The sequence below is a fragment of the Juglans microcarpa x Juglans regia genome, chromosome 7S (genome assembly GCF_004785595.1).
Source record: "Juglans microcarpa x Juglans regia isolate MS1-56 chromosome 7S, Jm3101_v1.0, whole genome shotgun sequence".
Taxonomy (NCBI): domain Eukaryota; kingdom Viridiplantae; phylum Streptophyta; class Magnoliopsida; order Fagales; family Juglandaceae; genus Juglans; species Juglans microcarpa x Juglans regia.
The window spans coordinates 15,719,195-15,862,384 of record NC_054607.1 but is presented as its reverse complement, the minus strand read 5'-3'; the positions used below and the strand labels follow the sequence as shown (position 1 = coordinate 15,862,384).

The 143,190-nt window shown below is 37.3% G+C and overlaps 11 protein-coding genes and 2 long non-coding RNA genes across 18 annotated transcripts; 6 read left to right on the top strand and 7 right to left on the bottom strand.

Moving 5' to 3' along the window:
* Positions 1–6,324: 6,324 nt before the first annotated feature.
* LOC121240859 lies at positions 6,325–7,290 on the top strand. Its single transcript, XM_041138387.1, has 2 exons — positions 6,325–6,633; positions 6,724–7,290. Exons 1-2 carry the CDS (start codon positions 6,325–6,327, stop codon positions 7,288–7,290), a joined length of 876 nt encoding a protein of 291 aa, XP_040994321.1.
* A 9,075-nt stretch (positions 7,291–16,365) lies between these two features.
* Positions 16,366–29,843, top strand: LOC121241128 (nuclear speckle splicing regulatory protein 1-like). 4 transcript variants are annotated; one of them, XM_041138748.1, is made up of 6 exons: positions 16,390–16,455; positions 16,791–16,867; positions 18,080–18,272; positions 18,376–18,498; positions 19,504–19,722; positions 29,175–29,843. In XM_041138748.1, exons 3-6 carry the CDS (start codon positions 18,105–18,107, stop codon positions 29,622–29,624), a joined length of 960 nt encoding a protein of 319 aa, XP_040994682.1. In that variant the 5' UTR covers positions 16,390–16,455; positions 16,791–16,867; positions 18,080–18,104; the 3' UTR covers positions 29,625–29,843. The 4 variants fall into 4 exon arrangements, with proteins under 4 accessions (XP_040994681.1, XP_040994682.1, XP_040994683.1 ...); XM_041138749.1 differs by having other exon boundaries at positions 16,396–16,455; positions 16,562–16,867; XM_041138750.1 differs by lacking the exon at positions 16,791–16,867 and adding an exon at positions 17,340–17,494 and having other exon boundaries at positions 16,397–16,455.
* A 4,080-nt stretch (positions 29,844–33,923) lies between these two features.
* On the top strand, positions 33,924–35,651 carry LOC121241242 (RNA-binding protein pno1-like). Its single transcript, XM_041138930.1, has 2 exons — positions 33,924–34,189; positions 34,806–35,651. The coding sequence occupies exon 2, from the start codon at positions 34,857–34,859 to the stop codon at positions 35,502–35,504; it is 648 nt and encodes a 215-aa protein (XP_040994864.1). The 5' UTR covers positions 33,924–34,189; positions 34,806–34,856; the 3' UTR covers positions 35,505–35,651.
* Positions 35,652–38,746: 3,095 nt separating this feature from the next.
* LOC121241241 (probable CCR4-associated factor 1 homolog 11) lies at positions 38,747–40,003 on the bottom strand. The gene has a single exon (XM_041138929.1). It carries the CDS (start codon positions 39,654–39,656, stop codon positions 38,814–38,816), a length of 843 nt encoding a protein of 280 aa, XP_040994863.1. The 5' UTR covers positions 39,657–40,003; the 3' UTR covers positions 38,747–38,813.
* Positions 40,004–53,564: 13,561 nt separating this feature from the next.
* Positions 53,565–54,517, bottom strand: LOC121240274. The gene is made up of 2 exons (XR_005935503.1): positions 54,009–54,517; positions 53,565–53,934 (listed from the first exon to the last, which is right to left on the bottom strand). It is a non-coding gene; the product is annotated as an uncharacterized LOC121240274 (long non-coding RNA).
* A 42-nt stretch (positions 54,518–54,559) lies between these two features.
* LOC121241585 (uncharacterized protein At1g08160-like) lies at positions 54,560–55,505 on the bottom strand. The gene has a single exon (XM_041139414.1). It carries the CDS (start codon positions 55,418–55,420, stop codon positions 54,677–54,679), a length of 744 nt encoding a protein of 247 aa, XP_040995348.1. The 5' UTR covers positions 55,421–55,505; the 3' UTR covers positions 54,560–54,676.
* A 15,958-nt stretch (positions 55,506–71,463) lies between these two features.
* Positions 71,464–80,639, bottom strand: LOC121241294 (serine/threonine-protein kinase Nek5-like). 2 transcript variants are annotated; one of them, XM_041139002.1, is made up of 15 exons: positions 80,205–80,639; positions 79,997–80,063; positions 79,799–79,864; positions 79,648–79,694; positions 79,489–79,534; positions 79,283–79,363; positions 79,160–79,202; positions 79,011–79,060; positions 78,138–78,219; positions 78,009–78,058; positions 76,932–77,005; positions 76,226–76,277; positions 75,499–76,140; positions 73,884–75,414; positions 71,464–72,599 (listed from the first exon to the last, which is right to left on the bottom strand). In XM_041139002.1, the coding sequence occupies exons 1-14, from the start codon at positions 80,288–80,290 to the stop codon at positions 73,900–73,902; spliced, it is 2,901 nt and encodes a 966-aa protein (XP_040994936.1). In that variant the 5' UTR covers positions 80,291–80,639; the 3' UTR covers positions 71,464–72,599; positions 73,884–73,899. The 2 variants fall into 2 exon arrangements, with proteins under 2 accessions (XP_040994936.1, XP_040994935.1); XM_041139001.1 differs by lacking the exon at positions 71,464–72,599 and having other exon boundaries at positions 73,516–75,414.
* Positions 80,640–81,005: 366 nt separating this feature from the next.
* LOC121241068 (probable RNA 3'-terminal phosphate cyclase-like protein) lies at positions 81,006–89,465 on the top strand. Of its 2 annotated transcripts, XM_041138668.1 has the most exons (8): positions 81,006–81,180; positions 81,549–81,589; positions 85,212–85,467; positions 85,566–85,715; positions 85,924–86,102; positions 86,169–86,344; positions 86,475–86,688; positions 88,945–89,465. In XM_041138668.1, the coding sequence occupies exons 3-8, from the start codon at positions 85,263–85,265 to the stop codon at positions 89,152–89,154; spliced, it is 1,134 nt and encodes a 377-aa protein (XP_040994602.1). In that variant the 5' UTR covers positions 81,006–81,180; positions 81,549–81,589; positions 85,212–85,262; the 3' UTR covers positions 89,155–89,465. The 2 variants fall into 2 exon arrangements, with proteins under 2 accessions (XP_040994602.1, XP_040994601.1); XM_041138667.1 differs by lacking the exon at positions 81,549–81,589 and having other exon boundaries at positions 85,214–85,467.
* Positions 88,522–119,933, bottom strand: LOC121241071. The gene is made up of 3 exons (XR_005935652.1): positions 119,902–119,933; positions 118,515–118,521; positions 88,522–88,631 (listed from the first exon to the last, which is right to left on the bottom strand). It is a non-coding gene; the product is annotated as an uncharacterized LOC121241071 (long non-coding RNA).
* Positions 94,765–97,333, top strand: LOC121241069 (apoptosis-inducing factor homolog B-like). Its single transcript, XM_041138669.1, has 4 exons — positions 94,765–95,006; positions 95,104–95,360; positions 95,825–96,276; positions 96,913–97,333. Exons 1-4 carry the CDS (start codon positions 94,888–94,890, stop codon positions 97,186–97,188), a joined length of 1,104 nt encoding a protein of 367 aa, XP_040994603.1. The 5' UTR covers positions 94,765–94,887; the 3' UTR covers positions 97,189–97,333.
* On the top strand, positions 118,059–119,376 carry LOC121241070. Its single transcript, XM_041138670.1, has 3 exons — positions 118,059–118,319; positions 118,792–118,862; positions 118,959–119,376. Exons 1-3 carry the CDS (start codon positions 118,193–118,195, stop codon positions 119,133–119,135), a joined length of 375 nt encoding a protein of 124 aa, XP_040994604.1. The 5' UTR covers positions 118,059–118,192; the 3' UTR covers positions 119,136–119,376.
* Positions 119,934–129,772: 9,839 nt separating the features above from the next.
* Positions 129,773–131,776, bottom strand: LOC121241067 (pentatricopeptide repeat-containing protein At1g05750, chloroplastic). Its single transcript, XM_041138666.1, has one exon. It carries the CDS (start codon positions 131,704–131,706, stop codon positions 130,075–130,077), a length of 1,632 nt encoding a protein of 543 aa, XP_040994600.1. The 5' UTR covers positions 131,707–131,776; the 3' UTR covers positions 129,773–130,074.
* A 344-nt stretch (positions 131,777–132,120) lies between these two features.
* On the bottom strand, positions 132,121–132,723 carry LOC121240858 (aldehyde oxidase GLOX-like). The gene has a single exon (XM_041138385.1). It carries the CDS (start codon positions 132,721–132,723, stop codon positions 132,121–132,123), a length of 603 nt encoding a protein of 200 aa, XP_040994319.1.
* Positions 132,724–143,190: the final 10,467 nt, after the last annotated feature.

Genomic DNA, 143,190 nt, shown 5'->3' with positions numbered 1-143,190 from the left:
CCCCCACCTGAACCCATGACCATTCCATCAACCTCATATCCAACACAAAACCCATTTCTGTGTGACCTTACTGTTAGCCATATTTTTAAAATAAAAATGATTTATACACAACATTTTTCACAACACATTTCACAATAATATGTTAAATGAGGGGTAATTTTGTAAAACTCTTTATAAAAGTAACATTACTTTACAAAAATACCCTCATCTTAGAAGGAGATATCCTACCTAGGGCACTTAATTTCTGCCCACTGTTCGGGCAGACCTAGAGAAATTACAAGCCATGAAGGACTGGCCCCTTCGTGGGTCTATCAAAGCCTTGTGAGGATTTTGTAGGTTGACTGGGATACTATAGAAAGTTCGTTAAGGGCTATGGGAGAATTGCAGGTCCGCTAACCAGAATATTAAAGAAAGACTACTTCCAATGGAGTGATGAAGCAAAAGTGGCTTTTCACAAATTGAAGGAAGTTGTCTCTTGCCCCTGGTACTACTAGTATTACTAGATTTTGCATCATCATTTACCATTAAGTGTGATGCTTCAACTATGGCCATCGGGGCTATTTTAATGTAACAAGGGAAGCCTATTGCATATTTCAGCCAAGCACTCAAGGGAAGGACTCTACACCTATCCACCTACGAGAATGAACTTTTTGCATTGGTGACTACTGTAGTGAAATGGAGACCCTATTTATTAGGTGAAACTTTAAGATTAATACCGACCAACAAAGCCTAAAAAACCTCCTAGACTAAAGAGTGGGAACCCCGATGCAGCATAAATGGGTTTCTAAATTGCTGGGTTACGACTTTGTGGTGGAATACAAGAAGGGGACAAAGAACCGAGCTGCTGATGCCTTGTCTAGGAAGGACTAGATTGAGGAAGAAACCTTAATGTTAATCTCATTTCCAACGATAGACTGGCTGGAGGACCTTAAGGCTGCCTGTACTACTGACACTAAGGTACAAGCCCTAATTTCCCTTTTCAAAGAAAATAAGTTGGGTCTTAAGTACACAATGAGGGCAGATCTACTTCTATACAAACAGAGGTTGTACATTCCTCATAATTCAGAGTTTAAGACTCAGCTACTTTAGTTGGGCCACAGTAGCCTGTGGGGTGGTCACTCAGGTTTCGATAAGACCATACAAAGAGTGAGGATGGATTTTTACTGGCCAAGTCTCAAAAGTGATGTTAAGCAATTTATCAGAGGTTGTGACCTCTGTCAAAGGGTTAAGTCCTCCAACACCCTCCCAAGTGGGTTACTACAGCCCCTCCCAATACCCACACAACCCTGGACACATATAACCATGGACTTCATGGAAGGCCTTCCTAACTCTAGGGGGTTTAACAACTTGTGGGTGGTAGTTGATAGGCTTACGAAGTACAGTCACATAACTCCCCTCAAACACCCATAAACTGCCAAGGCAATAGCCAATTTGTTCCTCAATCATATATTTAAGTTACATGGTCTCCCTCTCTCAATAGTCTCGGATAAAGACAAGACATTCGTAAGCAATTTTTGGCAAGAGTTGTTTAGTTTACAAGGGGTCCAAATGGCATTGAGTACAACCTATCACCCTCAAACTGATGGGCAAACAGAGGTTGTAAACAAGACACTCAAAAACTTGTTGAGTTGCTTTTCAGGAGACAGACCAAGGGACTAGGTATCTTGGATACCACTTGCAGAGTGGTGGTATAATTCCACTCCTTACGTATCAACCAAATTGTCACCCTTCAAAGCATTATATGGTTACCCCCTCCCCGATGGTTAGAATATATACCTGGCACTACTAGGGTAGCCACTGTAGAAGAACACCTCCAAAATTGTGACAAGATCTCCCATCTGCTCCAGCACAACCTGTAAAAAGCCCAAGACCGAATAAAAAGGTACGCTGACTTAAGAAGGAAGGAAAAGGAATTTTCGAGGGTGAGTGGGTATACTTTAGGCTCAACCATACAAACAAGCCATGATGGCTCTTCGTTGCAGCAACAAACTAGCCCCAAAATTCTTTGAGCCATTTCAGATATTACAAAGGTAGGGAAGGTTGCATACCGCTTGGATCTACCATCTTCCACTCAGATTCACCCCACTTTTCATGTTTCATTGCTTAAAAAGAAACTGGGGTCTTCTACAACCGCCATTCCAGATGATGATGGAGTCCTTCAACCAAAGCCAAAAGAGATCCGAGCTCGCCGTATGGTGACATCTAGAAACAGAGTCAAAGCCAATCTCTTGGTGCATTGGCAGGGACAAGAAGCAAATGAAGCCACTTGGGAGATGTATTCGAAGCTTAGAGAAGACTTCCCTTACCTTGTGGGCAAGGTGTTTTGTAGGGGGAGAAGTTGTAACGAGGCTCACCTGACCTAGGATTTTCTCAAGCTCAGTTATGAGATGAAGGAGAAGTATCGAGGAAGGTGGGTTCTGTTAGTGTACTTCAAAGAGTTAGGGCTCGTTTGGTTCCTTGACTGCATTCAGCTCAGCTGTGCTTGGTTAAGATTTAGACCTCTTTTAATATCCAAACACCCAACTTTCAAATCACTAAACTCATCTCAACTCAAAACCTCTTTATACTTGAGACCCACAACTTTTTTCATCTCAATACCTCTTTACATGTGGGACCCACAACCTTTTTCAAATTCTCATAAATACATCTAAATTCATCTTAAAATTCAAACACATTTAAACTCATCTTAGGTGAGCCCCACAGAACTCACTCTACCATCTCAACTCACTACTATTCATAGAGAACTTAACTCAGCTTAGGGCTGAGCAAAAATCCAAAAATCCAATTCCGACTCCCCTCAGAGTCAAAGCAGGAGGTTTTTTTCCCTGAGAAGTCAGAGTTGGAGGTGGAGTTGAACCGACTCCGACTCTGCTCCGATCCGACTCCGACTTTGCCCTCCGACTCCGACACTGATATTATATTTATTATAAATATATATGTATTTTTTTATATATTAATCATAAGATTTTTATATAACTATATTTTATATAGTTAGTTAAACTCCATACTATACTAGCATGAGCTCATTATTATTAAATAATATATTTATACTATAATATATATAGACTAAAATTGACTAATAATAGTTTAATATATGTAAACATCATACTATTACAATATTACTAGCATGTAACAATAAATTACTAATATATAAATATAATAACATGTAATACTAATCGACTAAGTTACTAATGTATAATAACTAAAGTATATAGTGCCTTCCTTTCCCTAGAGGAAGTGTGAGGTTCCAGTGCCTTTGTGCTCAAAGGTTTACGTCTCACACCCTGTGAGCTTAGTTTTGTTATCATTTTGGAGCTAGGATCTAATGGAGGCAGAGGACTTGGCAAAACGCTAGGAGAGACTACACTTATCACAGGAAGAAAGTTCGTTCTTCCATGTCAAACAGGAGTCATCAAAGGAGAAAGATAGAAGGGGAGAACACTGCATTGTTAGGAGGTCGTTGTCCGAGAAGGGCATTAACAATGAAGCTTTCAGGACCACAATGTCACAAGTTTGGAGGTTGGAAGGGTGGGTTAGGTTTAAGGAACTGGGAGAACAATGTTTTTTGATCGAGTTTTAGAACCTGGTAAGTAAAGAGAAGGTTCTAAGTGGTTGTCCTTGGTTTTTCGATAGACACCTTTTCACGTTGCTAGAAGTTGACGAAACAGTTTCCATTAACACAATAAAGTTTGATTTTGAACCATTCTGGGTTCAGCTCCACAATCTTCCCCTAGCCACCATGACAGAAGATTTCGGGGAATAGTTTGCAGCTTCCATCGGACATGTTATTAGGGTAGATATTGAAGCAGATGGACGTGCATGGGGAAGATGCATGCGAGTGAGGATTGCTGTGAATCTGCATAAACCTTTGCTGAGAGGTAAGTAGTTGATGTTAGGGGAGAAACAACACTGGATTTCTTTCAAATATGAAAGACTGCAAAATTTCTGTTTCCAATGTGGAGTGCTCTCCCACAAGGGTAAGAACTGCGCTCGTTCAAGACCTGATCAACAAGCTGATGAGGAACAACCACAACAGTTTGGCCCTTGGTTACGAGGGCAGCCGAGAAACACCAACATTTTTTATAGCCGCAGATACGGTGGCTCCACCAACGGCAACCACCAACATGGGGAACAACAAGGTGGCAAGGCCAGAGGTGACCGGGATGAGGCAGGGGAAAAATCTCAGGCTGTCAATCAGCAGGTGGCAACAATAAGGCAGGAAAGGCCCCAGCGGAAAAAAAGGAAAAGGAACTTAGAAGGGTTAAAGTACAACCATCAACATTAGGAAACTTGGGAAAAGGTGATTACTCTGGATCTTACCTAGGGTCCCCCTCAAAGATCAGATCGAAAGGAAATCCCCAATCAACTTGGAAACAAGGCACGTGCATGAGTTTTCTACTTCCGAAGGCAAAACTGGTTCCCAAGACGTACAGAGGGCTATGATGGGAATGGAAATAGAGCCTAACACAACAACTTTTATAGTAAGTGAGTTGAAACATACTAGTATGGGATCCATGTTTGGAGGGAAAGTCAGTGAAGGACTAGATAATAGTGATGTTGCACCAGCTGTGGGGTAGAGTGTCTCTACGGAAAATGGTAGTAGAAATGGGGTGGAGACTGATAACCTGTCTGTCAAAGATGTTCTCAAGGCACCTGCTACGCTGACTTTAAAGAATAATACAAGAAAATGGAAGAGACTGCACGAGGAAGAGTTTCTCATACAGAAGGTAGTGAAGGAAAGCTTCTGGCAGACATCTCCAACCAGTTCCTGAGAACAAGTTACAAGCGAGGCTGTAAAAGGAGGGTACATGAAAAGGGCAATGGTGTTAAGAGAAACAAGAGGTATGTTGAGAATAACGAGAATTACTATGAAGAGGCAGAGACTAGAGCCCAGCCCTGCCCTCGCCAATGAGCACCTTAGTATGAAACTGCCGAGGGCTTGGGAACCCTCGGACAGTTAGGATCCTTAGGAATTTAACTAAGGAAAAGTGGCCCAACCTAGTTTTCCTTGTGGAGACTAAGAGCATAAACAAGAGAATGGAGGAGGTGAGGTGGAGTTTGAAGATGGATGGGTGTTTTGCAGTGGATTGTGTGGGTTTGAGTGGGGGTATTGCCCTACTATGGAAGGAAGTGTGGCAAGTCAAAATAATAAACTACACTAGATGGCATATCAGTGCTCTGATTCAGAAAGGGGGCAGTGGACCTACATGGCAGTTTACCGGGTTTTATGGCCACCCTGACACTGCTAAAAGGAGTAGCAGCTGGCAATTATTGAAGATGCTGAAACCACCTAGTCCCATGGCCTGGCTATGTGCAGGTGATTTCAACAAGATCCTTCATCAAAAAGAAAAAGTGGGTGGAGCAAGTAGACCGTATAAGCAAATAGAGGCATTCAGGCTGGCAGTTGAATCCTGTTGACATAATGACATCCATTCTAAGGGACAACGGTTCACATGGTCCAATAATAGGAGTGGAAGGGTGTTCACAAAAGAAATGATAGATAGAGCTTTTGCAAACAAGGAAAGAAATGAGGTTTTTAAGAATGGATCGTGCACTACCCTTGCTGCAATAAAATTCGATCATTCTCCTCTTATCATTGAAAACTATAATAGAGGGCATATGAGGACAAAAGGAGGGAGGTGTTTTAGGTACGAGGTGGCCTGGGATTTGAGAGGTGATTGCATGGAGACAATAGCTAAGGCATGGAGGACAGAATGTGGGAGAGGTTGTGATGCTAGAATATTAAGACAGAAACTTGGTGCTTGTCAAAAGGATCTGATGATTTGGAAACAAAAAAGCCAAAAGGAAAGTCAAATGGCAATTTCAAAAGGGATGGCAAAGATTGGTCACCTTCAAAGCACTGGCACAGGTGATCATCTCATTCACATGAAGCTTATTCAGAAGAAAGTGGAGTTATCTTTGGCAGAAAGGGATTTAAAGTGGCGACAAAGAGTAAAGCAGTATTGGTTCAAACATGGTGACAAGATCACCCAATATTTCCACATGCAGGCTAGTCAAAGAAGGAAAACCAATGCAATCCAATCTGTCGAGGATACACGGGGGAGAGTTGTCACTAAACAAACAGAAATCGGTGACGTGTTCACATGTTATTTCTCATCTTTATTTACTACTTCTCACCCATCTAATTTTGAGGATTGTCTAGAGACTATCAAAGCTGTTCCAATTAGCCTAGGAGGGAGAGAAGATATGTTGATATGGCAATTCACAACTAATGGTATCTACACTGTAAAGAGTGGATACCACCTCAGCAAAGAGTTGGAAAGGGAATTATAAGGGGAAACATCAGTTAGGAGCAGGGACAAGATGGTGTGGAAGTCAATATGGAAATTGGATGTAACCCCCGTGACTAAGATGTTTCTATGGCGTGCATGTAACGAGGCGCTTTCCACCATGGCTAATCTGAAAAGGAGGAAGTTAGTGGAAGATAATTCATGTCTGATTTGTACACAGGAAGCTGAAACTACTGGCCATGTGCTATGGGGTTGCAATGCGGCTAAAGATGTGTGGAATCAAGGTGCTAGAAAGGTGCAAAAAATGTCCCACCACAATGACATTTTCTTTGATATATGGTCAGTAATGGTAGACACACTTGATCCACCTGATCTTAATGAGGTGGCAGTCATTGTGAAAGGAATCTGAGCTAGGAGGAATGAGGCCATTCATGGAAATGGTTTCAAGCATCCCACGGTGGTTTTTCAATAGACTAAAGTAGAACTTCTAGCCTACAATGAGGTCTTACAAGAATCACAAGAAGCAAGTGTCAAGGTTCAAGCAGAGGTCCACAATTGGAAAAAACCTGAGGAAGAGTGGCTCAAGGTCAACTGGGATGCGGCTGTAAACTCGGGGGAGGGGAGAATAGGAATTGGAGTTCTTATCAAGGACCATAATGGCCTAGTCATTAGAGCCCTTCATGTTAATAGGTCTCTGAAAGGAAATCCGTTTGATGCTGAAGCGTATGGCTTACTCATAGCAGTTGTCTTCTGTAGAGAGCTTGGTCTGCAGCAGCTATGCGTTGAAGGGGACTCAAAACAAGTAGTGGACTTAATGAAAAATCACACTACGAACTGGAGCATGGGTGGATGCCTTATAGGCGACGCAAGACAAGTGCTAGACTCCTTTACTCACTGGACAGTTTCACATGTATTTCAAGAGGCAAATTCGGCAGCACACTGCCTAGCAAATGATGCTCTTGGACGCTTAGAAGATCTTTATGACATTGAAATATGCCCACCTTGTATTTTCTCTATTGTTGCCAAGGAAATGTTGTAATTATCTAACTTGATTCTTTCAAGTTCTGGATGTATTTGGTAATCATGTTTAATGAGATCAGTTTCTCTTTCAAAAAAAAAATAACTAAAGTATAGAAACATATAATAGTAATGTATAATAACCAATGTTCCAATATATAATATATAATCACTAGTGACTAGTGACTAGTATAATAAATTAAATATAGAATACTAAGTCTAGTATATAATTAAGTTAGAAGAGTAATGTTACATACAGTCGTGAAGTGCGTAAGCGACGTGCAGTCGCTTTAAAAAAGATTGGGGTCTAGTATTAAATAATTAATTTTTTTCATGTGGGTCTCATATGTAGTTACTTTTTTCAAAGTGATTGCGTGACGCTTGCACACTCACGACTGCAACTATCATTTCTCATACTATTATACTGATATATAATACTAATTATAATTTGGCTATTAATAGGAATAAGTTAGACACTAGTTATAGTAAAAGTATAATGAGTTAATAACATGTAATTAAACACTATTTATAAAAACCATAGTACAAGTCTATAGACTATAACATGCAATTGTTAATAACATGTAATACTATAGTATAATAATATGTAATTGTCAATAATCAATCCTATAGTATAAGTAGAAATACTAACAATAATAACATTATATACTTATAGTCTACATTTAATACCAATGTATAATAATACTAGTATAATAATTATATTTAAATTTTAGTCAATATAGTACAAGTCAATTTAAATAATAATTTTCATTAATTAATACTAACAATTAAATTGAGTGATGGAAAAAATTATAAAACCATAAATAGAATGATAAGTCAATAACATATAATTAGACATTATAATATGATAAGATGTTAAAAGTATTATATGAATCTATGATAAGTGATAACATATAATTATTAATAATAATAATTAATACTAACAATTATAAAAATTAGAAATAAAAAAAATTAGGGTTAAAAGCCTAAACAAAGATTAGTCTCACTGGTTGTGAGGGTGTGGGGGTTTCTGTGAAAATGATGAAGGAAGATTTGACAAAACTCTGGGAGCGTCTCCATTGTCAAAGGAAGAAAACTCTGTAATGCAAATAAAATCCGAGAGGGATAAGGTAGGGAGTATACAGGGGAAGCTTTGTATCATTTTTAAGGTCCTATCTGAGAAATGAGTCAACAATGAAGCTTTTAAAGCTACAATGTCTCAGGTTTGGAGGCTTCAGGGATGGGTGCGATTCAAGGACCTAAATGACCAATGTTTCCTGATAGACTTTCAGCAAGCACAAGATAAAGAAAAAGTTCTGAGTGGTAGGCTATGGTTTTTTTACAGGAACTTACTAACTTTACAAGAGGTAGATGAGACTGTTTCAGTTAATGCTTACAATTTCATTATGAACCATTGCCACAATCTACCTTTGGCAGCGATGACTGAAGAAATAGGGAAGTAGTTTGGATCCTCTCTTGGACATGTAATAAGGGTGGATGCAGAGTCTGATAGATCTACGTGGGGGAGGTGCCTACGTGTGAGGGTGGTAGTAGATCTTCATAAACCTCTGTTGAGGGGGCAGTGGCTGGAGTTTGAGGAGCAGTAGTACTAGATCTCATTTAAGTATGAGCGCCTCCAAAACTTTTGCTTCCACTATGGAGTTTTATTCCATAAAGGGAGGACATGCTCGAGGCCAAGGTTTGACCAGCATCATGATGAACAGAAGTTCATGCAGTTTGGACCCTGGCTAAGAGCACAGCCAATGAACACTAATTTATTTGATAGCCGTAAGTATGGTGGCTCCCTTGGATACAACAATACGAAGGAGTAGCAGGCTAAGGAGGAGAGGGTCAGTAGGGGTGTAGTTGATGTTGGTAAGAAAGGAATAAAGGGGGAAAAACAACTGAAATAGAGGAGGTGCCTTTGAGGGGGGATCGTTACTACTGATACTAAAAATAATGCAGATTTAATCCCTAAAACTAACAAACCAAATAGTTGGAATCCAACTATGACAGGGCCCTCCAACCCTGGCATATTCCATGATGGAAAGTTGGGGAGTCATATGTTGGGAATAGAGAGGCGGGTAGCCATTAATGAGGCAAACCATACTCTATATAAGTCTGTTAAGAATGGTATTAAAGACCCCTAATGACTAGATGGTTTTAGACTCAGATCTGTCTAAATTGGAAAGTCCCATGCACCAAACAGTTACTTCATTACCTAGTGGGTATTGAACAAATGGTGAGAATGTAGAGGTGTCCATGAGTGAGGATGGCCCAGACACTACTAAGGGGAGTACGCCCAATATGGTGGCTCCAGTGGTCTGTTCTCTTGTCACTGATATGAATGATGGGGATCCCAAAACTGGTAAATGGAAAAGGAAGGCTAGAGGCTGGGTTATTTCGGGTGGGAACCTACTTGACATCACAACTCTCATCAAAGTGTAGGGAGTAAAAGGAGAGGCTTGAGAAATGATAGGGGGTGATTCTAACCCCAAGAAGCACAAGAGTTGTGAAGAAGGGATCAAGAACCAAAATCCTAAGGCAGTGGCTAGACTCCAGACCTGCTAAAACCAATGAGTCTTCTAATATGGAATTGCCGAGGGCTTGGGAACCCTCAGACAATTTGAATCCTTAGGAAATTGACTAAGGAGAAATGCCCCCACTTAATTTTCCTTGTGGAAACTAAGTGCAACAATACCCAAATAGAGGAGGTGAGAAGGTCTTTAAGTTTTGATAGTTATTTTGTTGTGGATAATGTGGGTTCAAGTTGTGGCATTGCACTACTTTGGAAAGAAGGTTGGCAGGTTAGAATCACTAGCTATACTAGATGGCACATCAATGCTCTAATCGAGGAAGGAGGAGGTAGACCCCATTGGCAATTTACTGGTTTCTATGGTCACCCAGACACAATGAAAAGGAGCAACAGTTGGAAGCTTCTCAAAATCCTTAAACCCAACTTCCTATAGTTTGGTTGTGTGCAGGTGATTTCCAGAAAAATACTGCACCAAAAGGAAAAGATGGGGGGAGCCAATAGACCCTACAAACAGATTGAGAATTTTAGACAAGCTCTTGAACATTGTGGCTTCTGTGGCATTCACTCTCAAGGGCAGAAATTCACCTAGTCGAACAACAAGAGTGGTAAGAAATTCACCAAGGAGAAAAATTGATAGAGCAATGGCTAATAAAGCATGGAATGACATGTTTAATTATGCCTACTGCAATGTAATGGCTGCTGTCAAATCTGACAATTCCCCTCTACATGTTTGCATGCAACACCTTGAGTATGGAAGAGGGAGGGGAAATAGGGTTTTTAGATATGAAGCTGCATGGGAACTAAAGGAGGAATGTGGTGGTATTGTGAAGGAAGCATGGAGCAAGGTGGCAAGGGGAGATACCAAGGCAGGCTTGTTAAGATCAAAACTTGAACATTGTAAAGAGGGCCTGATAACATGGAAACAGAAGACAACACAACAAGATCAAATGGACACCTCTCAAGCCTTGGCTAGCATTAGCCACATGCAAGATACTGGTGATGGATCCCACATGGCTCATATGCAAAAACTTCAAAGGATAGTTGAAGTGTCACTGGCTGAAACTGACATGAAATGGAGACAGTGTGCTAAACAACATTGGCTTAGGGATGGAGACAAAAATGCACAATACTTCCATATGCAGGCAAGCCAAAGGAGAAAAGCTAACTCCATTAAGTGTATTACAAACACTGATGGGAGAGTAGCTCATGAGCTAAGCAACATTGGAGCTGTGTTGACATGTTTTTTTTTTTTTCACTTTTCACTACATCTTTGCCCACTAATATTGAGGTTTGCATACAGGCTTTATGCCCAAAAATTACTACTGAGATGTTCACAAGCCTTATGAACCAGTTTACAGCTGAGGAGGTTAAAGTAGCTATTTTTCAGATAAATCCTCTGGGTTCACCTGGACCCGATGGTTTCCCTGCTCAGTTTTATCAGAAACATTGGGAGGTAGTGGGTGGTGAGGTTTGTAGTTTTGTACTTCAATTCCTAAACCATGGTGGCTCACTTAAAGAGGTGAATGATACTTTGATTTCCCTTATACCCAAGGTTAAGAACCCTAAAAAGGTGGTTGAGTTTAGGCCCATAAGTCTATGTAATGTATTGTACAAGATAGTGTCTAAAATCGTGGCAAATAGACTGAAATGTGTCTTCCCTGACCTCATCTCAGTGAACCCAAGTGCTTTTGTACCTAGGGGACTTATTTCAGACAATACGTTAGTTGCTTATGAGGTCATACACTCTATGACTTCAATGATGAAGGGGAGTAAAAGCTTCATGGCACTTATTAGATATGAGTAAAGCCTATGATAAGGTTGAATGGTTGTTTGTGGAGGCCATGATGAAGAAGATTGGCTTCCCCCAACATTGGGTCACCCTGGTCCAAAACTATTTAAATTCAATATCCTACTCAATTTTAGTTGATGGTAAGCCTCAACAGAAATTCCTTCCAACTAGGGGTATTCGACAGGATCCCTTCTCTCCCTACATCTTTATATTGTGTGCTGAAACTCTATCTGCTCTACTGAGCAAAGCTGAGGAGAATGGTGACTTAACAAGTGTTCCTATTGGGAGAGGCTCCACAAAGGTGAGTCATATGTTCTTTGTAGATGACAGCCTCCGCTTCTGCCAAGTCACATCAGAGGAACTAACTAAAGTGCTTAAGATACTAGATCTATATGAACAGGCATCAGGACAAGTTCTTAATAAGGACAAGTCTTCAGTGTTCTTCAGCAAGAACACACAGCAAGGGGTGCAAAGACAGATTCTACAGCTAGCTGGGATTAAGTCTACTGGGACTTTTGAAAAATACCTAAGGCTACCTGCAGTGGTTGGAAGAGCAAAGATTGCAGCATTTCACTCTCTCATAGATAGAACATGGGCTCGAGTTGTCAATTGGAAGACTAAGCATCTTTCAGCAGCAACCAAAGAGATACTCCTTAATGTAGTGCTCCAAGCCATACCAACTTATTCTATGGGGATTTTCCTACTGCCTACGTCCATTACTAGAAAACTTAACCAGCTTCTCAAGAAATTTTGGTGGGGGTGTAATGAAGACACTTCAAAAATCCAATGGGTTCCATGGGAACAGCTCAGCTCTGCTAAGGAGCTAGGGGGCCTTGGCTTCAAGGATTTTTGAAATTTTAACTTAGCTATGCTTTCCAAGTAAAGCTGGAGGATGCTACAGAACCCCACCTCTCTAGTCACAAGAGTCTTCAAATAGAAATATTTCTCTCAAGTGGGTCTGTTGGAGGCAAAGTTGGGCTCTGGACCATCATATGCATGGAGGAGCATTCATGCAAGGATGTCAATGCTTAAAACAAGTTTAATGTGGAAGGTGGGGAATGGGAACAACATTAATATATGGATAGATGGATCCCAACCCTTCCAGCTTATCAGATTTCCTCCTCTAGAGACACTGACGTATGGTGTGAATCAGTGAGTGACATAATTGATCCAAGTTTGAAACTTTGGAAAGAGGACCTCATGCAGGAAATGTTCTCAGCTCAGGAGATCGAGGCCATTAAATCCATCCTTATTAGCTTAGAAGGAAGGGAAGATAGGTTGGTGTGGCAGTTCTCTACCAATGGTCAGTATACTGTTAAGAGTGGATACCATAATCAGAGAAAACTGGAGTCTAAAATGGAGGGAGAAGCTTTAAGAAGACCTAGGGACAAAGCTGTATGGAAGCGATTATGGAAGATGAGGGTGGCTCCTACTGTTAAACTGTTTATTTGGAGAGCATGCAGTGAAGCCCTCCCCACTTTTGCAAACCTGAAAAAGAGGAAAGTGGTGGAAGATTCACTATGCCTAATCTGTAGAATAGAACCTGAGATATCAGGCCATGCTCTATGGGGATGTCTAGCAGCCAGTGATGTGTGGAGTCAAGGTTATATCACGGTCCAGAAAATGTCATACCATAGTGACTTGTTTTTTAATGTGTGGTCTGTCCTAGTAAAACAACTTGATGATAGTGAGATTGAGGAGGTGGCAGTAACCATGAAGGGGGATCTGGGCCAAGAGAAATAAGGTTTTACATGGCAAAGAGTTTAAACACCCTACTGTCCTATCCCAAAAAGCCAAAGCTGAGGTGGCCTCCTTCCGTGAAGCTAACAAACTCTCTCAGATTAATCAAGTGCTAGCAGCTCAGAGGGTTTTCAAGTGGTCAAAACCAGCTGAAGGATATTTTAAGGCTAACTAGGATGATGCTTTGAGGGTGGAAACAGGTAGAATGGTGGTGGGTGTTATAATTCAAGATCATCAAGGCCAAGTTATAGGAGCTCTCAGGGCATCTAGAGGTATCACAAATAACCCCTTTGATGCTGAAGCTCATGGCCTCTTGCTGGTATCGGTTTTCTGTAAGGAGCGCCTAAAACAGGTTGTTTTGGAAGGTGATTCAGAGCAAGTAATAGATCTACTACAAAGGCAGGGTTCAAATTGGAGCATGGGGGGAATGCTAATTGAAGATGCTTGGCATCTAATGGATGCTTGCAGCCAGTGGAGAGCTTCTCATGCTTTTTGAGAATCCAATATGGCTGCTCATCACCTAGCAAAATCTGCACTTAATATCTCTGTGAACTTATATGATGTTGAAGAATGCCCTGTGTGCATTAAGTTAATTGTAAATCTTGAGATGTTATAAGCTTTGTTTTAATGAGATCAGTTTCTTTTAAAAAAAATAAAAATCAAAGAAAACGATGTCGTTTTTCACCCCCCCCCCCCCCCCGCCCCGGGGGGCGACCTCTCACCCACTCACTCTCTTCTCTCTCCCCCTCCCTCGTAATTTCCTTTCCTTCGGCTTAAGGCTTTAAAAAACCCTAGCCTCCATAGGACCACTCTCGTCGACATGATAAGCCTCACTCTTTTCTCCAGTAACCACCCCCGCAGGCAGCAGTCGACATGATAAGCCTCACTCTTTTCTCCCTTCATCTTCTCTCTCTTTATGTAAAATGTGAATCTATGTAATTTTGCGATGATATGGTTGTGTAAAATCTGTGTAATTTTGTGATGATATGGTTGTGTAAAATCTGTGTAATGTTGGGATGCTATAGTTGTGTAAAATCTATGTAATTTTGTGTTGATGAGTTTGTGTAAAATCTCTGTAATTTTGTAATGATGAGTTTGTATAAAATATGTGTAACTAAAATAGGATGGATGTTGCCAAAGGCCTATGGCCTGGTTGACATAACCCATAGCCTTCAAAATGGAGGTATGGAGTTTGAAACCCCCTCAAAAAAAAAAAAAAGGATGGATGTTGCAGACTTGTAGTTGATGAGTTTGAGTTAATATTGGGGTTGCTTTTGTTGGGATGTTTTGAAGGAATAAACTGTGATTATACTTGTTTGGATGGATGTTGCAATTGATGAGTTTGTGTAAAATCTGTGTAACTAAAATAGAATTAGTTTGGGGCTTTTTTTGTTGTTGCAAGGAATGATTGGATAAAACTGTGATTATACTGGACTGTTTTAGTTTGAGTTAATATTGGGGCTGTTTTTGTTGGGATGTTTTGAATGAATAAACTGTGGTTATATTTGTTTTTTGGAGCTGTTTTTATTTGTGTGTTGTGGTTTGGGGCTGTTTATATATTAATATGATGCTAAAATTGAGACTGTTTTAATGAACATGTGGGTTGTTTTATTTTCTTTCTGTAATTGATGGTGTGGTTGGGTAGTTAATCTGTGTTCCACAAAGTTGAACATTTTCATAAGTACAAAGTTGAAGTTTTATCACCTTTAGGAATTTAGACTTGACCAAATCACCTCTTTTTGATAAACTAATTTTAGTGCATATACGACATAAGTTGTCATGTTATTCCCTGAAAGTCTTGCTGATGTCTGTTTTGTGGCTAACAATCTTGAAAATCATGAAAAGAAAGATTGGATAACTTATATCACGTTCCTGGTTTGAATTGAGAGGACCATCAACAATGCGTGAATTGGATTTTTGGAATTTGTAAGATCATTGAACTGTTAGTAGTACGAGTTTGTTAGTCTCTTTGAACTGTTATATAGTTGTTAGAGTTCAGGAACTCCTAAATGTTATGGTATTAATGTTATTCTCTGTGAAACTAGGATAATGGATATTTACTGCATAGCAAAATTTATAGTTAGCTCTGTTGTCATTATCATTTTCTGGTTGGCATAGCAAAATATTTTCTAACTAAAATCTTTTCATATTATTTTTTAGCACAACTTAGAAATTGGAATGGCAGTGTGGCACTTGGAACATTTAATTTGTTGTAATATGTTTATTGTTGGGAACATTTAATTTGGTTGGCATTTAAAAATTTGGGTTGCTTTTTTTTTTTTTTTTTCAAAATTAGAACTTAAAAAATGTTTGTTGTAATCGTTGTAAGAACATATTATTATGATTGATGTGGATAATGGGTGTGGATGTTTATTGTAGACTTGAAGTGATTAGTTGGATGTGGATGATGCATTGATGCATTGGATGTTTATTGAAGTGATTAGTCATTTTTAATTTTTTTTTTAATTTTTTGAAGCATGTTAGTAACTTAGTATGTTACTTGTTTTTATTTAGTTTTATTTTGTGTTATGTTTTTAGTAAAAAGTAAATTATTTACTTTATATTGTGATTTTTGAAAAAAATTAAATTTAAAAGCTCACACAAAAATTTCTTTTTTAAAAAGTATACCAAATATGAAGTTGAAAATAGTACTTATAAAATAAAATGAAGTTGAAAACAGTAAAAAAAAGGGGCTCAAATCCAACTCCACTTCGACAAATTGGAATTGGAGTCGATACGGAGGATGAATATATCGAAATCGAAATCGGAGTTAGAGTCAGAGCTCGAATTCGATCTCTTACAAAGTCGAAGTCGGCACCGCCTGGCAAAATTTATCTTTTTAATTTTTAATTTTTTCTTTTTTTCAACTTCTTTAAATATTTTTAAAATCTAAAACGAATAATACATGAAAGTCGGAATACTAATATTATTACTTAAAATTTCCTTGTTTTTTCCTAATTTCTCTCTCTTCCGATACGTACTCTCATTTCTGGAGGAGCTCCGAAAAGAGCAAAACCCTAATCTGCTAAGATTTCTCTGGTGTGTTACAATCGATTGCTCTGTCTGTTTGGTTACCGGGAAAGGGTAAAGAGAAACGAAACAAGACTCTTTGATTTGCCGGGAAGGTTAGTGCTCCTTCATCTTCCCATCCTTCATCTTCCCATGAAACTGTTCCTATTAGCCCTTTTTGAGTTGAAATGTTTAATTTTCTTTCTTTCTTTTGATTTTCAGTTTTTTCTCCTTGGTTTTCTCCGCAAGGAAGCCTTTTTGTATTTTGGGACTCATGATTAAGCTTGGCATCTAGGACTGAAATAATAAGTTTATTACTGATTATTGTAGTTTAACCGTTAACGTAGTCTGATTTATTAAAAGCTAATTTTGATCGCTGTCTACGGTTCTTTTTATGGTAATCGCGGTTCTGTTAATCCCACTCTTCTATTTGCTTACTGAAAAATGGTAGGAAACAAAACCATTACAAAAAAGGGACACCTTTCGTATAAAATGGTTCCCTTGGATTTGGGTTAATGATAAACTGAGGTTGGTTGAAAATTAAGTTTTTGCCGACATTTATTGCTCGAATTTGCATACCCGCTCTGTTCTTTGATATCTCAAACTAGGACTAATATATAGGATTTCTACATGGAATGTGTCTTGTATTCTCATGTGTTTTTTTTCTTTTCTATTTGGATGGAAAAGGATTTATTGATCATGTTAGGGCAGTTAATGGGCGTGTATCATTTCTCTTGCAATTTTAAATAAATACTGGTATGCAGGGCTCAATTTTAATTAGTTTAGTTTCTGTGGCATTCTGGCTAGTTCAATTCTGCCCCGATAGAGATGTGAAAACTTGCTTGAAAAATGGGTATATCAATATAACCATCGTATTTGCCTCAATTCCCCAACGGATTGCCATTATTGTGGAAGCTGTTCGTAATTCCATCATTCCTAATCTCATACTTTCTTTCTTCACATGCATCAAACCATCAACTTAAATCTCCTGGAAGTGAAGGTTTGATGCAACCTTCTGCAACTCCTATTTGTAGCCCTTGTTAATTTGTTTTTCCAGGGGGGGGTGGGGGGGTTCTTAGATTCTTGATTCCTAGAATTTGGTGCCAGTAGCCGAGATGGTCAGTCTCATTCTACCAGTTCTTCATTACAATGAAGGTTAGCCAATAGCATCTGTGAATGTCAATGTATTGTGCTCTGAGCATTTATTTTCTGTTGCCTTTTAGCTTTGTCAAAGATACTTCTCTTTGAAAGTGCATCATCTTTCTCTGGTACCTTCAAATGTATAAACCAAAAATTTTCACTTTTACCTGGTTATATGCTCGAGTTTTCTAAGATTTGTGAAATTTTATCAGGCTTTTTTTTTTTTCTTTTTTTTTTTTTCCGATGAATTTATTGTACAGATTTTGAGATTTATCGATCCTGAGATGATTTTTTTTTCCTTCCTTTTGGGTTTCATAGCTTCTAATTGGGATTTCACTATCATTTGAAGGATTCACTTGGCGATATAGGAGAAATACTACTCCATAGTCATCAATAGTTGGATCTATTGCCCGGTTTAGCTCTCTCTCGCCCTCTCTCTCACATATGACAACAAACACTTTGAGGCCCTAAGTGTTTATTGTTGAAGCATTTTAGAGAATAAAGCTGTTTAATGTGATTTAACTTGAGTTATTAGATTGATAAAAATAAGAAAATTGGTTTGTGAAAATGATCTTGCTGCTTTTTGGCTCCTTATTTTAGAGAAAGAGTAAGAAGAGAAAGTAAAATGAACAAGCTAGGATATGGGTTGAACCTGAGGCTGTCGGCGCAACAGAAGAAGCAACAATCGTCAAAACCACCCCATCCACCCCCATTTGGCTTTAATGATGAGGATGAAGACAATGTCGAAAGAGAGATTTCTCGGCAGGCTAGCAAGAACAAGTCCCTGAAGGATGTGAGTAAAGGCCGTTGCAGGGAAATATGCTCTTTTGGGTTTAATTTCTTCTTCATATCATTTCTTATGGGTCTGACTTGTTTATAAAATTATGTTTGTTAAGATTGAGGAACAGCAGAAGAAAGCCCTGGAAGAGGATCCCACTGTATTTGATTATGATGGAGTTTATGATGAAATGAAACAGAAGGCTGTTCTACCTCGAGTGCAAGATCGGGAAGAGAGAAAAGTAAATCTTGTTCATTTCTCCCTTTTTCCAAGTGCTTTAATGGAGCATAATTGAATAATTTACAACAAAAATAAAAGGTTTGATTATCAATCAAGTGGTTAAATTACCGTAACTTCTTAAATATCAAAGAACAAAATGATGAGTTTTTTCAAAAAATGGAAGTTTTAATACATCACAATATCATTGGCCTATATTTATTCCTAATTTTGGTATGGGAGTGGGGGTGACTCCATGGATGTGATTTGTCATATGAATCTGCCAACCAAACTGTATTTCCTCTCTAGGGATGTTGCTGGTGGTTATCTATTGATATAACAATTTGAGTGAGTTATTCAGCTCTTTTAATGCTCTCTCACAATGTTCATATTTTGCGGGCATTTTTCTTCCAACCGTATGCTTCACATTAAGCATGAAAGAGCCATCTGTCATACCACTACATTCAATTTACTTCCCCAGGGTGCATAGTATTGCAAGTGTGGCTTTAGTGGCTGAATTATTGGAATTTTCAAGTGGCTTCCCTTAGTGGAATGTTAGATTTTTAGAGTGGCTCACAATTGAGAAGTTGAAGCCTTGACAGGATTTTTTAATCTCTTGTACTCTACCAGATTTTGTCTTGGAGTTGTGGATAAGACCCTCAGGACCCCTTTTAAGAAAGGGAGATTTAATGTTCGTTCATTCTATCAGTTCCTATTATTTTGTTTTCACCTCAGTTTGAAGCTTTAAGCATTAGTTTTTTAAGATTTTTGTGGTTGCAATAAAGGAGTAGGGTTTCAATTGATCTTAGTTACAGTTCCTCCCAAACCTTTGGAATAAAAAATAGAGAGCCTAAGGCAGGCTTTATTCTATAAGAAACTGGATTATTTATTTTTAACTAAATAAAGAACAGAAATGGGACCATTTTTTTGGTTTTGCATTCTTCATGGATGTGGTTAGATAGTGGTTATACTTGCCAAAAAAAGTAGTTAAATAGTGATTTGTAACCGATTAATTGTGTTTCTATTTCAGTCAAGATATATTCAGCTATTGAAAGAAAAAACAAAAGAACGTGAGCAATACCGCGAGGTTGTGTTTGAGAGAAAAATCGCTAAAGAGAGAAGCAAAGATGACCACCTCTATGCAGACAAGGACAAATTTGTCACAGGTGCTTACAAAAGGAAACTTGCAGAGCAGGCAAAATGGATGGAGGAAGAACGTAAGCGTGAATTGCGAGAGGCAAAGGAGGATGTATGTCTAACTTTTGCCTCGTCTTCTTGTAATCTAGCTTCAGTAAAATTTACTGACTACTATCATTTTGCTTGTTTTATATTGCTTTTTTGGCAAAGAAATTAAAAAAAGCTATATATGGCTAAATTATGCCTAATTGAAGATTCCTAGTTTACATTCTCTTTTTTATTAAGTAAAATAAAATTTTATTGAAACATGTAAACCCAGTTTACATTCTTGCATGCTCATGTTTTCGATGTTAATTCTTTGCTATCCTATGTTCTGCATGAGACAATTTTATTATGCCTTTTCTGTTTGTATTTGGCATGTCATTGAGGCTGACAGCATATGGGCATTTTAATAATTGGATTTAAATGTGATAACTTGAAAGTGGATAGTTTCCATTTGGTGTAGAACATGGAGTATTTAGGTCATTTCACATTATGTTAATCAGTGAAATGATCAAAATATTCAATTTTTTACACTGAATAGATACTTTACGACATTTACGTTTCATTTGGAATGGAGAGGATCATTATCCTATGATGAGTGGGGAGACTGACGATATTTAATGCTACATAACATCACCGTTTGCTTTTATCTGTTCCCTGGTAGATATACACTAAGGTCTTGATTGCAATTGGAAGAACATCTGTAATGTACTTTTCCTGCAGCTATCCCACTGCATGTAATGCTTTCATATGTTATCTTCTGTTGCAATTTGTATGAAGGCTTCAAAATTCCCAAATTAGAACTTCAAGCAAAATGTCACTTCAAATGATACTGTAAATGAAGCAACACAACGGAGTTTTAAGAGCACATGTGGGATGCTAGGGTGGTTAGTTGCTCTCACTTAAGAAGAAAGAATGGATGTTTAAATCTTATTGGAACATTTTATTGCTATTTTTTTTGTAAGTAATATTTCATTGCTAAGTAGGTTGTACAGCAATGGGTCTCCTTGATTTCTATGTGATGTAGATGGATGCATTCAATTGGTTTTAGTGTGTGATACAACTGTCCTGCAAGGGGTATCAATGCAATTTCAAATAATGTGTGGGCATTTGCAAAGATTGTTTAGAAGGGATTTCACCTATAGACATGAGCTTATTTTTTTTCTAAATCAGGAAACACTTGATGATTTTTAGGACTGATTAGTTGATCTAGGTTGATGCACCCAACTTCTTGTTTGTGCGACGTGGTGTGTTGGTGGATATTCCAGATTTTGAGGGAAAGGCTGATCCTGTGGTGTTTATCAGTTGGCTTGCTTCATTAGAGAAGTTATTTTGAGATGAGTGATGATCGAAGAGTGAGCTTTGCATAGATGAAACCTGATAATCTAGGCCTGGGATTGTTGGTGTCATGTTGAAATAGATGTAAGAAGGTGGTAACCACCACCACTAAGCACATGACAAGATATGAAGACTTAGCTTCTTGAGAGGTATATGTATCTGAAGTGCCATGATAAGTTTGATTGAGTTTTTCTTTTTAAATCAAAAGCAAGGCAGCGGGCCAATTGTCGAGTATAAACAAAATTTTGGTGACTAGATGTGAAGTATTGATGGACACCTAGCATGAACTTCCTCTATTTGTGGTTGGTTTTAGGGCTGGTATAAGGTGTGAATTTTGTAGGAAGCTATTGGCTTATCTTGCACCAATAATTCAGCGTCTGAGGCAAGAAGAACTTCAAGAACTAAGCAAAACCTCGTCACAAAGTCCTCAAGTTGTTATCATCGTACCAACTGCCGAGTTGGCTTCCCAGGTCAGGTGCTATAGGATCTTCCTGTTTTGTTGTCCCAGATTTTGCTCTCACAATTATCAAAAAAAAAAGATTTTGCTCTCACTCCCGTGTATCAAACCACATGATTTGGTTGCTTTTGAAGAAGCTTTGACGAAGACATCAAGTCCTAAGGAACAGAAGTAGCATATGAGGAGCTTGCTTTTGTTAGCTTCTGGAAACAAGTTAAAAGCCCTTATGGTTCTGTTGATTTACACATGATATGCATTTCTTTCTCTCCGTACACATGCGAAATATTCACACAGTTAGTGTTTCTCTCCATTAGCTTTCTGTTAATGGCGTAGGTGTTGGTTAGTGTTCTGTTTACACTGGATAGTGCTAGTCATGAAACGTGTTGTGATTGAGGCTAAGCTTTTTGAGGTGAGCAGGGATGGGCGTTACGTATTTTTGAGTGAGAAAGGACCGAAAGGGGTGAAAAATATGAGAGTAGGGGTGGGGATTGCTAGGTGGTTTTGTAGAGCTCTGGAGGGTGGTCTGAAGCTACAGATAGGGGTTTCTACTCTGCTCACAGGGATGGGGACAGAGGCTATATTGCTCAAAGTTGTTCCAATGCTAGAGGGACTTATATGGTTCTGGCAGAGTATGAAGGTGGTGGGAGAAGGAGTTTCATCTTTATCCCTGAAGGCAGAGGTGGGGTGGGCTGGAGGAACCTAATGGTGGTGTTGCAGGATGCTGTTAAAGATGGTGTTGCACCTGCGAAACCTTTGCATGGAGTTCTTCCGTCCTCATTCAGGGAGGCGTTACTTGGTCGACAAGAGGGGCCTTGGGTTGCGAAGGGGTCAGAGACGTCAGGATTGCTCAAGCTTGGTGGTGTCCCAGCTTTGGAGAGGGGTCAGTGCAGCGACGTTAATGGCAGGGAGGATGTTGGTCCGAATAAGGAAACATGGGTAGAGGCGTTAGCTGTCATCAAAACACGCTTGGGAGAACTAAATGATATAGTTGGTTGGCTGAAACGCAACATTTTGGGGCAGGAGATGGAACCTCACGGGGGCTTAGGAAAGGGACAGGCTTTGGGAGCAGTAGATGGGCCTCAACCCAAGGCTATTCTCGACCCAGCAGAGTCTGTCGGGACTCCAAAGGCCGTTGTTGACCCATTGGTCCATGGGCCCATATCAACATCGACGATGAGGCTTCAGGTGGGCTCGCCGTAGGTGACCGCGCCGATGGTCTCGCCGCAGGCCGTCGCTCCATCGGCGAAGGCATCTACGTCGACGGAGGGTCCTTTTCCAGAGTGTGAGGGTTTGGATCGAAACCAAATCGAGGGATCTCTTCCTCCTTTGGCTGCGGGACCTTCACAGACTTGTTCGACGGTGGTCGACTACTCGGCCTCGACTCAGGTTACGCTGGTGATGGTGGTAGATCAAATTCTACCGTCGCGCAAGGAGGAGAAATCGCAGATTCCGTCTCCGTTCAGTAGTTTTCAAGAAGTTGACTCCCAGAAAATGCCGATCCATACCGTAGAACCGTCATCTCTTCAGTTGGGTCTTTGTTCTACCCACGACGAACATCTGGAGGTACTATCGGAAGGAGAAATAAGGAGGGGGGTTTTCATGGAAGATAAAGCTGGGGGGTTATCGCAGGGACGCTTGGAGGTTAATATGGACTTCTCGAATTCTCTTGCAGTGGACAAAGTGGGCACTGTAGTAGAATGGAAAGGAAATAATCTGTTCGGGGGGGAAGGAGATGCAGTAGAAAGGGAGCCTTTTCCATTATATTGTTCGTTACTGTATGACTTTGAATTCTCTGAGTGGTTATTCCAAACGGTAAAGGACATCCAACAGGTTGTGGGTATGAAATGTGTGGGATATGAAGAACAGTTTATGGCCCTCCTCACGTCCATTGAGGCGAGTCATATTCAGTCCACGAAAGCTGATTCTAAGAAGAAACGGGAGCTTAATAGGCTTAATTGGTCGTTGAATGAGGGTAGCTCAAGCCGCGTTAGGTCCAAAGGGAAGGGGTTGACTGTGTCTTTATGAAACCAAAAATTGTGTCTTGGAACGTTCGCGGGTTGAACGAGGCTAATAAACGGCTACGCATAAGAAATCTACTTCGGGATTGGAAGGCGGACATCGTATGTTTACAAGAAACCAAACTGAAATTGGTAAACAGAAAGCTCGTGAGAAATGTGTGGGGTTGCCCGTATGCAGATTGGGCCTATCTAGCTTCTGAGGGGCATCGGGCAGTATTTTGGTGATGTGGGATAAAAGGGTTGTGGAGAAGATGGAGGAGTTTGTAGGGGAATTTACAGTGGCTTGCTCTTTTAAGATGGTAAATGATAATTTCTTGTGAGCTTTTGCAGATGTTTATGGACCGAACATTGACAATATTAGAAGCTGTTTGTGGGACGAAATGGCTGCTATCTATAGTGGGTGGGGACTTCCTTGTTGCATTGGAGGAGATTTTAATGTAGTAAGGTTCCCTAGCGAAAGATCTGGAAGCACCCGATTACATCCAGCCATGGCTGAATTTTCAGAGTGCATTTTTTACCTGAATTTGGTTGAATTCCCTCTAGTTGGCAGTCTCTTCGCATGGTCTAACAGTCAAACTTGGTCCCAGCTAGATAGATTTTTAAAATTGCCGGACTGGGAAAGCCATTATCCAGAGGTATGTCAGAAGCGACTGCCGCGTCTATACTCGGATCATTTTCCAATATTATTAGATGGAGGTGGTATTCAAGGAGGTCGTCGTTATTTCAAGTTCGAAAACATGTGGCTTAAATTCGATGGCTTCATGGAGATGGTAAGGCTTTGGTGGTCTTCTTATCAGTTTTATGGTACCCCCTCTTATATTCTTGCAGGCAAACTGAAAGCGTTAAAGAAAGATTTAAAGCTTTGGAATTTCTAATCGTTTGGAAATATAGGGGAGCAAAAGAAAATTTTAATGGAGGAGTTACAGAATCTTGAAAGGATTATTGAGGATAGGGCTCTTACCCCAGAGGAAGCTTCAAGCAAGATAGCGCTGGCATCAGAGTTGGAAAGGGTTTTAACTTTAGAAGAGATCTCTTGGCGTCAGAAGTCAAGAGCTCTTTGGTTAAAGGAAGGGGATCGAAGCACAAAATTTTTCCATTAAGTGGCTAACTCTCATCGGAGAACTAACTCTATTGAGATGCTGAAAATCAACGGTAGTGATTGCACAAAGGCCCCTGTGATCCGAGAACATGTGGTGAATTTCTATGATCTTCTATTTACAGAAAATGAGGGTTGGAGGCCCAAACTAGATGGACTTGGTTTTGAGTCCATAGAACCACAGACAGCATCCTGGTTGGAACGATCTTTTGAGGAGGTGGAGGTTTTGGATGTGGTTCGTAAGATGGTAAAGGATAAAGCACCAGATCCCAATGGTTTTACAATGGGGTTTTTTCAAACATGTTGGGAGGTCGTGAAAGATGACATTATGAGTGTGTTTCAGGAGCTTTTCTCAGCAGGGAAATTCAAGAAAAGTCTGAATGCTACTTTTATTGCTTTGATTATGAAGAAACCTGAAGCTGTGGAGTTGAAGGATTTTAGGCCCATTAGCCTCATTAATGGGATATACAAAATCATTGCAAAGGTGCTTGCTAACAGGTTAGGGGTGGCAATTGATGAAGTAATCTCAAAGCCACAAAATGCTTTTGTAAGGGGTCATCAGATTCTGGACTCGGTCTTAATTGCAAATGAATGTCTGGATAGTAGATTAAAGTCTGGCACTCCAGGTATTATTTGTAAACTAGATATGGAAAAAGCATATGATCATGTTAACTGGGAATTCCTCTTGTACTTCTTGAAGAGATGTGGCTTTGGGGAGAGGTGGTGTATGTGGATCAGATTGTGCATTTCAACGGCAAGATTTTCAGTCTTGATCAATAGTAACCCAGAGGGTTTTTTCAATAGCTCTCAAGGCTTAAGACAGGGTGATCCCTTGTCCCCTCTACTTTTCGTTATTGTCATGGAGGCTTTGAGTAGGATGTTATCGGCTGTGGTTAGTCATGGTTTTATGGCTGGATTTTCTGTGGGTGATCCACAAAGGGGTCTTATCTCAGTCTCCCATTTATTATTCGCAGATGACACTTTAATTTTCTGTGATGGAGAGCAAGATCAACTTAGGCACTGAAGGCGCTTCTTTTTTGTTTTGAAGCAGCGTCAGGTTTAAGAGTTAACTTCCATAAATCAGAATTAGTGCCTGTTGAAAACGTCAACATTTCTCAACAGTTGGCTAACACTCTTGGGTGCAAGGTCGCTTCTCTTCCTATGACTTATTTGGGGTTACCATTGGGGGCTGCTTCACGGGCTTTGTCTATTTGGAACACAGTTATTGAGAAAATAGAACGAAGATTGGCTGGGTGGAAGAGACTGTATTTGTCGAAAGGAGGTCGGGTGACTCTTATCAAGAGTACTCTCTCTAACCTACCAATTTACTTTCTATCTTTATTTCCAATTCCAGCTAGTGTGGCGGCGCGAATCCAAAAACTTTATCAAGATTTCTTATGGAATGGGATGGGAGATGAATTCAAGTTTCATCTAGTCAGTTGGGATAAGGTATGCAGACCAATTCCTTCAGGTGGTTTGGGGATAAAGAATTTGAGAACTTTTAATCAGGCATTGCTTGGGAAATGGCTTTGGAGATACAATGTGGAACCAGAAGCTCTATGGAAATTAATGGTTGATTGCAAACATGGTAAGATGGGAGGGGAGTGGTGTACTAGAGAGGGGAATGGGTCTTATGGGGTGGGGGTTTGGAAGCACATATGACGTGGTTGGGGGGTGTTTTCTCGTCATACTAAATTTTTGGTGGGGGAGGGCACTCGTATAAAATTTTGGAGAGACATTTGGTGTGGGGAGGAGGCTCTAGCAGATGCATTCCCTTCCGTTTTTTGTGTGGCATGTGATCAAGAGGCTTTTGTGGCGGATCTCATGGTTCGTTCAGGGGATCAACTCCATTGGAATGTCATCTTTAGTAGAGCAATACATGACTGGGAACTTAACAGTGTTGAGGCCTTTTTCAGTCGAGTGTACTCTACGAGGATGTTTGGTTTGAGAGAAGATAAGCTGTGGTGGAATTCGGCAGGTAAGGGTGTTTTCGGTTCGCTCCTTCTATAAGTCCCTTACTAAGCTTCCAAACACGCATTTTCCTTGGAAAGGTTTGTGAAGGAATAAGGCACCTCCAAAAGCACTATTTTTCACTTGGACAGCGGCTCTAGATAAGATTTTGACCACTGACAATCTACGGAAGCGCCGGGTTATCATTCTAGATTGGTGTTGTATGTGCAAGAAAGCTAGCGAGACAGTGGATCATCTTATGCTACACTGTGAGACAGCTAGAGCACTGTGGAGTGATGTGTTCATTCGAATAGGGTTGACTTGGGCCATGCCTGCTACAGTGGTAGAGTTATTGGCTTGTTGGGTAATGCCGGGTGGTGCTCCACAAATCAAAGCTGTGTGGAAAATGGTTCCTATTTGTATTATGTGGTGCATATGGCGGGAGCGTAATGGGCGGACATTTGATGATAAGGAGCGGACAATAGAGGATCTTAGAATTTTTTTTTACCGCACCTTACTTCTGTGGGCTAGTGCTGTAGATTTTAATGGCCTAACTGTACATGATTTTCTTCTTTCTTTTTTAGCAACTAGATAGGTCCTTTCTCTTGTATTCCACCTTGTATACCTGGGCTTGGCCTATTCTTATTTATATTAACGTTTACTTATCAAAAAAAATTTTGTAGGAAGCTACTATTTTTTGTGGAGCACTTAGAATATCTGATTAGTAGTATTATTGGGTCTCAAACCACATGGATGACAGTTCGAAGGGCCCAAGCAAGACCAGCAGGCAGAAAAGCGTAAAACATGCACCAAGCAGCCACAATAGAACACTGGCTAGGTAGAACAGTATGTCAGTGACTCAGAAAAGAATGCAGGAAATCCAAAAGCAAGGGCAGGCTGGTAGTAGAGCTGAAACTGCTAGCTGAATTGTGCAAAGCACATACAGAAAAGTCAATACTGCTTGCTGAAAAGATAAGATCAGAAGCTTTAAACAAAAGATACTAAAGCTACCATGCCCTTGTAGAGTTCGATAATTTTTCTATAAGAAGTAACAGGTGTATAAAGGCAGAAACTTTTGAGTGAAAACTTAAAAGATACGGAATCCTTTACACTTGTTAACAAAGATTTCTCATAAATAATTAAGAGACTGCAGCATGGAAACAATGAAAATAAGAAAGACGGAGAATCTTATTCCAACAATTCTACCTTTGTATCCAAATAAGAAAGTACTAGTCAAAAAAAGTATCCAACTAAGAAAGTGTCTAATGCAATCATGGTCTAGATTTTCGATCTTGCAATCCCAGCTCATGGTTCCCACCAACAAAGAAAAGGAAGAAAACTCAAGTTCAAGAAGTTCAAGCTTTTTATCCCATGTCAGGGATACTCCTTAGGAAGCCAGGCATTTTAGTACATAATAGCATCAAAACTCGAGGTCAGAGTTTTCTTCAGCCAGGGGAGATTGACTGATGCTATGGAAAACAGCTCTCTCAAAATTGAGGTCAAAGTTATTTGGAAAATATGGTGTAATTCAATCACTTAATTGGTCTACTCTTAAGACTACTTAACTTACAACTCTGCCCTATGTTTTTTTCTTTTAGGTTATAAAATTGCTGGTTCAGTGCGAATTAAGTCATAGTCAAGTAGGGGGAAGTCTGCTAGTTTTAAATTTTCTTGAATGGAGTGTACCATAGGCTCTGACTCTTATTTTAAATATGGACCTTTTTGTTATGTTATGTTCCAGTAGTTTCCCATGGTGTGATTGTTTTCCTTTCTTGGGTGTGATTTGTTAGACTGATTGTTTTCTTTCTATCCTGCAATTCACTGTGTTAACACCAAACAACCAGTAAACTCCTCAAAGATTCTGCTTTTTATTTCTTAGAACTGTTTTCTCAAGTTTTATATCTTGGGGGCTTAATTTCTGTTTTATATAATTTTTTGTTATTTATTTTAGTGAAAACTGGACATGGTTCTTTGATTTGAACAAGATCAAAATCTGGTTCTTGATCTCAGAAAATTCAAAGCTATGATCTTAGAATCCCACTGACCCAAGTGGCACGGGTTATTAAACTTAATTTCCCATTATTCATTTGAAGAAAAGCATCTTAGAGTTTTTCTGTGCATGTTTTCAAAAACATACGGGAAAAAGCTAAAAAAAAAATAAGCCAGATTATGGGTGGTTTTATGCTATATTTTAAACAACTTCCATTCTACTGGCTCGATTTCACATTTATATTTTTTAGTGTAATTTCTGCTGGGAGATCTTAATCCTAGGCGTTAAAGTTATCCACAGGTATATGTATTTCAGGATTCTTTTTTGATTGAGTTTAGGGTGGCCATGGTTTAGAGAGCCTAGACTGAGTTTAGAATCAGTGGAGGAGGTGACTGACAGGAAGCATGAGCAGTAAGGGTGGTGCGGTGCCTGTTGGTAATTTGACTAATGTGACAGACTGGATGTTTAGTGGATCGAGACCTATTGGCATGTCAACCTTAAATTGGATCAGTTTATGAGGGCTTTGGTTGGTTTCTGTTTATATACATAAATGTATTTTCCTGCAGACCATACTGAATTAAATGTTTGTCTTTTTTTCTAGGAGTAATTTCTTGCCCTTTTTCTTGTCTCTTTGAACCCATACTGATATTATGTATTGCACGGTTTTTTTAAGGTTACAAAGAAGAGTGACTTGAGCGATTTTTACTTCAACCTTGGAAAAAATGTTGCTTTTGGTGCAAATGATGCTGAGTTGAGGAAACCAGAGAAACAGGCTGACTCAAGGAAGGCAGAAAGACAGCCCGAGTTACGAGAGCTAGAGAAGCTTGGAGAAAAAAGCTCTGCAAGTGTATCAGATAAAGTTGGGCCATCAGATAACTTAAATTCACCTTTGGAGGTTTCAGGCATGGAGGAAAAGCATCAAGGTTCAGCTTCCACTCTGCCTGAGAGACAGTTCTTGTCCCCAGATGTAATGCCAGCCACCGACGCTTCAGCTCAAGAAGAAACTGTAGGTGAACAACCATCAGCAGAACAGCCAAAGCGGGACCATCATAAGAGGAATGAAGATGCCGTAGCTGCAGCTAAAGAACGGTTTTTGGCACGGAAAAAGGCTAAAGAGCAGTAAAATCTCTCTCAGAGCACGTCATTTGAATTTGGAAATTTAAAGCGAACCCTCTTTTCTTTTGAATCTGAAAAGAACTGGTTAAGCATTGTCACAGGAGCTGATGTTACCATGTCTGTTCTGCGCACGAGCTTTTGCCTGTGTGTTTAGATCTCGCCCCATTTTATCTTAAATTGTGGCTCAGCAATGTATGTAAGTAGTGCAGAGAAACCCTGAAGCCAATGACCTGAGATTTATCACACATGGGTAGAGTAAGTTTATTCGAGTACGTGTGAATCTTTGAATTTCAGGCTACCAAACATTTGGAATGTTGTTTGCTGTATTATTATGAGAAATGATCTTTGCAGTCGTTGAGTGTATAAGGATCCTCAATTTAAAAAAAAAAAAAAAAAAAAAAAGTAAATATGAGATTTATCTTATAAAAAAAAATAACAAATTTTTTTTTTTTTCAAAATTATTGTGTGCGCGTTTACCTTCTACAATTCATTATTAAACCGCTGTTGGTGAAGTGATTGATTCATGCTGCCATTAGACACAGATAGCCATAGGCTGGAAAAGTGATAGACATCGTTGCGTCTCACTCTTTCCGACTCGTGATCCAGCACTCCACTCATATTATCAGATTTTAATCATTACAATTTCTATTCATTAAAAAAGTAGAGAAAGAAACAAAAGGGTCTTGGGATCAAAAGATTTTGATCCTACTCCTCCACTTTTTGGGAAAAGCTAAAGGTAGTAGAAAAACCCTTAATGCCTCGATTGGTTGTTAATGCCTCGTTTTCTTGTTGATGTTGACGTGGCGGTCAATGGCCACGTCACTAATAATCTTGACGAATAAACTAATTTAAAAACTAATAATAATTATAAGTGTTTCTTTTAAACCTTTTAAATAACATTTACTAATTTTAAAAAACTATAAACCACATATACTTGAACAATAATTTTTTTAAATAAAAACATTGAACGACTAAAACTAATGTTTTGAAAATATCGAGAAAGGTAATTGCTCATCCACCATGGCAACCAATATTGAATTTGTAGATGGAGAGTTTGATGAAGTGTCTGACAGCTCAAATTGGCCAGATCATGTGGGAACTCGGATCCCAAGCATGTGATCCCACTCTTGATTAAATTGATCTCATTACATAGGAGTTCGAAGCTTGAGCATGTGATCAGATCACGTGGGAGTTTGACTCTGAACATGCCATCCGACCCCCGATCAAATAGGTCAGGTCATGTGGGAACTCGATTCCCGAGTATGAGATCTGGCTATCGATCAAATTGATTGTGATTCATGGGAGCTCGACTCCCGAGCATATAGAGTGTACCCGATCTCCATAAGTATCCAACCTCCAATCAAAGTGGTCGGATCACATGGGAGCTTAGCTCCCAAGCACGATATCCGACCTATGATGAAATAGATCGGATCACGTGGGAGATCCTATATCCAACCTCCGATCAAGTTGCTTGGGTCACTTGGGAGCTCTTTTCCCGTTGGGCGAGCAAAGAGATCTCGAACCCAGGTGAGCAACAAAGCTTGAAAGTGTTTGCACCCTCTAGCAAAGTGCTCATACGAAGGTCAAGCAAACAAGCATTTTGCTCGGATGTGAGCTAAAGTCCTTGCACGCAAGAGGGTGAGTGACAGGACTGAAGGAATCTCGTTCCATTTTCAAAACACCCACGGGAGGCAAGCGCTTGGACCCAGGGGCGAGCAAGCAATGCTCGCACCCCGGGCCAGTAAAGAGTACTCGGACCCAAGGGCAAGCACCCCCGGGAGAGCAAGGAGTACTCGTACCCCGTGCGAGCAAAGAATATTCTCACCCAAGAGAGCAAAGAGTGCTCAGACCCTATGCGAGGAAAGAGTTTTCAAACCTCAGGGCGAGCATAGAGAGTTCAAACCTCGAGGCAAACAACAATAGCTCCTAGAAAAGGCAATCAAAAGTGCTCACCCTCGAGGCAAACACCGTAAAAGAGCATGAAGATTTGACTAGTGGCCTAGAGTGCTTGCTCAGTGGAGTGGCGAGAAAAAGTGTTTGGAAAATGAAGTTTGGTTGGAGAAAATAAGGTAGGATGAAAAAAGAAGATAGATCAAAAAATGAAGTTTGGTTTAAAACATGAAGGTAGGATGAAAAATGAAAATAACCCAAAAAATGAAGTTCAGTCAGAAAATGAATGTAGGACGTGAAAATTCGGTAGGACAAAAACAATGAACCTAGGCAACCAAAAGAGCTCGCCTTGGAATTTGCTCCTCTCAGGAGTGAGCATTCAAACAAATAACTAACGTGACCTTGCACTTGGGGGCAAGCAAAAGTCCAAAGTCCTCGTATCCAAGGAAGGCCAGTGAAGCGCCTGCAGGTGCAAGCAAAAATACTTGTCAGCTCTATTCTTGGGCACAAGCATTAAAAAAAAAATAGTGATCTTTGCCAAGTATTCATCTCGAGGCACACAAAAGTAAAAGTTGCTCACTGCCCAAGGCGAGCAACAATATTTTACACCCCTGGGGCGAGCACTTTGGTGGCATTACATGCTCTATAATCATGCCAATGACCGAAGGAGCTCACGCAAATCATACCAACTCCGAGGATCTAATGCTTACATGGAAGCTCAAATTGCATGGGAGCTCAACTCTCGAGCATGTAAAGCGAACTCGATCTCCATAAATATATGGCCCCCAATCAAATTGATCGGATTACACGAGAGTTTGGCTCCTATGCATGTAAAGCATAGCAAATCACCAATAGTATTCAATCAAGTCTACTGAAAAAATTTCCACCAAAAATCTCCATCTCATAACTATCAAGCTGGCAAGTTGGCCGCACAAATACCTACCAAAAACCTCAATCTCAGAGCCATTAGGCCAACGACAAAATTATCTACCACAAATATCTAAGACCCATGACAATCGTCCTGGTCTTTGTTGCGAAAGTGAAGATATTTCTAGTTGTTTCTCTATATTTCCATCTCTGTTGTGGCCGCAGGTTGTGCCATGGTCAGATTCGGTAACATCGACGTCCATTTCTGTCTTGGCTCATGCCATGGTTGACGAACAAACATGGCTCTGCAATTTATCCAAAGAAGAAAAAGTCTGAAGCAAAAGGAGAAGATAAAGAACATAAAATTGAATAACAAGAAGATTGTAGATGGGGAGTGGGGAGTACAAGAGAAGATTAAGATGAAGATGAAGTTGGTTCTGGAGAATTCTGGTTCTCATTGGCTAGTTTGATTTGAATCAAGATTGTTTGTGTTTAATTTGATTTGTTGTAGTGGTATTTTTTTCAATTCGGATATGTGGCATGGGCGTTTTAGCCTAACCCAAATATCTTGCAGGGGCACTTTGGTCTAATCAACAAAAGTAACAAGGGCATTTCGATCTAACATGAGATCTGCATAAAGACATTTTGGTCCAACTCATCACATGAATTCCTATATCTTAGGGTCTAAACTCACTCTTTTATTTTAGAATAGATTAAAATAAAAAAAATAATATTATTTGGTGATTTGAAACTTATCGCTTAGATGACACTCTTCATTTGGCACCACCATATGTTGCCACGTGGTTTATTAAAAAAATTAAAAAAACAAACACAAAAGGGTAGAGGGAACATAGAGTTTCAGTCTTTCTATTTTTATATTTTAAGATGCCATTTTGGTTTGAATATAATTTTTTTATATTTTTTTTAATAAATCACGTGGCACTACACAATAATGCCATGTCAAGGGGTTTATGTAAACAGTGGCCCAATAGCTGTACTCAAAAAACAATGGCAGAAATGTGAAATAATATTCCTTGCGATGGAATCACCATGGGATTACCGCTTTAGTATCGCCGATAGCTGATATAGATTTGAAAAAAATCTATTCATTATCCATTTTCTTAGCATTCTCTCATCATCCTATAATATGATATTAGATTATAGGTTCACAAGTGAAATGTAAGAATAATGCTACTATGCCACTCCAATTGTTTTCCTCATTTTGACCGCTTATGCATTTAATTTTTTTTTTTTTACTTACTGATTAAGGAAATGGCTATTAGTGTATTAATATTTTTTATATTTTTAAAAATATTAAAAAAATGAATAAGAAAAATTAAAAAAAAAAATTTTACCTAAGAGGCTAAGAGCATTTTCAGCGACCACTACTTTGCGACACCTTGGAAGCACTCGAAATATAATAAAATGTAAAAATATAACACCAACCTATAGCTGCTGCTGCGGTTAAAAACAAAAAAATATATCACGTGAGTGTACTGCGGCTGTAGCCTGATATATAAAATGCCTCATAATAAATAGTAAAAAACATATATAGATTTAAATATAAAACGGTGCCGTTCTTTTCTAAACCCTAAAGAAAGTCCTGAACCCTCCTTCCTCCCTCAGTGCCCTATTGTCCAGAAAACCTTTTCTTTCTTTCTCATCCGCCGCTGACACGGTCCCGAACCCTTGTCTGCCTCTCTCCCATCTCCGCCTCCCACTGCGTTCTGTGGCCCGGATTTTGCTTCAAGGGCCCAAGGTGGGTCTTCCGTTACTTTTGGCTAGGGAGGATTGGATATTTCTGCTTTCTCATAGGTAAATGGGTCTCGGGCATCTGGTTTTGATTTCTAGGGTCGTGCTACATACCTTTTCAACCTTTTCTAGTTGCATGTTTGATTTTGTTAATTTTTGGCTTTCTTTAATTTTGTTTTGCTGCTTGAGTGCTTATTTTGAGTTCTGGGTTTTTGTCTGTACTCATCTTTGTTGCATGCTTTGATCTGGCGCTGCCTTGATTTCTAGGTTCGTGCTAAATATCTTTGCTTGTTTTGTTTTTTTCTGTCCTTTGCAGGGTTTTCTTATTTCCATATGTTTACCGAGTGTAGCTTCCTTTTCGATATCTGCGATGGGTTTTATTTGGTTAGGCCGTAATAATCACAAATGTTAGTTGTGTTTTCGGCAATGGATTCTTTGAAATTTTAGCGTTGTGATACATCAACAGATTTGCTGGGATTTCCTCGACTGTTTTGGATTTGGTGGTTGGACTTTTAGAAACATGCTTTCTACTTTACAAAAGGATTCTTTGTTTTTGTTCATTTTATTCTGAATTCTTGTTTCGTCCATTCTTTACCTATGAACAGTAGATGACTCATGGATTTTATAATTCCAAGTCATGTTTCACTTATGACTAAAGATGTTTGTGAATTTTTCTTAGGTTTGAAACTTAGCACAATCACAAAATGAATTCCATCGAAGCCCCCCCTCCATGGATGTTGAAGTAGTTCCTTTTGAACCAAAACCTGAATCTGGATCTTTGCCGGCAAAGCCACCGTTTGAACCTTTGAAGGCTCATGAAATGTCCGATGGTCAAGTTCAGTTTCGAAAGGTCAATGTTCCACCACATCGGTATTCACCTCTCAAGAAAGCATGGATGGAAATATACACTCCAATATATGAGCAGATGAAGATCGACATCCGAATGAATCTCAAGGTTCGTAGGGTTGAATTAAAAACCAGACCCAACACACCTGACGTTAGTAACCTACAGAAGTGTGCAGATTTTGTTCATGCATTCATGCTAGGTTTCGATGTAATAGATGCCATTGCACTTTTGCGTTTGGATGAGCTCTATGTGGAATCATTTGAGATCAAGGATGTTAAAACACTTAGAGGAGAGCACTTGTCTCGTGCCATAGGAAGACTGTCTGGTAAAGGTGGTAAAACAAAATTTGCAATTGAAAATGCAACAAAGACAAGGATTGTGATTGCCGACACCAAGATTCACATATTAGGGTCATATAGGAACATTAGAGTTGCAAGAGATTCTCTCTGCAGCCTTATTTTGGGATCCCCTGCCGGAAAAGTATATTCAAAACTAAGAACAGTATCTGCTAGATTGGCAGAAGGTTTTTGAGGGAGTTTTGTTTTTTGTAGTTTTGATACTATGGAAATCTGTCCCCGGATGAGATATGGATTTTTGATAGTTCATTGTAAGTGCTGAGTATGATTTACAATCAGGTATGCTTTGCAATTCCGGCAACCATTATAGGTTTTACATTCATTAATTGATGTGTTCCTTTTTCCTTTGGTTTTGTGCCATCGCTAGTATTTTGGTATAATTTGTGCTGGGGGATACTTCTATGCAACAGTGTCAACCTTGAGATATGCAAGGAGCCTTTTCAATTAATGGAGGGAGGTAGATTTTGTTTAGTTAACCCTGAGGGGTAGCTCAGCTGGTCCGGCCTTGGGTTTGCTCCTTAATGGTCACCAGTTCGAGTCCCCTTAGAGCCACTGGAGGTTTACTTGGTCATTAACTTTAGGGCCCCATATGATTAGTTGAGGTGCACGCAAGCTGGCCCGGACATCCATGGTTTAAAAAAAAAAAAAAGAAAGTGATGCCTTTTTTTCTCCTGAAATATTCCAAATCCTTCTATTATTTGGAAGTTAAGATTGCACATTTTTGGCTTTGGTTTTCATGTTCGTATTCAATGAGTGACGCTAATCTAGTTTATTGGGCGACGCGAGTCTACTCTATTTTCCCAAGCGGACTCCAACTCGCTCGATGTAGAAGTTCTCTACTCTGCTCCTAAAACTCCACAACCCCAATGCCAATGGCGAAGATGAGATAAAGTGGTTGCCTAGTAAGAACCAAGATTTCTCGATCAGATCAGCATACTAACTGGACCAAGAAACCGGTGTCAACATTATTGCCCACTCGAATCTTCCAGTTCTCTCTCTATCTATTGTACTTGTCAGAGATTCAAATGAGTTGAAAGTGCTTTTGATGAGAGGCTGGAACTGCTCATTTGGAAAGTTGTATGGAAAATACTCTTCAAATTAGAACATCACTTGCTAGATTCATACAATCACTGGAAGAATACTATCCCCCTTACACAACAACTGCTAATTTAGAGACACTGAACACTTAAACATCCAAGTGTTTGCTGCAAATTCTATTGTGGGTAAAGATAATTACATTCCAATGAATCTAACAACTTCCTTTTATTTGAGGAATAAAATGATCCACAACCAAGAAAGGACTAGATGGTGTGGGTTAACACACTGAAAAAAGAAAAATGATATTTGGAGTCTTAGAATGTACAAGTTTTACCCACTCATTTTGAAAAAAGTTAGAAAATTTGGAACTCACGTGAAAAAATTAATTTTTAATTATAAATCTCATTTTGTTGTCAAATGAAATGCACGGGATTTGCCTATCCTAAGATTGTATTTAGTATTATTTTTAAAAAAACTGTCAAGATCATCGTGAAGCATTGACACCACAAGACCACTTGAAGATAAATTTTGATGTTGCAGCAAGGCCAATATATAATATGCTAGACAACACAAAAATCCGAGGCAAAAGCCAGCTATGAATGAAGTTAGGAGGATGCTTGGAATGGGCTGTCTAATCCTGGCAGGCAACTCAGTAGATGCCATCCAGAATGATCAAAGAAATAATAGACTTGGAAAAGTTCAAAAGATCTATAGGAATTCTAATTGGTAGTTTTCACATTCACTCCATTCTCACTACTCATCTTTGTGTTCAAACCCAGCTTTGCATTCTAGTCCCTATGATGCTTTCCAACAACCTATCCGTTTGTAGTTTTTAAAATTTTTTAGAAAAATTAAAGCTTTAAAATTTTCCTGATATGGATTTTAATTTCTACGCCCGTATTCATTTTGCTTTGCATTCTATGATTTTTTTTTTTTTTTTTTTTTGCATCGTTTTTTTCAGTATTTTTAGATTTTTTTTTAATAAGTTCTTTTTTTTCTCCAAGAACAAAAGTAATTTTAATGATTTAATTTAACTTATTGTTTCAAATTAATATGAAAAATAAATATTATTATTATTATTATTATTATTATCATACATCAATAGGTTCAAACTACTATAAATTTAATTATTATATTTAAAAACTGAAAAAATATTATTTTTATTACCAAGAAAAAATGATATACATATAAAAAATAATATAGTATGAAAACTATTATTTCTTAATAATAATGTATAGAATTAACATTAAGGGTTTAAGAGTTTTCTAATATATTCTTTTTCTCTTTTCATGATATGGAACTAATATTTTTATATTTTTAGTGATTTAACTTAATTTATTTCTCAAATAAATATGAAAATAATTATTATTTTTTTAAAAAAATTTTGAAAATTAGTAAGAGCATCAAAATCTGGGCTATATGGATAAGCCCATCAGATTGGCCCACTATATCACTCCAGTCCAACATTACTTTGGATTAGGTGTACCCGAAACCCGCAAACCCTAACCGCCGGGTCGAGTATATATGTATTCTTTTCAAACCTTACCCACACAACCATACCTCTCTCTTTCTCTTCGATCAACTACCAGGAAAAACTTGATCATGGAGCTAGTTGAAGGGCATGATTATGGTACCCAGCTTTAGAGCCTCCTCCTAGACCCTCTGAAGATCATGCATCTCTATCGCTTGTCTCGAAAGTTTTATGATCTTGCACTGAAACTTTTTCTTTCAGTATTATGCCTTATCGATCCACGACAACAGACCCGTGACGCTTTCGATGTGGATCAATGCCCACAATGTTATTGTCGGTATGTGTGCATTTTTAATAACAATGCATAAAAGTTTTCAATAACATTGTATCATGTGATTCGTTGGTTATAATATTACTCTAGTCCTTAATCATATCACTCATAATCACATATGCTGATGGGTCATATTTTAAATGGATTCTTCTAATAATTATTTAAATGACATCTATTTGAAACGTGTCACGTCGTCTAATATAATCCGAACTGCCAATGATTAAAATGTAGAAGAGAAATATGTTATTGTATACTTTTGAGTATCTACTATTTGTTTTAAGGTTGTGTTTAGATGTTGAGTTAAATTGAATTGAATTGAGTTCTGTATAAATAGTAATAAGTTGAAATGGTAGAATAAGTTTTATGAGGTCTACCTAAGATGAGTTTAAATGTGTTTAAATGTTAAAATGAGTTTAGATTTATTTAATGAAAATTGAAAAAGATTATAGGTTCATATGTTAGAGATTTTGAATTGAGATGAGTTTAGACTTAACTTAAAATTAGACTGAACTTAGTTAAACTTAGATGAATTTAAAAACTAAACGAAATCTAAACGTAATTATTCTAAAAAAGTTGCCAAAATTAATATTCCCAAGCAATTTTTTTTTTAATAGAATAAAGAATGAATATATAATTTTCAATTTTTAAAACACTTCCAAGCCATACAAGACACCGGCATGTTTTTCCGGCCCATCAGTTACAAAATACACATCCCTCATCTTTTGAAACGCATGCCACGTCAGCAAACTATCTGAACCGGCCTGGTGGCATTTCCCAACCGCCCGGTCCACGTCAAGCGTCCTGGCGACCCGGTCCAGGCCGCCATATAAGCTCGTACAGAACCTCATCATGTACTTGACATCGTAAACCTTGTTTCCGAAAAACACCCTCATAATTTTCAGGAATTCTTCCAACCCACTCGGCAGCTTCCGGCGCGTGAGCATCTTTACCAGGTATCCAAAGTCGTATGCGCTGTGGAACGTCACCCAACTCACCGAATCGTTGCAAACGAGTCCAGATGACATCATCAACTCGGCAAACCGGGCCGAGTCAACACCCTCCTCCCTATTTCGATCGAAGTCAATCCCTTGCCGTCTCAGCAACTCGATCGAGTCTGGGGCGTGGGCATCACACGCCACGTCGAAGTCGCTGAAGTTGAATTCCCAAATGAACCGGTTCTCAGTACCGAGGTGCGGAAGGTTCCCGTCGGCATCGGAGAGAGTGAGGCCCACCTGGATAAGGTTCAAAACGTCGACGTTGCTTTTCAAAACCCGGTAATGATCGGACGACCGAAGCTGGCCGAAGTACGGCTTGGCAGGATCCAAAGCAGGCCGGAAAACAAGACCAGGGAACTCGGTGTCCATGGAAATATAGGGGTAGCTGTCGATAACATCCCTTATCAGCTCAAATTCAGAGTCCAAGTTAGCCGCCCAGACCTCCCGGATCACAATCGGTCTCAGATGTGGACTGGGATCGTCAGCAACCATGGTCGAAGTGAGTCTACCGAAAAACCGAAAACTATGGCTGCTTTAGAGATTGATCTGAGTGAGAAGAACAACCAGGTCTTCTTTCTTTCCTTCGTCTTTAGTGAGTGGGAGGGGAGAGTGCCGTAGTGGGGATATATACAAGCCTGCGAGCCTGCGAGGAGATGTTGCTTGGAAAGAGATGGGAGAGAGAGTAGAAGGAAGACCGAGAGAGAGAGAGAGAGAGAGAGTTTTGACTGAGGGAAGTTGGAATTGGTCCATGTTGGCAGGCTGACCACCTTTGCTCTATTATTTATTTATCACAGTGTGCACGTTTTGTAACGTCATTTATCATTCACTTTGCTTTGTTGCGTGTGATCTCTGATTTTTGTATGTTTTTTCCCCTTTCTTTATGGGTTCTGCAGTTTCTCAGTGTGCCGTGACCCTTAGGTAGTTTTGACATATTCCACAGCTCAGTTTCTCAGTGTGCACATTTTTTTTTTTTTTTTTTGTTTTTTGGCTCATAATTTGTAGAAGGACACGAACGGAAACGAACAATTTGGGGCCTGATTGTGTATTGTTGAAACTAGGGTATAACCGGTTTGATTTTGGACATATTTTCAAATCGAATTGATATGAACCGATTCATCATCAAAATTAAAACTTTCAACTTTCGATTTCCGTCAGGTTCGATTTAACTGGAGTTTTCTGGTTTGAATAATGGGAATGCTTATGTGATGGTTGCAATTCTTGCCAAACCTTAAATTAAAAGAAAAATAAAAGAGCTCAAGGCAGGTTTTTATGTCTCAAAAGATTAGAGTACCCTCGATGGATTAATCAAAGGTATAGGAAACTTTTGAAAATAATATAAGATGAATTTGACTTTAATTATTCACATCAAATCCCCTCATTAGATTATTTATTTATTTATTATATAGTAATGAGTAATTAATAATTAAAAAAATATTTAATTTTTTTAATTATTAATTTATTTTATTTTATCATATTTTACCATTCTACCTATTATATATTAATTAGTAATCATATTGTAATTAAATTATATTAATTAGTAATCATATTCTAAACAAAAAAGAAAATGTCTGGTACCATGCAAGGCACTCCAACACGAGTCATGCATTAATGGTTTTTTTTTTTTTTTATGAGTAAACTGAAGTTGTGTATTAATAGTTACTTAGAAAATATAAATATTTACTTGAAAGTAGTTAATTTACTTGAAGTCATGCCCCCCCAAATATCACTTGGTAATATTACTTTCGTTCAACTTGAGACTAGAAATGAAAGGAGAGAGAGAAGTAAATGATAAAATGTACATTTGGCGTATCTACAGTAACTAGCAAATTTGGAAATGATTTTGATGTTTAGTATAGCTAAAATCCAATCCATTGTGATGATATTTTGGGATTTAATAGCTAAATATGTGATGCTTGCTTCTATTAAAGAAAAAACAAAAGAATGTGAACAATACCGTGAGACTGTTTTTGAGAGATTTAAAGGCTAAAGAGAGAAGCAAAGATGACTGACTACCTCTATGAAGACATGAACAAAGTTGTCACGGGTGCTTACAGAAAGAAACTTGAAGAGCCAAAATGGATGGAGGAAGAGCATAAGCCTCAACTGCGAGAGGCAAAGGATGATGTATGTCTTAACTTTGACCTGGTCTGTCTTTTTTATCTATCTTCACTAATTATTCACTCATTCTTATCATTTTGCTTGTTTTATATTGCTAACCAAAGCTTGATTGAAGATTCCCAGTTCATGCTCTTGTTTTATGTTACTTGTTGTTCTATGTTGATTTATCGTTATTTTATTTGCTTCATGTGGCATTCATTCTTTCTCAGGCCTCTCTATTTCTCCTTGACATGTCATTCAGGCTGATAGCATTTGGTCATTTTAATAGTTGGATTCCAATGTGAAAGATAGTGGGGATATCTAACACAACATAACATCATTTTTTGCTTTAATCCGTTCTCTGTAATTGGTTGATACTCACTAAGGTCTTGATTGCAATTGGGAAGAAACATCAGTAATGTATGTACTTTCCTTGCGGTTGTCCCGCTGTATGCATTGCTTTCACATGTTATCTGCAGTTGCAATTTGGATGAAGGTCTGAAATTCCTAGATTCGTTTGAATAGTAAAAGTGTTTGAGAATGTTTGTGAATAATAATGAAAAAGTAATAATAAAATATTAAATAGTAGTAAAAAGTAGGTGAAAAGTAGGTTTGGCAGCCATGGCAGACACTTTTCCCAAGTGTGAAATTTAAGAATAGAGAATCCTTTATGGTAGTAGAAACATAAGATTTCTCAAGAAGAATTGAAAGAGTGCACAGCTTGAAACAACAAAAATAAGAAAGATGTAGAAGCCATGTCCAACACTTCAATCAAATATCCATCTAAGAAAATCTCTATTGCATGATGGTTCCCATTATTGATTTTATAATTCCAGTGCATGGTTTCCACTAACAAGAACAAGATTAGAAATTAGAAAACTCTAGCCCAAGCATTTTATCCCATGTCAGGGATGTTCATCAGGAATCCAGGGATTTTAGTATTTCAAAGGATCAAAACTTGAGGCCAGAGTTTTCTTCAACTAAAGGGAAATGAGCTGGACCATTGACTCTGACTCTTCTTTTAAGTTTTGATACCTTTTTCTGTTTTCCTTTGGAAATTTCCTATGGTTTAGCAATTCACTTTCTTCAAGCTTTGAGGGTGAGATTGTCTTCTTATCTATGGTGTGAATTGCTTAGACTCATTCTTTTCTCTCTCCTTCAATTCACTGACTTGATAACAAGCAGCCAGCAAATTTTAAAGACTTTTAGTTCTTGTTGTTAATTGTAATAATAGTAATAATCTAACCATCCCTAAGCCATTGATCATCAAAACCATCCAAGAAGCCTTCTACCGCTTAGTTTCTTAAAATACTGTTGGATGGTCTTGCTCAGGTATTATCAAAACCATCCAACACTTGGTATTTAGAGACCTCTACAGTTTTTGACCCCCATCAAAGTTTCTAGAGGTTGTACAAGTCATAGTTGTTAAATCCAGATAGGAGATCCATCCATTCGATTTGTGGAAGTCCTTGTCATAAAGTTTTCCATTGTAAGCTGGATGGAAAACTGTAAGACTGAAGGCCGAGGGGTGGGGGTGGAAGAATAGCCACTATTATTTTCAGGAGTAACTTGCTAACTCTTGGACTATAGTTTCAGGTAAATGTTGGCAATCGATTATGCCCTCAAGATTGAAAACATCACATTTTATTTTTTCTCTTCCTTCTATGGCTTTTCTTTTCTGAATTTTATATCCTTGAAACATCTTTAGTGATTTATGTTCTATATTTGATGGAAAAGTGGATATAGTTCTTTGATTTGAAGGAGACCAAAATTTCGGTTGTGATCTCAAAAAAATTTGAATCCATGATCTTAAAACTCCAACAGACCCAAAGCAGAGGAGGGAGGTGTCAGTCAGGAAGCATGAAAGGTATGGGAAGTGCCTGTTGGTAGTCTAGGCCTGTGCAGAAAATGTAATGGGCCTGACCCGCTCGATAGACCCGATACGACTCACCCAATAAAGTCGGGTTGAAATTAGTTGCGGGGTGGACATCATCATCCAACCCATTGTTTATCGGGAAAAACTGTAGACCAACATTCTAACTTCTTACTCCAAAAAAACAAAAAAAAAGAAAAGAAAAAACCCTAGCCCATCGGTCTCTCCATCTCTCTCTCTCTCTCTCTCCTCGACTGCTGCTCCAAGATTACATTCCTTTTCCTCAGCCGTACTAACTTGTAACACACTCCCGAGAGTTGAATGAACAATCTCACTTCGAGGATGAGAACTTATTCGTTTCTGGGCAAAGCAAAGAGTACTCTCCCCACATCTATATGTAGGAATCCCCTAATGGAAGGCTTCGCATCTATTGGGCCTCGTGGGCCAATGTTTAAATAACTAACATAAGCATAATAAGGAAATTAAAATAAGTCCAGTACATCATTAATCTATTTGGGCCTAAGCCCATGACACTAACTAAAATAAACTTCATTCCTACTGATCCAATCCAGCAGTCCACGCAAGATGGCCGCTGCCGTTCGTGACAGTATAAAGCTCACGAGCCCGAGGCCACTTGGACTGTTACATAACCCCCTCTCTACTTTTTGGTACGAGGCCATTATTTTTCTTTCCGTGTTGTTCTGCGTCAGTTTTGGGTATCAGAGCATTAAGATATCTTGGGATTTCTTCCCGTTTTGTTATGCACCAATTTGGGGTTCAACTCTTTGTTTGAACTTTTGAGCTTATCGCATTGCAGCACATTAAAGCTTTCTGCCCATAAGCAAATATGTATGCATTGTAGCCATGCTGTGCTGATTTAATGACTGGTTTAACTTCTGAAAATACTTCATCTGAAATTTTCAATCTAATTATTGGTCATTAAACAGAGTATATTATATTTGTTAATGAATTGATGATGTACTTGTGTACATGCTTAGAAGAAGAAATTAAATGACACAATTTCACATATACTTCAAGAACCTTGTGATGAACCTCGTAGGAAAACCTTGTCAAAACTGTAACATCTACTCTTATTATGTGAAAGCCTTAGAAGAACATAACTTGAATCCATAGCTACAATAGGTTTGAAATTTCCAAAATTCTCCCCCAATGCGATGGGTCTTATATGACAAAATACGCCAATGTCCCCTGCAGTGTAAGTATGATTAGGGGTGTAATCGATCCGGTTCAATCTGATTTTGTACATTTTTTAGAATCGATACTGGAGCTATTAACCACTGAAACTGAAACTTCCAGTTTCGGTCCCATCCGATTTTTTCGGTTTTACAGATTACCTATGTTAGTAATAATATGATATTTACATATACTAAACTATTAGTCTATTTATATTATAGTATAAGTACATTATTTTATAATAATTAACACAAACTAGTATATTATTGAATTTAACTATAGTCTATATAAGTTTTTGACCTTTTATATGAGTATGTGTTACCACAAAAAGAATATATGTATATATATATTATAATTTATTATTCCAAAAATGTATTTATCCTTGATATAAATATATATCAAAATTAAGTTTATATTAATAACTTAATATTAATGTTTATGTTTAAGATTAAAATTTCATGTTATATAAAAAAATTATAAAATTAATTTTATGTTATATAGCACATCTTATATTAATGTTATGTTATAAGATTAACAGATTTGAATAATAAGATTATAATTTTATGTTATATTAATAAGTAATTTAACATATAATATATATAATACAATATAAAATAAACCGATTTTCAAAAAATGAAAATTGATTCGATGCCGGTTTAGGAACGGTTTCGATTTTTAATACAATTTATGCCTTTACCAGTTTTTTTTACACTATTCACGAGCGTTTTACATAAAGACTTCATATTGGACCCAAAAAGGCATTGGAGCAAAAGCATCGAGGTGAAACTTCAACTTTGCCTGACAGACGGTTCTTGTCCTCAGATCCGATTAGGGGTGTAACCGATCCGGTTTTGGATAAAATTTAAGACTGAATCGGTATGTACCGGTTTTTCATTTTTCAAAACCGTTTACGCTCCGGTTACCCTCCTAAACTGGTACATCCGGTTTTACCCGTTTCCGGTCCGATTCGGTTCGATTTTCTAGTTTTTTTAAAATGTAAAAACCATATAATAAAGTGTTACTTCTTATGATAAAATGTTATTAATAATTTAATATATATATTATGTTTAAAGCATATGATCAATTAAATTTTCATCTTTAAGATTAAACTTTTATTTTATAAATTATAATAACATTATCTTATATATAATTATATTAATAACATATGATCAAACAAATTACAAATGTTCATATTTAATATTAACATTTAATATTATAATTTATAAATTATAATATGAAATTATTTCATATATGATATATAATTATATATTATATATAAAAATTTAATATATAATTATATATTATATATAAATATTTTGTATAATATATAAAATTAATTTATATATATATATTTTTTTTCCAATTGGTCCGGTTCGGTCTGGTTCGGTTCCGAAAACTACAAAATCGAAACCGGACCGGTTCTTGCCGGTTTTCATAATATAAGAACCGGTTCCGAGCCGGACCGGTTCAAAACCGAACCAACCAGTCCGGTCCGGTCTAGTTTTCCGGTTTCCTGGTTTAAATTTACACCCCTAGATCCAATGCCAGTTACGAACGTCTCAGCCTACCAAGATCATCCTCGACAACGACGAAGAGGAAATAGGATCATGAAACACTAGAGATCTTGGTATGTGATGTTAATGCCAAAACCTATTGAGTTTTAATAGTGCATAGAACACACCTTGGTACCAAAAGACCTGAGACCAATTATGCTCAAGAGTAGAATGTTATTAATATGTATATTCCAGCTTAATTCTTGTTATTCTGAGTTTTTTCAGCTGTGAAGGCTCATTTGGATGGATTCAAAAACCATCTCACCTCTGTTACGGGCTCTATGGGTGTTACGGGTTCTATGGGATGGCCAAGAGGAGCACTAGAGAATCACCGTAATTGGAGGGGACAAGAGTGAAGTAGCTGAAGTGAACATGAACTGTCAAAGAGAAGGGAACTAGGGTTATGGCATGGAACTCAAAACGCACCGTATGAAGGAAGATCGAAGTGCACTGTTTAATAAAGCAAGGAACGCAGTGTTGGGAGGCTCAGAAGATGGACGACTACATGCCGTTTTTTACTTGTTATGCTTTCATTTATTATTAAGTCCTTGTCGTTTACATACTTGAATTTAGTCACTTTCTGTTTTACATTCTGTTACGTAGTTACACGTGTATCACTGCCATTTGAGCAGTTGGTTAGTAATGTTGCAATATGTACGCCAGAAATGGCAGAGAAGAATCATCTGGAAACTTGAAGAATTGGCTATTGAATTTGGAGGTTAAGGGGCCCTCGAAGAACCCTGTGGCAACTTGAATTTCTCAGTTGCTCTTATCAAATTCTTGTATGTTTGTTCTTTTATCACAATTTTCTGTTGATTTTGTCCTTTTTCATTCCATAGAATTCCAACTCAACCCAGAAATACCTTCCATTAAACCAGAAATTCATACACAAACCCAGAGAACCCTTACAATTGGTATCTAGAGCCTACGGTCCTCATGGCAGAGAACACAAGATCCAGCAAACAGCAACAAGAAATGTTAGCTAATCACGACCAAAGCATACTGGAATTAAGAGAGCAGATGCAGCAAATGAACGACATGATGAGGACTATTCTTGTTACCCAGAACTAGATCCAAGCTCAGCTGGCACACCGTGAACCTCATGTTGACGCTGAACAAGAACACCAGGAAAATCGAAGACCTTTGCCCAGGGGTATTAAATTGGAGTTCCACACTTTGATGGACAAGATCCAGCAGGTTGGATTTTCAAAGCTTCCCATTATTTTGAATTTCACCAAACACTCCCTGCCCATAGACTTCTCATGGCTTCCTACCACATGAATGAGAAGGCTCTCATCTGGTACCAGGATGCAGCTAATACAGGGCAATTTAATTGCTGGCAAACATTCACACAAGCTTTGCAACTCCGGTTTGGACCTACAACCTATGATAACCCCATGGAGGTCATCACACGACTCAAGCAAACAACCACAGTTGCTACCTACAAAGGATAGTTTGAAGCACTCTCAAACCGACTAAAGGGACTGCCAGATTCTCACAAGTTGAGTTGTTTTCTCAGTGGTCTAAAGGATGAGATTAGGCTTCCTCTTCAATGTTGAATCCCATCAACTTAAATGCAGCGTTTGGCCTTGCAAGAATCTAGGAAGAATACCTGCTTAGTTCCAGGAGAGCAGTGAAACCATGGGGAGATAAAAGCAGTTCATTACAAATTACGGGGAGCCAAAATCAGTATCCAAGGGACATTCGGACCAACAAACTAGTAAACTCACCAAAGAAAGTGTATCCAATGCAGATGGATGAAAAAATAAAGAAGGGGTTGTGTTTCCACTGTGAAGAAAAGTGGAACCCCTCACATGTTTGTAAGTCCCCTAAAATCTATTTTATGCATGCTACAGATGACCATCAAGATGATAAGGGGGAGGATGTGTTTTATGATTCAAATGACTTAACTGATAATGCTCCTGCTTAGGTTATTGAGATTAACCCAGAAATTTCATTAAATGCTTTAACTGGAACCCCATGCCCTAGTACAATGAGATTGATGGGGAAATTGGTACCTCCATAGTGGCCATTTGGTTGATTCAGGAAGTACTCACAACCTCTTGGATCCCTCCTTGGTGAAAAAGAATAAACTGCCGATAGATGGATTTGGTCAACTCAGAGTTAAGGTGGCAAATGGTGAAGAACTGCAAAGTGAAGGTTGTTGTCCTCATGTGCTCACGATGATACAAGGTATTAAATTCTGCCCCTATTTTTATGTCTTACCATTGGCTGGTTGTGATGCTTTGTTGGGGATACACTGGCTCAGAAGTTTGGGACCCATAACCTGGAATTTCTCAAGTTTAAGCATGCCGTTTCAGTGGGTAGACTTACTGAACAACGTGAGTCCACTTTTACTAATGAGCCTAACAAGTCTCTAGTGACTGCAATTCACAAGGGTAGAGGGCTTTTGTTGCAATTAATGGCCACTGAAATAGAGGAACCTCAGGGAATATGCAATCCACATATTGACCAACTGTTAACACAGTTTGATCAGGTTTTCCGTGAACCAATGGGGCTTCCTCCTAGGAGGTCTCATGACCATAGAATAGTGTTGAAGGAAGGCACTAATCCAATTTCTATTCGCCCTTATAGATACACTCACTACTATAAAACTGAAATTGAGAAAATTGTTATGGAGTTGCTCTGTTCTGGAGTAATTAGACCTAGCTCCAGCCCCTTCTCATCACCCGTATTGTTAGTGAGAAAACAAGATGGCAGCTGGCGCATGTGTGTTGATTACAGGGGTCTCAATAAGGAAACTATGAAGGACAGATTTTCCATTCCAGTAATCGATGAATTACTGGATGAACTACATGGTTCTCGGATTTTTTCTAAGTTAGACCTACGGTCTGGCTATCATTAGATACGGGTGGTCCCTGAATATGTTCCTAAGACGACCTTTCGTACTCACGAAGGCCATTATGAATTCTTGGTAATGCCCTTTGAGCTTACCAATGCACCCTCCACATTCCAAGGGCTGATGAACACGGTTTTTAGACCATTTTTTAGGAAATTTGTCCTAGGTTTTTTTGACGATATCCTAGTATACAGCAGCTGCATAGAAGACCATCTCAAGCATTTACAACAGGTGTTAAGCACCCTTGTTTCCCACTGCTTATATGCAAAAAGGTCAAAATGCTTCTTTGGGGTATCTGAGGTTGAATATTTGGGCATATTGTGACTGATAGGGGAATTAAGACTGACCCTAAGAAAGTGGCAGCTATGTTAAGCTAGCCTGTGCCTAAAAACGCCAAGTCCTTGAGGGGATTTTTAGGTTTGATTGGTTGTTATCGTAAATTTATTAAAGGGTATGGTCTTATTGCTGCATCACTTACTGCACTACTTAAGAAAAATTCTTTTACATGGAATGACAAGGCTGCAAAGACCTTTGAAGAATTGAAAATGGCAATGACCTCACCACCTGTACTAAGGCTACCTGATTTTTCCCAAACCTTCATTGTGGAGTGTGATGCCAAGGAAGGGCTCTAACTCTATCAACTTATGAGAATAAGTTCTTAGCCTTAGTCACTACAGTTCAGAAATGGAGACCTTATTTGCTGGGTCAAGCTTTCAAGGTTAAAACTGACCAGTAAGCTTTAAAGTTTCTGTTAGAACAAAAGGTGGGTACTATGACCCAACATAAGTGGATCACAAAATTATTGGGCTATGATTTCAGTATCAAAAAGAAAACAAAGTGGTGGATGCATGAAGCTGACAACTGTATTGAGGGTTTATTGGCAGTTATTACCTTTCCCACTCCCATTTGGATTGATGAGCTAAAAGGTAGCTATTCAGGTTCTGTGGAAATGCAAGACTTGTTGGCTAAGTTCCAAGCCAACCAAGCTGTACCTAAAGGCTATACCCTTTAACAAGGGTTGCTGCTAAAAAAGGACAGATTTGTTATTGATGCATACTCAGCCTTTAAAAACAAGGTTCTCAGATTTATTCATGAGTATCCACAGGCTGGTCACTCAGGGTTTCTTAAAACCTATCAACGGGCTAAGAGGGATTTTTATTGGAAGGGGATGAAGCAAGATATCGAAAAAACAGTTCGAGAATGTGATATTTACCAAGTTAATAAGACAGAAAATGTTCTCTACCTAGGACTCCTCCAACCACTTCCTATACTGAGTCAAGCTTGAGAAGCCATTTCCCTTGACTTTGTGGAGGGTTTACCTAATTCCCAAGGAGCCACAGTCATATTGGTTGTTGTCGACAGGATGATCAAATATGACCATTTTATAACATTGTCCCACCCTTATACAGCAGCTGGAGTGGCTCAAAATTTTTTTCAAGAGGTGTTCAAACTCCACGCCCTTCCTAAGACTATAGTTTCTGGTCGCGATCCCATCTTCCTTAGTTCCTTTTGGAAGTCCTTATTTGAGCTCCAAGGCTCCACTTTACATTACAGCTCCGCTTACCATCCAGAAACGGATGGTCAAACAGAGGCTCTTAACAAGACGTTGGAAGGTTACCTATGGTGCTATGCAGGGACTAAGCCCACGAGTTGGGCTCAGTGGTTGTCTATGGCAGAATTTTGGTACAATACCTCTTACCACACGGCTACAAAAATTTCACCATTCAAGGCCCTCTATGGTTACAGCCCTCCTAAACTACTCACATACATACCAGGAACAGCATCCCACGACTCAGTTAACACTCTACTGCAAACCAGAGAACAACTCAAAGCAGTACTTAAACAAAACCTAGAAGCTTCTCAAGCAAGGATGAAGTTTTATGCGGATAAAAGAAGAACAGAGCGGGAATATAATGAGGGGGACTGGGTCTACCTCAGGCTTCAACCATACTGCCAGAAATCCGTGGTTACTCGTCAGAACCTCAAACTCTCGCCGTGGTTTTATGGGCCCTTTCGCATCCTCCAAAGCCTGGGGAAGGTAGCGTACAACCTGGATCTACCGGCTTCATTAAAGATCTACCCAGTTTTCCACGTTTCATGCCTGAAACGGAAACTCAGGGATCAAATCAGCCCCTTGCCACAACTTCCCCCAGTGAACTCGAAAGGGGAAGTACTACCTGAACCCGAGGCGATTGTGGATAGAAGACTCAAACAACATGGTTATAAGGCCATCACAGAGGTTTTGGTGAAATGGGTTGGGGTTACTGATGAGAAAAATACTTGGAAGACTCTCTGGAAATTGTGAAACCTATACCCACACCTTGTGAGAAAGGTGCTTTAAGAGAGGGAGATTGTTACAGGTTTTATGGGTGTCACGGGTTCTATAGGATGAGGAGCACTAGAGAGTCGTCGTAGTTGGAGGGGACAAGAGTGAAGTAGCTGAAGTGAACATGAACTGTCGAAGAGAAGGGAACTAGGGTTATGGCATGGAACTCGAAATGCACCGTATGAAGGAAGAACGAAGAGCACCATTTAATAAAGCAAGGAACGCAGCGTTGGGAGGCTCAGAAGATGAACGACTACATGCCGTTTTTTACTTGTTATGCTTTCGTTTATTATTAAGTCCTTGTCGTTTACATACTTGAATTTAGTCACTTTCTGTTTTACATTTTGTTGCATAGTTACACGTGTATCACTGCCATTTGAGCAGTTGGTTAGTAGTGCTGCAATATGTACGCTAGAAATGGCAGAGAAGAATCATTTAGAAATTTGAAGAATTGGCTATTGAATTTGGAGGTTAAGGGGCCCTCGAAGAACCTTGTGGCAACTTGAATTTCTCAGTTGCTCTTATCAAATTCCTGTATTTTCGTTCCTTTATCACAATTTTCTGTTGAATTTGTCCTTTTTCATTCCATAGAATTCCAACTCAACCCAGAAATACCTTCCATTAAACCAAAAATTCATACACAAACCCAGAGAACCCTTACAATGTCACTTCATCATTACAATTTTTTTAAATTTTCACACAAAATATAATAAACAATTCAACATTTTCAAATTCTAAAATAATAATAATATTAACAAATAATATTCTAATAATATTTTATTCAACTCGTCTAAAATCATCTCATCTCATCTTACTATACAAATGAGCTTTGATCCATGCACACCCACAATTGTAAAACACACAAAAAAAGGGAAAATTGAATGATAAGTAGAAGTTTTTTCTTCCCATCAATAATCTTCATTTATATATTTGATGAGCAATTCATTTGTATGTTCAATACATTAAGATTGACTTCTACAGATTCTGAGTTTTATTTTTTATTTTCAGATTTTTCTTGATCTCTTTTTTTAAAACAACAATAAACTTTTTTCAGAGCTTCAGAGCACAATCCTTTTTTTTTTTTTTTTTTTTGATAAATTTTTTCAGAGCACAATCCTAATAAATGCAATATTCATTTACTTAGTTAGCAGATTTAATTAAGTTTAATCATTCTGTTAAAGCATTTTAGGATGTTCAAATTAACTATGTTGAGGTAGAAATTAATTATTTTTACGTGGTAATTAAAAAAATCCATTTAATAACTATTAGTGTGGCAATTGTGCTAAATAAAAGCACCGCTGCTCCAATGCAAGATGCAAATTTATGGCGCAGACCAAACTAATCCAGTTTTTGTATCTCAAAACCAGAAACCCAATGATCGATGACTACTGCATCTTTATTTACATGACATTCCACTTGTTTATTAGTCCATGTGATCTACATCATCAGCTTAAACAGAATATAAAACTAATCCTGTAGGGCTGGACTATAACTTCAATGTAGTCAGATTCAAAGCATTCAATTCTGAATCCGATTAGAATCAAACAAGTTGAGTAGTATGATCATGCCGTTCCCTTGATGTTAAAAAAAAAATGTATCCAATTAGAGTCAAACAAGTGAGTAGTATGATCATGTCATGCACTTGATGTTTCTTTTATTGGCACTGGTGTCCAAGAACAAAGTCCCGACTAATTTCGTGAGTGCAAAAACTCTTGGCAATGAGTTTTCTGCAAGTGCACCTCGGGTAATTCAAGGGAAAGTTCTCCTAGTCTGATGGCCCCTAGAAATTGTTTGCACCCAAGAGGATTCAAACATTAGACCTGGAGGGGAGCATACCACTAAGACCTTGGCCTTTACCACTTGAAAATGTTCTTGTTATAAAAAAAGTTTAGAGAAAGAGAATAATAAGGAGAAAAGAGTTCATTATTTATATTGTTTTCTATGCCATTGGCTATAAGATGATGCCAAGATGGTTAAGTGGAAGTGCAAGCCACAAGGATGTTGAGAAGGTATGGTCCACTAGGATGTTATGAGCGACTCCCCTTGTGGAAACAAGCAGCAGGACTGGTGCACAACCTAGGCAGACAAGGGTTGATGTTTGTAGGCAATTGAGAGTTTACCTTGGTGCTTGGAATGTAATGTAGTGACATTCATAACCTCTCAGGAAGGGGGTTCTAGAGTATCCCCCATGTCTCCCCTTAAACAGTTAAGGCCAGGGAAACAAATTCCATTACTTCAAACAATATCATTCACATGCCATCAGTTTTTCCTCACCATCTATTGTCCTAAAAAAACCTTCATAAACCAAGGGAAATGGTCAGGACACGTTGAGCAACATATTTTGGCTAAGTTTTTGTACTTTTGAGTCTTTAGGAAGGATTCTGGGAATTATATCCTCTACCTTGTCAGTGCTGGGAAAACGAACAATTGTGCTTATAACATAAGATTATATACCTAACATAAAATAATACAGATACATACACCAAGCCAATGTTAATGAGCAAATGAACTTTGGTACTTTAGTACACAGTCCACCAATTCAATCACTGAATGATTACTCATGTTTTCTTACATAGATCAGCAAAATGATCTATTATAGACTATAGTGTAACACCCAATGGGGTATCGCATATAGTTAGATCGGACACTCAACTCTATCTAATGTTACATCAAAATATTAACAAAGGCATAATAACCAAGTCCTTCGGGTTTTCAAAGTGAGAGCACAGAAATACAGATAACACTTCAAAAAGCATGGCAGGGATAAAGACCAAGCTACCGCAGAGTTGATATTCCCCTTCCTAGAAAATTGCGGAACCAAAACTGCTTTGGGTATCAAATCATCAACCACCATCGTCCATCCTAAGCTAGTGAATGAGAGTGTCAGTTTACAAATTACTTATGGAGTATAAAAAGACAAGCTGCTAAGAAAACTGCTTACCCAATGATGAAAAGCCACAAGTATGTGTTGCCCTGATGGGCCAAACAAGCAAAGAACAGCCTTAAAATAATCCAGAGTTAACATGTCGTGAGCAAGCCTAGTTTGATCCAAACACATCAACATTGTGCCTAAGTGTCATAATTTGTGATCAAAACAAGACACATAAAAAGATTGAGTATATGATTGAAACACAGATTATCATAGAGGAGAAAGATATCATTGTAGCTATCTATCAGAAGGCCAATGTCGCAGCAACAATTCGCTTTTATTCATTCCATGATACCTCGATTTCTCTTCATTTTGCACTTCTCACCATTTAAAGTTTAAACTAAATTAATTCCCAAGTTCCAAATTAAGGCATACAAAAACCACATTTTTTAAAAATAAAATAAAAATAAGTTCAAAGATAACAAACGTTAAAACCTATATATTTGACTCCGCAATGCGATATTAGCATTAACCGACACAGAACACAATTGAAGAAACTGTATAACTAATCATACTAATTCAAATGTAAAAGAAGAAACTGTATAACTAATCATACTAATTCAAATGTAAAAGAGAACTACGATTATTTCCTCATATTTAAACAAATCTCCAATTTAAATAAGGAGATACTGAGAATCTTATCAAACAAAATTAGCAGTGAGAAAGCCCTATTTGTTTACTCACAGACCAACCCTGCAGCCCTTGGCTCCACCGACGAGCGTCCCAGACCCGCTACTATTGGAGGAGATACCGACCGGCAAATCTTCACATAACACCCTAAGCATCCGATTCCTCGCCCTCCACCCGCCAGGCCGGAACTGAACCCTAGCACCAACAATCACACTGAAGCTCACAGAACCACGTGCCCTGTCACCGCTGATATCATTCACGACCCATCTGTCAACGTAGGTGGCGGTGGAGGAGAAGGCCGTGTCAAGAACCGTCTGATTCCGCTTCCCCTGCTTGAACGGCGCGATACGCGTCTGGGATATGGGCTCCGATTTATAGAGGAGGGAGGAGTGAACTTCCTCGTAGGAGATGGACATCTTCTTGTTGGGGTTGTAGACGGAGAACCTGACGTTCCATAAGCCGGTGATGGAGGAGGAGTAATTGGAGCCGGAGGAGAAATTGGAAACGGAAAGAGAGTCGACTCGGAAGTCGGGGATGCGGGGGCGGAGGACGAGCCAGAGGATGAGGATGGAGACGCCAATGAGGAAGAAGACAACGATCATGGAAGTGAGGAAGCGGCGGACGAAGGTGGTTGAGGAGGAGGAAGGGTAGGGATAGGGCTGGGGATTGTAGTAAGGGTGAGATTGTGGCGGTGGTGGGGGCGCATGGTAAGGGTAGGCAACGCCGGGTTGGGGAGGCGGGAAACCGTTCGGGGCTGGGTAACCGGTTATGGGTCTCGAAGGATCTCCTTGCATGGCGCCCGGAAGAATGGAGTGGGAGTGAGAGACTGACTTCGGTCAAATTTTGGTAAGAAGGAAGCCTTTTTTGTGTTTTTTTCCTTCCTTTCTCCCTCCTCCCCCTTCGAAAATGGTAAGAAGTAATTTTAAAAGAGAAATCATTTCGCTATACACTAGTCTTTCTAAGTTTATTATGTACATTTAATTTGATAGGTTGGATTATAAAATTATTTTTATTATAAAATAAATTTAATTATTAGGACATGGTGTAAATGACGTTCTTTATTCCTTTCCAATGTTTCATGGAAAGTTAACCAATTAGCTCTACTAAATTAATGGTTTTAAAATTTAAAATATATAAAAATGGTGGATGGGGTACCGTACCGTTGAATGGGGTACCACATGAGAGGTTTCAGATAGCAAGAGGAATTAGACAAAGAGACCCCTCTCTCTTCTTACCTATTCATTATGTGTGTGCCTGAAGTTCACTAATTGGCAATGTTGAGGAGCCTCGGCTCATAATAGCTTTACCTATTTCAAGAGATGTCCTTCACATTAACCATCTCTTCTTTGTAAACGACAATCTTCTCTTTTGTTGAACTAACTCTTTGGAGTGTAGCAAAGAATGCTAAAACTACTTGAGTTTATATGAGCATGCCTCAAGTCAAAGGTTGAGTAAAGTGAAAACTTCAATTTTTTTCGGCAGAAACAATGAAAAGGAGGTGAGGGACAATATTGTTGATATTACAAGCATCAGATTTTTCAGGACTTAATTTATTATGAGAAGTACTTGGGACTTCCAACTTTGATAGGAAAGTCCATTTCAAAGTTGTCCTGGACATTTGGGGGAGAGCTTTTAATTGGAAGATGAATTTCTGTGCCAACTGCCAAGTAGGGAGAGAGAGATCTGTATGAAATCAATAGTTCAAACTCTTTATAACCTTGTCGAAAAAGATTGATATATTGATGTGGAGCTTTTTAGGGGGGCAAAAAGAGAAAGGGTCAAGAACCAGATGGATAAACTGGAGTCAGATCAGAAAATCTAAGAAAGCAGGTGGCTTAGAATTTCAAAATCAAATCTTTACAAGAAGAAGATTATAGACTGTCCTATCTCACTACTATTGATAAACTATCTTACTATTATTCATAAAATTCTCATCCCATTTCATTCCCCAAACTTGTCTAAGCGTCCCATATGCATAATCCAACCAGAAACTATAATGCATGCCTTATGGGAATGCCCAACTGCTAAGGATGTATGGACTCTGTTCAAAAAAGTTGCAATAGTTTTATGTTGAAGGAACCCCTTTCACAGTTTCACTAGTGCTACAGAAGATTTCACAAAGAAGATGGATGAAGAGGATGATGAAAGTAATGAGAGTTGTTAGGAAGAAGAGCTCAAAAGCTATAATTGTGGAGATACAGGCAATACTCTTAGCCATGAGCTTATGTCATGATCAAGGCTTTTTCAACATCATATTGGAAGGAGATTCCTAGCAACTGGTAGAGGCTAATGCTATTAATAGGGAAGAAAAAACAATTGAGCAAGTCAGGTCAATTGGTAGGAGCTATTAAGAGCATTCTGATTGGTTTTAACTCATGTTAAGTTAAAGCATGATAGAAGGGAGGATAATTTTGTAGCTCATGCACCAGCCAAAATATAATTTGAGTATATATGAGGATATCACATGGGGAATAATAAACAAAAGACGGAGCACTATTAAGATATAATATAAATAATTAAATTTATATTTTTTCACCTACTTCAATTTTAGAATAAATAGTGATTTGATATGGTATCATAATAGAGATCCTAGTCTTGAATCTTGCCAATGACAACTTCCATTTTCCATCTTTATTTTCTAAATCGAGTTTTGATACTCATAATTCCACACACCACAATCACGCTTGTTTTAATTTTTATTTTGTTTTATTCCTGCTAAACTAATTGAGTTCTTCTACTCATTATCCTTACACCACATTCTTGTTAAGGGAAAAAAAATAAAAAGATGAGAAAATCATGTGTGGTGTGTGGTGTGTGGTGTGTGGATATAGGTAGAATTTTTCTTCCAAATCTGATGCATGATCACCTTATTAGGTTTTATGGAAATCAATTTTAAAGAATTGTATCATAACCTTGCATACCACATGGTGAATTTCATGTATTACATGGTTTTGATTGGTTGGTTAATTTTCCTTTGATATCTTAATTATAAAATTAATCCTTGATGATATGATGGCAATTCCACTTCATATATAAGCATGGTATAACAAGTATTATTATGTTAACCATTGGGTAGGCAAAGGTTTTCAGAGTGAGAAACTTAATGGAAGAAATGTAAATTCATGTATAGTTGATTACTTAAAATGCTATTTATAATTACAAAGTTGCTGCATTTTAAATAATTTTGATATCCTCTTCTTGGCTCCGTTTGGATATAGAAATGGTTTTATCTCATTTTATCTTACAAATTTTTTAAATTTTTATACAAAATATAATAAACATTTCAACATTTTCAATTTCTAAAATAATAATAATATTTGAAAAATAATATTGTAATAATATTTTATTCAACTTTTAACTTTCATCTAAAACTATATCATTTCATCTCATCATAGAAATGGGACAATGTTTGTGCACTGTGTAACTTCATATATGCAAGGATCATTGTAAGTCAGAATCTTTATAGTCAGTCTCAGCTTGAACTGAACGTACGTGTAATAAATCTTTCTTTATACTATCAATTATGTTAGAGCAATGCTTATCTTCATCTTAAAATCTATCATTCCCAATCATATATGATCATGTCATGTTTCAAGTGATTTCTTCTATCAATTACTTAAACGGCACCCAATAATTAAAATCTGTCACATCACCAAACGTAGTAGGAGATGAAACCAACTTGATGAAGAAAAGTATACCCATTAGTTTAATAGTTTATTCATTTCTTTTTTATTTTTTCATTCTTAGGAAGAGGTTTTTTCATTCTATAATAATTAAGCATAAATACAAGAGATCTTTGGAGTTAGGGGTAGGCTCAATCCGTAAAGGTCTTGAGCTTAGGGGTATGCTCTTCTTAGATTTAAGGTTTAAATTTTTTTGGGTACAAATACTCTCTAAAAACCATCGGATTGAATGATTTTTTCTTAAATTATCCAAAACGCACTTAAGAAAAGTTCATTACAAAATGCCAATGCACCCTCGAGATAGGTGAGATGCTCTTCTGAACTCCCGGTGTCAATTAAAAAAGGCACCGCAATATCCATATATTTGTGTCTGTACTTTATACTATAATTAAGATTGCTGCTTAGCCGTCAAAGAACAATAGAATTAATGCAAAAGATTACTTACACGCCATGAGCTTGAAAGTATTACTTTTTGAATATTTCCCAAAGACCTCTTTCTCTTGTGAGCTTCTTGCTATGCTGATCTTTACTTACATGTTTATTCTTTTTTCATGGGTTTGTTTCTTCTTCCCAACCCTTGTATAGGTGATATGGTGTTAAATTTGTCCTAATCACTTCATCAAAGTGTTTATAAACTGATTAATGTAGATTGGAATTGTAAAAATTGACTTGGTAGCTCTAACTATTGCTTTAGAAAACATGAGAGCATGATTTAGGTCTCGTACATAAATGAAATGAGATGAAAAATCTATAAATAATAATAAGATAGTTTATAAGTAATAGTGAAATAATTTGTAAATAGTAATCAAATGATTCTATAGGGTTTTGAGAAAGGATAGGGAGAAAGTTAAATAAAAATATTATAAAATTAAAATATAGTTATAATATTATTTTTATTTTGGGATTTAAAAAAATTGAATTTTTTTGTGTTTTGTTTGAAAGTAAGTTGTAATGATTAAGTAATGATTAAATGAAAAAGTTGAAGAATAATGTTACTATATCTCCTCAATTTGTCCACTCATTTTGACTAATCATGCATTTAATTTTTTTTTAAATTTTTTTCTTAATGGTTAAGGAAGTGACTATTAGTGTATTTGTATTTTTTATGTTTTAAAAATATTTAAAAATGTTTAAAAAATATTTGAAATAGAAAGCCGAAAAACAAAGTGTATTTTGCACTAGGTGGCACAATGACCAGTCACCTGTAGGCGGCAGAGTAGCACTGCTCAAAGTTGAAAATTTGAAAATTTGAAATTGAAAAATGTTTATATTTGAATAGTATTTAGATCTTGGGATGAGATAAAAGAGGAGCGATTGGTTGAGACCATCTGTGAAACCAAATGGAGCCTAAGTAGGTTCATTTTTTTTTTTTTAATTTATCATTATTTAAAAAAGATTATCTTGTTTCTAGACGTAAAACAAGGTTTCTACCTAATCATGCATATGATTTTTTCAGTAATTTTTTTTTAAAAATTCTCTTCAATCTCTTTAAAGAATAATTCTATTTGAATGCTTTTATACTCCACGCGATATAATTTGATGTGAAAAAAAAAGTTAAAATCTAAATATTACAAATCAAATTATATCATGTAGATAGTGTATGATATAAACACGTTCAAACGGTATTACTCTTTCTCTAAAATATCAAAGTCACTCCCTTGTCCAATTTCTCTTGGGTAGTGCTAGACCCATTGTGCGTGGGTCCCAACACTGCCCACTGATAAGGCTATTTCACTTTTTTTTTTCATGTATTTTTTTAATCTCTTTAAACATTTTTTTAAAATAAAATTCACAAGATCATTTAAAAATATTTACTTAATCATTAAGTTAAAAAAATAAAACTAGAATCGAGATCTACTGTCGGTAGCAATCATTGGGGCACATAGCATTTTTCTTTTCTCCGCAAGATAGGAGGGACTCACTCCTCTCCCTCCTCCTTCTTCTCTACGTTAATGTTTATATATCATTTTTTCCCCATTTCTTCTCGATGATTTGAATTTGCTTGATCTACATGCAGCTGTTCTAAATTAAATGGTCACGTGTATTTCACCTCCCATTAATATTCAAAACCTACTAGAAGGGTTACCAATTCATACTTTTGTTCTGAAAGAAGAGGTGAAATAAGGGGATATCAGTGACAATAGAGGGTACGAGGGTGAGTCATCTTCTTTTTGCTGATGATTCTGTTATAGTTGGTAGGGCAAAAATGTCAAAATGGGTAAAAATTCAAGGGCTGCTTGGTACTTATGAGGAGGCCTTGGGACAACTTAGAATAAACAGAAGACAACCATTTTCTTTATCTACAATATCCCTATGGCAATAAGATCACATATATAGCAGGCAGTAGGAGTGACAACTTGCGGCAGCTGTGAGAAATATCTTGGTCTACCACCTATGGTGGGGAGATCAAGGTATAATACTTTCAAAAGTCTGAAGGAAAGAATATGGATGAAAGTATACAGCTGGAAGAACAACTTCCTTTCACAAGCTAGGAAGGAAATCCTATTGAAGGCAGTCATCCAGACGATCCCCACATACTCCAAGAGTGTTTTCAGACTATCTAGAAGGTTGTGTAAGGAGATATCAACTATTATGACAAGGTTTTGGTGGGGTCATATGCAAAACAATAGAAGAATTCAGTGGAGAAATTGGTTTAAGATGGGAGATTCAAATAAGAGAGGAGGATTGAGTTTTAGAGACCTTGAGAATTTCAACAAAACCATGATGGCTAAGCAATGTTGAAGGATTCTTAATAATCCATCATCTTTAGTTGCCAGAGTGATGAAAGAGAAATACTTCAAAGGGGGAAGGTTTTTGGAAGAAAAACTGGGGTATAATCCTTCCTTAATATGGAGGAGTTTATGGTCTCTATTGGCTTGGTTAAGGAATGTCTTTTTTGAAGGGTGGGAGATGGGACTCAGATCAAATCTGGAAATATAGATGGGTGCCATTGTCCTCAACTCACATGGTACAATCCCTTGTGAATTTTCTTTTTGAGGATTCATGTGTGCAACAACTAATTGATGAAAGCTCTAGTTCTTGGAAGAAAAGACTAGTTGAAGATATCTTTCTTAAGGATGAGGCCGCACCCGTATGTAGCATTCCTATTAGCAGATTTGGGGCAAAAAACAGAGTGGTGTGGGGTTTTACTAACAAAGGGGCTTTCTCTGTCAAGAGTGCCTATATTTTGTAGCACTCAAGAATAAGGGAGGGAAAATGTGAGCATTCAAATGTGGCAAATGCCGAATCAGGTTGAAACTTTATCTGGAAGCTGTATGTATAGGGGGTAGTAAAACAGTTCATTTGGAAGGCTTGTCATGACTTAATTCCTACAAGGCTGAATCTGTTCAAGAAAAATATTTGTGATACCAACCTTTGTCCAATTTGTGAGAGAAAAGTGAAAACTATTACTCATATTCTTTGGTGCTGTCCAGCAGTCTCGAATGTATGGGCAGAAAATGGAAGTCCTTTCCACAGATGGGCTAATACAGAGGTGTAGTTCATAGAGATGTGGAAGAAGTTGAATATGTATTTGGAAAAGGAGGAAGTAAGGCTGGTAGCCTGTACTATGAGAAGAATCTGGTTGAGAATGAATTCTTTGATTTTTGAAAAGAAATTTGAGAACCCAAGGAGGTGTTATGTGCTGCTAAGGAGAGTAGAGATGATTTTATTCCAACAAATACCTTGATACAGACTAGTCATGTAGATTGGGAAGTGACAAAGTGGAAAAGACCCCCTGATATGGTCTGTAAAGTTAATTGGAATGTAGCCATGATGTGAAAAATAAAAGGGTGGGTATTGGTGTCATATGTAGAAATGTAGAAGGGGATATTTTAGCTTGTCTTTGTTTAAAAATAGATGTTGTCATGAAACCAGTTATGGCTAAGGCATATGCATTGAGAAGAGCTATGGTTTTTTGTTTGGAGTTGGGGTTGTCTAGTGTTATTTTGGAGGGGGATTCACAGATGATAGTCAATGATACGAACAGTAAGGAGGAGGTATGGGCAGATTATGGCATTTTAATTGAAGAAACTAGAAGATTTCTTGCAACTAATTCAAATTGGTTGCTGTCTTTTACTTATAGAGAGGCAAATAACAGCTCATTTACTTGTAAAAATGGCACTTAATTGTAATGAAGAACTAGTGTGGATGGAAGAGGGTCTTTTGCAGATCATGAATTCTGTGTTGAGGGAGAAATACTGTAATGGTTAACATTGTTGATAGTGAATGAATGAAAGATAACATTTTATACTTCAAAAAAAAAAAAAAAAAATCATACATTTGTTTCACACACCGTTGTGAATTTCAGCCTCTATTGACTATACGAGTGGCAAAACATATCAGTTCCTTATATCCAAACCTTCCATATATATTTGATATTACATTCTTCTCGGCACATGAGGCTCACGTGTCGTTATCACCGTAAGTGCATTGTTGTTGATTTGAGTTGTCTAATTCTAGTTGTTTGACTATGTTATTGCTTTATAATTAAGAGGATGTGAATATCCTCGTCAACGACAGTAGAAAAGTATATTGTAGTGCTCCTTCTTGGCTACCTCTTGTTTCTGAGTAGTGAGAAATGCTTTTGTTTGCCTCCTCTGAGAGGAACCCGTCTCTTGTCTCTCTCTAACCCGTCTCTCTCTAAACTCTCGTTACAAATCTGACTCGAGGGGGGTGGGAGCTTCAGCTCCTTTCCCCCTCCCTCCCTCTCTCTCCCCACCCTTGTCCCCTCTGTGTAGTGCTCCTTTTTGTATTTGTTATTTTTTTGCAGGCTAAATAAGGGAGAGTCACAGATTTGAAACTTCCGTCGACCAGAGACCAGCACGCGCCCTTCCATGGCGTTGCCCAGCCGCCGATCTTGAAAACCACCGAAGGCGGCGCCAAATGGAGTGGGGAGTAGCTCGCACGCGCGGCCAAAAGTTATCGGAGACGTTCGGCAAGTGGCTATCTCGCGCCATCGGGAGGCCCTCTGTTGTCGCCACCCGCGGCGCCATTGGGGTCTGTGAGTCTGGAACCTCCAAGATCAGTCAACGGCTTTCCTCCCAGAGTGGCGAGTGTACTGCACGCGCCACTGCAGCCTCTTGGAGCATTGTCCTTTTCCGTTTTCACATTAGTTTTCCCATTGTATTTTATTTCGTGTACTGTCTTTCCTTTTAAAAAAAATAAAAATCTAAAAATTTTGTCCCTTCGGACCTTGGTCTGAACGGTGTATTCCCCCCTCTCCACTTAGGCGGTGTATGGGGTTGGTGTACCCTACTCCGCGTAGTCGGGGTATGGGTTTTATCACTTGGTCACTGTTACTCTGTTGGGGACAGAGATGTGCATGACGGATCTCTTAGACTTAGGTCTTTAGAGATCTGTTGTCTCGACTAGACCATGTCAACCACGAAAGTGTGTTGGGAAGCTATTAATGTATATAACTGACTTATTTTAGGTCAAATTTGTATGTCCTATTATGAATGAAATGTGATCCTTTATTATAAAAATAAAAAAAAAAAAAAAAAAAAAAACTATATGAGTAGACTATCAATTTGGAGTATGGTATTAAATTCTATACACTTTATTCTCATCTCACTTTCATTTTATTGTGATGAGGTGATATTACGTATCCATCAATCTTTATATTTATTCTTTAAAAATATAAATGATTATCTAAAGATGATAAATATATTACATCTTATATAATAAAATGAAAATATAAAGACAGTATTGTGTATATATAGTAGGGTTTAACTTTTTTTGGATCTCTTGCTTTTTTAAATGTTTTAAGTCTGTACTGCATCTATTATATATACTAGGGGTTAATAAGTACTTCCGTTAACTCTTTTAATTTTAAATTTTAATGAAAATGGTCTATTTTAAATTATATAACCTTTAATACCTGTACTTTAAAAGTGGTCTATCTTTCTGAAAAGTGTATATTCTCCCATAGGAATAAGGTGTTGCAATGGTTTATCTTTCGATTTATTTTAATATTTTTTATACCTCTTTAAATATTTTCTTTTTAAAAATTATAAATTCATTAAAAAAAATACTTCTTTAATCATTAAATAAAAAAAAAACAAAAAAAATCATTTGGTTGCTTTTTTTTAAGCATTTCCCTTTACAAAGATATAGGTTGCGTTTAGATAGTGAGGTGATCTCAGATATTAATATATGAATAATAGTAAAAAAATAATAATAAAATTTTGAATAGTAATAAAAAGTAAATAAAAAATAATAATAAAATAAATAATAATAATACTCCACTATGCAAATTAGCCCATACTCTTATATTATTTTTATTATAGGCTAGATAGGTTATAACCCAGTTAAGATTTTTGGCAAATATTCCTCCAAAATTGAGTCAGGATTCCAAACTTTATGTATAAGATTATCATTAACCATACTATCTTAATCCTTAGAACATCATGACACATTGACATCCTCTTCAAAATTGGGTTTTTGGTCACCTCAACAACAATAAAATTTTACTACTATAAATATAAAGAAATATCCGTTTTAAATTTCATTATACTTATAATAGAAATTAGTCATTTTTTCAAAAATCCATCTCGCAATGAATTTTTAAGTATCCACAAGCATATCTCAATCCAATATTTACAAAGGAACTTGAATAATAAATTAATTTGAAACATCTAGGTTTAGATAGTTAGATGAGATGAAATGAGATGAGAAATTTGTGAATAGTAATGAGATGTTTGCGAATAATAGTGAAATATTTTGAGTTAAGATTTTTATTAGATTTTGAGAAATATGAGAGAAAAAATTTGAATAAAAATATTATAAAATTAAAATATTGTTAGAATATAATTTTGTTTTGAAATTTGAAAAAATTAAATTATTTTTGTGATTTATACAAAAGTTTGAGTAATTTGTAATGATTATTAATGATTAAATGAAAAAGTATGAAAAAGAAATTAAAAATTATTTCTATTTAAATAGTATTTAGATGTTAAAATAAGATGAGACTAACTGCGTATTCAAACGAGCGCTTAGCTCGATTCAGTCAATTTAAAGTGATAAACAATAAAAATATAAAAATGAATAATTCCAATAATTTTTAATGGGTTTCGTTAGGGACTCATAAGCTCTTTTCAATGACACAACATTACCCTTAAATTTAAGATTTGATGTAAAAAAAAGCATAAAACTAGTGAATGTACAGAGGGTGCTGTTTACTGTTTACCCTCCATTTGAATGAAGTCTTGTAAGTATCACATCTTCTCACAAATTCAGACCTTTTTGCTGGTCTCTTAAAAAAACATTTCAATTGGTCAAGAATTCATTAAGATATTTTTGTAAGCAAAATTATATATTCATAATTACTATACGCACCATCCACCTAACGTGATTTTATTTATAAGATTTAAATTTTAAAATTTATCTTTTAAATTAAATTATAAACAAAAATAATATGTGACGTAAAGGCTTTTAAATAGAATTATTTATTTTTATTTAAATATTCAAAATCTTATAATTACCCTCGAAATTATAAGCTAATTGTAAAAAGTTGTAGATTCTTCGTAGTTATTTTGGAAGATTTTCCAGCTAATAGCCATTATGTCATGATAAATATCAAACTGATCACATTATGGACTATCAAGTTTCCACATTAGTTACTGGGCTCAATTAGTGATTTATGAAGAGTAATGTTAACTATAAGTCCCAAATGCACAAATTTTGTGCAAATCTTTTGTAAAAAAGAAGAATTTACAAAAAAAGTGAGTTTTTCACATTTTTTTATAGTGTAATCCATTTTTTATTTTATAAAAAACTTATACGAGACTTGTACATTTAGAGTTTGTATATATCATTATTCATTTATAAATTATCCCAATGGGTTATTCATCATGTCTTGAACAAGAAAAAAAAACTATTTTTGGCATATGTTGAGCAATTTAAAATAAAAGATTAATTTCTCTTCTTTCACTTTTGATCGGTTTAAGGGTTTAATGATCATATCTCTTATATTATAAAAGTGGCTATCCTTAAGTGAATAGGAATGAATAGTGATTTAAAATAAACTATTTTCTATTTTTGCCTTTATATAGCTTATTATTATTATTATAGTTTTGTCATCACTCTTGTATTTTACTTTCTACTTGTGCCCTTTTGTAAGTGATCTTTATTACGATTTTACTCCTGATTCCTGTGTTATTTGATTTTTTTTTTCCGCTGATGCCCCTGTTTGATTGAGTATTATTATTTTTTTGCCCCTGATTGATGAATAGTATTTTTTAGGCCACCATTTTTTTTTTCAATTTTGCCGTGTTTTCTCTAGTAATTCCCTTCCCTTTTGTGTTTTTCTTCATTTCATCGACTTATCTCTTTGCTTTTCAATTTTGTCCCTCATGCGGTGTCACCACTTTCATGGATTAGTCTGAAAGTTCTGTCTCTCTCTCTTGTCTAAAAAGTTTTTTTCTTAATTTTTGGCTCTAGTTTGTTTTACTTCAACCCCCATTTTTTTTTTTATAAAAACTTTCTTAGTATAAATCTAAGCAATGCCACTGTATACAAGTCGTATACAAAAGAATCAACTCTCAAACTAATAAAACGACACTTAAATCTGATAGCTAATTAATCCAAAAAACTCAAAATTCTATCTCACTAAAAAGTCGTAGAATAAAAAGGTGTGGAGATATGAGAGATCAACAACAGAAACTATGTCGGTGGGCTATAATTGTAGGCATTTTGCATCATTTCTATTGAGAGTACACACTATTTTGTGATTCTCAAATGGGACAGAAGAAGATGTCATTCGTTTGATTTTCAGATGGACTAGAAAACCATTAAAGACTAAAAGACTAATAGAAAAACGTAAACCTTTTCAGAAATGGTAGAAAAATGCAAACCTTCCAAACTTCTCTTTTTTGGGGTTCGATCTGAAATGCCTCCTCCCAAACATCCAACCCAAGATGCACAATTTTCTCTAAGATGTCCTCACATAACTTAGATCCAAAAACATAGAAAGAAAGAGAGAAAGAGAAGAAAATGGATGAAATTTGTAGAGAAAAAAATGGGAGAGCAAATTTAGTTGTTGTGAAGTCATTGGTGACGGTGGAGGATACGATCAGCTTTTGTGGTGTGGAAGAAGGGGAAGGAGAGAGAGAGAGACAGAGAGAGAGAGAGAGTAGAAAAGAAGAAAAAAAATTAATTTGCAACTGTCCAAATGTCCTCACTTCGAGTTATGAAGTAAGAGAAATGTTTGGGATACCCATTTTGGATCCGAGCAATTCTACCAATTAACTTTTTTGTTTATATTTTTTAATAATGATTAAAAAATGTTTAAGAGTATAAAATAAATTTATAAAAAAAATTATGAAAAATAAAAGTTCATTTGGCCTTATCAATCATATGTCTCGTGCTACACGACTCATGAATTAATGATCAAAGTTTCGATGGATACAAAATCAAAAGTTAATAGTTTTATAATATTAATCTTAATAAAAATTTTATTTATCACTACACCACACACCACATCTCTTTTAATTTTATTTCCTTTTTATCATAACAAATATATATGATATATAGATGATGAATAAAACAACTCAATAAGTTTAACAAGAATAAAATAAAATAAAAATAAAATAAAATAAAATCATTTAAACAAAATAAATTTTAAAACTATATTATTTTCACGTTCTAAAATTTAAAAAGTCCTATTTGAAAAATCTGCTTGGTTCATTAACACTACAAATATCCCATTTAGTTTGGATTTTTAAAATATTTGGAAGATTTCAAACACTTGGCTTAATGTAAAAGTCATCTGTGTAAAAGTCATCTGTTAGATTTAAAATAAATACTTGAGATAGCAATATTTTTCTCCAAGATTTTCTAAAATTCTAAATTTATTTCATGCAAGAACATTTACTATATTTGCAAAAAAAATTTGTGATGCATGCTATATATAATTTAATGTAGGAACAACGACATAAGAGATTTAGTGCTCTGCCCATTCATCCAGTGACTTAATCAACAACATATTTAGTTATATATTTTCCTCAAACTACAACAAAACCGTTTTGTTAACTTAAAAAACCTTTTCCCTTATATATGGTTTTCACAATCTGCCTTTGAAGAGCTATTTTGACACTTTATGATACATGTTGTTAAGAGATGATGATATTTTTTTTATTTAAAATTTCTTTCTTATTTTTTACACTTTTTTTAGATGAATTATTACTGTAATCTACTTATATAAAAGATTTTACTTTTTTTTTTTTTCCACCAACCGGGCACTACGTGCAAGGGGCATTCATGCCTTGCACGTACCACCCTTACTAGTAATGCAATATGTACATGTATATCATATACACATATACACATACATAATACTCACTTTTGATTAGTTTATGTGGTATGTTGGACTGTAAAATTATTTTTATTATAAAGTAGTTTTAATGCATTATATAAAGTCATGTCATTTTGTAAGTTTAATTTTGTAAAATCTATTCGTGGTTATAACACTTTTCTCCACATGAGTAAATAAATGCTGGGACTAGATAACTAGGATTTAAAGGGACTAGATAATTGGACTCCAAGTTGTAAATAAGTAATTTGCAGTAGACTAAATGTTGGGACCAGATAACTGGAATCCAAAGGGACCAGATAACTGGAGTGCAAGTTGTAATAGAGATATAAATAAGTAATTGCAAGATAAATACAAAATATTATCAGTTGTTTATTCAAAATAAAACAACTTACAAAATATTATTAGAGTAGCGAGGGGAGAAGTAGGGTTACAAGATAAAAGGAAGTAAGAAGGGAAAGAGAAGAGATGGAATTCTTAGAAGAGGCTCTGAGGCGTTCTAAGCAATGATCCCTTCTGAAACTAAGCTCTCCTTTTATAGATAAGGGAAAAGCTTTTAGATTTATTTGTAAATAGTACATAATCTGACCATGAAGTAAGAGTACTTGACTTAACTAGGAAGTAAACTTAAACTATGAAGCAAAGTAATTAGAATCTTGTCAGCAAAACTAGTAGACAAATCAGCAGTAGTAATCTTTGGTGCTTTTGATAATTCAGGAATCAGCAAGCAAATCAACAGCATTTGCGAGAGAGCAAATTTGTCAGTTTGTGCCAATCGATCAATCATCAGATAATCTTGAAGTGTCTTCTGAATCATGTCTAAACACATTACTGTAGGGATCACTAACAGAAGCTTCAGTGGATGCTTCAGATTCAGTATCAGGATTATCATTGTCCAGTAAGAACTTTTTTAACAGATAAATCAAATCTTTTTTCTTCAACCCTTGGAGAGGAGATTTGTTCTTGGATTCAGAAGATCTTCTGGATTTATCAGATTTATTAGAAGTAGAAGGTTGAGCAATTTGTTTATCAGATTTACCAGAAGTAGTGGCCTAAGTAATTGGATATTCAGGCAAACTCAATTGTGGACAGAGGGAAATTCTTCAATGCTTTTCAAATTTGAAGAAGTTTGAGGAAAGTCTCTAGCAACATTATCAATAACATATTGTGTGTGAGGATATCTATCTCATCATTTGACGAACCAATTATAGATCAATATATCACCGTTCCTATCATAACTCCATTTTAGTATCCAATGAACTTTGTATTTCTTGCAAAAATGGAGAAAGTGTGGGAACTTTTGATTGTGGCCATCTATTTTGAAAATATTAGCAAAACACTTGACAGCAACCCGAAGATTATCATGAAAGAGGAAAATTAGATTTAAATTTCTTATCAAAATTAAGGAACTAAGAATGTGTCATGTTTGGGGTTTGGAATAACATAAATTTGAACCAAACATCAATGTAATCAAAATAGTAGTAAGTAACACCAGAGTTAGGAAGTTTTTTGGAAGTATAGGGATGAGTTCCCCATTTTTCTTCAGTAACTAGATTTAATATATAAGCACTGTGGTACATCAGTTTGGTCTTATTAGTCTTATCGTAAATGAGTTTGATTACTAGGGATTCTATTTGTAGGAGAATAGCATAATAATATTAGAGATTTTTGGTAGGACTTTCAGGAATTTAATGAAAACCAGAAGGAAAATAATCAGAAGTAGTTTTGAAGGGATCGATGTACATGGACCTATTGGGTTCGATGTAAAACAGACTTTGGGCATAAAGTTTTTTAACATATTCAGTTTTTGAAGCAGGATAAAAGGGTTGATAGAAATAATAGATTTAGCATAATGATCATATAGACTATTAAGAGTAGAAGAAAATGAAGCCAGTTTAATAGTAGGAATACTATAAAGAGTAGTAAACCTGTTAGTAATATCAAGAGGAGTAGTAATAATCTTGCTTTTGTATTTTTTCTTACTCATCATTTCTACAAAAATTCATGAGTAAGGAAATCATGAATAGAGTTTTGGAATCCTTAGATATACATTTTCTTAATAGGGTTTTGCAACTCAGCATACTATACACACAATACTCATACACATGTTTTATTTATTTATTTATTTATTTTAAATTATTTTATTTCTATTAAATTAATTGAGTTGTTCTACTCATCATCTGTACACTAGATACTTGCCAAGGGCAAAAGAAGAAAAAAAGTAAAAAATATATGGTGTATAATGTGTGAGATGCTAAGTAAAATTATTCTTTCTCAATAATATTATAATGGCTTCTTCACCTACACGCCAAAAAACGGAATGACATGCACCAAGAAAAAAACCACCATTTTACCACGCAATGTTGAGAGACAAGTATGAAAAAAGAGTAATAGAAAAGACCAAAGAATGAAAAGAGTCGGTCAACGTTTGGTTAGGTGGCATACTTCAACAAGCATACATCTTATCTCAAATTAATTATTGATAGAATTATTATTTTTTTAACTTTATATAAAAAAAATAAACTCATTTTAACCTATTTCATACATTTAAACATAAATATCAATTTATTTATTTTAAGATATATTTCAATGGGACTTACAAAATATGATTATTTACAGATCATCTCAGATAATTTGAGATCACCTCAACATCCAAATACAACCGCATAACAAATATTTTTATGCTTAGAAAATAAGCAGCATTTTACGCTAGAAATAGGCAAAGTCCCATAAATTTCATAACGACCTTTTTAGTAAGGACTCTCGATGAAATGAAACCACTAGATATATATATACGAGGAGAACTCAGACAATTAATATTTAAATCAACAAATGAACAAAATTCAACTTAAAACAATAAGAGACAAGAAAACAACTTACAACCAACTAAAAAAAAAGGCAATTAGGCCTGTTTGGATACAGAGGTAAAATGAAACTATCTCATCTCATTTAATTTCAATTAATAATCTCACTACTATTCACAAACTATCTCAACTCATCTCATCATCCAAACACTCTAAAGCTAGTCTTAGGAATAAACAACCACGCAATTTTCTGTGATTTGATCTTCGAGCATTCCAGTTGATTTAGAAGAGGATGAGAAGATAACCTTGAGGTACTTGCAATGAACAGCCATTGATCTTTCCATGCGAAGCCAATTTCCAGCTCTAAACGTTGTTAAAACCCACATGTTCACGTCAAAGTCAACCCACCCACGCCTTAACTTCCCGCCCAAGTCCTTCAACTCCTTTCTCTTCAGACAGCGATGTAAATCGGGTTTTAGCTCGGCAGTTAAGCTTGTTCGTTCCATCTTCTCCAAAGAGAGAGGTTTCACCGAAGTCTTAGAAAGACGGGTTCTCTGGTAAGACACAGATGCATCGAAATTGTCGAAGTGCAAGTTCATTTTCTTGTTGGGATTAGTCATGAGGATTACGATGGCAAACCTTCCCCTTATCTGTGATTCAGAGACAGCAAAGTTGGAGACGTTGAGGGAGTCAACTTTGAAAAGGGGAGTTTTGGGTTTGAGGATAATCCATGCTATTGAGATGATAGAGCTGAATATGATCAACATAGAAACCAGGACCAATATCACGCGGCGAACAGCAGAACACTTGACGACACCGTCGGTGGGCAGTGATGTGTGGAGGGAGTGATGGTACGGATGTTGGGATTGGGCGGTGGAGCTAGAAATGGAGTTGGCAGTCGAAGGAGTGTAGGAAAACTCCATATCGTAGGTTGGTTGCGAGCTAGCTAGCTCTCTTTGCTCAAATTTAATACATAGTTCTTATTTGGGATATGATGGTAGTGATGAGGAGAATGAAAGGTGGGTGAATTTGAGGCTCTTAAATAACAGTGTTTCCAGGACGCGTAAATGCGATCATCGAAACGTCTGTGGTCAATCAGCTTCGCGGAGAAAATACGCAGGAGGTTCCTGTGACCGCGTGGCAAAATTTCCTGAACGAGAAAGCTCTCTATTCTCTAATGATAGGCCCATGACACACGTAAGTGTACACACAACTAAAAAAAAAGGACAGAATATCTGCCTTTAAAGGTCTAAAGGGCCATCTCATTGGTGTGCTTCTATACAAGCACGAGAAAAACAAAAATTGACCTGCCAAAAAATAAAAACCAAAAAAAAAAGGCAATATCTGTACACACCATACAGCCGTCTTGACTTTAGACTTTATAATTTGAATATCCTGAAATCAAGTTTCAGCTAGGGTCTTGAATTTGTGAGACTCCCATGATTGCCCTATCAATATGAAGTGTAAGTAATTGAGATGTACAGAAAAAACTTACCTTGTTGATTAGTTATAAGAAGCAAGTCAGTGGACTTTCTAATTTCATTTCACCAAATATATCCACAACCTTAACAGATTTGATATAAATAACATGTTCAAGTAAATACAACTTTTTTTTTTTTTTTTTTAATTCCGGGGAACCTCTCCAAGGCGGCCCCTCAGACCCACCTCTGCAGAGTAAACGGTCCTGTGCACTGCACCCTCGAAAGTTTCCCTACACAAAACTAGTTAATTGCTGGCTTTTCACTAGGGGGTGTGGCCATGAGGTTAAATCGCTGGCCCCAAAAGATTGTTTGCACCCATGAGGTGTTGAACTTTGGACTTTGAAGGGAGTGATACCTCCAAGACCAAGGCCTTTACCACTTGGGCCAACCCCTTGGGGTTAATAAGGAAATACAACTTTTGAATTCAGAACACATGAGGTTTATCAATTCTTAGTCTATCTCAGTTAGTTTATCAACATTTTTTTCACTATGAGCTTTGGTGTTTAAAGTGGCATTGGGTGAATTCGGTCTAACCTGATTGCAGAATGAAGCTACCTTCCATCTTAACTAAGCTTTGCTTTTGAATAATATAAAAGCACTCATTTCCACTTCACAAATATGCATTTTCTTTTCATTTTTCCATTATCTTCAATCACTGATCATTTTGTTTATCAACTATGAACAAAGACAAGAATACCTTGATTAATAATAGAATAAGACTTATATTGACAACAAGCTACAGCATATCTATATGTTTGGAAGAAAGAGAATGTGATTAAGTTGTATGGTCACTATGTACAACCACGGCAGGCCTTGAAAGAATTGCAGAATGAGAATGTAGGGAGAAGAAAAAAAAAAAAAAAAAAGACAAGGCCTGGTTGTTCTCTTTAAAATTCAAACTGAGCTTGAATATGCAAATGGACAAAAAACTTTACTATATAGCATTTACGAATGGCATCAAATCAGAGCAACCTTATCTAAGATATGATGCTTTCATGAAATCCGTCCAATGTCTTCAATTATCATTCCTCTAAGACTCCTTGCTAACCAAATAGCTGTCTCCCTAGGGGAGACCTTTTCTTTCCCGAAAGGCTTTAAAACAACTGCAAGCTCCTCCAATCTACTTTGCTGGAGCAACTCTGCAGACAACTCTAGTAGCCCTTCAAGTGCATCTGCCCTCTGCCTAAAAGATTTAACATCCAAGGTTTCCTTTGTTGGTGGTTCCTCTTCAGTCACATGAGGGTTGGGCTTTGTTGGCTCTGAGGTATCACATTTTGGAACAGAAGGGCCAAGCTCTTTTGCATCCTTTTCCTTGAGACCTGATTGATCAGAAACACTTGATTTTAAACTCAAGGTTTCAGAGCCACTTGATAATTTAAGATTTGCAGAAGCAGTAACGTTTCTCATCTCTATTTCGTCCCTCACTACATTTATCAGCTTACCAACGTCCAAATTCTGCACCCCCATTTCTATGGTTTCAAATACTGGCTGTTCAGTTGCAACACGGAAACTACTATGCCGAATAACATGTATGATGTCATCAAATGTTGGGGGGAGATGGGTGGCACCTGGTTTTTCAACTGTTGGATTTGGCAAAATGAGAGATGAATTGGGAGTGGTAGTATCAGGCTGCAAACTCTTTTGGCTAGATGAAACGGGAGATACAATGGAAGTGGTAGTATCTGCACCCGATGATAGAAGTTCCCTTACAGTGAACTTGTCATCACCACTGGATGCAGATTTAAAGTTTGATTGGATCATTGTGTCAGGCCTACTACTTGGCCTGCTTAAAGAGGTATCATCGCTACAAACAAAGATTTCTTCAGAGCTCATGGCTGGGAGTTCTTGAAACACACTTGAACTCACTTTCTCATCAACAGTGGTGGTATTTTGAAGATCAAGTATCTCCCTGGAGGTTTGGACTGAGCACATTACAGGATTACTATCACGTTCATGGTTTTCCCCAGCCATATTATCAGATATCTCGAAATGAGACTGGATAGCTTTAGAGCTGTTGGGTATATATGATTCTGTCCGGTCAGTATGAGTGACGCACTCATCATCAGGAAGTATCTGTCCTCTCATGTCTATAAAAGAAGTTGCAGCATCATCACAAAGCTCAAATCCTTGAACCGACACTGAAGATAAGACAGAATTGCTACTATCTGTTTGCATTCCTTTTGAAGCTGTCTCTTGAGCTTTCTGAGGCTGTATGACCTGCCTAGAAACATGTGTTAGGCAACTGTTAGGTTCTTGAAGAGGAGTCTTTTCAGCTTCCTGCGGCATCTCACTTGCACCAAACTTGATGTTACTGCTTACTGCATTTGGATCATCAAGCCTCACTTGCTTCATCCGTCCTGGAAAGGATGATCGTCTGACCACATTAGGAGGGGTTCTTTGCCTTGGCTTAGCAGGAGGTCGATCTTCGACAGCCAGTTTTATGGGACCAGATGGAGGAGTCACATCATGTCTGGGTTTAGTTTTAGGTGAGGATTCGATTACAGGCAACTGCAGAAGAAGGTTGAGATATATCAGTGATCAGTTCATTACACGTAATGAAATTATGATATATAATATGATTCACAGTGGTACCTGGTGCTTTAAAGGATGTGATCCCTGAATCCGCTTGGCAGAATCAAAGGATGCTTTTGCTTGTGCAACAGTAGGTGTGTCTGCATTAGGCTTGAAACCAAAAGCAATAGTACTAGGTTTGGGCAGTTTAGGCAATGCTTCCATGTTTGTTCTTTGGGTCAGTGCACCTCCAGCCTTTGTTCGATTGACCCTCATTGGAGAACGATTTTCTCTGATTTTCCCTTCTTTTAAAGTCATCATTATATTTTTAATGCTTTTTGGTTTCCTCAATTCATTACTGGATACACGTTCATGATGAACAGGTTTCATCACTTCTCTCTCATTCATTTTGACTGCGCACAAGTTGAGCAGATTTTCTTCTGCACCAAGCAGGACCTTCTCAGAGCCATCTTCACCATCACTAGAAGCCAAATCAGTGTCACCTTTGCTACTTGAGACCATCGCCAGCGTGTTTTTTTCACTTGAAAGCAAACTATCTATGTCACTACTAGAACTAGTACTGTTTTGGCTTTCAGCCATATTTCTCCGAGAATTATGAGCGACAGAAATAGACTTCTCTGGGGAACATTCCGTTGGAGTGAATGATGGACGGTATTGATCGACATAAGGCTGCAAATATGGGTGCTTCAGAATCTCAGATGCCTGAAGAAGATAAAAATCCAAATTGTTACAATGATTGCTGGTTAAATATTTTTGACTCGACACTGAATTTAGAAGAGATGCTTACACTGGGCCGGTGCTCAGGGTTTTTTCTTAGCATGCTTTTGATGAGTGTTTTCCTGTGTGCACAATGTAAGAAAGATTGTTTATAACTAATAATAGGATGTAATAAAGTATATTAAATTGATTTCATAACCCAATAGTCTCTTTACAGTCCGAGATAGCTCTCTCTCTCTCTCTCTCTCTCTCTCTCTCTCTCTCTCTCTCTCTCTCTCACTCACTCCCCCCCGCCCCCCCCCCCCCCCCCCCCCCCCCCCAAAAAAAAATGTCATTTTACATATTAGACAAACGCCAATGTTTGCAAGAATTATCACCAGGCTTTGTTTTCTTTTTTTTTTTTAATAAGTAACAAATTTTATTAATGAGAAATAGCCTGGTGGTGGTGAATTATCACCAGGCTATTTCTTGACCTAATAGCGCAGTAATGGCTTCTGCCACACAAATAAGTGAGAGAGAATATATGATGTAGCATACACATGATTTGAAAAATGCATACATGTAAGTATATCCACACTTCATCTCACTGAAGGCCAATTAAAAAAATGTGATAGCCTAATTAATATATAGGCCCCAGCTAATGCATAGACAACACTAGTAATTCATGATCTTATGCTGTAACAAACCCTTTATGTAGGTAAAGGAATGGTGTTACAGATGTAATAGATAATCAAATTCAAGTAAAATAAGGCTAACAACAGGATATTAAAACTTACAGGGATGGTGAATAACAGGAAGGCAAAGGGCCGATAGAAGATCGATTTATCTTGCTAATTAATCCAGCCATATCCTGAATCAGAGGTACAATGCCAACATTAAACATCTAATAACCACAACTACAATTAAGTGAAGTTGTGAAAGTTAAGAGTATTAGTGATAGCACAAGGATAATTAGTTACAGAAAACCTCTACTACAACACGTCACAAGCATATAAGATCATTGTTACCATTAAAGCATTTCCAAACAAATATTTTGAATAGGTCAATGCATAAAGGCAAAACAATTCGTAATCTAGAGCACCGTTATTCTTAAAACGCAAAATTTTCAGAAAGCAGAGAACAGTGGTGTCGGGAACAAATAAAATTTTCTTTTTCCCTAGAATAAAGGGTGGAGATTTCAATCCCATATGGATGAAAAGTTGTATCTGCTTATTAAAAAAATTTATTCCTATATGTACACAAACATATATGCATCTCTAAATGAATTTTTGATAAGTATCTATATACATGAATAAAGCAACTGCCGGATAACAAAAAGGATAGGCCTGCCTAGGATCTATATACTTCATCCCAGTAAACAGCAGACCAGTATGGTTTGCAAATTACTTGCTTCTGTAAAAGCTTCCAAGACAACATTGAGGAAGAGAGAGAGGGGGAAACAGAGAGTGAGAGAGAAAGGGGACAAAGCTGGAAGCTGGAGATAGGTCATCATGGTAATTCTGATGGTTTTAGAATCTCGGTAACTAATTAGTCGTTCGAGTCATTCTGAAGCACTTGAAGAATATACCAGGAGAGGGAAAAAAAACAATATAGGTCTCAGTTTACTTTCTCAAAAAGCAACTGCACTTGAACTTGGACTGGTAGCACAACGATAGAAATCATAACATAAGTTCTGGTTAAAAGTTAGTATAATATCTGAAGAGACATCATAAAACTTAGTATATTTACGTGGATTAAGAAAACTTCTTACTTATAAAAAAAAATATATATCTGAAGAGACATTATAGTCTTAATTTTAACCAAATGTTCACAAGAAGAAGCAAGAAAAACTCATCTTAAGTATAAGGACTTACAAATGCTTTGAAAGCGGGACGATGAGCACCCATCTCATACATGCAGCACCCTGGTCAACAATAAACCATCTAAACCAAGGATAAAATAAATATAACAGCATCACGAGTATAGGCTGTAACAACACATACCTAAAGACCAAATATCAGATTTAAATCCATACGGAATATCTGCAAGCAGTTCAGGGCACATGTAATTGGGAGTTCCAACCACCTGCACATGAAAATACAGAACGATTGTTAATGCCACCAGTAAAAATACAAACTATCAATTCCTTTACCTTCCTTCTATTATAATGCTGTTGACCAATGCTACGACATAAAAGGTAAACAACCTTGAATTTACAAAATAAGCATCAAGATACGATTTATTGCAAGAATATGTATGGGAACCTATGGATGACTGTTAACTAGGAGTGTCCTTGAGTTATTATGCAGCAATTCTCAGCTGTTTTCAGGAAACATCGGTTAAATTTTTTAAAATTTACAATAACTTGGAAAAATAACTTAATTTTATTTTGTAACCATGTTTTATTAAGAAAAAAAGTAGATAATTGAAATTTAGGTAAAATTGTCCTTTTCATTTCTCAAGCTTAAAAACAATCATTGAATTCACAGTTTTAATTAGTATGAGATAGGATTAAAAAAGAAGGGAGAAAAGGAGTATTTTGAATAGATATGAGAATAATTATTATTAAGCTATCTATATTCTACTAAATCAGTCTAAATGTGGTAAAGGTGATGCAGCTTTGATCACCAAGCCTATCTGGTAGATAAATATGTTCAACTTTAAATGAGGTAGTTTTACCCACAAGGTGGGCTTGGCAATTATAACATTATTTTTTAAATATATACAATGAAGCAATAAGTGATTATTTTGCTCCAACACTAGTTTAAAAAGTGTGCAGTTTTGACCATTATGGCGTGGTGGTCAATAACAATCACTGAGTTTCTCAAACAATGTTTTGCATACTAAACAAAAGAAATTCCACATAAAGCACATACCGAAGAGGCCAAGTCATCTGCGTTTAGAGTTTTAGCAAGTCCAAAATCACCTACATAAAACCAGACCAACAATGAAAATCATTAAAAATAAATAAATCCTTAATCAGTGAGAAATTGATTACAATCATAACCAACATAAATGAACTAACCAAGACGAACATCCTGATCTTTTGTTAGAAAAATGTTGGAACACTGGCAAGAGAGTAAAAAATAAATTAGCCATAAGCCTCTCATATACAACAGAAAGAAAAATGACTAGTTTGAATGCATACTTTTAGATCACGGTGTAGAACGAAATTTGAATGTAGATATTCAACTGCAAGTAGTAGCTGCGTGAACCACTTGCAGAGTTTCTGAACAATGTCCGCAGTTATCAGCATAAGCATTAGTAATAGGCCAACTATATTGAATTTCAATATAAGCACTAGGGAGAAAGGGAAAAAGCCTTTTTAAAGGTACAGTAGAGAAAACAAGATACCTCTTCTGGAAAATAAACCCCATTGGACTTTTTCATCAATTCTGCCCTGTTATAGTATTATATGAACAGAAAAAAGTGTGAGAAGTTTATGTTTACATGATTGAATCTAAACCCTCCATTTGAGGTTTGTAATTATTGCAAGGGAAAAAAAGAACTCACATGTCTCCACCTTCACAATATCCGGTGATAATGCAAACATAGCAACCCTACATTCACAGAGCTCAAATATAGGACGAATATGACAGATATATAACAAGTTGATAAAATAATTAATAATTCGAGAAATGCGTACGAAAAAGAAGGAGCTCACCTTCTCGACCCACGCCTCCTTAAATTCGACGATGTAAGGATATTGAATTCGCGCAATTAGAGCCATCTACAAATCCAAATTTCCCCAGAAAAATTGCAAAAAGAAGTAACTATCAGTGCCAGTTTTAAATCAACATTTTCATGCACAAAACCAATACATATATGTGCGCGCGCGAATGTATCTCAGGATTGAAGCTACCTCTTGATGAGCAGATCTTCTACACCGCTCGGTCTGCCTCGCAAGCCGGATCTTCTTCAAGACGTACCTGGATGTAAAAGATTCAAAACTTCAAATCATATGGCATGAGTACTGTTGCGTAAAATACTCAAGAAAAATGTACTGTACATAAACATCTACACAGAACAACAAGAGAGTGACGCAATGAGCGGGAAAGGAGAAGAATTACTTCTTCCTCTCGGCCTTGTGATGGACAAGAATGGCGGCCCCAAAAGCGCCGCGACCGATCTGCTCCATGATCTCGTACTGATCCATTCCGATAAAGAATCGAGTCCACGACCCCCGGGCAAAAAAACAAAGATAAAAGGACGAAGCAAAAAAAGCGAAATCGTGGCTCCAACGAATCAAATTTCTCCAGACAGCTTTCAACCCATTTTCTTTCCGTAGAGCGTGCACAAGGCTCCAAATGCTTCAATCTTGGGATTTCCAACACAGACTCCTGCTCATCTACGCGTTGAAAAGGCCGGATTTACAAAAGCAACCGACAAATGGCGATCTCCGAACCGCAAAGGCGAATTGCTCGGAATCAGCAATTGAACTAATCTCCTACTTGAACTGAATCATTTTTTTTAGTAGATTCGAACCTTTTTCAGCTTCCATATGTGTCTACCTAACTCAGTGCAATCAATTTCAATGTGGCATTTCTGTTCACTCTAAACACACTCTCTCTTTCTCTAACTCAAATTAGAAAGTATATGAAGTACGAACTCCATTTCCACCTAAAAGCTCTGAGTACGTATGATTGCCCCATCGCCGACACTCGCCGCTTACCCTACTTAATCTATTTTGACATTTTGTAACTGTTAAAAGAGAGGAGAAATGTCAATGGCATGTGCGGGCTGTTTAAACAAAATGCGGATACCCGGATGTAACCCGGTATCGTGTACTCGGTTACCTAAACCAAAACGACGTCGTTTTGACTTAATAAACGACGCCGTTTCGTAAGAATTAAGATTGAATCACTAAACTCCGGGCCCCATCCCAGTTCGATCGTCATACCTCCCACTTCCAGACTCCAAAACCCTAATCTCTCCTCTCTCGCCCTTCTCCCACCGGAACTCGCCGGAATCGCCGTTTAGCGTAGTTTTTTTTGGCCATTGACTTCGCCGGGTTCTCCAACAATCAGCATATCCAATTTAAGAAAGGTATCCTTTAGCGCAAAATTCACATTTTCATCTTCTTTGCTTGTATGGTTTCTCTGGAACAGTACGTATAATTCTAGCAAATGGTTGCTAGCCTATGCCTTGAGAGATGGAATGCCATCTTTAGATTTTTCAAGCATGGTAAAGGCAGGGTAGGTTTATCCTAATCGAAGTGTGAACTGGGTCTTTCTTTGGGTCTATTTTAAAGTGGCCAGCTCCTAACAGGTTCTGATTCCCTAGGATTTTGGGTATAGGGTTTTTTCGTTTCAGTCGCTTTTACATTCAAAATTTTGGTGGTTTCTTTTTTCATTGTTTTCTTTTCTCTTCTTGGTTATTTCCTGTCTTGTAAATCTAGAGCTCCTTTGCTGGAGAGTAACTTTGCTTTTGTCTTTGTAAGAGAGCTAAAATCAAGGTGAGAAAATATTGCAATATAGTTGGAATTTATGAATTTTTTCGTTTTCGTTTTAAACTTCCAATTTTCGTTATTGCTGCTGCTTCTGTTATGATTTTCAGACCAAAAAAAACCTTATGGTACGTTTCTTTCGGTTATTTTCATTTTAGCTTTGTTTGAAATGGATGGCAATGTTTTCCTTTTATATGCATACATTATACACCATTTGCTAGAACTGTACAAAAGTTGCAGAATCTTTCATATGCCACCTATTGTCAGAAGCCTTCATAAATATTAATACCGATCCAAATAGAATTTTCTCTTGGATGCAACACTTTGCTTTTGGAATTTTTAGGAACAATTTTATGTGTTGGATTTAGGTCTAAGTTGATGGTTTACCAAGTTAACTCTTTGTAATGTCTTTTTTTTTCCCCTTATTGGTCCTGTTCATACATGCTGTTGGCAGAACATTGGCATTTGAATATTTCAGAAGATTGATGTTTTTAGCATTTAACTCTTCATTATTTTTTAGTATTAATCAAATTGTGTAATATTAAATGTTGTCTATGCCATATAATTAGAAGAATCATTGTTATGTTGTTCTATAGTCCTTGACTCCTTGGGCCATTTTATTCTTCTCCAACTAGCATGCTTTTGGGTTTTGGCTCTCTAAAATCATAGAAGTTTGGTATTTAGCTTTTGGTCAAATGTTTGACAAATAAACATTTGAAATGTGTTACACTCTTTTCTAGCATTATTACAAGTCGTTAGTAATTCTTGTTATGGTTTGCCTTTCATCTTAGTTATTTTACTGCATACTTGTCATACACCATGAATATTTTGTGTGTAGCTACTGGCTTCTTCCATTGGGTTTTTATTTTTTTGAAAATATCCTACTATCAATATACTACCAGCATATACTGTCCAATATGCTTTGTGTGTAGTTTCATTTTGTTTTTTTAATTGGCTTCTCCTCTATTTCTATCTCTCTCTCTATTATTATTATTATTTTTAAATAGATGGAAGATAGCTTTAGTGGTATTGGTGGTACAACACCCAGTGGTGGTGGTGGTTCTGGTTTTGCTCATAATTTTCATTGGATTTGGAGGAAAACACTAGTCCTTTAATACCTTCCTTGATAAATATCCAAAACCCTGCACCATTCCTCCCTTTAAAGGCAAAAACAGCCAAAAAAGCTTCTAGCAATCAATCTAATGGTATGGGATCATTTTCAAAAGATTGAGCTTATTGATCCCATTGACCCTAAAGCCCGATGCAATTATTGCTTGAGGCTTGGATGCCATTATAAAAATGGCATTTCATCCTTGTCACACCACATATGTATTTCTAACGCAAGAGACTTGACCAGAAATCTCTGCTATTAGAGAAAACAATCTTGGAAAGGATAAAACACCATCAAAGTCTGGGGTTTAGGACGGATGATGGTAAATGATCTAGTCCTCAAGGATTAGGAAAATATGATCTTAAAAAAATTAGGGTGATGATTGCCAGATATTTCATCTGGTATGAATTGCCATTTAGGCATGTGGAGCATGAGGCATTTGCCAAGCTGGTGGCTAATTTAGAGCCTAGGTACACCTTGCCACACCGGACCACTTTGCAAAAGGATTGTATAAATTTATACAATGAAGAGAAGCAAAAGTTAAAAGCTTTTTTGATATTAAGCCATATCTGTAAAGCCAAACTCTTATCTGTTCAAAGTTAATCACTACAGTTCAAAACGCTTATTAGTCATGACCCAATCTTGTGACGTTGATCCATTCCCATTTTAATTGTTAGTTGTTACCTATTCCACCCATGTGTCCATCAATTAGTTTAAGTATAAAACCTGTGCCACCCACATAGCCCACTACCGTGTTTCTAATACAAGACTACAAGTTCAAATAAAACACCCAATGCAAGTTGCCTTTCCATTAAAGCGGTAGAACACCGGTAGCCTATAACATCATGCACTTAACTGGTTCTTTTAGAGAGCATGAGGGAGAGGTACCATGAATATGTGGCTGGACTAAATGGGAGAGTGACAGGCTGAACTTGGAGGTGGGAGAGAGACAAACTGAGGGCAGTTGGTGATGCTAGGAGGCTCTTAGTTCCATGGCTTAGGCGGTGCAACTATGGATAGCAGAATGGAGGTGTACAGCGGAACCTGAACATTAATAAGTCGTGTCTGACGATGGAGGTCTGGTCTACAACTTCTGGGTGGTTTGTGACGTGACCAGCAGTTGAAATGAGAACCAAGTTGTTTGACGGTTGGCAGCGACGATCAAGAGCAGGATCACGTTTGAACAAACAGGGGCAAACTAGAGCTTGTTTCCCATTGGTTGCGGGTCCTTTTCCAGTGGCTTGCTGGTCTTTGCGTTCGTCTTCTCTGGGGCAATTAGGTTTTTGTTCTTTTTTGGCAGGGGACAGCCTCGAATGGTGAAATGGGTGGGGAGAAGAGTTAGTTTGAGCTTCGGTTAGCTGTGCGTATGGTAGTGTGTGGGATCTTCACAGTGGCTTCTGCGTGGTTTGCAGCCTTGGAGAGCAAAACAGAGGAGCTATGTATCCTATTATATATATGTATATATATAGATATATATATATATATATCTTTAAGCAAGGGGTTGGGGTTGGGGTTGGGGAGGTGTGTTCCATTCCCATTAGGGCTTGGTGTATTTTGGATAGATTTCTAATTTTCACTGGCTTATTGGTCGTTAGGGGCTCTCTAGTATGGGCTAGGTGTTCCTTGTATACGCCCAGTGTACTTGGTTACTCCTATTGATATATATAATATTTTTACTTATAAAATATATATATCTTTAAGTGCGGAGTTCGAGTATTTGAAGGCTCATATTGCGGCCTCCCTAAGCTAGGGGAAGGAGAATAGTGCATGGCGGGTCTTTACGTGGGGATGGGTCTCTCATTTGGGCCAAGGCTCATGGGCTTCCTCATGGGTTTCTGGTAAATCCATAGGCCTATTCTGGGCTTTTAAAAATCTTATTGGGCTTAACCGTAGGTTGTGCTATTAAATGGGCCCAGCTAAATTCTTGGACTTGCCTATATTTCATGGGAAAAGTCATTTACTCAATTCCAATGGGCCGGGTCTTGGATCCAAAATAAGCCCAACTCGTCCAATAAATATGTATGGGTTTTTAAATAATTTCTTGAGCTTATTACCCAATAAATATGGGTTCATTTGCTCGATAAAATTAGCTGGGCTTTAATCGACTTATTGGGTCCAATAAAATCCATAGCCATCTAAGCCTTATCTAGGTCCATGGGATATCCAATATTTTCCAATAAACCTCAATCGGGCTTCATATAAAATTCATGGGCCCAGGGTCCAATTCTAGACTCAAAGGGTAAACCTCAAACAATGGGTGCGGATTAATAGCCTAATAATAATTTCACCTAAATTTTTACTTTAAAACTCTGAATAAAATAATAATAATAAATAGCAAAATAAAAATCTCTATGAAGTTAGGGTGTTACACATCGAAATGTGTTTTGGTAGAATGTTTGAACTGGCTGAGTTATAGTGATATGGGTAATCATTTTATAGATAATTGATTATTTATGTTTATTAATTCAAAAGCTCATTTGATTAACTGGAGAAGCACAACTAACATGAACTTATTATTAGAGGTGGATCTGAACTTTGGGCTGAGAGAAAGAGAGAGAAAGAGAGAGGAGAATGGGGAAGACGACATACAAGAGGCTTAAGGGGAGCCAGAACCTCAGGCAGAGGCTTTTGCTGGCCACGCTCTCATCTAGTCCCATTTTGATTGAGGATATCCGTGCCGATGATACACTGCCTGGCCTCCGTCAACATGAGGTCTCCCTCCTTCGATTGTTTGAGAAGGTCTCTGATGATTGCATCATTGAAATTAACGAAACTGGTAAGTGTTTTGCAAAGTGATTCAATATTTATCGAGACTGGTATAATAAATAATGAAACAGGTAATATGTGTTGATATTGATTTGATATGTGTGGCAGGGACCAAATTGAAGTACAAGCCCGGCATTGTGATGGGTGGGAGACATCTTGTCCATGACTGTGGTGTCAGTCGGTCCATTGGCTATTTCTTGGAGCCACTGATTTTGCTTGGTTTGTTTGCAAAGAAACCCCTCACTATAAGGCTAAAAGGTACCCATGTTTGTTTTTTAATAAAATCTTCGATTACTTGTTAAAAAAGGTTCTTTTTTCTGAGTTTTTGGTTAATAATTATGTGTTGTAAGGTTGAGGTCTTGAGCATTTTAAAGATGTCTCTATTGGTCATATACTGAGTAATTAATAAATGGACATATACTTAAAAAATAATAGTAATAATATGATTTATGCTGGTTCTTTTCAGGTATTACAAATGATTCTAAGGATCCATCTGTGGATACTTTCCGGTCTACTACCTTGCCCTTGTTAAAGCGTTTCGGAGTTCCTTCAGAAGGATTAAATCTAAAAATAGAGAGTCGTGGATCTCCTCCTCATGGAGGTGGAGAAGTTGTTTTGACAATTCCAGTTGTTCAAAGTCTGAACGTGAGGATTCGTGTATCTGTGTTTAGTTATCTATTTTGCAGCTGTCTTATATGATTTGCTTTGCAGGCGGTCACCTGGACTGATGTTGGAATGGTCAAAAGGATCAGAGGAGTTACTTTCTCGACCAGGGTGTCTTCCCAGTTTGAAAATACCATGATACATGCTGCTCGTGGAATTTTTAATCACTTTATTCCTGATGTTCACATCTTTACTGATCACAAAGCAGGCACAGAAGCTGGAAAGTATGTCTTCTTTTTAAGTAGATGGCATTAGTTGTTTACTTTGACAATATATTTTAATGCCATTATGGTATTTTTCATGTTAATTAAGCTAGTAGTTTGGCTCATCTAGATAAAAATTATTTGATTGCAGCTCACCTGGTTATGGAATTTCACTTGTCGCGGAAACTAATGCCGGTTGCTTCATCTCAGCTGATACTGCTATTGCTTATGCACGGGAAGAAGAAACAGGTGACATTGAAGATGAGAAGAAAGAGTTAATGCCTCCCGAATATGTTGGTGAGCAAATTGCTTCTATTCTACTCGGGGAAATCGAGCAAGGTGGTGTGGTAGATTCGACACATCAGGTTTGCATACCATCACTGTTGCTTTTTTCATCTTCTTAATCCCCCTCCCCCCCCCCTTCTTTTATCTTTACGTTTTCTAGTTCATTGGACTAAATTTGTCTTCATGTTTTACTAGAGGACTAACAGTCTTATTTTGTTTTGTTAAGATGTCTCTTTTTGGATACTTTTGGCACTAGACTGGCCATTCATTTGTTTTGGATGCTGGATTGTTTTTATAAGTGAAAAAGAACTTTATTAATACGAATGAAATAGGCGAACCCAATGTACACAGGCACAGGGAGTATACAAAAGAAACGCCTAAATACATTCTAGGAAACTGAAAAGAAAAGCAGAAAATCATGAACACTTGTTCCATTTGTTTTGGATGCTGGAAATTCATATAATGCTATTGATGCTTATAAGACATATGGTAGTTGTTTGCATTGGTTACACTACTGAAGCTTCTTGCATCCTTATATAACATAACATAGGCAAAGCCTCAAAGGTAGATGAAAATATATTCCTTTTTCCTGTGGTGAAAAGTTTTAGCATGTAATTTCATAATATATTTTTTTATATAACCTATCAAAAAACTCTTATAGTAATTGTTGCCATGGATTCTTCTAATTCAACTGAATGGTTTAAAGTTTTTGCTTTCATTTGTAATTTACATATGTAGCCAATTGATCTAGAATCACTTTCACGCACACCCCATTATCTGGCGAGTAGTTGCGCTTTGAGCCTAAGCTCTTGGTCAATTAATGGTTTAAGTTCTATAACCAACTACTTGAATTAGTTTTTTGACCTTGTAATTAATTAGGCGTTTGTTAATTTGCTATGTCCTGTTCAAATTGCGATGGTGAAAAGTTTAATTTATTAAATAGATGCATTGACTTTAATGCAATTCTGAAAGTTACCCTTTCTAGTTCTAACCTTCAGGATTTTCTTGCCCTTTTCCTTTTGATAATTAGTTGGATTTAAGGTATACACCTTATGCACTCGAGTTTCTTGTTTTTTTTTTTTTAATCATGAATAAAATCACTCTCTTAAAAAAAAAAAAAAAAAAAAGCATCAGAACTATGATTTGGCTATGTGCATTATTATGTTTTGGTGCTTGAGTTGACAAAGCTCAATCCCCTTGCCCTCAACTAGTCCATTTCTTTCACATTTTTTCTCAATATGAATGAATAAGAATAAGGAAAAAAAAGGGTGAACCCAACAAATACACTCTATCTTGATTGGTATAAACAGTTATGCATGAAAAGATTTGTTCAGGGGGTTCTCTGCATCAAGATCATCTAAAGTTCTTAGTAATCTAGGAGGTGGGTTTCATTGAATACAATCGTTACTTTCAAACTCAATGGCATGGATTTTGCTGAATCAGCACTTAATGCTTTAAGTTCTGATTTGGCAATATCCATACCATTGGGCTTGAAAGTAACCATTGTGATTCCAAGAAGTCCATATGGTTAACTTATCAAAAAAAGAAATCCACATGGTATATTACTCTGGGCACTGTAGAGGATCTAAATTGCGGTTATGCTGTTGTTTCTAGGGCCTTTCAGCATGCCTTTTGTTAATTACTTGTAAATTCTTTTCTGGACCTTAAAGGCTACTTTCAGAAAGCACAAGAACATCAGATAACCCACTTGCAAAATCCTTTTTGTTTTATGGATACAACTTATAAAAACCTAGTAAATATTCCAACATAGGGACCAATTGTACATAACTTGGTGAATAGTTCAATCCCTATCAGTGGTTTTTGAAATTACTGAAAACAGTAGACTTTCTTAAAGGCAGATTTAGTGAAAACTGTTGAATTTTCCTCTACTTGCACTCTTCTTTTGTTAGTTTTGAGGAGTTAAGTGGACCTTTTGTTCGTAGAATGATACAAGGGCCTCTAGGTAATGCCAATCATTCTACCATTGTGGTTGAAGTTCCTCTAAATTTGTGTAATTCCCTATCTGCACCTTAGATTTTATTTTTGGTGTATATAACATTAATTGCAAAATGAAGCTAAAATATCTCGGCAGCCAACATTGTGGAAATGATTGTTGGATGGACTTTTGATCCCAAAATGCATTCCGATGCCATAATCCTTGGAGAATGGTTGATACCGAATGCTTTTGCACAAGAGGATCTGGATTTCAGAATGAATTTTAATGCTGATAAGTATTAAAAAGAAGAAAAAAAAAAAACTCAAATGTGTGTTCTTAATGATCGATTCTATTTTTTTACACCCCTCTAATTATCTTTGTCGTTACAACTGCTTTGTAGGGATTGTTATTTCTTCTCTGTGCATTATGTCCGCAAGATGTTTCAAAGGTTCGCTCTGCAAAGCTTTCACCATATGGAATAGAAATGCTCAGACACATAAGAGATTTCCTTGGTGTTAAATTTGTTATAAAGCCAGATCCATTCACAGGGACTGTTATACTTAAATGTCTTGGTTGTGGATTGAAGAACCTAAATCGAAAGGTCTCATGATGACAGCTTGTTCGAGTTATCGATTATTATAAGTTGATGCATCGAACTGTTGTTAAAGGGCTCTCTCTCCATGAATCGACATGGAAACAATTTTGTACTCATGCCTCATGTCTTTTTGGGTAGATAAATTTGATGTTATTCTGTTAACAAAATGGTGAGTACATGCCAGCATGAATAGATCAGTTTTGTTCAAACTTCACTTGGAATGACAAGCCGATACATGTTATGGTGTAATTTAATGGAAGCTATGGGAACAACCATGGCAGTTTTGGTGTTTACTTTGAGATGCAAATTGATTTTTTGTTTTGCCAGTGCGTGGATGTTCCATTTTTGGCACTATATGCTTGTATCGTCTGCATGTCTTTTGAAACGCAAGAAAGGAATTGATTATTGATTATTTTACAAAAACAAGCTTGCAAAATGAAGTAGGTTTGAAGCACCAAAAGAACACGTGGTGTCAATGCGTCGATAGGGAATAGGTTGGGTGGGTGAAGTCATAAAGATTTGGGGTCTAGTAAGTTATTAGTGCCGGGAATGTAGCATTTTGTTTGAAATTTGGAATGAAACGAAACGAGGAGGTATAGTATACAGGATATTACACCGGAACGGAATTTAAAATTATGGGTTTTGGCTAAAGCTAAAGTTATTAAAGATGTTAATCCACATTGGACTATACATTCTAAAGTCAAAGTAATAATATTATATTATATATTTTAATAATAATTCTTTTTCATATTTCTTTTATATTTTGTAAATGACTCTATATATTAATTAATAATTTAATTTTTACTTAAAACTATTGTTTCACAACTATTTTTTCCCTCAAATTCTAGATTTTTATACTCTTGATCTAATCACATAAAATTATATGCAATGCTACTCAGTTCCTTATTATTTTATAATCTTTAATCACAGTGACGGGTTTGTTTGGATTTAAAGAGTGTTTTATCTCATCTTATCTCATCTCATTATTATAATTTTTTCAAATTTTCACACAAAATATAATAAACAATTCAATCTTTTCAAATCTCAATTCAGCTTATCAAAACAATAATAATATTAAAAAATAACATTTTAATAATATTTTATTCAACTTTTATCTTAAACTATCTTATCTTATCTTACTATCCAAACCAGCAGTAGTAAAACGAAGAGAAACTAGAAAAGTAGTAAAGGGATGTGGTTGGTGAAACAAATTTTTCAAAATAAAATGTCATTTGGAGATAAAAATGCAGGTTTGGGGGTAGGATGAGATACAAAATTTTCATCTTATCTCATCTTATCATTGCATCTTTTTCAAATTCTCATATAAAATATAATAAACAATTCAACTTTTTCAAATCTCAATTCATATTTTTCAAATCCTAACACAATAATAATATTAAAACATAATATTTTAAACTTTCAAATAAAATATAAAATTTTCATCTCATCCCAAACCTGCATTACTGTAGCAAAAAGGAGTAGCTGAAGTTATTTGACTACTCAAATCCTCATCTTCTGAAAATGCTCGAGATAGGGGGAAGTATACAAGAAATATCTATCTAAAATTACAGACTAATAATATGAGTTAGGTTGTATAGATAGGAACATCATTCACCCATTTATTGCAACAGTGACAATGACATGACCAGGCTCCAGCACACTTAATAAGCAGAGATGTGCTTTCTGCAGGCATACAACATACAAAATGTCATGATCAACACTCAAATCCAATGAAACATAGAAAGTGTGAAATAAAGAATGAGGTTTGGGAATGGATGGCTTGATTGATCTTAAGACTTCATATGGTCCTTGAAAAAGAAGAAAAACCCTTCATACAAGAATGCAATGGATTTTGTTTCCTGATATATAGTGTCTTCCTAAATATCATGTACTCTCTTATTTCTATATGGATACAACTTGCTTGATGATTGTTCTAGCCTAATTCAAAAGTGAAATTGCTTGATTCTTCTTCTTTTTTTCCTTTTAAATGTTAAAAGGATGCTTGAATTTGGGTTATCAACTATAATGTGTGTATATATATATATATATATTATCTCGCGATTAATTTAGAATAGCTGTTGTTTATTTTCTTCCTATGTTTAATGGATATACGTTATTAAAATTTTTTATTTTAAATTTTGAGTCACACCAGTTGATATTTTAAAAAGCCTTTTATTTATTTAATTAATCTATAAAAATCACTAAAAGTATGTCATATCCGTCAGTATGATTAAAGATGATAAGATAAAGAACGAAAAGTAATATTATAAGATAGAATAATATTCTATCACTAATTATAAGAATATTATTAAAATAAAACCAAGAAAAACAAAAAGTTTAATATACAAAAATTATTCATAAAACAATAACCTTGTTAATTGAAAGGTAAATTATAAGTATTGTAAGGTGTGTTAAATGACTAATATGGTCCCTTTTCTGTCCCCGCATCTCGAGTCTTCCACTTTGTTAGATATTTGGCAAGGGATTAATAATCTGGTGTGGACCCCTCACATATGGTGCACTGTTCAGTCAGTTAAATTTATGTGGTACATGCCTAGTCCTTAATACTCATGTTCAAAATTATAGAAAGCTTGAAAAATAAAGAACAAGATTTCCTCAAATTCTTATATGAGAAAAATAGATTCATAATATTTATTACTCATTTAATGTCGGTCCCGTCTGGAACTTGGGCTTAACTGAGTTTAATTTTAAATTAAATTTAATGTCTAAACATCAAAATCTCAAATCATTAAACTCATCTCAATTCAAAACCTCTTTATATGTGTGACTCACTTAAAAATGATTAGCACAAAGGCTATCTCAAGTGCAGGAGAGTGTCACGTAATAATTAGAAATAAATTCCTAGATCGTCTCTTCAGGGAAAGTTACTTAAAATCAAACTCATCTAAAATTATGAAAATATTCACAAGGAGAAAATAAAAATGATGGTATGTGCAATGGATGGAAAAGTGCAACAAGAATGAAAAATGTACTAGTCATGGACTAGTACATATTTTTTGAATTTTTGAGTGTCGAAATGAAATGTAAAAGACTAACAAATTGAAATTAACAATCAAATAATCAACTAAACTAAACAATCTTAATTAATCTGAAAATTAAACAATAAAACTGAAATTATTTAAGTCCTAATTAAACTTTAATCAATCTAATATGCAATGGAACTAAGAGATTAATAAAACTAAGCTAAGAATTAAACTAAATTAGAAAGTAATTGACAAAATACGAACTGAAAATTGAAAAGTCCTAAAATCAAGATTCTAGGATTCATCATTGTATTCAAATCACAAATTCTCAAAATTAATCTATAGTAATTGTAATCACTGTTCAATGAAATCTTAAAAGAGCAAGAAAAATAGCGATATTAAGTAAAATAAATAGCAAATAAATTGCCCAAATTTCTAAGCCAAAAATCTCAAAATTACTCCATAAACTTTAAACTAAAATTAAATAAATAGTAGAGAGTGAAAAGAACAAGCCAAATGAATGGAGATGGAGGTGGTAGGCAATGAAGGAGGCGGCTGGAATGGCAATTGGACCCTGGAAGAGTTCTCAAATGTGCGGCACTGCTCTGCAAAAGTCTCCAATTTCGTGCTAATGATATGCTTAAATAGGATAGGAAAGAAACCCTAATGTCTTTATATTGCCGCACATAAAATCGCTTAAATTTTAAGACTCAACTTGGCAGCCACGTACGCGGTTCAGGAGTTCGAATTTGGAAATCCTTATTAGAGACAATTTTGTAACCCTTTAAGATAACTTTCCAACGCATTAAAAATAGTATCAATCCGATATTTTGAGTGAAAAGTTATGATTAAAATACTAAAGTATGTCCATTCTGTAAACTTGATTTTTCTCAAACTTTTCATTTCTTGACCTTTTGGTACCTTGACTTTTCTCTCAAACTTTTCATTTCTTGACCTATAAAAACAATAGAAATTAGAAATAAAATAAAAATAAAAATAAAAATAAAAGAATAATAGAATCTCAAAAATATATTGTGCATGTGAATGAACATTATCCAATTAAATCACAAGTTATAAAATTAACCATAAATCATGATATTAACCAATTTAAATCACAATTTGGATTTATTCATTTTAACCAATTTTTCATCTAAAATCAATAATAATGTAATGAAATAAATAAAATATATTGGTTTTAAATGTATAAAATATGCAATAATTCAGCTCAATCAATGTGGGACTCAAAACCTTTTTCAACTCAACATCTCTTTACACGTGGGACCCAGAATTTTTTTTAACTTTCTATAAATACATCTAAACTAATTTTAGTATCCAAACATATCTAAACTTATCTTAGATGAACACTATAAAATTCATTCTACTATCTCAACTTATTATTATTTATAAAAAATTCAACTCAGCTTAACATTCAGAGCTCTAATTCTCTCCTTGTTTGAAGGGACTTTGATAAAAAAGAAAAGAAAACAGATGATAGATAATAGTGATAGCCTTAACTCATTATTATTTATAAAAAATTTAACTCAGCTCAACATTTAGAGCTCTAATTCTCTCCTTGTTTGAAAGGACTTTGATAAAAAAAGAAAAAGAAAACAGATGATAGATAACAGTGATAGCCAAACACATTTGAAACTATTTTTGCAGAGAATGACTTGCTTTTCTTTTCTAACAAAAATGCAATCAATGCACAACTAATTAATTGCAACAAAAATATTGCATGTGAGATGCAAAACACACATAATTTTTTGGTGATAAAGCTTTCCACATTTTTATGGCTAAAAATAATCAAACATGAGCATTTATGACCATTCTTCATTCATTAATCCCAACTAAACCTTTTCGGACACAACTAAGGCTCTGTTTGTTTTGCTATAGTACAGTGATGTGCATGGGTAAGTCGTGTAAGTGCATGCCCTTCTTTTCATGGACATGGAGTTTATGGGTTGATATTCACATTTTAAAGTTTATTACTACAGAGATATTTTAGAGATTTCTTTACAACAAAAACAAATAAACTGTATTTTTTTCTACAATTAGATCTACAAAACAAATGGATTTCTTCATTTCCATGTGCTCCTTTACTCTCATAATTTAAGTTTGATAGTTAAGATAATGAAAAAGTAGTCAATAAATTAAAATCTTGATCGTTGAATCTTAATAGATTGTACTATTGATAGTCGATACTACTCGGTAATGGTTAAGTGGATGATTCTAATTAGTTAATAGATCTCTAAGGCTCCGTTTGAATTGAGAAGTGATCTCAACTTATATCATCTCATCTCATCATTATAATTTTCTCAAATTTTTACATAAAATATAATAAACAATTCAAATTTTTTAAAATTTCAAAATAATAATAATATTAAAAAAATAATATTATAATAATATTTTATTCAACTTTTAACTTTTATTTTAATTTATTTCATTTCAACTCAACTCACTAACCGAACGACACCTAAAGGGATGGTTAATTAGAGAGTGAGATCATAGACTCGTTTAGATCATATTTGACAATTTGAAGCAATCAACTTAGAATAAATTAACTAATTTATATGGGAGGAACTTTTGGCAATTCTTTGATAAATGATAGAGAAAAAATTAATATTACAATAAATGATAATACTAACGTTACGTACCGACTACCAAGACCCCGTCTCCCTGCTCCTCCTCCTCCTGCTGACCCTTGACAAGTCTGCGCCCGAAATCGTCTAGTCTTGCGATCGAAGAAGATAGAGAAGCAAAAACCATGGAGGAGCAAGACATGGAAGCGCAGAGGAGGAGGTTGGTCGTCATCGGAGGAGGCGTGGCTGGCTCTCTCCTCGCTAAATCCCTCCAATTCCACGCCGATGTCACCCTCATTGATCCGTGCGCTCTCTCTTTCTCTTCCATCACTCTTTTTTATTTTATTTTATTTTTTTGTATAATTTAATTTGGTGCTGATGGAAATACAAATTGAAATTAGGAAGGAATATTTTGAGATTCCGTGGGCAGGCTTGAGAGCGATGGTGGAGCCATCCTTCGCTGAAAGGTCGGTGATCAACCATGGAGATTACTTCACCAATGGCCGCATTGTTACCTCCACTGCCATCGATATCACTGAAAACCAAGTTTTGACTGCACAAGGCCGTCTCATTCCCTATGATTTCCTCGTCGTTGCCACCGGCCATGCCAATTGTGTCCCAAAATCTAGAACTGAGAGACTTGATCAATACAAAGCAGGTGAAACTATAGAGGAACCGAATCATTATCTTCATTTCTTGCTTACACTTCCACATCGACTGCTGATACAATTGGGAGTTTTTCTCTGTTTTGATGATGGCTGCATTATGGTAGTTTAGAAGCAATATGCTTGGGAAACAAAAGTTGTTCAATTAAATACATTCTCGTGATGATGTAAATATCTTAGTAGAGGTTTGGCAAATAAGAGAACCTATTACTCTTGGCAGGTGTTCTTGTCCTTCCCCTGTTTGTTTTTTACTCTGACCTATACATCTGCAGCCATAATGGCTTGGAATCTCCATCCTCTTCAAAGAGGACTACAATTAGGATGCAAGATAGTTGATAAATATCATCATAGATGAATAATATTTAGCAACTACTTTGAAATTTGTGTTGAGAAAAGGAATATCTGTACACTAGTTGGACATTACCTGTTTTTAATGATATAATGTTTGCACTAGCAGAATATCAACAGATAAATTCAGCTCGTTCCATTTTAATTGTTGGAGGAGGCCCCACTGGTGTTGAACTTGCTGGAGAAATTGCAGTTGATTTTCCAGATAAGGCCGTTACTCTGGTGCATAATGGTTCAAGGTTGCTAGAATTCATTGGACCAAAAGCTTCCGAAAAGTCCTTGCATTGGTTAAAATCAAAGAAAGTCGAAGTGAAATTGGAGCAAAGAGTGGATTTGAATTCTGTTTCAAATGAAAGCAAAACTTATCAAACTTCAGCTGGAGAAATTTTCAGAGCAGATTGCCATTTTCTGTGCACTGGGACACCACTGGGTTCAGCATGGCTCAAGGAAACTGTGTTGAAAAATAACTTAGATACATACGGAAGGTTGATGGTTGATGAGAATTTGAGAGTCAAGGGTCGAAAGAACATATTTGCAATTGGAGATATTACTGATATTCCGGTAAGTGCAAATTGTCACAATGTAATTATTTGGGTTTGTTCGGTTGCTGGTATCGTTTATTTTCTACATATCTTGCCGTTCTGGGCCCAAACTAATAGTTTTGCCACAAACATGAAAGACATATAAGGTAAGAAAACGGCAATCAATTTTGAAATATTTCATTTTCTCACAGCGCTAACTGTTATAGTACTCTGTTTTGGTCTGTTCAGCTGTTTGCCGTAGGATTATGATACCCAATTTAAATATGTTCTTTCAAACAAGTCATGCACTATAATTCATTCTATTCGATGTTTTTATAACAAATATAAGGGGAAAAACTTAGATGTGTAATCTTAGAAGAGCAAGGAAAGAAAAGGAAGTGTCATCCCAGAATATAGATCATCATTCAACGTGCATTTATCTCAAAAACATGCTTCCTGATGCTATTGGTGCAGAATACTTTTTATTTTATTTTATTTTATGTCGTTTTGATGGGTTCTTCGACCAAAAAAAAAAAAAAAAAGAGTTTCTATGCATTAATCAAACGGATCTTACAATAAGGCAACAAGTTAAGCATCATCATGCCATTTTGAATCTTCTGAAGTTTGCATCTAAATCTTATGTGCTAATAATGTTCCATGAAAATTGGTATTGTAGGAAATCAAACAAGGATATTTGGCACAAAAACATGCTCTAGTGGCTGCAAAGAACTTGAAGCTATTGATAACAGGAGGAAAAGAAAGCAAAATGGCAATCTATGAGCCTAGTAGCTCTGTGAAGGCAATTGTTTCACTTGGAAGGAAAGATGCGGTGGCACAATTCCCTCTCACGACGATTATTGGAATTGTTCCTGGCATGATCAAGTCCAGGGATCTCTTTGTTGGGAAAACAAGGAAGCAAATGGGGCTAGATCCTCATGTTGTGCACAATTAAACTTGAGTGCTTGTGAATGGCTTGTATAAATACTTGGAAAAACAATTAAACTTGAGAGCTTGTGAGCAGCTAAACATGATTTAGCTCAAAGACTGTGATGGTGTGGATTATATTACGTTGTAGAATTCAAAATTATTGCTGAATATATCTATTTTTTTTGTTTTTGTAGAAAGAGATTACTTGTTCAAACAATTTCCAGAAGCTCACATCATAGCATCCACAATTACATTTTCCCTCATAAACTCCAGAAATTATTCCTACCTCATCCTCTTATCATATGCTTAGCTGATGAGCCGTTTCTTTCCCAATACTATCCATATGGCTCACCTTGTAATAACTGTGAAATCTTTGGAGTTCTTTGAATATCAGTTCACCACGTTAACGTCATGTTTCGTATGCCTTTGGTTTAGGTTATAGCAACTCGGGTCTTCAAAGTTGGGCTTGCGAAAACGAAGAAGAAAGAAGCTGGGAGAGGGCGGCTTTGGGGCCAGAGAATTTCCGATGCTAAAGTCAATAGAGTATTTTTGAAGTTTTTAAATAATGAGAGAATCTTGAGAGTTTTTCTCAGACCTGAGGATCATTATTTATACTGGGAGTTTGGGGGGGGGGGGGGACTAGGGGGAGATTGTGCCGGCCCTCGTGTGACCAACGTTCTCACTACTGTTCCCTTTGTCAGGGTCTTTTAATGCGGCGTGCCTCTACGACGACGTCATTAATGTGGCGTGTTGCTCAGGTAGTGGTGCCATTAATGCGGCGTGGTTCTCCGATTTGCCTTACTCTACTGGTGCCTTTGGTGGCCCGTCGATGTTACCTTGTCAGAGGATCGAGGGTCTCCTTTGCTTCCCGCTAGATTATGTGGGTAGGTACTCAAGGGTTAGACGCTGTTCGAGGGATCTCCAGGACGACGAGTCCCATCACCCCTGCAGTATGCTCTTATATGGGGGTTCGTGTTTGGCTCCGAAGTCTGAGGTGGTTCCTTGTCGCTTGGCAACCCTAGTAACGTTTCCCTTTCCGCCTTTGTTGGCAAGTCTTCCGATAACTATGCTTGTATTCGATAGCGTCCTTTCAGTTGCGTCAATATTGAGGGCATCAGGCGGCTATTCGCCTTCTCGTCGCTTCGTGAAGCGTATTCCCCGGGATGAGGCTGGCCTTCTTCGTCTCAAGGTGGTGCTTGCCTTCAAGGCGAGGGATGGGCTACAAAGATCACTCAACAACTATCAGCAAGAGCTTGAGCAACTGCAGGCCGACAGCTTGGAGCTGCGCAAGCAGCAAGGCTCTGATGCTCGGTCGTACAAGTGGTTGTTGGGGGAGTTCGAGAAAATCTCCTAGTCTCTGACAGACAAGAGAAAGACCCTGGAAGATGAAAGGAAACGGCGGAGGGACTTGGAGACCAATCAAGTAGAAGCTAGACGCGTTTTGGAGGCCAGTGATGCTACCATCCAGGGTCTACAGGAGGAGTTGTCATATGTCCGTGGTGTCCGTGATGATGCCTGGTAGTTTGATTACACTAATGGCTTGGAAAAGATGAAGACTCATATCCCCTAGAATCCTTGATGCAATTTGAGGGCTCTGAGTGTGCGAGAGCTTCTCTCGGATGAAGTGTCCATGGAACGAGCTGCTATCATCGGGAGGGATCTAACTCCAAGTGCCCTTAAGGGTAACTCTGTTGTACGTAATCCCACCTACTGATGGTTGATTCTCCTCGGCTGCAATTCCATCGATTCCTCTGAAGGGTCTTGCTCTTCTCTACTGTTCGAGGTTCTAGTTCCAAACCTCCTATTCCAAAGCTCAACCTCGCTTTCATCCTTCATTTTCGCACACTCCAGCACGCAATAGTTCTTCTTAAACTCCAAAATTACCCTCTTATCGTCATCTCGCACCCTGTCTTCACCTCCTCCAATAGTCTCTCATACCTCTCCACAGTAGGTGTGTGACTCTTGGTAGCGTCTTGGCGGTTGTTGTCACTGTACGACCTAATTAGCTACCTCATTACATTGCTTGTTGATTTTATTCAAGATAACCTCTAGCGTTATTGGCACGTCATAATGATGGAGGTCCCTATCTTCCACTTCTACTGGAATATGATCTGATCAGGCTTTGGTTTGCTTGTGCCTCAACGACTTTTTGTTGTATCTAGTTGACTTATGTTGTATGTCATTGTAAGCTTGCGGCTTTATGTGGTAACTTGGCACTTCACGTTGTAATTTATTCACTGTAAGCTTGCAGCTTCATGTTGTAACTTGTCGCTTCACATTGTAACTTATCCATTGTAAGCTTGCGGCTTCATGTTGTAACTTGTCCATTGTAAGCTTGCAGCTTTATGTTCTAAATAACATTATCCTTTCTGTTTACTATTTATCTTCTATGGCCATTCGCTTCCGGGTGCCCCATTTATTTTTTCTCTCTTTTTTTAAGGTTGGTTTGGGGGATTTGACGCAGGGAATTATGGGGTCCGCGACGGGCGGGAGGTTTCAGTCATCCAGAGCTTTATGGTTCACCCTTCCAGCGCCGAACCCACCCCCGACAACCCCACTGACTGATGACTCCCCGCTTATACTGTCCTCATTTGCCTTCGTTAGTCAGTTATCCTTTTGGTGCCTTTACCAATATTGTTGACGAGGCCGATGTCTCTTCGCTTTTTCTTTGAGCCAATTTCCTTCTTTTTTACTATCGATCTTTCGGATGCACTTCATGCCAGCTAGTCCTATAGTTCTTCATTTTGCGTTGCCGTACTTTCTTTTCATATGCAACTGGAAAAAAAAGTGTCAATAGCGTATGTCAGCCCTCGTCCACTACCATCGACTTGGAGGGGATGAAAATTCCCCCTAAGAGTTAAGCCACGTCAAGGAGACTCGGATTGCCTCCTCGAGGGGTAGAGGCTGGGAAGCATTTTGCTAGCCCACCTCTATGTCCCTCCGAGTAGCACCATGGCCATGGAGTCGAATTAAATAATACGAGCTGCTCTTTGCTGCAATGGGGGCCGAGGTAAGTATTCGGGTGACAGAGAGGTCAGGCTTCTCTTTGCTGCATGGTGGCCTTTGGCTCAACCCATCCCTTTTGTCCCTACAAGAGGTAGATTGTTCGAGCAGTTTGGAATTGGACCCGCTTCCGCCCATTGACATTGCGTATTTAATTATTGACTGAAAAATAAGCAGATTATCATAACTTTATCCTTAGATTCATAGGAGTTAGATTTCGCAAACTTGGGCCCTTTGGGCTATGAAGCGATGTGCTTGCAGTATTTTACTATGTTGTTGATGTCCGCGTTCCTTGGTGTAGCATTCAGGTGGTCGAAGGACTCAGCCCGCACTCCATCAGGGAGAGGTCAGGATGCCTCAGGCCAACCTGCCCTTTTAACCCCCCGATGAGGTAATTCAAATAGTGATGTGACTGCTCTGCTCCTTCGCCGCGATAGGGGTCGAGGTAAGTTTTCAGATAGCCTTGGGGTTGGACCCGCTCTTCATTGCAGGAGGAACAAGGTGGTCTCTGGCTCAATGTGTCCCTTTCATCCTCGTAGGAAGTAGCTTGTTCTAGCAATTTGTAATTGGACCCGCTCCTGCCCGTTGGCATTGCAGGGAAGGGTAAGTTTGGATCAGGCTGGCGCTGATCCCACACTTTGTCGTATTGGAGGTAGAGGTAAGTTATTTGAGTAGCCGGGAGCTGATCCCGCTCTCCGCCGCTGGGAGACAAGGTAGCCTCTGGCTCGATCGTCTCCTTGGTCTGCAAGGAGGTAGATTATTTTTGCAGTTTGTAACTGAACCCACTCCCACCTGTTGAGGCTTACGAGAAAGGTATGTCTTCGTCTTTGAGTAGCTGAGGACTACTCGCACTCCGTCAGAGAGGAGTCGGAATGCATCAAGCCAAACTGCCCATTTGCCCCCCGATGAGGTAATTTGGACAATTATGTGGCTAATCCGCTCCTTCGCCACAATGGGGGTTCGGGTAAGTTTTCAGGTAGCCTCGAGGCTAGACTCGCTCTCCATCGTGGGAGGAACAATGTGGCCTCTGGCTCAATCCATTCCTTTGTTTCCCGCAGGAGGTAGGTTGTTCAAGCTGTTTGCTACTGGACCCGCTCCTGCCCGTTGACACCGTAGGGAAGGATAAGTTTTGGGTCAGGCTGGCACTGAACCCACTCTTTTTCGTAGCTCTAGGGTAAGTTATTCTGGTAGCTGTGGGGTTGGTCCTGCTCTCTGTTGCTGGGAGACAAGGCGGCCTCTAGCTCGACCTGTCTCCTTGGTTCGTGGGGAGGTAAGTAGTTTGAGCAGTATGCTACTGGACCTGCTCTTGCCTATTAATGCTTACAAGGAAGGTAAGTCTTTGACTAGCCTTTGGGTAGTTGAGGTCTGACCCGCACTCCGTCGTACGAGGGATAAAGCTACTTTTTAGCCTACCTTTCCTTCTGTTATCCCGCGGGAGAAGTAACTAGGACAGCGATGCGGTTGATCCACTCCTTCACCTTGATGGGGTTCGGGGCAAGCTTTTTAGGCCGCTAGGAGGGCTGGTCCTGCTCTCCCAGACGAGGAGGTTGAGCCTCCTGCTCACATATCATCCTTCGTGGGGTGGTAGGTTGTTCAAGCAGTTTGGGATTTGACCCGCTCCCATCCGTTAACATTGCAAGAAAGGGTAAGTTTAGGTCAGGCTAATGCTGATCCCATACTTCATCGTGGTGGAGATCGGAGTAAGTTTCTTGGGTAGCCTCGGGGTTGGACTTGCTCTCTGTTGTGGCGGGACAAGGTGGCCTTTGACTCACCCTTCCCTTTTGGCCTTGCAGGAGGTACGTTGTTCGGACAATCTGTAATTGGACCCGCTCCCGCATGTTGACACTCACAAGGAAGGTAAGTTTTTATCTTCGGGTGACCGAGGGTTGACCCGCATTTCTCCGCAGGAAGGACAAAGTAGCATCTGGCGTGACTCGTTCCTTTGGTGTTCCGCAGGGAGGTAAATAGTCGATGAAGACTTTGTTGACGGAGATTACGTTGATGAAGATTCTGTTGATGGAGATTACGTTGATGGAGATTCTATTAGAGATTACGTTGATGAAGATTCTGTTACCCTTTTGAAACTCGATATTGAAACACAACAACTCTTCCATTAGGATTTGTAGTGTATGCATGAAAACATAAATTTACAATAATTAAACTAGCTTTAGCAATAAAATTTTCGTAGGTGTTCGGCATTCCAGGGGTGCAACAGTTCATTTCCTTGGGAGTCTCAGGAAGGTTGTGTTGTATGAAAACATGTCCTCGTGGCTCCAAGCGAACATGTCCTTGGTGTTCGGAGAGGAGTTGCTACATGGTGCACCTTAAGCATCATCTCGCTACTGATCCTTGAAGTGGCTTCAGGTTGATTCGAGTTTAAGGGAACAAACTCCAACTGCTTGTTTGGTTCCACCTTTCTGAGTCTTTACTCATCTCAGATTTCGCCTTCTGCTAGGGCACAGACGGGTGGCATGGTAAGGTGTAATCATCCAACGTAAGACATACCACATTCACCTCGCCACTCGGAGTCACCTCTTCCTGGTTATGTTCTTGCCTCTCTTCCACGACGTCTCTTCCTCCAATTCTGGGAGCTTTGTTTCCTTGTTGGTAAGCTTCCATGTTCGTCAACACTATTGTTCTTTGAAAATCCGAGCTGTTTGTAATAGGTTTTTGTAGGCATATGAAGTACACGCAAGATTTACAAGGATCCCACAGATGGCGCCACTATTAACGTCGTGTTTCATACGCCTTTGGGCCAGATTCCAGCAATTCGGGTCTTCAATGTTGGGCCTACGAAAACAAAGAAGAAAGAAGTTGGAAAAGGTCGACCTTGGGGTCGGGGAGTCTTTGATGTTAAAGTCAGTAGAGTATTTTGGATGTTTTTAAATAATGAGAGAGTCTATAGAGCTTTCCTTGTACCTGGGGATCGCTATTTATACCGGAAGTTTGGGGGGTGGGAGGGGAATTGGGACCTACGTCCTCACTACTATTTCCTTTGTCGAGGTCTTTTAATGCGGCGTGCCTCTGCGATGATGTCATTAATGTCGCGTGTTGTTTGGGTAGTGGTGTCATTAATGCGGTGTGGTTCTCTGATTTGTCTTACTCTGCTGGTGCCTTCGATGGTTCGTCGATGTCACTTGTTAGATGATTGAGGGTCCCCTTGCTTCCCGCTCATTCATGTGGGTAGGTACTCAAGGGTTGGACGTTGTTTGAGAGATCTCCAAGACGGCGAGTCCCATCCCCTACAGTCTGCTCCTATATGGGGTTTGCGTTTAGTGGAGTCTACCTGCACTGGGCCAAGGGCCCTATTTGCTCTGTGAGGGACCTTTTTTTCTTATTCTTTTAGTTACTCCTCACATGCCACTAAAAGGGGGAAAAACCCTTACATACTTCATCATCCATACTAATATACATTGGGGGGAATAATGCTATTAATTCTTTAATGAGAATACATTTCAAATTAGATGGTGAAGTCCAATTCAAAATATATAATATAAAAAACTTGATATTTAATAATTAGTTAATTCATCTATGCACCAAGGCAACAATTCAAAATGTTAAGCAATAAGCATAAGTTTATAACTTCATTTACATGGCCCTTGCATTAAATTTATTGTTTTGGTCTTGATCTCTCTCATATATATTTTTTGTATTAATATTTAATATTAGGTCTTAATGTCCAAAATATATTTCAAGTTCTTATGATTGTTAGAAACTATTTAAGACTCATCATGGAAGATTAATAATTGCTCTTCATTTGTGTTTCAATTATATTGAAAATGAGATTTTATGAAGTATATAAATTTCTTATATTTTTCAATAATTCATTATTTTTTTTTTTGAGTTGGCAAATAATGCTAAATTATTTTTTATGTTGATAGATAAAAATGATTTTTATTTTTATTTTTATGAAGTACAGATCTCATATATATATATATATTAATAGTTTCAAAATGATACAGCAGTATAAGAATATTTTGATCCAACACTTAGGGTCCATTTGGCAACACAAATATTCTTAAGTATTCTCATATATTTTCAGATATTTTCTTCCCAAACATCACTAAAATACAAAACATTTTTCAATTTCAAATTTTTAATTTTTTCATCTAATCATTACTTAATCATTACAACTTTTATAGTCTTCTAAACAAAGCACAAAAAATAATATTACTTTTTTCAAATTTCAAAATAAAAATTATATTAAAAAAATTATATTCAAATATTTTTTTAACTTTATAATATTTTTATTCAAATTTATTACAGACAAAAGAATCAATTGAGGGGCCTTCAAATCTACCATGTTGAAAGTATGGAAACTTGATTCAGTAGTGAATTTTATAGAGGTGGGTTTGAACCTATTCCTATTGCAATTTTCTTCTGAAATTGCACTCCAACGTGTTTGAGATGGGCATCCTTGGTTGTTTGATCAATGTCTTGCCTGTTTTAAATACTTTGATGGCCTTACCCCTCCATCTGATCTAGTTTTTAAGTACACTTATTTTTGGGTTCAACTACATAACTTGCCTTTTGGTTGTATGAACTATGAAGTTGGTTTCCAAGTTGGTGGTTCGATTGGTCAAGTGCTTCATGTTGAAGTGGATGACATGAGAACTGGTTGGGGAAGGTATTTATGTGTGCTTACTATGGTTGATTTTACTAAGCCTTCGATACGTGGTAAGATGCTTAATATTGAAGGTAGAAGAATCTTTATAAAGTTCAAGTATGAAAGGCTTCCCAAGATTTGCTTCCATTGTGGTATGCTTTCTCATGCTATGGAATGCCCTCGAAAAGTTATTATTGGTCCTGAGGCAATGGTAAATAACATGCAATATGGAAGTTGGTTGAGAGCATCTGGAGTAGTCTCATATATGGGACTCAATAGGTTTATGCCAATTCTTACTCAAGGGATGGATTCCTCCATGAATGGGGGCAAGCATACAGTTTCTGCAGATCTGCAAGGGGGATAACTGTTCTAAGCAGTTATTTGGTAGTTACAAGAATAATAGTACGAGATTGGTTGGTAAGGGAGTTATGTCCACATGTCAAGCTATTGAGGATAGAGGCATCTTTGAGGAAACCGGCATAACCGTCCCAATGAAGCAATCCAATCAAACTGCAAATGGTAATGTGTTCAATATGGCAAGTGGATCAAGCACAGATTTATCAAAATCTAAAGAGGTGATGGATTTTGCTGTTGATGCATTACCTCCTATGATGCGAAAGACTACTGGGGGCTCAAGACTGGATGAAGCCTCATGCAATTCTCTACTAAAATGGAAGAGGCATAGTAGAAATGGGGATAAGAAGGGGACTGTTGAATCTATGAAGGCTATGAGGACTCGTAAGAGGAAGTCTGCATTAAAACGTACTGACGTATCTTCTAGTTTTCCTTCAAAAACAAATAGGAAAACTAGATCTAATAGTTAGGATATTTGTGTATTGGCAGAGGCAGTTATGCAGCCCCGCCGAAAAGAATGAGGCTCTTAAGTTGGAACTGTCGAGAGATTGGCAACCCTCGAACAGTTTGGAATCTTGATTGTATGGTCAATATTCATAAGCCATCTATTGTCTTCTTACTTACATTATAAAGTAGAATACTTGAAAGTTAGATTGGGTTTTCAAGGCTTATTTACAGTGGATGTGATTGGTTTGAGTGGGGGTTTGGCACTGTTTTGGAAGGTAGACTTGTCCTTAAATATTCAGTCTTTCTCACAAATGCATATTAATGCATGGGTGAACCTTGAGGATGATATCCACGAGATGTTGACCTACTTCTATGGTCATCCAGAAACTGACCAAAGAATGACTGGCTATAATATATTGCGATCTCTTAAACAGATTGACCCCCATAAATGGTATGTATAGGTGATTTTAATGAACTTTTATATGGTTATGAGAAATGTGGAGGGGCATGGAGACATTCTAACCAAATGAACCAATTTCAACAATATTTGTTGGACTACCAATTAAGTGATCGGGAATTCAATTGTGGCTTTTCACTTGGTCTAATAAAAGAAAGGATGCTAGTTTCACAAAGGAGAAGTTAGATCGTGCAATGGTCTCAAAACAATGGTGTGAAACTTTTAGAAACGGAAATATTCAAGTTCTCTCTACTTTTGCCTTAGATCATCTCCCAATAATGATTTTATATTGCCTCAACATCTGCAAAGGGTGTACCACAGTAGATTTCAGAAATATGAAATCAGTTGGTCTACCTATGAGGAGTGCATAGAAGTGGTTAGAAGGATGTGGCAACAAGACATTGGTATAAAGGGGTCTTTCGAATAATTTATGCATAAACTAAAAAAGGGTATGACAACTTTGATGTCTTGGAGTAAAGGAAAAGAATCACTTTCAGATTCTATGCTACAAATGAAACTGAACAGATTGCATACCATACAACGGCCTTTATCTGCTAATTTTGCTGAAGAGATTGCTCACCTATAGAAACAGATTGACATTTTGTTGGAAAGAATTAAGTTAAAGTGGAAGCAAAGAGCTAAGGTTCATTGGCTTCAGAAGGGGATAGTAACACAAAGTACTTTCACTTTTATGCTACTCAGAGGAAGAAAATGAATCAGCTGAAGAGGATTGCGGATGAAGAGGGACATGTGTATACCAATCCTTAGGAAATTGGCCATGCATTCACTACATATTATAAATCATTATTTACTTCTTCTAACCCTTCCAATATTGATGTTTGTCTAGCCCATTTAACAGAAAAAATAACTATTGAGATGAATGAAAGACTGTTGTAGCCTTACACAGAATCAGAGATTGAAGATGCTCTATTTCAGATGGGTCCTCATGAAGCTCCTCGTCCAGATGGATATGCAGCATGTTTCTTCCTAGATCATTGGGCAGTAGTAAAAGAAGAGGTATGTGAAGCTATACTTTCCTTTTTGAATTCAAAGAAGTCAATTGCTGCAGTGAACTTCACTTATTTGGTCATGATTCCAAAGAAGACTCACTCCCAATCTATTGCTAATTATAGACCGATAAGTCTTTACAATGTCATGTATAAGTTGATATCTAAGGTTTTGGCCAATAGATTGAAAAGGATATTACCAATGATCATTTCACCAACTCAAAGTGTTTTTGTGCCTGAATGTTTAATATCTGATAATATTTTAGTAGCTTATCAAACCCTTCATACAATGAATAACAAAATGTTTGGCAATAAGGATTTTATGGCATTAAAACTGGATATGAGCAACGCTTATGACCGTGTGGAATGAAAGTTCTTAGAAGCTATTATGAGAAAGCTAGACTTTGCTGAAAGTTGGATACATTTGATCATGGAGTGTGTCTCTTCTTCATCCTTTTCAATTATGGTAAATGGATCCCCTCAACAAGTTTTTAGACCACGGAGAGGGTTAAGACAAGGTTTTCCTCTCTCACCTTACTTATTCATTTTATGTGCTGAAATATTAAGCTGTCAATTGCATGTTGTTGAACATCATAAGTTGATTACTAGAGTGCCAATTGCTCGAGGGGTGATGTCTATGAATCACTTATTTTTTGCTTATGAGAGTTTAGTCTTTTGTCGAGCAAATATGGAGGAGTGGGATAGACTGAACCAGATCCTGAGCTTGTATGAAGAGGCTTCAGGCTAAAAGCAAAATAAAGAGAAAACATCCTTGTTTTTTAGCAAGAACACTAAAGTTACAACAAAGGCCTATCTTATGGAAATTGATGGGCTCCAAAGCACCTCTAATCTTGATAAGTATCTAGATCTGCCTAACTTGGTAGGCAAGTCTCGTGTAATGGCATTTTAGAGCATCATTGATAAAGTTAGGAGTAAGATTGGAAACTGGAAGAACAAATTTATGTCTCAAGCTGGAAAGGAAGTCTTAATTAAATATGTACTCCAGTTAGTACCAACTTATTGCATGAGTGCATTCCTCTTGCAAAAAACTGTGTAAGAAACTTAACGCTTTGGTGGGAAATTTCTGGTGGGGTGAAGTAGAAGGTAAAAACAAAATGCATTGGGCTCCATGGAATAACTTATGTACTGGAAAATAGGTGGGAGACTGTGGTTTTAGAGATTTAACAGGTTTTAATCATGCTCTACTTGCTAAACAGGCATGAAGATTTTTTACCTGCACCAAATTCTTTGCCTAGTAGAATTTTCAAAGTCAAGTATTTTGCAACATCATCAATTCTCCAAGCTCACTTCGGGTCAAAACCATCTTTTGTATGGAGAAGCATATGGCAGGTACTAAACTTGCTAAAGGAGGGGCTTATATGGCATGTTGGGGATGGCAAAACTATACATATATGGCAGGATAAATGGATACCAAGGGGGAGATCCTGTATTATCGAATCTCCTAGACAATATTTGGATCCTAATGCTCCTGTAGTGGAGCTAGTTAATTAGCAATCTGATTGGTGGAATGTGGAGTTGGTGAAAGTTGTATTTAATGAAACGAATTCTGCTGCAATTTTAGAGCTTCTAGTGAGTATCCTTGATATAGTAGATCAGCTAATCTGGAAAGGTGCTCCTAATGGTATTTTTTCTGTTAGGAGTGCCTATCATATGTATATGGCAATGAAGTTGGAAAGAAAGGGTGAAACCTCAACCGAAGGGGATTCTATAAGGTGTTGGAAACAGTTTTGGTCATTACCTATAGCCAATGCAATTAAGAATCTTTTATGGAGAGCTTGTACTGAGTCTCTTCCTACAAAAATGAATCTTCAGAAGAGGGGTGTTATTAATGACCCTTTGTGTTCTGTTTATTTAAGAGAGAATGAATCTACTGGCACATACTATAGTCATGTCCTGCTGCTATGGATGTTTGGCGCTTGGCTCAAAGAGTTTGCAAAAACTGTCTATTTTTCAGCTTCATATATAGCTCGAGCCTTATGGACTAGAAGGAATTATTTCAATCATGAAGGCAAATTTCAACATCCATCATCATTATTTCAGTATGTAATCAATGACTGCAATGCCTATCAGCAAGCCATGGAGACCATTTCAAACACAACTGGACCAACTTTACCTTGTATCACTCGGTGGAAGTTACCTTAAAGGGATTGGGTAAAGCTCAATTAGGATGTGGCAATCCAAAAAGAGGTACATAAGATTGGAATAGGTATTGTGATATGGGATTGGGATGGTGTTGTGCTTTTGAACCTGGTGAAACCCTAGAATTATTGTTCTGATTCTACTTTGGCTAAGGCAAGGGGGATATGGGAAGTAGTTAAGTTGTGCAAGGAATTGAGCCTTAGTAACTTTTTGTTAGAAGGGATTCCTCTCAAGTAGTTAATGGCATTAATGCCATTCTTCATCAGCATGACAATGTGGGAGACCAGAATCCTCTTATAAGATATCAGAAGCTTGCTAGAAGGGACTGGGTGGCAGCTTCGACATGTCAAGAGGGAGGCAAATCTGGTTGCCATGTTTTGCCTAAGGAGGCTTTGTAGCTTAATATAGAAAAGACAGATGTTGATGTTGCTATTCCTTGTATTTGTGCACTTGTTATAAGTGATTGTAATTATCAGTAACCTATGAAGGTCTTTGCCAAAGCAGGAATATAGAAGATGATGCTTATATAAATGGGCATGCAGTGGCAACAAAATGCATCCAAGATGTCGTCCGTGACGTACACTTATTGCACAAGGGTCACGTGAGCTAGCTTTAGCTCTAGTCATGCAAGAAAAAACGACCATTTATAATGTATTATTTATAATAAAAATAGACTTATTTTAATAAAAAATAATATTTGTACAAAAAATAACCGATCATAAATATATTATTTTTTTATATAGCGAGTGATCAACCATATTGTAAGGAGATTGTTGTTTGATGGACTCGTAATTTTGTTTAGGCCCGTTCTAAACTTTGTTGCTTCAAAACTTGGAATTGAGACTTTTTTAGCTTATGGGCTGCCAAGCTCTTGATTTAGTTGGGCAAATTTATTTTCTTCTTCCTCTCTTTTCTTTTGACAAATACCTATTAATTCAATAATGCTTAACATATAAAAATATTATAGAAAATCCTTAATAATGTTAAAAATCCATTATGAAATTCATCTATTAATTAATTAAGGGAGCTTGAAATGTCAATGATGTAAACTAATTATGGATTATAACTTTGTTTGGACCATAATTATGAAATCCTTTCAAATTATAGTTGAAAGGAGCTTCTAATTACATGTAACATCTATTCAAGGTGGTGATGTTAGTTTCTGCATCTCTTTTTAGGGTCATGTTTATGACTTTATGATGTAATTTGTTCCTCGTAATCCTGTATAATTAATAAAAAAATTTGTGTATCCAGTTGTACGGTTTTTGCATTTTTCTTGTTGTATTTCTTCTTCTTCTTTTTTGCATTGTTCCAGGCTTATCGCTTTCCGCTGTGTGTCATTGTTGCTCTTGCTTGTATCTTTTGTCTTAGTATTTGGAGAGTTTATAATCTCGATCTATTTTTTGTTTGCCGATGCTTATGCGACCTTTTTGTGAGACTTTACTTCCCTTTTGTAGATTCTTCTTATTTTGGGCAGTCGTAAGACTTAAAACCCGCACTCCATTAGAGAGGGGTTAGGCTACCTCAAGTTAACCTGCCCCTTTTTGATTCCCCAATGAGGTAACTTCTTCGGGCTGCCATTGGGGCAGTCTACTCTTTCACTGTGATAGGAGTTGGGGTAAGTTTTTCGGGCCGCCTAGAAGGTAGGACCCTCTCTCCTCTGTGGGTTTTAGGCCGGCCTTTTCTTGTTGAGTCTCACAGGGAGGTAAGTTGTTCGGTCAGTCTATTACTGAACTCGCTCCCGCTAATTTGGCATCACAAGGAAAGGCAACATTTTCGGTCAGACTGGTGCTAGACCCACTCTCCTTTCGTAGTGGAGGTCGGGGTAAGTTTTTGAGTTGCTGCAAGGGACAAACCCGCTCTCCCCCGCGGGGGGACAAGGTAACCTTTTTGGCCTACCTTTCTCCTTGTATCCCGCAGGGAGATAAGTTATTCGGGCAGTTTGTTACTGTACCCGCTCTCGCCTGTTGACACTTACGAGGAAGGTATAGTTTTTTATTTCGGGTAGCTAAGCACTAACCCGTACTCTGTCGTGTGAGGGATAAGGCAACCTTAAGGCCTACCTTTCCCTGTGGTATCCCACGGGGAGGTAAGTTCGGACAACAAGTTGGTTGACTGCTCATCCCCATGATAGAAGTTGGACTAAGTTCTTTGGGCTGCCTCGAAGGCAGGACCCGCTCTCCTCTGTGGGAGGGATAAGGTAGCCTTTAGGCTGGCCTTTCCCTGTTGAGTCTCATAGGGAGGTAAGTTGTTCGGACAGTCTGTCACTGGACCTGCTCCTGCTCGTTGATATCACAGGGAAGATAAGTGTTGGGTCAGGTTGGTGATAATCTTACTCTTCGTTATGGCAGAGGTCGGGGTAACTTATTTGGGAGGGATAAGGCCACCCTTGAACTGACCTTTTCCTATAGTATCTTGCGGGGAGTTAATTTTGGGCAATTTGTGAATGGACCCTCACCCGCCTATTGACATCCGCAAAGAAGGTAAACTTTTATCTTCAGGCCACTAAAGGCTGACTCACACTCCGCTGTGCGAGGGATAAGGCAACCCTTAGGCCTACATTTCCCTATTGTGCCCCGCAGGGAGGTAATTTGTTGATGATCTTGTTGCCATAGATTTCGTTAGCCATGCTTTTTTATTGTTGGCACCTTACTGGTAATACGAAAGCGTGGAGTAAATGTTTTGCATTGCCCTGAAAAGTCACATTTTATTAAATAAAAATGAATGTACAAGCTAGATGAAGAGGTGTTACAAAATTAAGCGACACAAATCTTGGTCTGGGGAGATCATCGTCTATTCTTCTCTCCGAAACCGTGCACCATCCCTTCCCCCTCAAAATTGGCAGGGTGAGGTGTAGACAGAGGCCCGTTGCAGTTTCTTTGATGGTGCTTGGTCTATCTTGTTCTGTTGTTGCCGTCCAAGGCGAGCCCTTCATCTTTCTACTTCAGCTCTTGGATGTAGCATTCCTTTGTCGATACCTGCTCTCCTCCGACTTCCCCCACTCCCTGAGGAGTTGAGAACTTTATTTTGAGGTGGTAGGTCAATGTGACGGCCCTTAAGCTGTTGAGAGTGGGCCTCCCGATGATGGCGTTGTATGCCTATGGAGTTTTCACTACCAGGAAATCGACCATAATAGAGGTTGTGCAAGGGCTACTCCTTACAAAGACGGATAGCGTGATGGTTCTCACCGGCTAGACAATATTTCCAGAGAAGCCTTTTAAGGGCATGGGGGTGGGCAACAGCTGGGAGGCCTCAATACCCATCTTGACGGAGGCTTCCTAGAATAGGATGTCCACGGAACTCCCGTTGTGGATGAGGATTTTGCGGGTGGTGAAGTTGGCAACAAGCATTATGACCACTAGGGCATCATCGTGGGGGTACAGAACCCCTTCTTCATCAGCCTCCTTGAACGAGATTACCTGAGTAGGGTCACCCCTTCGTTATTTGGCGGGATGATACTCAACTGAGTATACTTAATAGTATCGGGCTCGTCTGGCACGTGCTTTCCTACACGACGAGGTGATGCCCCCACTAGCGGACCCTGCATCTATGGTTCGAATTTCCCCAAGGGAGGGCTGCTGCCTTGGTGGTGAATAGGGGTGACCTTGTGGTGACTCCCTTATTGCCAATCGTTAAGGGTTGTTCGCCTGTCTATTCCAGTCGCCTCGGTCTCGACTTCTTTCCCTCGATCTTCCTTTTCTCTCTTGCTCCTATATTCTAGCTAGGGACCGGCGACGCCTCTATTGTTTTGCATATTCCTTCCTTCCTCCATGGAAGAATCAGTCTTCGGTGTTGTGTGAGGTGGACTGATGGTACGTGTAGTAGTGGTGCATCTTTCCCTGGTTGTCTTCCTTTTGAATGGCAAACATGGGCTGGTCGTACTGTGGTCCAGGTCTATCTGCAGGAACTTCCTCTCGCCACTTCTCCTAGGAGACTTTTTCCCATTTTTCCTGGGGCTTGGCCTTGGTCGGGGTCTTCTCCTTCCTCTCTGTGTGCTCCACTTCCTTCCTTCTTAGCTCTGTCAAAGTCTAGAGAGTATCTTCTGCGTTGATGAATTTGTCGACTTGGTCCATGAATTCTCGCAATATGTGGGAGTCCGTCTGGCTAGCTCTGTCATAAACTGGGAGCATGGCCAGACTCCTCCCGGGAGCGCCGCCAAGGTTATCTTCTTGTCTTGGTCGTTGGTGGTCACACGCTCTTTGTTGAATTGGGTTAAGTAGGACTTCAGGCTTTTGTCCTCAATTTTTTTGATAGTAAGGAGGTACGTAGCCAGACGCCGCCTCTTCCGACTGGACATGAACTGGGTTAGGAACATCCTCGCTAGCTCGCCGAAGCTGTCCATTGATCTAGGTGCTAGTGACCCAAACCATAAACAAGTCGACCCCTTCAGGGTCAGCGCAAACGCCCTGCAAGCTATTTCGTTGGGGAAGCCATGTAGCGTCTTGTGAGCCCTGAAGGTTTCTAGGTGCTCAAGGGGGTCCCTTCCTCCATCATACATCTCCATAGCAGGGACTCTAAATTTCGGTGGCAAATGAACTGCCATTACTTCTTCAGTATAGGGTAGACCCGTGCTTATGAGCAACTAGTCTACCGTTGACGACGTACCAATTTTCCTTGCTATTTCCTCGTATTTCCCTTTGAGGTTGCAGAGCTTGTCTTGCATGTTATTCTGCTCCTTATCCTTGTTGAGTCCTGCATGCAATCCTACGTGCTCAGTGTCGTTGGATCTTGCCCCGCTGTCTTGCTCCCTTCGAGGTTTTTTTAGTTTCGCGTTCTCTTTACAGAGTGTCTCCACTTTGTCAGTTAGTTTCGTCACCCAGTCCTCCATGGTTTCAACCTTGCTTCTATGGCGTCTCTCATATCTCTCCTAAGTTGTTCAAAACGGGTTGTCACAGGCATGAGAAGAGCACGCAAGATCGATTACGATCCCACAGACTGCGCCATTGTTAACGTCGTATTTTGCACACATTTGGACCAAGCTCCAATAACTTAGATTTTCGAAAACGAGTCCTACACAAAGTAGAAAAGACTGTGGTTTGAGAGGGCGGCCTTGGGCCGGGTGACCTCCGATGCCAAAGTTAGTAAGTATTCTTGGAGTGTAGCAAATAAGTAAGAGAGTCTAGGGATCAGAGAGAGTATTCACATACTTGGGATATACTATTTATACTACCAGTCTGAAGAGCAGATCGTGCCTACTTTCCTAAGTCTGTGTTCCCCGTTTCTGTTCCTTTTGTCAGAGTCTTTAAATGAGGCGTGGCTCTACGATGACATCATTAATGTGACGTGTTGTCCAGGTGACAGAACTATTAATGCGGCGCGATTCTCCAACCTTCTCCTCCCAGTCTGCCTTCCCTCTAGTCCGTTCATGCTTTCTCTGTCAGTAGATCAACGGTTTCCCGTATATCATGTCTGCTATGCGGGCGGGCACTCGAGGACTGGACATTACCCGAGGGGTCCTCAGATCGACGAGTCTCATCCTCTGCAGCACCATCCCTCATACAGATCATGTATAAAGGAGCCTCCTAATGGATCGAGTTAATGTCTTTTTGCTCCGGGATGGACTGGCTTAATTGGGTCTTAAGGGGAAAATCTCCTTACAACTGCAAATACTATTTTTGAATCAGTAATATTGTAGTTTGAGGGTTGATTTTGCATGATAGAAGTTGGTGATCGAGTGATTGATATTGTAATACTTTTCCAGCTTTCTATAACATAGAAATGCTATAAAAAAAATTACACCATATACTTTTATTTAATTAATCTATAATTTATTATTTTTATACTTCTATTTAAATATTTAAAAATTAAGATAAAATGATATTAGCAATCAAGTGAATAGTAGAATTCTCTTCCGAAATAAAATCCCAAATACCGATACTTTGGCTTTTAATTAATGTACGTTTTTATTGACGCAGAAGAAAGGCGGATATGATCATTGTGGTTAATTTGCAGTTGGACTTTGAGCTTGACATGACTCCATCTCCATGCTTGCTAGCTGTAAGTGCGTAGATTACAATGATCATTCCAAGGAACGTAAAGATCTTTTCAATAGTAACTGCGGTTTACACTCCTTGCATACATACTAATTATCTTCCTGCTATTTTTGTTTTTAATTTTCATTTTTAATTTAGAAGAATGGAAAATATTATACATTCATGTAGAGTTTTAAATATGATATATATATATATATTTTTTTCTCAGCAAGTCAAGCATTGCATAAATAAACTAAACAGTTATAAGGATACAAGGCAGTGAGGTGGGAGCTTCTAACAATCATATCAAACACAACAAAAGAACACGAAAAATAAAAATAAAAAAGCGGGTTATTAAGTCAAAAACTTGACTCCAACGCATTTCCATAGGGGAATTCGCTTTAAAGCGGTTTTAACAAAGCCTAATAAACAGACTATAAACCTATGACTAAAAATTGAAGTCGAGATGGGTGCGCTGCATTTTGTTGATCTGGTCCAACTGAAAGAGACTATTACAATCACATCGTCTTAATTTCTAGTTAGTGAAAATAGAAACATAGGAGAATAGTAACTTGAAGATGACCCAATACACCGACGAAGGACCACCACCGACGATGCCGCTGTGGGACACACGTCACACTAATCCGAAACCAAAGCCGCTGGCCTCGATGGTGCTGCGCATGGTGGCAGGAATTTACTCCCGATGGCGCGACGGCACGTGAACCACATGCGCCACTCGTTTGGACATATTTCTTCCACCATCCGATAGATCGACGACTACGAAGTCCGTTGGAGGGGCGCATGGTGGTCGAATATCGCTGGCAAGCAGCAGATCGGAACATCTTGGTACTATCACCGAAAATAAACCTATAAATAGGAGCTTGGCGAGCAAAGGAGGTGGAGAGAAAACTCTGAGTAGAGAGAAATGGAGAAGTGGCTTTTTTATCTTTTTAAATATGATATTTATTATCATTGGTGTAGGGTTTTTTAAATAATATATTAAATATTTAATAGATATTATAATATTCACGTGGCCATGGCAAGGGACTCCAAGGGAGAAATGGATTATCTTACATCAACTAGTAGTGATCATGTTGCATGGTGGCTTTATATCGAGAAAGACACCCTCTCCTTCACAAGCGTGTTTCTTGGCTTGAGTTTTAGTAGATTTATCAAAATACTTTGTTAACAGATGAAAAATAGTAAAAAAATCAAATATAAAATATAAAATTTTTGTATTTGACCTTCGTCCTATTGTTAAGAAGGAGCAATATATATATGATTTGAGTTCTCCTCAAATTTCTATAATAACATGGTGGTGGATGGTTTATTAGGGACGAAATTTCTAGATCAATCAATAAATAGTCATTTTTATTCTTTTATTTTTTTTTTATACAGAGGGGGAGTGTAGATTCTTTTATAGAGAGGGAGAGTGTAGATTTCCACCTTCTTCTTCTTTTTTTTTTTTTTTTTAATCTATTGACTTGATAAGATTTAAAGGTAAGACTAGATACTCATATCCAATTTTGTTGGATATATAACAAGAAACTATTGAATTATTGAGAATCAGTTGTTCAATTGAAAACAAAACCCATAAAATAATTAGGTACTATTTGAAAAGTTTTAAGAATATTATTACAAAGAAGAAAAATGATTTGTATAATTCCATATATTTAAAAGTCTCACACTCCCTTTGATTTGAAAGTAGATAAATTTAAAATATACATAAAAAAAATTAAATTTTTAATAATAAATTTTACAATTTTTGAAAATGAGTGAACTGAACTTATATATTCTAAACCAATATAGTATCTCTTTTGACACTTAGGTCCGTTTGAATACAAATCTCATATCATTTTATCTAATTTTAATTAATAATTTTATTACTATTTACAAATCATTTCAACTAATCTTATCTCATTTTACTATTATAACAGTCCCGTAATTAGCTTTCAAATTAACTCATTGTATCTTCCTCAAAAATATTTCTATCAAATCTATACTAATTATATATAATTAGTAGATTGATTTGTACTTAAAAAACAAAGCAAAACCTAAGTAAATGGTTATGTATTTTAGAATTACAGAAAGCTTTTAATTAGTAATTTGCTTATAATATTTTTGATGTCAGAAAAAAAAAAAAAGAACAAGACATCTTCTATCTGCGTTATCAAAACCCCATCAATCAATCTCTTATTCCATAATGCAAAATCTTCTCCTCGATCGATTACACACCATATACATAAACACTAATCATGTTATACGTACCGTCATCACGATTCACCGCCTCAGCCCTTCAATTCTCAATTATTTTCAATTTTGATCGCCTGTTATCTCATTTCAATTTATTGTCTAAATTTTAAATTTTTTTCACGCACTATAGCAAGAAATGGTAATAAAAAAGTAGTAAGAAAAAAATTGTAAATAAAGAAAGAAAGAAACAATGAATAAAATCTTTTTTAGATTGATAAATAGTTCAGTCTATATGTAAAGAATAATTATAACGAATTACATTTTAAATTTTCTTTTACTTAATTCGATGAAACTTTTTTTTTTAAATTCTTTAAATAATTTAATTTATAAATTTTTAGTTTCCATTTAAATAGTGAGATGAGATGAAATGATTTTAGATAAAAGTTAAATATTGAATAAAATATTATTATAATTTATTTTTTAATGTTATTATTATTTTAAGATTTGAAAAAAATTTATTAAAAAATTAATTTCTTTATTATATTTTTTATATAAATTTAAAAAATATATATAATAATGAGATAGATAAAATAAAATGAATTGTTATCGTTTCTAAATCCTAACCATATATATAATAGATAAGCTATTGAGAATTGTGCCTTTTGCTTGCTGGCCACCCCATCCCCGGCTGAGAGTACAACACTAAAAGAGAATATATATTTGATTTCTGCTAATTAAGCGACACAGCTCGAAACGAAGCTAGAAAATCCCATATAGAGGCAGAGGCAGAGAGCGAAGTAGGAATCAATTAAAGGTATAACGGAAAACATATGATCGTACAGTTGGAATATCACCCTATGACGTCAGTTTCTTTCTCGATCATCGAGCTACAGGTGGGCGGGTGTCGACGGTCGGACGTCACTGACGACGGCGCTGTCATTCATTATATTATTTCAGGTTTAATAAATTATACGTAGATATTTGATTCGGGCAGAGGGTCATTCGCTTAATTGTGTCATACAATCTCCAAAAGGGTCGATCATTTCTCCCAGAAATGGCGGCATGAGCAATCATTTGCGGAGCTTTTACAGCTTCTATAAATTGGGGTGACTCCCCACTAACCCTTTACTGCCTAGCTTGCTTATATTGTACTCAGAAACTTGCACTGCATGCGTTTGAACTTTGAAGGCATTGTAGCACATTCTAGGCTTACTTCTACGTCCCTAGCTAGCTTGAGATGTCGTCAAAATCGATGTTTGTGTTTGTGGTGTTCGTTCTCGTTTTGGGAAGCTTGTTGCTCAAATTCGGTCCATCTCTTCTCCCCTCCTTATCGCTTTAGTCTCACACACTTACGTCATGTATATATGTATGTATACAAGAAATATTGTGATAGATCTCTGTTTTTCATTTTTGTCAACTTTTTTGGCAGATTGTAATGGAAGGTATGGAAGCTTTAACGCCAAGGCAGCTGTTTCCTCGGAGAGAGAGAACAGTCGAAAGGTCCGTTTTGCATTTTTTCGAGTCCCTTCTTACATTTTCTTTTGCATACAAGTTTCAAACGTACATTCATGATCTGCACTCTGTTTTTACATGCAGCTGCTTGCTGGTTTGAAGCAGAAGAAAGAGACTGTGAAGGTGAAGGGAGGCCTGCAAGCATCAGCCACCGGTAGTAATGGTGGGAGCTTTCAGGGTTGGGAGTTAAGGAGGGTTCCCTCTGGTCCAGACCCGTTGCACCATAACGGGGGTAACCCAACAAAACCTAGAACTCCTTGAAGTAGTACTGAAAGCTCATTTCAAGTAGTAGAGATCATGATCCGAGGCACGCCTTGAATGGAGCTAGATTCGCTTTTGACTTGGAAATAGGTTTTTCTTGTGTAGTTTTCATGCAAGTATGTTAAGATTTCCCTTTTTCTTCTCTGTTTGGGCCTTCTTTTTGGGTAACAGATGTTTGTCTGTCTTAGCACTCGATGTATGTTGGATATATAATATATAAATATATATATATGAAATGAATCATGTATATATGGTTTGCGCAGGTAAATCTTTTACCTTTTTGCTTGTACTTTTGTAGTACCTATGCTATATATCTATCCTGTTCGGCTGTCACAAAGCATCCTGGCCTGCAGTTGTTCAATATCATCTCATCATCAAGCTCATTAATAAAACCATATTATCTACAAGAAAATATAAACTCGGCTAAAAGTGGCTGTGTGTCAACAAACAGTCATGTTATTTGCAATTATTTTTACGTTTTTTTTTTATATAATTATTAAAAAAAATGATATAATCTATTATTGTTTTAATGAAATGTATAAAAAAATAATAAAAATAACTGTATATAAAATTTTTAGTCAAACATTAATAGAATTTAAATGTAAAATGGGCTGTACCATCATTACTGAGACGGATGTGATTGGTTTGAGGCGGGGATAGAAACCTTGTCAAAGTCAAAAAATGACCAATTATATATATATTTTCGACTCTGGTTCCAGTCCGGATGGGAATGGAATCAAGTAAGTAACACTGACAATATCTGCACATCTATATATATATATATATATATCGATGATGGACGGGGGGGAAAGTGACGATGCTGACGTTCGAAACTATGACAGAGTGATAGCAGTAAGACGTTAAAAAGCCGAAAAGACAGACGTGCTGCCCGCACACAAAGATTAACGTACAGCTAGCTAGCAGAAACGGCTGAAGTCAAGAAAATTAGATTAAACTGTACATGCTTTGGGGAGGACAGATAGATTTGTTTCATGTCAATCAATGCAGGAAACAATCATATATAATATATTAATATTACTAACAGTTGAAAAAATCTTTCTACCTGACCAAACCATGAAGTTATTCACGTGTTCTTTGCACTTCACAAGGTAATGAGAGGTATTAACCATATCTTTTAAGTATTACGACAAGATTAGAAACCTTTGTGAATATTTGGGAGACAATGCTCATTTTTTTCTATATTATGATCATAATCTAGATGGACATGATATATCTTCAACTCTTAATGGTGCATGTATTTAGTATTTAGTTAGGAGGAGGCTGGAGAGTGGTGAAGTAAATTAACTAATATATACTGATTGAAAGTACTGTTGATTCATAATTATAAGCTTAAATTATATGTGACATATAAACAAAATCTTCACTCATTCCGAACTATCTGTTATTCACCTAACGATGATGGCATATTGGCATTAAGAGTTGAAAGAATATCTCAAAATATCTGTAAATAATAGTAAATAATTTTTGAATAGTAGTAAATATTAATAAATAATTTGTGATTAGTAGTGAAGTATTTTGAGAATATTTAAGAATAGTTGTGTATCCAAATGGGCCCTTTGTAAAGTTCCGGTTCCGGAGATCTAGAGAGTTAGCTCCTGTTATTTAAAATCATCTCCCAATCATAAAGATATAAGCTCTAAATTTTCAATTAGGTACAACTAATCTCTTTGTTTTAGACCAGTTACCCAAAATAAATGTCAACCTCTCAAAATATCAAGTCGATAGAAAAACAAAACTACTGAATAAAATTTTGCAATAATTAAAATACTCTCTTTATACTTAATCCACTATGCTAGCTCACATAGTCCATCCATGCTTCCTATTCTTGATCTTCAGTGGAAACATCCAAAACATCTAAAAATATTGTAGAGATAAAGAGTGAGTTATCAACAACTCAATAAGTAGAGAACATATTTGAGTAGGTAAATATGAGCATTTTCACAGAGTTTAGAATGTATAGCAAAACATTTTTAATTTCAGACTGCGAAACCAAAACATGTTCTCAAAATATCAATGCGATGGTTCAAAATATTTATATTCCAAAGTCATTCGGCATAGCATAACCGAGTATCATTACCATCATATCATATCAAAGTATCATATCATAACAGAGACCATATTTAACCCCATGGTAGGGTTGTGCAATTCCCGATAGCCAAACCGAGTAGAGACAGAAGTGAATCTTTCCTTTATTATTCTTGTAGCCCCGAGTGTTCTCACACGAAATATCACATAGAAAATCACTTTGTTTCTAAAGTGGGTGTAGTCAAAGACAGAGAAGTTTGTACCAACCCAAATAGAGGCCACAGTTTCACACCCGTGGTAAGGTCAGAGTAAAGCAGAAACCAGTGTTTTAAATTTCGTACCGTACCGGCCGGTACAGCCGATATTTCAGCTGGTAACGGCCGATATTTCGGCTTTTTTTTTTTTTCATTTTTTCAAACTACAAGCTTATTTTTTAACCCCCAATTTAGATTAGACTATTTATAATTTATATATATATATATGTATTTATATATAATTTATTTATATATAGACTATTATTTTGGAATATAATTTTATATATATTTATATATATAATTTATTCATATATCGACTATCCTGAAACGTTATCCCGAAACGCTATCTCGAAACGGTACCAGTACCGAAATATTTCGTTCCAGTGCCTTGACCGATACGGCATCCGGTACGGTATTCAAAACATTGACAGAAACATAACAAAATACAGAATCAGAATGTCATACCAAAGGTTTTCAGATCTGACATCTTATCAAAACATAATACTAAACAGAATCATATCATTTTCACATAAACAAAACAAATTCAGAGCATCTTCACATAATTAAAACAGATTTAAAGCTTCTTTTCGTAATCATGCCAAAAATTTTAGATTTCATATTCACTCTTTTTGTACAGTTAAGAAACAACATGTCAAAATATTACTTATGTCTATATCAATCATGTCAAAAAAATATTTTCTCTTTTACACAAATTTCATGAGTAATGTAGAACACATAGCTGAGGTTGTTTTCACATTTCTTTTCAAAACATATCATGCACATTCCCATAAATCAACCTTAGTTCATTTTCTTTTTATGTAAAGTTTAGCATAGAAACCCCGCTTACTTGAATTTTTTAATTTTTCTGAGACTTTCCACAACTGTGCTGAATGAACATGAATCGCCACCTATACGAAATACTAAACGTTACTAAATTCCTAAAAAAAACTTGCTAAAATTCTCTGTCTACTTAAATGCATACTACAGAAATAACTTTGATAATTATTTAGTTATCAGAAATCTAATAAATACTATCATCATTAAATACATTCTTAACTTATTAGAATATAACTTGATCAAATATGACAAAACAACTTAAATTCATTTAAAAAATTTACTTAATCATATTTAAAACTCATATCTTTATAAACTATTATTGAAATCATAATCTAATACTACTAACATATAATATGGTAGGAAATCGTAAATATATTAAACAATTGTAGTTCATAAAATATCCTTAATAATACTTATATTAAAAATTAATGTAAACTACTAATCATATCTAATTTAAAACCATCAAAGATTTATTTCTATTAAAGTGTTTAAAATAAAAGATTAAACACTTATAATTTACTACCAAAATCTCGTTGTAAAAGTAACACTAGATAATATAATTAAAGCCTTCAAATATTTTCTGTGAAATCAAGTTTATGGGCTAATACATTTATCTGAGTAAAATTATGCCTAATTTCAAAATAATAAACACAACCCAAATTAAAATATTACATTAGTTTCTTAATACAATAAAATAAAGCCCATTTAAAATCGTTAACACAAGTTTTGTAAAATACAACAAACCCAATTTAAGGCTAGTTTAGTTACATAAAATTAAACTATCTCATCTCGTCTCATATAATCATTACAAATTTTTCGAGCTCTCACACAAAATATTATAAATAATTCAATATTTTCAAATCTTAAAACAAAAATAATATTATAATAATATCTTTTTCAACTTTCAACAAAATATCTCATCATCTCATCTGAACTGCGTAACCAAATGAGGCCTTAAACATTAAGGTCACATGAAGTCAACCCATTTAGAATGTTCTAGAAGTTTTTGAATTATAATAAACCCAAACCCAACTCGAATACAAGTCCAATTTACCTTAAGCCCAACATAAAATATGCCAATTTAAAAATATTAGGAAGGCACTTTGGTAACACGCTTAACCTAAGGGCTTGAGGTCCATGACCCATCTCTAATCTAAAGGAGTTGTTGGAACACAAAAGGGAGGTGCGTGAGAGAGGGAGAGACTGAGTGACATTCACCGAGGGAGAAGGGAGGTGCGGCAGTGGATGACTGGACCTTCTACAGTGGCAAATGAGATGGAAGAGCACTGAGAGAGAGGTGTTTCTGTTAGCTTAGAGAAGGAGAGAGGAGGAGAGAGAAAATATATTGACGATGGAGAGAGAGAGAGAGAGAACTTACAACATACAGTTTCAACCAAGTGTGGCGGCAGAAGAAACAAGGGCAATGTACATCGGTGTGGTGTATGATGCCGTGGTCTCATTTTCACCATATCGCCATCTTGTAGTTGTTGAAGGAGACTGAGCAAGGCATGGGTATTTGTCCATGTGTGGGCCACGAAAAACACTGCAGCACATGGTGGTTTGTGGAGGTTCTCTTTATAAGAAAACCAACACTTAATGTGAGTAATGTTTTTATTCAAAACTCTATAGTATTCTGTCTATAGTGCTTTACATATATATACATGAATTGACTTATAAACAAGGAAAGAAAATTACAAGGAAAGAAATGAAAACAAGGAAAAAATAGAGCAAGTCAGCAAGCTGGAGGCGTGGACGTGAAGGTGCTGAAATCATGCAAATTGCAATACGCTCTCGTTAGCTACGACATTGGCTTGATTGGTGGGATCTCTTTTACACGCCCCCGCAAGATCGACTCGCCGTCGGTGATGCCGATCTTGCATCGCAAGAAACCAACGCTAGAACGAGGATGAGCTTTGGTCATCAAGTCAGCAAGCTAATCATGTGAGGATACGTGACTGACATACAACAACCCTTTTGCAACATAATCACGAACAAAATGTAAGTCTATTGCAATGTGCTTCATACGTGAATGATGGATGGGATTTAAACTTAACAGAATGGCCCCAACGTTGTCACAAAGTATTATGGGAGGTTAAGGAAGGGATAGGTGAAGCTCACGAAATAGAAAAGATAACCATCCAAGCTCCGATGCAGTGGTTACTAGTGCACGATACTCTGCTTCGGTGGAGGAACGAGCAACAACCTGTTGTTTATGGGTACTCCAAGAGATGAGATTTGCGCCCAAGAACACAACATAAGCGGTGGTGGAAGTTCGATCATCCACGTTACCGGCCTAATCTGCATTTGAGTAAGTTGTAACCACCAAGGACGGAGATCAACGGAGTTGCAAGCCATGGTATAGAGTTCCTTTTAAATATTAGAGAAGTCATTTTACTACGGTCCAGTGAGTTTGAGTGGGCTTGTACATAAATTGAGTCAAGCGATTCATAGGAAAAGAGATGTCTGACTTGGTGAGAGACAAATATTGTAGGGCACCGATGACACTACGGTAAAGGGTGGAATCCGTAGCAGCAGAACCATTATGAAGTCAAAGAGGTTCGGTGGTGGAGAGGGGAGTTTGAGCTGGTTTTGCACCCTCAAGTTTATAGCATGATAGTATATCATGTATGTAGCGATGCTGACTTAAGAAAAGGCCGGTCTTGGTATGGACAACTTCAACTCCCAGAAAGTAGTATAATTGACCCAAGTCCTTGAGGCTAAATTGTTGTCGCAAGGAATGAACAACGCAATCCAGTAGCAAGGAGTTTTTACCTGTGACAATTAAATCATCCACACACACCAAACAATAAGCAATATGAGCATTGTGATGATAAAGAAAAAGTGAGGGGTTCGCTTGAGACTGAGTGAAATCTAGATATGCAGGGGATTGTGACATTAAATGACTGGAAGTCCGCTAGATTTTCATTTTCAATCTTTTTTTTTTCAACGAGTTATCAAACTGGTCTACAAACTCCTTCAAGTTTGTCCTAGAATGAATATAACCATAAAAAAATGCATTCATGCTCTCGCTTCGCTGCATTATAGTCATTTCAGCCCAAAAACACTCCTTAAAAAATGTCGGTACCCAATGTTCACGCTCAACGTATAGGCTTTGCAACCACACATTCTCATGCAAGTTGTAAGTGGTAAGCAACTGATTCCAATATTTCTCAAACTCATCAACACATTGGGTGTCATCAACACATTTCATCAATGCATTTTTCATCCCAGTTTTGTAGGAACCATATGAGCCAAGTTTCTTGAGGACTTTCTTCAGTATATGCCAAAGACAAAATCTATGCCGAATTTTTGTGAAAACAATTGCGATTGTATTTTTCATCGCTCTATCCTGATCAGTGATATTAGCTTTTGGAGCGATACCATTCATGCATTGCAACCATGTCTCGAATAACCGCACAAAGGTCTCGCTATCCTCACTGGAAATAAAGTTTGCTCCCAACAGAATTGATTGCCCATGGTGGTTTACACCAACAAATGGTACAAAGGGCATCCCATATCGATTCACTAGGTATGTGGTGTTGAATGTGACCACATCACCAAAATATTGGTTCGCTTCGCTACTACGGGGGTCTGCTTAGAAGACGCTCTTTAACCTCTCGTTATCATCTATATCCATCATATAAAAGAACTCAAGATTTGTATTACCTCTGTAAAAAGTACTCTCGGAGCGCTCCAGCACCACTTGCACCAAGTTGTAGATGTATTGCCTTGTCAACATAGTTACGACTATCCTTTTCTAAAAATGGGAGGTTCTCGAATCCACCCGTGCCACAAAAAAAGATCCGTAACTCTTATTTGTTCGGATGCCGGCCAAATCATTTGTATCTATGACCCTTTTTACGGCATCACTAACTTCTCTATTACATCGGAAGAATCGGGATTTCTTTGGACTGATGTCGTGGTTATGGATATTATGTACTGTCATCAACCGAAACACTTCATCTTGCCTTAAGGCATTAATCTTTGCCTTACATTCTATCTTTCCTGTCGGACGTGGGTTGCAATATTCAATATCCTATTCCGGGCATTCCCACTGCAGGCACCAACAAGGGTGACATATCTAACATACTCATCTTCTCCCCTCTCAGTCCATTTTGTCATCACCCCAAACCTGCATTTCTTACCATATTCTTTATAATAACCTAATAAATCTTCAAGGGAATTAAACTCCATTCCTGACTTTGGCTCCTCAATCGCATCATCATCATCATCATCCACTTGGACATTTTGAGATTTCTCGGCACTGCTATCATCAGGTTTCGTAAGATTTGGTCTATCCTCAATACATTCTTCAACTCTAGGAGATCCACACGACACTTTTATTTCCCCACCATCAAGTCTATTATCCTCTAAACCAACTATTCTACTTGTGGCGGAGCTTGTATTCCTGAAAGGAGTCGGAGGTTCCATAATATATTGAAATGGGTAACCAGCATTCTGCAATAAATACAAAAGGTCTGCAATTAAACTCCTGCAAAGAAGCCAACTTATTTTTTTTTATAGGTGTGTAAAGAAGCCAACTTATTAAGAATAAATCCTGATCAGTTACCACCACCTGTATGTTGATTTGATATTGGTTGCCAACCGAATATGGTAGAAAAGTCAGTGATCACATTGGCACTGGTCCAAAGTAACCAGGCATGTAATTTTGGATGTTTGGACTGGTTGATGGTATGGCCTAACATGTTATTAGATAAAGTTATTGATGTATTTTGAAAATAAATATCGACTCAACAATACCAATGTTATTGATATATTAAATCATATAACATACATACCTCGGATGAGAGATTTGAGCTAGATAATGTCTGCATAGTTGGCTGTTCGTTCTCGTTTCCCATGCTGAAAATTAGTACAAACTATGAAGACACCAAATTGACATTCAACAGGTGGGTTTTTATAGTTGGAAGAAAAATAAACTATAATGCAAAAGCAATTAAAATTCCATTCAAACAATTAAAATGTTGAGTGAAACGACATGGGGGTTTTTAAAACCGAAGGACAGAGAGCTAGTGTTCGATTTGAAAGCCAAACCGGCCTAGGAATAGAAAAAAACTCAAAACCATAACTTCATCGAAGTCAACATTTACAATTATATATATTCAACTTCGTAGCCTTTCATTTTTGTAATAGAAAGTTTAACGAAATATAATAGAACTGGCATGAAGGATTTTCATTTTTGCAATAGAAAGTTCATCAAGTTAAGCATAAAACCATGAAAATTGTACCTCACATACTGATATGAGGCAAAATATACTAGATTTCCATTACATTACATAATTATAATGACTTTCCCAGTAGGTACAACTTTAATTTAAAGTGTTTAGGAAAAAAGAAAAGGGTACATGTTTAAAGTTTTCAAGTACTTGATGAAGTGGGTTGGTTCAACATCAATCAGCTTTTCACCTACCTATTGATTGGTGGGATATAAGATCATTATAAGGACATCCTAACTGGGACTAACGAGTCATCTCACATTTCTTCATCTTTGATTCTTATCATCAAAGAAAGGTCCAACCAAATCTTTATTATTCTCTTGAACCTCTTCAACTATGTTGCTGACTACAACATTCAAGTCATCGTTATCATTATCTTGAAACGGTACCACATATGAACCAGATCTTAAACTACCAAATTTATTACAGCAAATGAACAAACAGATGGGATCCACTTTCTTTTTCTTTTTATTTTTCATCCAACGACGGACGTGATATGTTTACAACTAAAATCAAGTTTAAAAAACACACCCCAAGCAAAGATATCAAATTTCCTTGTAAATGGTCTTTGTATAAAGCTAAGAAACAAAGCTATTTTTCACATACAAACAAAAACGAAAGGAGCAACCCAGAGCAACAACCCAACTAAACTGTCGATGAAAGAAAAACTCAGCTAAAACCCAAAAATAAGTGATTCTCTTACCCAGAAATGTAGATGAAAGAATAGGCTTAAAACCCAGAAGAGAAGACCGTACAACGAATCGAAGACTGCAAGAGAAGACCGCACAACTGATTGAAGACCCCAACTCTGCTCTGGTTTGGGCTATGATCGGTTTCTTCAAAATGAAAATACTACCCTCCCTCCCATATTATGTTTCTGGGTTTTTTTTTTTTTTTTTTTTTTTTTTTTTTTTTAATATTATCGGCTGATGCAGCAATTGCCACGTCAACCGCGAGGCAGTGACGGGGTTAAGAGTCGGTGGTATATAGCAGTATTGTACTATAATATATCACTATAGTCTATACTATAATTATAATATATATTATAATATACTATAATATCTTATAACTATAGTATTATATACTATAATATGCTATTATATATATTATATAATATATAATATAGTATATTAAAACTGAAAAATCGGACCGAACTGGATCGAAACCGGTAAAACTAGAAGTACCGGTTTAGGGGCTTAACTGGTGCGGAATCAATTATTGAAAATGCAAAACCGGTGTATACTGATTTGGTCCCAAATTTTGTCCAAAATTGGATCGAATCGAACCAGTTACACCCCTGGTTATAGTGCCTAGTAGAGTGAGTTTTAGGGGCAAAACAATCGTACAAGATTTTCTTTGTTCAAAAATAATTTAGGAACCAAAGGCTTCATAGTTAACATGATCATCAAATTATGTTAAGCAAACTATTGAAGTCAAAGCTCTATTCATTTGTTTTTTTGGAAGGAAAATGCTTTAGTCACAAAAGGATTACACAAAAGTAAACTCAAAAATTAACGTAATTTGATGTAATATGTTATATTATATTATTGCTACTTAAATTATATTATTCGCAATGAAAAGATCAACTAATATTTACTTATGAACTTCCCCAAAATTGATTCACTAATTATATTCTTCTGCTGTAAGGGACTTCAGGCCCACCCCCAGTGTTGAATCCCCTCTGATTTGAATTTGCCTCGTACTTTCTATTCAATTCAAAAACAGTTTTTTAATATTAATCAATTTAATACACCTAAATCCATACAATGTTATAAACCTATGAAGTTGCCGAAAAAAAAAAAAAAAAACCTAGAAGTTCATTCCTTATACGAATCAATATACAGTGTCCAATGCTTATGTTTTCTCAGATATTAAAATAAAAGGTCGTACAAATTGGTTTTTAGGATACTATTCCAAACTATAGTGTTTGCAAAGGTGCCAGACGTAGAGAGGTTTTATTTTTTAAAAAATTCTATTCATCATTCTCACACTATATACCATATAATTTTTTAATTTTTTTCTTTTACCAAATGTGTTGTGTATGAATGATAAGTAAAAAAATTCAATTAGTTTAGTAAGAACAAAATCAAAATAAATTAAAAAAATAAAATAAAAATAAGTGTAGTGTGTAGGGATGATGAGTAACAAAGCTCACTTTGCCTATATTTTTACAAATCATCTCATCTCATCTAATCTAATCATTACAATTTTCTCAAATTCTCACACAAAATACAATAAACAATTCAATTTTTTCAAATCTTAATTCAAAAATAATATTAAAAAATTATATTCTAACAATATTTTATTCAACTTTCATCTTATCTCATTTTTGTCAACAAACGAGGCCTAGACTCAATTACTGTTCTGCCAGTTCATCTTTTGCTACTCCCCTTGCCACCCCCTCTTCTTTTACATTCGGAGTTGAGAACTTGTCAAGCAGTTCACTGCTCGTAGAATGACTAATTTCATGAATAAATCTCTTAGTATTTGTTTTCAAGTTACACAAGCTATCAAAATGTCCCCATGAAGCAGAAATTTTATGTTTAAAATCGCTCTTTAGCTTTATCAGTAGTTCCAAGACATGTTGCATTCACGATTCCCCCAACAAAAGGTTTCTTTTTTATACTTCAATGACCCATTTTCAATCATCTTCGTAAGATTCCTTTCAATGGTTTCAGGAACATAACCACATAGTTTCAGCTCAAGAGACAGAAGCTCTAACATTGAATAAAGACAATCGGTTTCAGGATGGGATTTGTCACCAGCCACAAACTCGTGAATGCTACAACCAATCTCGACTGAACTAAATCCCGGTTTCTTTTGTATCCCACGTGCCTTCATTTTCCTCCTAATTTTGCCTGCACCACTCCACTTACCAACTGCTGCATATATGTTTGCAAGCAGCACATAATTGGAATCACCACCAGGGTCGAACTCCAAAAGATAATCAGATAACCTTTCAGCCAAGTCGACATTCCCCTGAGTACTACAGGCAGCCAACAATGACCCCAATACAACTTCATTTGGCTTCATGGGCATGTTTTCTATCACATTCAATGCATCTTCCAACCTCCCTGCACGGCTATAAAGATCTACTATGCAACCATAGTGCTCGATCCGAGGGGTAATTCCATGCACTATCTTCATGTCTTCAAAGAATTGGAGCCCTTCATCAACTAATCCAGCATGGCTACATGCAGTAAGAGCTCCCGTGAAGGTGACTCCATCTGGCTTAAACCCTTCCTTCTGCATCAAACTGAAATACTCCAGAGCTTCTTCTGCATGGCCATTAACAGCAAAACCAACAATGATTGAATTCCACGATACAACGGTTCGCCACTGCATTTTTTCAAAGACTTGACGAGCAAATTCTATACAACCACATCTAGAATACATGTCTATGAATGAGTTATTTATCCTAATATTATACCTAAATTCCTGCTTCATAACAAATCGGTTCATCCACAACCCCAAAGTAAGCGTTCCTAAATTTGCGCACGCCGAAAGAACTGCAATAATGGTGACGTAATCCGGTTCTACACCAGAGCGCAACATTTCTCGAAACCATACCAATGCTTCCTCAAAACGCTCTTCCTTGACAAACCCACCGATCAAAGCGGTCCAAGAAACCGCATCCCTCTTAGGCATTTGATCAAACAACTCGATCGCGTCCTCAATTTGCCCATTCCTCATATACCCATTGACCATTGTATTCCAGGAAATGGAATTCTTCACGACCATCTCATCAAAAACAATTCTAGCAAGACCCACGCGCCCACATTTTGCGTACATATTAACAAGCGCAGTACCAACCATCACATGGTTCGTATCCAATCCGAGTTTGCGAACATACCCATGAATTGAAGCACCGAAGCTCACACTACCCGGAGGGAAATCAACACAACCAGAGAGAAGCGTTAGGAATGTAATGTGGTTGGGTTCGAACCCTGCTAGTCTCATGCGTGAAAACTCTGCCGCTGCCTCTGCTAGTTGGCCATTCCGGCAGCGCCGGGCTATGGAAGAGGTCCACGAGACGGTAGGGTCTATGGGTTTGTTGCTCTGTTTGAGAGAGACACGGTGATTAGGGTTAGAGAATGAAGGCTGCGTTGGGTCTGGGAGTGGCGGTGGTTTGGGTCCTTTGGGAGGTTGAGAGAGTTGGGTTGGACTCGGTATGGATGTGTACGCCTGAAGGTTCATTTTCAAAACGCCGGTGAGAGAGAGAGGGGGAACACTCTACTAACCCCACGACATGTGAATTAAGAGAAGAGAAAACCTTATGACCGGTTGGCCTTTATACCCGCTAAAAACAGCCCACCAATAGTATTTGGACATGTATGCATTTCATTTTTGTTTTCGTGTGACTGCACCTCACCCGATTAGAAGGACTACTGGCTTTTGGTGTTTCCCTTCCATCTTTGTTTTTGTCTCACGCATCTTTGTTTTCATCTGCCGCATCGGATCGCTGCCTGGTATTGCCGGGTACGTCTTCACGATCTCGTTTCTTGCATAGTCCAATAAAATAGCTAGATTATTCGAGAAGATGAATAAATTCCCATCAACGTTGAGAAAAACAAATGGGTACAGATTGTTCTCTATGTTTGCGTCGTTGGTTTACGGTTGAAATGGCAGACTATATGTATTTGATGCGCTGCTGGCCTTGGGATAAAATTCATAGTTGAACTGCCTTCTCCTGCCGATGACGATTTGGCGTCCATCTGGCAAAATATGATTAGTGGCATACCATCGCTGAGCTGCTAGGCCGTCGCCTATCTCTTCCCAGTCACAGCCACTGCAGGGTTTGAATATTCTGACTTTACGTTCCCCGTCATTGAATCCGTCGGTTTGGATCAGACGGCCATCGGGCGAGACAGAGCCAGAGGAGCACCAAACGTCTGTTTGGACAAAAAGTGCTCGAAAAGAATTGGAGGCGACGTCATATTCAGCCGAGAGGGCAGTGTAGTCGATTTTCAGCGCCGTTTCATCCAGGTCGTTGCGGCATTTACCGTTGGGTAATGACATATTAGACCTTCCAAAGTCGGTGCGGTCGAAAATGATCACACGGTCGTTGTTGAGGAGTTGCATGTGCATGGCTGTAATGCCAATGTTCCTTTGCAAGAGCTGCCACTGACCTCCGGAGGCGTCGGTAAGATATGGTCTGGCAGACAGGAGGACCAGATGCCAGAGAACGAAGAAAAGCATCCCACCTAGTTTCATCACAGTGGTGCAGCGGGTGACTCGGGATGCTCTTACTTTAAATCCTCGAGGAGGTGAGAGAGAGAGGTGCAGACTCTGCAATGGGTGTCTCAGAATGTCTTGCTTTTACACGCTTGTCTACGTGTGGGGTTGAACTCGGGCAATGAACTCAACAGAAGAGATCCGATGGAAGAGATGCTTGTGTCTCGGTGAGATTCGAACTGCAGGGACCAAGAGATTTTGAAAGGGTAGGGCTGATCTTGTGTGGTTGCAACTATTTCTCTTTTGATATAATTTCTGATGTGGCTGATTATGATAGGAGGGCTGTTATCTAGAGATAAACAGCTGGACCGCTTAGAAGCGGACATGTTAAGAGAATGCTCGTAACGAGATGAGATGATAAATATGTAAATAATAGTAAAATTATTTGTTAATAGTATTAAAATAGTTTGAGTTGTGATGTTTAATAGAGTTTTGAAAAATGAGAGTAAAAAAATTGAATAAAAATATTAAAAGTTAAAATATTATTTTTATTTTGAAATTTGAAAAAATTGATTTTTTTTGGAACTTTGAGAAAATTGTAATGATTAATTAGAAAAAGTTTAATGGCTAGTTTAAAAGTGTTAATGTTTTAGTGAAGTTTGAGAATAAAATAAAATGAGATAAAGATGATATTTTATGGAATAAGATAACTTACTTCCAATCATCTCCAAACTCAACTTAACCCATCCTATTTAAATGCATAATATTTATTATAGTAATAATTTATGAAAATATTTATTATATAGTCATTTATATGTGATTAATTTATGCCGCACTAGTTATACTGTTCATTTTGTTTTATTGACGACTTAAAAAAATTAACAATACACATAAAAATGTAGAGTGAACTTAGGATTTCTATCTTTCTCTTCTCGTGTTTTTGAATACCATTTTATTTTAAACATATATATATATCACATGACACCAAGTGTTGGTGCATGGCACCTCAACGAGGTAAAGTGAATAATATAACTAGAACGATATCGTACCATCTCTCTCTCTCTTTATTCTTATATGTAATTCTCACTTGAGAGGGAACTCTTTTTCCTCTCTCCATTTCCTATATTTCCCTAAGACATACTCCTTAATAGCTTCAAATTTTTAATTTTTATTTCTAGATCTACCGAGTCGTGACCATTTTTGTGCAACATGCACCACCCTAAGGGATTCCTAATTTCCTAGGTTGCCGATCTAGGCAATAAAAGGAGTAATACGACTTTCAGACAAGTATGTAAAAGTCTCAATTAATGCCACCCAATTTTCATGTCTTCAAGTGCATCGCACGTTATTTTAATGAGTACTTCTTCCACTCCAAATTTTCCATCACTAGTGCGTGTAGGACTAGTTGATATTAAATTTTAGAGAAATATTATTTATCATCCTCACACCACACATTAATATGCGACTTATCATTTTTATCATTCTATTTAAATACACATATTTACAAATCAATATATGTGTTTAAATAGAAGGATAAAAAGGACAAATCACACCAACATGTTATATTATTGGATGATAAATAGAATTTTTCAAAATATTATCTTATCTCGGTCTCTAATTGGAGTCTGGTCCTTTCTATCTTCATTACGATTTACAAGTCCATCCCACTATCTTTTTCAAAAATAATGCTAGATACAGTCATAGACTATGTATGAACATCATTTCCTATCGCAATACTCAAAATTATCCATGACATTATGAATCGTTGAATCAATCGTGTTTGTTTTGCCAAAATTGTTGCAACATTACAAAGTTTTGTAGGTGTGCCACCCATTCATTTGATTCTCAAGCCTTTTTCTGAAATCAATCAAAATCTTGATGTTTTAGGTTGTGGCAAAACTCAAAATCATTCAAATTTTTGAGTATTTAATACTATCTGATAAATTTACTTGAATGGTCATAAATTTTGCAAGATTTAGTACTTTACGTGTCTATCTCTCATTCTCACTCTAGGTCGATAAAAACTCTAGTATATCTAGGTTGCGTCTGGATAGTAAGATATTCTAAGGTATTTTATGAATAGTAATGAAAAAGTAATTATAGAATATTAAATAGTAATGAAAGTAGGTGAAAAATAATAATAAAATAATAAATAGTGCTAAGGTATTCTCAGTACCAAAACTAGGAAATCTCTTATCCCTATCAAAACATCCACATAACAATGAAGATGTGGCTGATATGTATTTGTAAAAAAGAATTTGAAATTCAAAGATTAAACCATTACTCCCACTACATGCTAGTATTGATAAGAATGTTATGTTTCTAGTGTAACAAGTAGCATTAATTTAAGTTTTGTTTTAAGAAAAGCTAAAGTCTTCTCATATTTTCAAAGATTAGGATCCCTAGGATTATCTATCTCAAGTAGGGTTGAAAAACTGACCCCCTAGTTCGGTTTTAAGCAAAAACTGAAATCGACCAACATAACCTAAATGGGAGGAAACCGGCCGAAACTGACCGTGTAAGGGGGTAGAACTGGCCGGTTCGGTTGCCGGCTAGTTACAGTCGGTTTAGCAGTTTGAGCCATTCTTTTTGTGCTTTTTCAAAACCCAATTCAACCTTTTTTTGGACTTAAGATCATCAATTTCATTTTAATTTTAATGTCATGTATACTATTAGTAACTAAGAACTACTACATATATACTACTAATACTACTTATACTTTATAGTCTTATTATCTTATATACTAATTACTAGATAACTAAAAAGAAATAATAAAAAAAAAAACCCCACTAGATGTTTAATACATATTACAAGCAAAACCAAATTGTCTTAAGCAAGTAAGCAACAATTGTTCTTAAATAAAATTTCACAAATTTTCATTCTTCAAGATTTCAAATAGATTCCCAATGCAGTCTTCAATTCTTCAATCATCAATAGTTGTGATGAATGATGCTCCCAACTCTATATAGAAAAATATCAAATAATCAATATTAATAAATTAGGATAATGAAAAAAAATTAAATCAGCAAATGCCACACAAAACTAAATTAGCAAAAAAATCAACACAATATAAATTAAAAACCTAAAATCCAAATTTATCAAAATTCTGAAAAAATAACTATGATTTTATTTTAAATAAAAACTTGTGAAGTATGGAGCTTTATATTTCCAATTTGAAGGTTATATATTGAATCATTGATGAGTTGATGACATTCGGGGTTATATATAAACTTCTTGTGGTTTATATCTTGATGAAATTCGAAGTAATAAGATTTTCATCACTAAAATTGAAATAAAAGATCAGACTCATAGAGTATAAAATTTTTATACTGAAAAATGAAAGTCTTCAAAATCATAACTAAGAAAAATGACTGTTGTTTTTTTTCGCAGTGGAGTGGGTTTGTGGGCGTGGGATGCGCTATTAGGGACGTGGAGGCTGGGCCGCTACCGATGCTGTTGGAGAGTGGAGACTGGAGTTGACTCAGTGGAGGGCTACGAAAGCTGCTGGAGAGGGTCAAATGAGGGGGCTGGGGGAGGGCTAAGACTCAAAATCAAATGAGAAGCAGAGGGCACGCACGGGTTGTTTAAACCCTAGGTAGAAATGACGTCATTCCCTTTATGTTTTCTTTAAAAAAAACTAAAGAAGCAAAACGACGTTGTTTCACTTATTTAAGTGAAACGGTGTCGTTTTATAATAGTATATATTTATGTATATATATATATAAATGGTAGTTGACGTCGGCCGGTTTATCTATTTTTTGCTGGTTCAAATCGGGATCAAACTGGCTGACGCCAGTTTTGTTGATTTACCACTGCTGGCCGACTGGTTCTCTGTAGGTTTTAGCCGGTTCTGAGCTTCGGCGGCCGATCTGAGTCAGTCCCGGTCGGTTTGCCGGTTTCTTGTACAACCTTAATCTCAAGAAGTTTTCTAAAATTAGTGTAGTGTCTACATGCAATGTTTATCTCTTTCCTAATCGTCCACATGGTATGCCAGATTTTTAATTTCTTATAATTATGTACTCACAAAATGTAATCAAGTTACATTAAAATAAAATTAAGAATACAAGAAGAAAGGGTTTGAAATTCTAAAAAAAAAACTAATTATGATATGAGAAATGATATTTATAGTCCTAGAGTGTGCAAACCCCGCACACTTTCTTTAAAAAAAATGGGTAAATCTAGAATCCACATAATTTTTTTTTTAATGATAGACCCTACTCTCTTTTAAAGAGAATAAGTACTCGAGAGTTGCACATCCTAAAATTGTATCTAACATTATTCTAATAATATATTATATATGCAATGCAAACATGAAAAATAAAAAGGGCAATTGATCTAATAAATTGGATATGGGCTCGTCCATATAGTTCTATACATATACATTTTGAAGTTGTGTTGGAGAAAAAAGGCACTGCAATCTGCTCTTCTAGTATGGTTGGTTGGTAGGGATCTCCTTATCCACTTCCTCTATACTCCATGCTGGGAAAGTAAAAACATTGTCAAAAATGCGTATTACCTTTGTTAACGTCGTGTTTCACACACTTTTCAGCCAAATTCTAACAACTCAGGTTTTCGAAAACATGCCCTGCACAAGGTAGAATGCATTGTGGCTTTGAAAGGGGGGCCTTGGGGCCGGAGAATCTTCGATGCCAAAGTTAGTAAAAATTATTAGAGTGTAGTAAATAAGTAAGAGTCTATGGATCAGAGAGAGTTTCCTCATATCTGAGACCAGCTATTTATACTAGAGGTCTAAATAGTAGGTCATACATACTTTCATGAAGTCTGGGTCCCCGTACTATTCATTTTGTCAGAACCTTTAAATACAGTGTGACTCTACGATGTCATCATTAATGTGGCATGGCTCTTCGACTGTGTCATTAATGTGTCATGTTGTCCAGGTGGAAGAGCTATTAATGAGGTATGGTTCTCCAACCTTCTCTACTCTTAGTCTACCTTTCTCCAAGTTCGTTCATGCTTTTTTTGTCAGTAGATCAACGACTCTCTATATGTCACGTCTGCCTTGTGGGTGGGCACTTGATGACTGGACACTATCTGAAGAACTTTAGATCAACAAGTCTCATCCCCTACAACACCATTTCGCCTACAGGTCATGTATAAAAGATCATCCTAGTGGGACAGGTTCGTGGTTTTCTGTCCTGGGCCGAGCTTGATAGGGCCTTTTGGGCCTTGATGGGAAAATCCACTTACTACCCTATTCGAGAAATCTCATTTTAAGAAAAGTCGAACTCAATCTTCATGCTATAAGATAACAAGATCCTAACAATTATCTATAACAAACATTTTCTGAAATTAGTGTGGGTTCACATTTTCATAATTTTAGAAAATATTTTTTTATAGATAATTATTGAGAGTTTTGGAGTCCACATGTTGTTGTGTATATATATCTCTCTCCTCATTATAGTCCACATGCATGTTGTCTACTTGGATACAGATTGAAGCTATATCCAAGAAAAAGGGCACTGTAATATGGTTCTTACAGTATGATTGGTAATCTCCACATCCTCTTCCTTTACACTCTTGTTTAGGAAAGTAAGAATCTAATCAATAGTTAGGATTGGATCACTTGTACATACCGATAATGTTACAAGTAGCGTTACTCTATTTGAAAATTTTCATTTTACTTCTCATAGTATTAGGGAACAGGATCCCTACAACTCTATCATAAACATTTTCAGAAATTAGTGTTGTGTATACATTTTTTTCTCTCATAATTTTAAAAAACAGGAATAGCATTATTTCTCATAGTATTAGGGAACCGGATCCCTACAACTCTGTCATAAACATTTTCAGAAATTAGTGTCGTGCATACATATTTTTCCCTCATAATTTTAAAAAACAAGTTGATGAATTTTTTTAGCATGGCCGGAACCCAACAATACAGTCAAAAAGCCCACGATGATGTGGGTGTTGATACAATGTTTGAATGCTCATAGATGAAATAAACAGTAAATAAAGCATATAAAATGTAAATAAAGAGAGACATAAAGATTTACGTAGTTTGGTATAAAGGCCTACGCCCAAGGGTTGTTTGGGGCTAAAATCCACTATATTTGATGATTTGTATAGCCTCTCATAACCTTACCTATCTCTCATAATAATGGAGAAAATTAGGGTTTGATAGAGGTTGAAAACGATGCCTTCCTTAAAAAGAAGATATGAGGAATCTTTGTGCACAGTGAAGTATGTCTAAAATCTAAGGAGATTCTCTCCCTTTATAGATGCCTCTTTTCTTATTTGGAATAATTTTGTCATACTTTCACTATGTTGATTCTTCCTTTTACATGTGAGTCAATTTGCCTTGTCCCCTATTGGTAATCCTCTGATAGACTCCCAATAGGCTGGACCCAATTCATTTTATATCAACCAAAACATGTGTTAGATAATTTTAGAGTCATCGTGTTGTGTCTGTTAATGCCTTAATTTGCACAACAGACCGTAAGAGAGAAAATAATGATTCCTAGCCCACGTTGGTGATTCGGGCTTTGATATGATGCTCTTTGCATTCATCCATAAAATAAATAGTAAACAAACAAATAAAAATAAATAAAGAGAGACACAGAGATTTACGTGGTTTGGTATAATGCCTATGTCCACGGGTTGTTTGGGGGGCCAAATTCACTATAATGGGTGATTTTACAATCTCTCACGGCCTCACATATCTCACAATACAATAGAGGACTTTAGTCTAAGTATAGAGAAGTCGTGGTGAGCTTGGGCTTAGGGAGCTTATATGGAGAGATCCTGTAGAGAGCTTGTGGAGAGTTCGTCTAATTTGTGGGGGATCTCTTCCTTATAGAGAGTTATATTTCCTTAGAGTGATTGATTCCAACTTGCCTTATGAAGCCTTTTTCTTTCAGAAGTCTAAGTCTATTTCCTTTTAGGAGTCGTGTGTCTTTCATCTTAGTAATCTGAGTAAACTTGTCTTATCTCTTATTGGTTTTATCTCTTAGCATGGTTTTCGGCCTTATCTCTTAGCTAAATTAAAGGCTGCTGATTTGACCCCTACAGATACCCATGATTCTTAAGATGATTTGCTAGACAAGAAGACATTGAGAATATTCAAGTCAATAATCTACAAAATAAATTTTGAAAAGTGGTCCATGATTTCCTGTTTGGTCACCGATTTTTTGTTTGTTTTGAGCTAAGCGGTGAAGAACTCAACTTGGAAAGATAAGCGAGAGATGTACTCAATCGCATTAGGTGTGGGCAGGAAGCTTTACTTTGGCGAGAGATGTACTCAACCGCATTATGTGTGAGGGTGGAGCTCTAATTTGGCGGGAGATGTACTCGACCGCATTATGTGTGAACGTGAAGTTCTGCTTTAGTGAGAGATGTACTCGACTGCATTAAGTGTGAGCGTGGAGCTCTGCTTTCGGGGGAAATGTACTCGACCGCATTAGGTGTGAGCACAAAGCTCTACTTTGGCAAGAGAAGTACTCGACTGCGGTAGTTGGGAGCGTGGATCTCTGATTTAACGGGAGATGTACTCGGCCACATTAGGTTTGAGTGTGAAGCTTTGCTTTGATGGGATATGTACTCGACCACATTAAGTACGAGCACGGAGTATGCTTTGGCGACAGATGTACTCGACCGTGGTAGTTGCGAACGCAGAGCTTTGATTTGGTGGGAGATGTACTCGACTGTATTAAGTGTGAGTGTGGAGCTTAACTTTAGTGAGAGATGTACTAAACCACATTAGGTGTGAGCATGGAGCTCTGCTTTTGCGGGAGATGTTCTCGACTCAATTAGGTGTGAGCATGGAGCTCTGCTTTTGCGAGAGATGTTCTCGATCGCATTAGGTGTGAGTGCGGAGCTCTGCTTGGGCGGGAGATGTACTCGACCGCATTAGGTGTAAGCGTGGAGTTTTGTTTAGCGGGAGATGTGCTCGACAGCATTAAGTGTGAGCGTGGAGCTCTGTTTTTGTCGGAGATATACTCGACCGCATTAGGTGTGAGAATGAAACTCGATTTTGAGTTTGTTTGCTTGTGTGGATGTTTGCCTGAGAGATTGTTTATTATCAGTGAATAGTGTATATTTCCATGATTGGTTTTTGGTGAGTATTTCCATGATTGTTTTTGTTATTATTAGTAATAGTGGATTTTCTACCCCTTGGTGTAAATCGTCATTGGTGTTCCCATTTTGGGGTTGATGTTGTAGTTTGTTTGCAATAACCCTCGCTCAAGTGGTAAGGAAGCCAGTCGAATCCCTGGGTCTATCTTAGGTGGTTACCGAGCCTATTGACTCGTTCCCAAAGAAAACCTTCGCAAGGTAACCCATTGGCGGCGATTGTGGCACGAGTGTAAACACTCAACTTTTGCTAGAAAAGTTGTTGTACTGCTGTCTAGGTGAGAGGGGTCAGGCAATCCAGAGAGCTGCCAGCCTGTTGGGTGTGTGGGAAGTCGGGCAGTCCCTTTCCTACCTGTTGGCTTGTCATGAGGGAGGTCGGGCAGTCTGATAACTTGTCCCGCCTATTGACCCTCGACGAAAGATGAGTGAGGTCGGGCAATCCCTTACCTTTTCCGCCTATTGGCTCGTCATGATGAAGGTTGAGTCTTTGGACTCGTGCTTCCTGTACACACACTGTGCACGGCGGGCACAATGCACCACTGCTGCGAGTGACCGACAGTGGAATTCTCACTGGCCTTGTCTGGTTGTACGTCCTCGTGGTCGGACTGGTCTACACCACGCACAGAGGATGCTACTTGTGGGTTCGACCATGCATGTGTGGCCTTACGTATCTTGTGCATGGGAAGTGCATGCTGCACATGCAGCACATGGTCGAACCTTAGAGTCGCTATGTGTGATGGGCGGAGCATGTGTTTCGCGGACCAGTGCTGGGAGCCTTACTAGTTTGTTACGTTCCCTGTAACATTACCGTAAGGAGCTCCACGGTGGGCAGAGCTTTTGTGTTTCGTGGACCAGCACTGGCAGCCTCAATGGTTTGTAATCTGCTGGTAGAGTCCTCATAGTCTGCTTTTAGTCCTCTAGCGACGCTACAAATCTAGGCCAGCGATGAGGAACTTTGTGGGGAACTTCAGTGGTTGAATTCCTCCTTGTCAGAGGCAGGAAATGCCGGCTAGGCAGGTGGTGGATACTAGTCGCTTCAACAACTCATAATCATCACAAGAGGTGTAGGTCCAAGCCCATCGACGAAAGGCTAGCGGTAGGGTAGTCGACGTAGTTCACTTCCTTGGTCGAGGACGATATTGTAGGAGACAGAAAACGTCGATCGTTCATTTGATGACTGCTGGTGGCTTTGTAAGCTTGTGGTTGGTCGGCGCGTTTGTCCAGCTTGTTTCCAGGCTTTAGGTGGCTAGGAACTGCCGAGAGGAGCCTCTCTTGGCTAGGATAGGCAGTCTAGTGGAGTGGCCGAATGGGGACCCCACCTCTTGAGAGGGATAGCGGGCAGCCATCCTACAGCTTCAAGTTTCATGGGTCCAACGTGAGGTGCACCCATCACACCCACCGTGCATGTCATGCAAGGTGGGTGGTTCACGTACGCAGTGCATGTGCCATGCGCCCAGTGCATGCACGTAGTGCCCCCTTTTTTATGCTTTTATTCTTTTATTTCTTAGTAACCTCATGCCTGACCTGCAAGCATAGTGTACATCCGTATCCTACACACAATTTTTTTTCTTTTTCTTTTTTTCCTTTTTGCAGTAAAAGTATTAATGAAATAACAAGCAAAAATTTAATTTGAGATAAAACTTATCTGGTTTGCTGGAGACAATCTCATGAGCCGAGGAATCGTCCTACTCTCCTTTCAGGCATAAAGAATAAGAAATCAATCCCACAGATGGTGCCAACTATTTGTGATGCCCCAACCTCCACTTGGGATGGAATGGAGATTTAGTTCGTCGATACATATAACACAAGGTTATATAGCCCCGTTTGTAACAGTTAATATGCAATGCATCCTATAAATGCATCTAGCAATATACAATAATTGCAGTGAAATAAGGGTAACTAAATAAAACTTATGAAATAATAAACTAAAATATCCCAATGTCATTCATAACCATCATAAGTTCAAATCATAAGGTAGCATAATCTTGGTACAATTATTCTTGATAATAAGTCTCTATGGCTAAATCAACTGCTTCATGCATACTAATGCACAAAGGGTTAGGGCTTAAACCTCAAAATGAGGTCAAATCTTTTGTTGAGATCCGGCTCCTCTTTAATCAATCGGATCCACTAGTCTATCTGGTTCGCCCTTATCGGATCCTGATACAACTTCTGTCATTCCAAGTGGATCCTCAAGGGGTGAGATTTACTTAAAATCTCAGTAAGTTAGACAATCAACGTGCACAAAGATAAATTATGCATGATGAATGATAAATATGAAATGTGTGTGATGAAAAAAAATATGTATATTTCTCCCATCCAGATTCCTCAATATTTTTAGAAAACTGAAACACACGTTCTTTTACCGATAATATTTTTCACTTCAACTGTAAAAAATATATATTTCGCCATAACCTT

Coding starts and splice junctions, on each gene's coding strand:
- LOC121240859 (XM_041138387.1), top strand. CDS start 6,325: ATGGTGTGGAAGTCAATATGGAAATTGGATGTAACCCCCGTGACTAAG. Junction 6,634..6,723: donor ATCCACCTGATCTTAATGAG/GTGGCAGTCATT, acceptor GTTTTTCAATAG/ACTAAAGTAGAACTTCTAGC.
- LOC121241128 (XM_041138747.1), top strand. CDS start 18,105: ATGAACAAGCTAGGATATGGGTTGAACCTGAGGCTGTCGGCGCAACAG. Junction 18,273..18,375: donor AGAACAAGTCCCTGAAGGAT/GTGAGTAAAGGC, acceptor ATGTTTGTTAAG/ATTGAGGAACAGCAGAAGAA. Junction 19,723..29,174: donor TGCGAGAGGCAAAGGAGGAT/GTATGTCTAACT, acceptor GGTTTTTTTAAG/GTTACAAAGAAGAGTGACTT.
- LOC121241242 (XM_041138930.1), top strand. CDS start 34,857: ATGGATGTTGAAGTAGTTCCTTTTGAACCAAAACCTGAATCTGGATCT.
- LOC121241241 (XM_041138929.1), bottom strand. CDS start 39,656: ATGGTTGCTGACGATCCCAGTCCACATCTGAGACCGATTGTGATCCGG.
- LOC121241585 (XM_041139414.1), bottom strand. CDS start 55,420: ATGCAAGGAGATCCTTCGAGACCCATAACCGGTTACCCAGCCCCGAAC.
- LOC121241294 (XM_041139002.1), bottom strand. CDS start 80,290: ATGGATCAGTACGAGATCATGGAGCAGATCGGTCGCGGCGCTTTTGGG. Junction 79,535..79,647: donor TATTGTGAAGGTGGAGACAT/GTGAGTTCTTTT, acceptor ATACTATAACAG/GGCAGAATTGATGAAAAAGT. Junction 79,203..79,282: donor TTCTACACCGTGATCTAAAA/GTATGCATTCAA, acceptor CTCTCTTGCCAG/TGTTCCAACATTTTTCTAAC.
- LOC121241068 (XM_041138667.1), top strand. CDS start 85,263: ATGGGGAAGACGACATACAAGAGGCTTAAGGGGAGCCAGAACCTCAGG. Junction 86,103..86,168: donor CAGTTGTTCAAAGTCTGAAC/GTGAGGATTCGT, acceptor TTTGCTTTGCAG/GCGGTCACCTGGACTGATGT. Junction 86,689..88,944: donor TGGTAGATTCGACACATCAG/GTTTGCATACCA, acceptor ACTGCTTTGTAG/GGATTGTTATTTCTTCTCTG.
- LOC121241069 (XM_041138669.1), top strand. CDS start 94,888: ATGGAGGAGCAAGACATGGAAGCGCAGAGGAGGAGGTTGGTCGTCATC. Junction 95,007..95,103: donor GATGTCACCCTCATTGATCC/GTGCGCTCTCTC, acceptor AATTGAAATTAG/GAAGGAATATTTTGAGATTC. Junction 96,277..96,912: donor GAGATATTACTGATATTCCG/GTAAGTGCAAAT, acceptor TTGGTATTGTAG/GAAATCAAACAAGGATATTT.
- LOC121241070 (XM_041138670.1), top strand. CDS start 118,193: ATGATCGTACAGTTGGAATATCACCCTATGACGTCAGTTTCTTTCTCG. Junction 118,320..118,791: donor CATTCATTATATTATTTCAG/GTTTAATAAATT, acceptor CTTTTTTGGCAG/ATTGTAATGGAAGGTATGGA. Junction 118,863..118,958: donor AGAGAGAGAACAGTCGAAAG/GTCCGTTTTGCA, acceptor TTTTACATGCAG/CTGCTTGCTGGTTTGAAGCA.
- LOC121241067 (XM_041138666.1), bottom strand. CDS start 131,706: ATGAACCTTCAGGCGTACACATCCATACCGAGTCCAACCCAACTCTCT.
- LOC121240858 (XM_041138385.1), bottom strand. CDS start 132,723: ATGAAACTAGGTGGGATGCTTTTCTTCGTTCTCTGGCATCTGGTCCTC.